A 144,179-nucleotide genomic window follows, 5' to 3' on the forward strand; every position below is an offset into this window, starting at 1 on the left:
ATTGATTTACGAGTTTGTCATTATTGGATATATTATATGACGATAAGTAAAAAATGTAACATATAGTTTTTGAGGTAAAATTTAGGAGAACAAAATTAGAGGGAAGTCTTTTCCTTGATGAAATAATGATAATTGGTGACAAATATATCGTCATGGTAAGAAATATTTTTTGTGACACTTTATATTCGTGATAACTTAATTCGTACAAACAATAACAAATTAAATATCATCATTTATTATTATCTTTTATGATATTATTTAAATATCGTCATATATTTTATTATTATTGTGACGATATATAAATAATCATCATCATAATCTTCACCGAAATTTTTTATTAATTTCTAATTGAGAAAAAAATTATTGATTAACGAAACATTTTCAATAGATAACGATTTATTTATTCATCATGGAAAATAATATGTTAATTAAGATTGAAATGCGTCATAAATCAACAAAACATATGTTGTGAGTGGTGCCTTCTATGATTACTTTGTTTTTTACAAAGTATCATTACTTGGTGTGTTTTCACCATTGGATTATGGAGTATAAAATTAATCCAATGGTGAAAACACACAAAGTAAGGCTTACTTTGTCAAAAACAAAGTAAGCATAGCCTTTACCGTTGTGAGGGTGCCTTCTATGATTACTTTGTTTTTTACAAAGTATCATTACTTGGTGTGTTTTCACCATTGGATTATGGAGTATAAAATTAATCCAATGGTGAAAACACACAAAGTAAGGCTTACTTTGTCAAAAACAAAGTAAGCATATCTTTTTGTGATAATATTGTTATTTATTTAAATAATTTGGTGACAATAAGGTAACTGGTTTATTGATGACATTTTGTGTAGTCATATAATACATATATATTATAATAATCCTTATTCATCAAGTATAAAATAGTGATTAATTAAAATAACATATTACTATTAATTGTGACGTCATTAACATAGTGATATTTTGATATCAAAATATTTGTGGATGTGATAATTATGTTCAATTATGAAAAATTTATAATGTCACGTGAGTTAAAAAAAATATAATGTCATGTATAATATATATTTTTTAATGATTATTTTTCATAACCAAATTATACAAAGAAAAAAAAACAAATAAAATTTGTTACTGTAAATTGATTAATGTTAATATATATTTTATATTTAGAAGAAATAATGGGATATTATGATAACTGTAACCTCTCCATTCTCCCATTTTCCTCATTGTGGTGAGTGGCGATGTTCTCATCCCATGTCCCAATTATTCTATTGCATTCTGTTCCTTCTTCCCGTATTGGTTGTTGGTTTTCTTCGTGCAGCGACCAGAGCAACCGTTCTTCGTCCAGCTTTTTTTTTTTCGATTCGTCGTAGCTCCACCGTTCTTCGTCTTGGCCCTGTTTCTCCCAAATCCTAATATAAATTTCTAAATCTGTAAATTGTTGTTTTATGATAATCTCTAGATCTGTTAAATGTTATTTTCTAATAATTTTCAGATCTGTGAAATGTTATGTTTTGGGGGTAAACATATATGTGCCATTCTAAAAGCTAAGTTCTCCTGGTTGACACAAGTTGCAGGAAGATTCCATGAACTCCATTAGCCTTGAGCTCGAGTATGGCATCATTATTGCTTCCAAGGTATCTGAATTCCTGATTTATCTATTCTGCTCTTGTCTTTAGAATGACTTTCAGTTTCTAGGTTATGCATTTCATGCTTTAGAAACCTGTGTATGTCCAAGAGCTTATATACGACCTGTCAATCTTCAAAATACAACAAGTAGAACTGGTTGGATTATTGAGTTTTTTTAAATGTAATTTTAGTAGGCTACTTAACCCAAGCCCTTCAATTGACTAAATTTATGATTCTAATGCAGCCACGATTTCTTGAGTGTATAGCCTTTAGCAATTTTTATTTGAGATTTTACATCAAGAAGTTCTTGATAGATGCCTTAATTTCTATGAAAGTTTAGGAATCCCTTAACTGTAGTGATGATTGGCAGTGACCAACTAACCTTAATCTCTAGCTTTAAATTCATATAGATTAGGTTGCCATCATTCACTCAAATAGCTCACCTGGCCTTCTCTTTGTTGATAACTGCTAATGGAGTTACTTGGTGGCTATATTTATGATTTTTTGATCTTGTTGCTCTCGTTGATATAGGTACTACTGATTGGTCTTGCTCGAAGATGGGAGAGGTCATAGTCTTACACATGAAATTTTAGAATGATGTGGCAAAAATAAAATAAAGATAAAGTATAAAATTTTATTTTGGTTTTAACTAATCTTGTGAGATAAGTTGAATGATGAAATTGATATTTTTTCTATGTTAGTTTCATGTGTAAATGCTCTAATAGAATTATGAGTGTGATCGTTTCTTGTTTAATGTTTGAAGGTGTCATTTTGTCAGCCATATATGAAGAGGAGAAAGAGGAAGATGGATTTCTAATAGTGGAGAGAGCACATATGGATCTGAGATATCACCTTAGCTTGTGTAGTCTGTCTATGGCTTCTTTTCTTGTTTCAAATGACATTTGATTCTATAAGGATGTATTCATTTGCTACTACTTATAGTTTCTTTACTATTAAACATTACAGTCATCTTATAAGTCATGTTATGTATAGTTGCATATTGTATTCAAACTCAAATTATTATTTCAATGTTAAATATTTTAGGATTCCTATTAAGAATAATTTTGCATGACGATGTCTATCATTATTAGAGATGTCCCTTTGATAACAGTATAATAGTCAGTATTTAATACTTTGCAATGACAAATTAAATATTAAATCGACAAGTTATAATGTCATTAAAATTTTAGAATTTCACTTTGATATATATATTTGTCACTTTAACCATATATTATGATGACGAAGTAAGAAGTTTGTCGGTTTAATGTTTACAAATTATGACGAAATTTAATTTTAAATGACAAAAATTATGATAGTTAGAGCATCACTTAAACTCCATAATTTTGATTTTATATTGGTTTTTGTCATTTTAGCTATATTTATAGATGACAAAAATTGGATAATGTCATTTAAATGTTTACAATTCATGACGAAATGAAACCTTATATGACAAAATATTTCTAAGAATAGTGACAAAACAAACGTCACCAAAAAAAGAGAGTATTGTGACACATGTTCTTGTTCGTCATATAAAAGTCAATCTTTTATGACAAAAGAAAAATTTGTCATATATGTTGGTCCCGTGTGATTAGTTCCAAAGGGGGGGGTTAGGAACTAATGTAACTTTTTCGCTAATTAATCTTGCTGACTTGATAATTTTGGTGAGTTTATTAACTCAGCTTTGGTCAGCTTGACCGATCTTAGTGTAAGACAGCTTTAGTCAGATGTTGACTAAGACTGTTTCACTTGTGAGTTGGGAATTGACACTTTTGTGGTCAGCTTCCAACTCAGCACCCTAATTTACTCAGTGTTAGCTTTAAACAGTTTATATGCTGAGTAAATATAACAAGCAACACATGCACATATATATATTTTAAGAGAGTTAGAAATTACTCAGTATCCCTTATCCTGGTTCGGCCTCTCCGCCTACGTCCAGTCCCCAAACTCCTCCGGGCTTTTAGAATCCAATACTGAGCTCTTTAAAGGTAGAGCACAAACCGGTTACAAGGCAGTTGAATATGCAAGAGTACCTTCCTCTATTCATCTACTCAACTCCTACTAAGTGCTACAACCCAGCACCTAGATTTCTCTACCACTAGGTATTTACAACCAAATACTCAGCACAACACTCTCAATTCACAATTGATACAATTTGCTCTTTTTCAGCTAAAGAACACTTTAGATGATTAAAAACAATCAATCTAGCATTTACACAAGGAATAGAAGGTTGGTGTAAGATCTCTTTCTTGTTTTTGAGTGCTTTGAATTTGTATCTTTCTCACTTGTATTTTCTGTATTTTCCCGGCAATGATCCAAGAGGATTGCTTGTCCTTTTATAGTTGTATTTTGAGGATCAAATGATTTGAATTTGATTTGTCCGTTGAATCCAAAACGACTCTTTTGGGGGACAAACTTCTGGTCAGCTTCAGATGTGCAGGCCAATCTTGTTTTCTGATTTCTTCAGATGTCAGGCTTGTCTTCTTCCTACAAGCTTTATCTTCTTGCGGCAGTTTGTCTTTTAGCAACGAACAGTTGACCCATGCATCTCGGAATTTAGCTTTTGCGTAATTCCAAGGCTTCAATTATTGGTGCAGACAGTTGTCGGATTTGTCTTTTAGCTAACGGATCATTCATGCTGTCCTGAAGATCACTCAGCTTCACTTCGATAGTCATTGTCTTTGATTGTTACCAAATCTCATACTGGGTTCTTTTTCACTCAGCTTTCATGGTCAGCTTCGTTCTGCAAGATCTAGTTATGAAGCAGACTTCTTTTATGTTGAGCTTCGTTCCACTCAGCTTCTTTGATCAGCTTCATTCTTAAGCCGTTGTTTTGAAGATGACTTATCTTCTCTTGTGCTGAGTTGCTCTTCACTCAGCTTGTGTTGTGTTCTCATGCTGACTTTGTCCTGTCTTAATTTTATTTCCTTTTGCATTTATATGTATACTCAATATTGAACAAACGGATTAGTACAATTAAATCAAAGCACTTAAATTTAATTGTCTCTTAATCATGGATTAAACTTAAATGATTTTGTCAAATCAAAATCTTGTGGAAAGGTGTTTCAACAAACTCCCCCATTTTGATGTTGGCAAAATATTTAATTTATGGAACTCAGTATTGAAATTCCCATGATTGAATTACTTTTTATTCTTCTGAAATTACTCCCCCGTAAGGGTTGCATATATTGTCTTAACTTAACTCTAAACCTTTTAAGATTTAATTGAGTAATAAGGGAAGGCCTGTTTATACTGACTTAGTTCAATTCTAGACCTGCTAAGATCTAATTCAGATGAGCCTAGGTCAACTTTCAGAAGAGTTCAATGTTTACTCAGTTTGATACATGAATAGTTTTGGTATCAGAGTTAATGTGTACTGAGTATATTTTTAATTTGAATTTATTTGTTTGTTCAATTTTAGACAGATCAACATATAGTATAATAGTAAGCATCACTTATGAAAAACAATGTGAATGAAACGATGCTTAAGATGATATAAATGGTCAGCATACAAAATACACAAGTCAATTTTTTAAAAGCTAATCTTGAGCTACCCCTTTGCCTTTGTCTTTCCTCTTTTGCTTACTGCTTGAGGTTTCGCCTGCCTTTGGCTGAGTTCCATCAGCTTGTGCTTTCTCCCCCGTTTTGCCACCATCAGGCGGATGAGGGATGAAGGTTTCATTGAGAGCAGCATGAGTCAGCTTGACCGAATACGCCTTGAGACGTTTCGTGCTTTCAAATAACCCATCTAACACTGGGACTCCATCATCCAGAACTGAACCGGGGACTCGAAAAGATGCGCTGATCATGCTGAGTATGTATTCCTGTGATTTAGTTAGCCAAGATATTGCGTCAGTGAGCTGGGCATAAGATTGATGGTACATTCGAAGTACAGCCTTGTCGTAAATGTCACGTTGAGCGTTTGTGTGACGCACATGTCGAAACAATCTTTGAGTAGTTTGGAGGATTGTATTGGTTTTGACCAAGTCAGTTTCCATTTCCTCTTTACTCAGGTTTAGAAGACGGACAGCTTCGCTAATTTCATCCATCGAACATTGGGAAGTTGACGAGAGAAGGTCACGAGTGCCAGTCAGCTCAGAAGACAGCTGGGTAAAATAGTGACTTAACTCAGCAGATGTAGCATAGCCCATGTTGACTGTAGGTAGAGCGTTGATTTGTCCCTGAAGTGAATTCATATGATTCACCATCATCAATTGCAGTTCGGCCAGCTTGACAATAGATTCTTGCCTGGGTTGCTGGGCTTGGACCGTGGTCATGACACTTACTAAATCTTTGAGATTTTTGATCTTATTGAGAAGCTGAGTGACAGACGAGAATTCGTGTGACTCAGCATTGGCAGACCCAGCAGCATCGGCATGAGAAGTGTTTAAATCCTAGAGAAGATTTTGAGCCGAGTCAATGATGCGACGTCCAGACTCAGTTGCATGAAGATAGGCAAATTGTGCCTCAAGATTTAGCTCAGTGGTCGGGATTCTAGTAGCACCAGATGGAGGAGGTGTTTAGTGCTGTCATTGAGTGGAAGTGCCAGTATGGTCAGCAGCCGGACTTTGATTTTGATTAGCAGCAGGAACTGACTGCTCAATATTCTGCGAAATGTGATGGGAAGGAGGTGGATCTGCAGAGATATTTACCTGCTCAACATGGACTTGAGTTGGTGCAGGAAGAGGCACCTCAGGTGGAGCAGGATTTTCCTTAGCTTGCTAGTCTCCTTGATCAGCTAGGACTTCGAGCTCTTGCTCGGCTTGGTTTGGATTTTCTGAAGTCTTGGCGTGTTGCTCAGTATGAGTAACAGAGGCTTGTTTTTCCTATGTAGAGGAGTCGGTATGCTTTGAGAAGAACTTAAATTGAGTATCTGTGAGGTCAGTAATTTGATCCATCAGAGGCAAATCATCCAGGAGGTCAATGACTGGAGATTTGTAGGCCTTCTTCTTAAGCCTTTTCAACTTTTTGGTCTTTGGAGGGGAAGGGTCGGCAGGAATGGAATCAAGAGATGACTCTACCCTGAGATCAGTGTTGAGGCCTTCAATGACTATTTCTTGCTCTGTGAGCTCAGCATCAACTGTCTTACTCTGTGCAGCTGGATTTTCAACTTGCTCAATATTCCCTGTTTGTTCTTGCTCAGCATGAGCTTCTTGATGTTGCTCAACATCCTCATCATTATCATGTTGACCTGCATTGTTTCTTGGCTCTTCTACTTCTTGATCAGCAGGGATTTGCTCAAGGTCAATCTCTTGGCTTCTTACGAAGTGGGAATCATCAGGAACTGCAAAACCAAGAGGGACAACATCAACTGGACTCAGATCAGAAGTTTTCTTCTTCTTCTTCAAAGGGGTTTCCTCACTTTCTAGTTCCTCAGGCTCATCTTGCCTCTTTCTTTTCTCTGCTAACTTACCCTGCTCAGCATCAACTTTCTTCCCCTTTGAGACAATCCGGAGTTTCTTCGGAACAACATCAACATCTTTTGAGCTGGTTTGGATTGCTTTGCGTTTCTTCTCTCGCTTGGTTTGATCAACAGGTTCAGCTATGGCAATGTTCTCTTCCTGAGGTTGCTCATCATCAACTTCCTTCTCGATTTCCTCGACGACCCCTTTTCCCTTATTGGGCTTGATGGGTTGGTCATATACTAACCCAAACAACAAGGCAGCCGTGATTTCAGTTCCCCAAGTTTCTGTTTCATTGATCAAGTCGATTTGATGATCTTCGAGGATTCTGGTAATAAGAGAACCTAGCATGAGCTTGATAGTACTCCGTTGAAGTGCTCCTACCAGGAATACGGGCATATTGAGAGGGATGTAGGTCAGCATGTGCCAAATGAAGCACTACTCGAAGTTTGAAGCTGATGATGCTGAGTTGATTTTTGGGAAGATGAAGTTAGTCAGGAGATAGTGAGCCATCTTTTGATGTTGACCCATGCATGTACTGGGTATTTCTCCTTTGTGATTCGCTGGTTTGCAGAACGTTGCAGTGTGGTCAAGCTTTTCCTTAGTAGTCCCGAATTCCGTTCCGGTGTTTGGCAGATTTAGTAAGGTTGCGAGATAGGATGGGGTAATCGTTAGCTTCTTACCTTTAACATGGGTTACCAGATGGTCAGCATCATTTCCATCAACACAAAGGTTGGAGTAAAATTCCCATACCAACCTAGGGTAGGTTCTACCAGCAAGTGAAAAGAGTCCAGCCCATTCATTTTTCTCAATCCATTCACAGAACGGTTGCTCATCCGTGATGAAGCTTGGAGAGAACCATCGACATCGAAGAACCTCATGATTCTTTACGCTCGGGTACACTTTAACAAAGAATTTTTCATTGGGCTGCTTGTCCTTCTTTTTCTTCTTCTTCTTTGGAGTTTGGTCATGCTGACCCTGTTCTTTAGTGGGAGTCTCGCTATACTCCTGCTGAGGAGGAGACTTAGGGTTTTCGTCGGTGTGGCCGTCGTTGTAACCACCACCGGAGAGATTTTGGGAATCCGTCATGATTACGAATTCTGAGAGGATTTTGGGTTTTTGAGAGAGAGAAATTTGAATGCCAAGAATTTTGAGTGTAAGGAGTTCTAAGTGGGAATTCTTCCACTATTTATAGAGGTTCGGATTGATCCTATTCGTTGAACTAGCCGTTTTACATCGAGATGATCAACCGACAGAGATTCTGGCATTTATGACACATTCGGCGCATGGGTTTTCTCATTATTGCTTACATTATCCTAGGTGGCTATTTAGTACGTGTGCTAGCATTTAATGTTTTAAATGGGTTTTACTCAGCATTAAGAATATCAAACGCTTGAGATTCTGAGTAGTCAGTTTTACGTAGGATAGTTGTTTGTGGGACTAGTAACTTAGCTTAGGATAATTACTCAGCATGTATGTCTACTCAGCATAGGGTGATTTCATGTCATTTTTAACTCAGCATGCAACAGTTACTAATTTATCACAAATCACTCAGCATGGTAATCACCCAACATTCAATTAAGCATAATTAAGCACATAGAATTATTGAAGAGGATTAGACATACCGATAGCTTCCCTTAATATGTTAAATTGCTCACGAGCCAAGGGCTTCGTAAAGATATCCGCAAGCTGTTCATTTGTTGATACGTAGGTCAGCTTGATCTCACCCTTGAGTACATGATCTCTGATGAAGTGATGCCTTATGCTGACATGCTTCATCTTGCTGTGTTGGATTAGATTCTTAGATAAGTCAATGGCACTCTTGTTGTCACATTTGACCTCTATTGTTTCTGTTTTGACACCATAATCCTCAAGTTGTTGCTTAATCCATATGACTTGGGCCACACAGCTTCCAGCAGCAATGTACTCAGCTTCAGTTGTAGACAAGGCCACTGATGACTGCTTCTTACTAAACCACGAGACCAGACAGCTTCCTAGGAAATGACATCCTCCTGAAGTGCTTTTTCGTTCTAGCTTATCTCGCCCATAGTCAGCATCAGTATATCCAATCAGTGTGAAGTCACTTGTATTTGGATACCATAAACCTGCATTAACTGAGCTCTGCAAATATCTGAAAATTCTTTTTACAGCTATTAGGTGAGATTCCCTGGGGTCAACTTGGTATCTTGCGCAATAACATACTGAGTACTGAATGTCAGGTCTACTGGCAGTAAGATAAAGTAGAGAGCCTATCATACCTCGATATAGCCTGCTGGCTACTGACTTACCTTTCTCGTCAGCACAAAGGACCGTGTCAGTACCCATTGGGGTTGATATGGGCTTGCATTCTTCCATATCGAATTTCTTTAGCATTTCTCTGGCGTACTTAGACTGACTAATGAAGATGCCATTCTTACCTTGCTTGATTTGAAGTCCAAGGAAGAAGTTAAGTTCGCCCATCATAGACATTTCAAACTCAGTTTGCATCTGTTTACTAAACTCGTTGCACATAGAATCGTCAGTAGCACCAAAAATTATGTCATCTACGTAAATTTGTGCAAGTAGGGTATTTTTACCCTTTTTCTTAATGAACAAGGTTGTGTCAGCTTTGCCTCTGACATAATTACTGGTCAGCAGGAAGTTGGTCAACCTCTCATACCAAGCTCTTGGAGCTTGCTTTAGGCCATATAGGGCCTTTTTGAGTTTATAAACGTGGTTTGGAAATTTTGGATCTTCAAACCCTGGAGGCTGACTAACATATACCTCTTCGTTTATAAAGTCATTAAGAAATGCACTCTTAACATCCATTTGATATAATTTAAAGTTCATAGGCATACATATAGCTTCTAACCTAGCAATGGGTGCAAAGGTTTCACCGTAGTCAATGCCCTCTTGCTGACTATAGCCTTGTGCTACAAGTCGGGCTTTATTTCTGACTACGTTGCCTTGCTCATCTAATTTATTTCTAAAGACCCACTTAGTTCCTATGGTCTTTTGATTCCTAGGTTTAGGCACTAAATCCCATACCTCATTTCTTGTGAATTGATCAAGCTCTTCTTGCATAGCGTTGATCCAATATTCATCGTGCTCAGCATCAGCGAAATTCTTTGGCTCATGCATTGAGACGAAGGAAACATTGATGAGATACTTCCTAAGCTGATCTCTTATCATCAGCTTGTTGTCAGCAGCATCAAGAATGGACTTCTCCGAATGTCCTCTTGGAATTTTTATTTCTTTGGGCAATGTTGAGTTGTTTGGAACAGGTGTTTCTACAATCTCTGCAGGAATAAATTGGTCAGCAAAGGTTATTTCAATTTCTTGCTTACCTTTGGTCAGCCCTTGTATTGATGACTCAGAGGCTCCATTTTGATCAGCGGAAGATGAGATTGGTTCATCTTCATCGAGTTGAGTTGAGTTGATTTTCCTGCAGGGTCAGCTTCATCGAACTCAATATGGACAGACTCTTCTACAACCTGAGTTCGTTTATTATACACCCTATATGCTTTGCTGTTAGTTGAGTACCCTAAAAAGATCGTTTCGTCAGCTTTAGCATCAAATTTTGCAAGATTATCTTTTGTGTTGAGTATAAAACACTTACACCCAAAAGCACGAAAGTAGCCAATGTTGGGCGTTCGTCCTTTCCAAAGTTCATATGGGGTTTTCTTAAGAATAGGTCTAACTAAAGCCCTATTGAGAATGTAGCATGCTGTGTGGACAGCTTCACCCCAGAAATACTTAGGAAGCCTATTTTCACTCAGCATTGTCTTAGCAATTTCGACAATTGTTCTGTTCTTCCTTTCAACAACCCCATTTTGTTGTGGTGTTCTAGGAGCAGAGAAATTGTGGTCAATACCACTGGCTTCACAGAATTCATCAAACTGTTGGTTTTTGAATTCTCCACCATTGTCACTTCTAATATGAGCTACTTTTAGGTCTTTGTCATTTTCAAGTTTCTTAATCAATGTTGTGAACATCTCAAATGTTTCATCCTTGCTACTCAGCAAGATGATCCAAGTGTACCGAGAGAAATCGTCTACAATGACTAAGGAAAATTTCTTACCTCCCAAACTGAGTGGCTGGACAGGTCCGAAAAGATCCAAGTGTAGTAATTCCAATGATCTCTTGGTTGAGACAATATTTTTACTTTGAAATGACTTCTTAGTTTGTTTACCTTGCTGACAAGCATTACACAATTGATCTTTTTCAAATTTAAGTTTGGGCAATCCCTCAACTAGTTGCTTTCTAGCTAATTTGGCAAGAAGGTCCATGCTTACATGACCAAGTATTATATGCCATAGCCAGGAGTTATCCTCTTTAGACACTAAGCATATATTTTTAGAAAACTGTTTCTCTAAACTCAGCATGTATACATTGTCTACACGAGGGGCAGTTAAAATCAATTCGTTTATTTTTCCCTCGAGTATTTGACACTGAGTATCATCAAATACAACCTTTCTGCCGCTCTTGCAAAGCTGAGCTACAATCAGCAGATTGTATTTGAGACCTTTAACTAAGGAGACTGACTCAATAGTAGGGTTACCTCCGATAGTACCTGAGCCGACTATCTTACCCTTCTTATTGTCTCCAAAGCTTACACTTTCACCTCGTTTAAGCTCTAGTGTGATGAACTGAGTTTCATCACCAGTCATGTGCCTCGAGCATGCACTGTCTATATTGTAAGTGTTGTATGCCATAGGCCATTCCTTTTGTATATTATACACTGTGAATTTTGTATCCAAATGGCAGTTAATAATATATATGTATTCATGTGTAATTATTTGTATTGTTTAATTACTTAATGAATATATTTATTAGTCCAAAGATTATTTATAAAGAGATAATATTATTAAGAGTTAATAATAATGAGATATATTTCTTTGGTGAAATAATAATCTTAAATGTTCATAGTCGGTGGATAATGAATTGGACACTCATCTATCCTTAGACTATCATCTCTATTTATTTTCTCGATTAGTATGAGATATTAATCAGAAACAGAAAATCTCATTCTGTTTGATATGTTGATATCAGAATAAATATGTGGACATTCGAAGAGGCGAATGGTCGAACTGTGACGTTAGATAATAATTGCACAAAGGTTTACTCCTAGTCAACATAATTATTATCTAGGTCATAATAGTGCATATAGTCCTTTGACTTGAGGAAACTTAGTTGTTCTTGCACAGGTAATTATAGTTTGTTCCTGTTTTGTACTGGGATCTTAATTCTGGTAATCCGGCAGTGAATCGCTATAGTTAGTTGTGTAGTGTAACAAGAGTTTGCTAATAGAGGATTCATTACTCTAAGTAAATAGAGATAAATCCTAAGATAGTTATTGATTAGTTTTTTTATGGAATGAGTTCCTAGCCAGGACAATAAGACTCATCTTATGAGATAAGTATCAAGGAATGGTTCCTTAATGTGAGTATTATTTTATCAAAGACTTAATCAATATTTCTTAGTATCTTGACGATTAGAGCTTGACACTTTGTGGCTCTAGTCAAGATCGGGATTTTTAATGAAAGGACTTTAGTGCATGGAAATTATGATCGATGGTTCATAATTACTTTAATTATAAGTTTACTTCAAGTAACTTCATTCTTTAATTGGGACGTCATGGCGTAGTGTGTTAGCTGGAGATCATGATCTTTAGAGGACTATAAGTAAATATAAGTTAAGCTTATATAGGATACACTTATAGTACAAGAAATTGGATTCCTAACATACTTACTAAGAGTTAGTATTATGCCTCTAATGCCAGTTAAAGATGAACCTAGAAAGTCACACACATACAAGTTGTTTGTATCAAGCTTTAGTTAAATTGATTAATTAAAAGTGTTTTAATTAATTAATTGACACAATTGAATATGTCAATGGGATTGACAAAACATTCTAACACTATTTAATATTCAATTGAGGAAATTATAAATTATTATTCTTGCTCAATTTAAGTTGATGGCTTTTTCCAAATACAATAGTCAAGTGTTGACTGTTGGAATTTAGAGGTGTTTTAAATTAACCTCTCTAAGATATTATTAAAGGATATATATATATATATATATATATATATATATATATATATATATATATATATATATATATATATATATCTCATGCACTAGGACGTGTCCTAGTGCATGAGCTTTGTTTCAATCCACCTGGATTGAAACAAAGATACATATATATCAAAAAGATATATATATATATATACAAGGAAATGAGAGATACGGTTTTATCAGTTCGAAAAAAATCGGATCCGGAATCAGTTTTCGATTTTGAGCAAGATTAATCAGTTTCTTCGAGGCTTGATCTAATCGACTTAGTGGACTGACTAGAGGCTTCACCACTAGAGAAGCTTTAATACCCGATTGGAATCTACAAGAGGTATTTTTCCAATCTCGTAGTATAAATATCAATTTGATTATTGAAGAACTTAATGATCTTGGTTAAGGATTTGGTGTCAAACATCGGATGTTTGACTGTTTATCAGAGTGATTGGATCACACTGATTGTTTGTTTAGGGAAAATTTTTGAAATTCGTTTCCTAAATACCAACACATTTCCCCTTCAAATCCTTCAAGTGGTATCAGAGCCATCTAAGTTCTTTTATAGTTAATTGATGTTGTGTTCTCTTGATTGATATAATTATGGATTGTTGGGGCTTTGCTTTTATTATTTTGCTCGTGTTGTAATTTTGGAGCAAAATTGAAGAAACGGCGAAATTGACAGATTGCAGAAATTATGGCGCGGGCACACTTTAGGCAATTTTTAATTGTCTAGTTTGTATGTTGTCTGCTGATATAAAATTGAAATGTGATTAAAATTATATATTGGCCTTAAATGTGAGTGTTACATTTAGAAACAATTGAGGGTCAATTGTACGAAAAGGGTCAATTGTGTAATAAAATCAATTTTGATTTTACTACATAAATATATGTAATTTTGTTGATTACATGTTCAATTTTATCCAATCCATAATTATACCAATAAGATTAGATGAATGCTAAGATTGATCACCACAAGGCATGTTATTGGATGATGTGCAAACGTTAACTAATAAATTGAATTAAGTGTTAATTCAAGATAAATTTGTTTTTATGAAAAATTGCATGTTAGAAATTTAAATTGGTTAATGTGCAAAGTGAGACCTTAAGTTAAATTTAATTTAACTGCAAGACCAGAAATCTTTCAAATAAATATTAAATCCGATAAAGATACAAGAGTTGTATCGAGGCTCTCCACTGGTGCATTAATACACAAATAGTTTGTGTGATTAGTGTGAAAGTTAATTCCCATTGAATTAATTTGTGGTTTACATTAGGCAATTAACATTGTAAGAATGCCAATGTGAAGCTGAACAATGTTAATTCAGGCTTAATATAATCTGCTGATCTAGTGGGTTGGATTTATCTAGTGTTGAAATCCAAGAACGTCAAAGGGAAACTGAGGATTAAAACACTAGGAGCTAGAAAAGTGTTAAATTGAATTTCACAGCATAGTGCAAAGTGATTGACAAGTGTTGTCAACGTATGAATTTATTAGTTATCCCAAGAATACCAATGTGAAGTTGAGGGAGAACCTAATAGAATTTATAAGAATTCGATTTACCCACTAGTAATTCATTCCAAAGAATTATCGTTTCCTATTTGGAAGTATAGGATTCGCCAAATTAGTGGGAAACCATTATGATAAAAGTCCATGTCATATTGGTTCGTTTAATTCACCGTAAATATATAACTGACTATCAATCTATATTTTCTGCAGTTATTCTTTGATTCCAAACATGTTATCAACACCTCTCCAATCGATATTAGACCGTAATAGGCTCACAGGGCCGAATTATGTGGACTGGCTGAGAAACCTTAAAGTTTTGTTAACTCAGCAACGCTTGTTATATGTAATTCTAAAGCCTAAGCCTGAATCCCCTAAAAAGGATGCAGAAAAGGCTTTACATGATGCATATGACAAATGGGTAGATGATGATACCCAGGCCAAATGCTATATTATTTCTTCTATGGATAATGAATTACAGAAGCATTATGAGAATATAGCAACATCTTTTGAAATCTTATCGGGCTTAAAAGACCTGTATGGTGAGACCAGCAGGACTATTAGATATAAGATATCAAGTAAGCTCTTTAGGATGAAGATGAAAAAAAGCCAGAATGTTTCAGATCATGTTGGAGAAATGATCCATTTAATCCAATCTTTAAAGAATTTGGATTTTGCAATGGCTCATGAACTCCAAATTGATCTTGTGCTTTCTTCGCTCCCACGTTCATATGGAGGTTTTGTTTCAAACTTCCAGTTAAACAAAGTGGAGTGTACTTTGGCCCAGTTGCTGCAGAATCTGGTTGTTCACCAACAGAATGTGGTGGACCAAGATAAAAAGAAAGATGACGTTGTAATAGTGGCTGCATCTTCTTTTAAAAGGAAGGGTAAGACCCAACCTAAAAAGAAGAAAAAGAAAGTTCAAAAGACCAATAATACAAGTCCATCATTTGTGAGGCCAAAAGCCTCAACACAACTTAAGGGTGCTGTTAAGCAGGGATGTTTCCAATGTGGAATGGAAGGTCACTTTAAGAGAAATTGCCCAATCTTTCTGAAAAGTTTAGAGAAGGGTAAGGGTGCAGCTTCTGCATCAGGTATTTCTCTTAATAATTATTTAAATGTTGATTTAAATAATGATCTTTCTCATAACTCATCTAATGCCTGGATTTTAGACACTGGAGCAACTTCTCATATTTGTTCCTATGTTCAGGATCTGGCAAATAGAAGGTTGTTGGACGATGGTGAAGTGGAACTCACACTGGGAAATGGTGCAAGGGTTGCAGCCAAGGCAGTGGGAGATATTTCACTTATGTTAGACCATCATGTTTTGTTATTGAAAGATGTATTGTATATACCAGGAGCATATAAAAATGTAATATCTGTATCTAGTTTGACAAAAAGGAATTATGAATTCCGATTTTGTAATAAAGCTTGTACAGTATATTTTGATAATGTGATTATCGGTTCTGGTGTTTTACATCGTGGTTTATTTTATGTTGATAAAAATATACCAAATAACAAAAAGAAAAATAAGCAAGTTTTGCTTGGCAACCTAAAAGAGATGAATAATAATTCCACTAATAAACAATCAGAATTTAATTCCAAATATTTGTGGCATCTCCGTCTAGGACATATTTCTAGTAATAGACTCACTAAGTTGGATAAGATGGGAATTTTGAAAAATCTAAATTCTCAATCTGATTATCCAACATGTGAATCATGTTTACAAGGAAAAATGACTAGAAAACCATTTGTGGGACAAATGAAGAGAGCCAATGAAATATTAGAATTAATACATTCTGATGTTTGCGGGCCATTTAGTGAAATAGCTCGTGGAGGTTATCACTACTTCGTAACCTTTATTGATGATAAATCAAGATATGGTTATTTGTATTTAATGAAATACAAATATGAAGTTTTTGAAAAATTCAAAGAATTCAAAGCCGAAGTAGAAAATCAAATTGGAAAAAATATTAAATCACTAAGGTCGGACCGAGGTGGTGAATATATGAGTACTGAATTTGATGATTTCCTCAAGGAAAATGGAATTATCTCCGAACTCGCTCCTCCTTACACACCACAACTAAATGGAGTGTCTAAAAGGAGGAATCGGACTCTGTTGGACATGGTTCGATCAATGATGAGTTATACTGATTTGCCTATCTCATTTTGGGGATATGCAATTAAGACAGCACTTTACATTCTCAACCGTGTTCCTTCTAAATCTGTTTCTACCACACCATATGAAATATGGGCTGGAAGGGCACCAATTTTGAATCATGTTAAAATTTGGGGTTGCCCTGCTTATATAAAAAAAGCAAAAAACAGAAAAATTAGAGGAACGGTCTACTAAAGGCCGATTTGTTGGATACCCTAAATCAAAAGGATATATGGGTTATTATTTCTATCTCCCTGATGAACAAATTGTCACTATCAGTAGGGATGCCATTTTTCTTGAGAAAGAGTTTCTGCAAGAAGGTGGTAAAGGTAGAAAGATTTTATTGGATGAGGAATCATCTAATAAAGAAATCCAACAAGCTGAACCAATACAAATTGATCAGCCAGATGAGCCTACCAAAACAACAGATATCATCACTCCAACTCTTAGGAGGTCTGAAAGGGTTTTACATCCTCCTGATAGGTATGGTTTAATTACTGACCACGAACAAGAGTTATTTGTTTTTGGTAGTACTGACCATCCTGATGATCCAATTACTTATGAAGAAGCAGTATGTGATACTGACTCTTCTAAGTGGTTAGAAGCTATGCAAAGTGAGATTGATTCTATGTATAAGAATGAAGTTTGGGAACTTGTTACTCCACCTGAAGGAATTGTTCCTATAGGTTGTAAGTGGGTATTCAAACGCAAACTGAATTCTGAAGGAATTGTGGATACTTATAAAGCAAGGCTTGTGGCAAAAGGTTATCGCCAACGGGAGGGAATTGATTTTGAAGAAACATTCTCTCCTGTAGCTATGTTTAAAAGTATTCGAATAATCTTATCTATTGCAACACACTTTGATTTTGAGATTTGGCAAATGGATGTTAAAACTGCATTTCTCAATGGATTTCTTGAAGAAGAAATCTACATGGAACAACCGAAGGGTTTTATATCCAAGGAAAGTTCTCAAGTGTGTAAGCTTAAGAGATCCATTTATGGACTTAAGCAAGCTTCAAGGAGTTGGAATAAAAGATTTGATGAAGCCATACAGAGTTATGAGTTTGTCAAAAATCTTGATGAGCCATGTGTTTACAAGAAGGTTAGTGGGAGAGCTATCACTTTCCTTGTCTTGTATGTTGATGATATTCTGTTAATTGGGAATGACATTGGTATGTTAACTAATGTTAAGGTCTGGTTATCCTCTACCTTCTCTATGAAAGATTTGGGAGAAGCCGCCTATATTCTTGGTATTAAGCTTTATAGAAATAGAGCTAAAAGAATATTAGGGCTATCTCAAAAACTCTATTTGGAGAAAATTCTAAAGAGATTTAGAATGGAAGACTCCAAAAGAGGATTGATACCTGTTAGACATGGTTTGCAACTCTCCACGGAGCAATCACCTAAGACTCCAGCGGAGAGAGCAGAAATGGCTAAGATTCCTTATGCTTCTGCTATAGGAAGTCTAATGTATGCTATGTTGTGTACAAGGCCAGACATTACATTTGCTGTTAGTCTAACAAGCAGATATCAATCAAATCCAGGTATGGCTCACTGGATTGATGTTAAGGCTATCTTTAAGTACTTGAGAAGAACTAAAGATATGATTTTAACATATGGAGGAGGTGATCTGTTAATTGAAGGCTTTATAGATTCTAGCTTTCAATCAGATAAGGAGAAACTTATATCCACTTCAGGATATGTGTTTACATGTAATGGAGCTGCAGTTGTTTGGAAGAGTTCTAAACAAGATACTGTAGTTGATTCCACTACTGAGGCTGAATATATTGCTGCCTCAAGTGCCGCTAAAGAAGCAGTGTGGTTGAAGAACTTTATCACCGAACTTGGTGTGGTTCCTTCTATTGTTAGTCCAATCCCTTTGTATTGTGATAACAATGGAGCGATTGCACAATCAAAGGAACCAAGGTCTCACAAGAACTTCAAACACGTGCTTAGGCGGTATCACTTAATCAGAGAGATTGTTGGACGAGGAGATATCTCGGTGCAGAAAATAGCATCAGCTGATAATCCAGCTGATCCATTTACTAAGCCAATGACTCAATCACAGTTAGACTGTCATCTTGAGAAGATAGGTCTTAAATATTGTACTGAATGGCTCTAGTGCTAGTGGGAGATTGTAAGTGTTGTATGCCCTAGGCCATTCCTTTTGTATATTATACAGTGTGAATTTTGTATCCAAATGGCAGTTAATAATATATATGCATTCATGTGTAATTATTTGTATTGTTTAATTACTTAATGAATATATTTATTAGTCCAAAGATTATTTACAAAGAGATAATATTATTAAGAGTTAATAATAATGAGATATATTTCTTTGGTGAAATAATAATCTTAAATGTTCATAGTCGGTGGATAATGAATTGGACACTCATCTATCCTTAGACTATCATCTCTATTTATTTTCTCGATTAGTATGAGATATTAATCAGAAACAGAAAATCTCATTCTGTTTGATATGTTGATATCAGAATAAATATGTGGACATTCGAAGAGGCGAATGGTCGAACTGTGATGTTAGATAATAATTGCACAAAGGTTTACTCCTAGTCAACATAATTATTATCTAGGTCATAATAGTGCATATAGTCCTTTGACTTGAGGAAACTTAGTTGTTCTTGCGCAGGTAATTATAGTTTGTTCCTGCTTTGTACTGGGATCTTAATTCTGGTAATCCGGCAGTGAATCACTATAGTTAGTTGTGTAGTGTAACAAGAGTTTGCTAATAGAGGATTCATTACTCTAAGTAAATAGAGATAAATCCTAAGATAGTTATTGATTAGTTTTTTGATGGAATGAGTTCCTGGCCAGGACAATAAGACTCATCTTATGAGATAAGTATCAAGGAATGGTTCCTTGATGTGAGTCTTATTTTATCAAAGACTTAATCAATATTTCTTAGTATCTTGACGATTAGAGCTTGACACTTTGTGGCTCTAGTCAAGATCGGGATTTTTAATGAAAGGACTTTAGTGCATGGAAATTATGATCGATGGTTCATAATTACTTTAATTATAAGTTTACTTCAAGTAACTTCATTCTTTAATTGGGACGTCATGACGTAGTGTGTTAGCTGGAGATCATGATCTTTAGAGGACTATAAGTAAATATAAGTTAAGCTTATATAGGATACACTTATAGTACAAGAAATTGGATTCCTAACATACTTACTAAGAGTTAGTATTATGCCTCTAATGCCAGTTAAAGATGAACCTAGAAAGTCACACACATACAAGTTGTTTGTATCAAGCTTTAGTTCAATTGATTAATTAAAAGTGTTTTAATTAATTAATTGACACAATTGAATATGTCAATGGGATTGACAAAACATTCTAACACTGTTTGATATTCAATTGAGGAAATTAAAAATTATTATTCTTGCTCAATTTAAGTTGATGGCTTTTTCCAAATACAATAGTCAAGTGTTGACTGTTGGAATTTAGAGGTGTTTTAAATTAACCCCTCTAAGATATTATTAAAGGATATATATATATATATATATATATCATGCACTAGGATGTGTCCTAGTGCATGAGCTTTGTTTCAATCCACCTGGATTGAAACAAAGATACATATATATCAAAAAGATATATATGTATATATACAAGGAAATGAGAGATACGGTTTTATCAGTTCGAAAAAAATCGGATCCGGAATCAGTTTTCGATTTTGAGCAAGATTAATCAGTTTCTTCGAGGCTTGATCTAATCGACTTAGTGGACTGACTAGAGGCTTCACCACTAGAGAAGCTTTAATACCCGATTGGAATCTACAAGAGGTATTTTTCCAATCTCGTAGTATAAATATCAATTTGATTATTGAAGAACTTAATGATCTTGGTTAAGGATTTGGTGTCAAACATCGGATGTTTGACTGTTTATCAGAGTGATTGGATCACACTGATTGTTTGTTTAGGGAAAATTTTTGAAATTCGTTTCCTAAATACCAACACGTTTCTGCTTCAAATCCTTCATATATACCACAGTTTTGATTTCTCCACGCATCTCAGGCTCACCTGCATTTTAGACTATTCATATTTAGGTACCCAATTCTTTTTGGGTCCTCGTTTGTTAGCATAAACAGGTGCAAAGTCATATTTTAATTTGTGACGACATACTTTTATAGTGTGGCCACGTTTGCCACAGAAGTCACAGTGAATTACCCTTTGAGGGTGATGTTGAGTGTGGTCAGCATTATTGTGCTGAGCATGCCAACATACCTTAGTGGTATGTCCTTTCTTTCCGCAGAAGTCATATTAGACAATCCGCTTATTGTACCAACACACTTCTCTTGTGTGCCCCTTTTTCCCGCAATAGTCACATTGCGTGAACTGTTTATGCTGACTAGTACTTGAGTACTCAGCATGGGATTTATTTTCATTTGAGCCTCTTATTTGGCTCTGTAGGGTAGTGACATCCTTTTTCAGTTTCTTTGAATCTGATTGGACCTCCGTGACAAACTTATGCATAAGTTCTATGTTACTGTGCAAAGTTGAATTGTCTTGGAAAAGATATCGGAGGTCATTGAACTTGACCTCTTCAATCTCATCACACCCCCTGCTGAGTGCCTTTACTTTCTTATTGCACTTTTTAGTTAGCGCATATAAGTCACTCAGGGCGTTTATCATCGCATTTCTAAGCAAAAGTAAGGATGTTACCTCATTATTGTGTTCCTCCTGGTCAGTTTCATCAGAGAAGTCAGCTTGCTCAGAATAAGTGAGGTCAGCATCATCGGCCATGAAGCATATATTTGATGTTTCATTTGCATCAGCTTCTGATGAGGTTGACTCATCACTATCACTCCATGTGGCTACCATAGCCTTTCTGCTGCCCTTCTTGTCTTTCTTCAGCATGGGATAGCTTGACTTGATGTGCCCAGTTTGGTGGCACTCAAAACATGTGGCAGGCTTGGAGCTGTCCTTCTTATATTTGTTGTCGCTGGGCTCAGCTTTGTATTTGTCATTTCTTCTGAATGGCCTTTTGCTGTTCCTATCATTCTTCCTGAACAGCTTCTTCATTTTCCTGGTGAACATTGCCATTTCCTCATCATCAGATGAGTCAGCTTCGGTGGAGTCAGCTTTCATGACAAGTGATTTTTATTTCTTGTCTTCTGACTTCTCTTTTTCTTCAAAGTTTTTCATTGATATCTCATGAGTCAGCAACGATCCGATCAGCTCATCGTACTTATACATAGTCAAGTCCTGAGCTTCCTCCACTGCAGTCTTTTTGGCCTGCTAGCTTTTGGGAAGACTTCTCAAGATCTTCTTCACATGTTCTTCCTCGGTGAAGTTCTTTCCAAGTCTTTTCAGCTCATTTATAATGTTGGTAAATCTAGCGTTCATTCCCGAGATGTCCTCATTATCATTCATCTCGAACAACTCGTATAATCTCATATGCTGATTTACTTTTGATTCCTTGACCTTGCTTGTGCCTTCGTAGGTTACTTCAAGCTTTTTCCAAATCTCCTATGCTGACTCGCAACCTGAAATCTTATTATATTCTGCAGCATCTAAAGCACAGTGAAGCATATTGATAGTCGAAGCATTGTTTTGAAGTTTTCTAAGGTCATCTTCTGACCACTCAGTTTCACTCTTAACAACTTTCTCATTGTTAATAGTTTTATATGGCACGTATGGGCCTTGAACTATTACAAGCCATGCACTCATGTTTGTGGCTTGAATAAAGTTCTTTATCCTATTCTTCCAGACTGTATAATTGGATCCAAAGAATAGGGGAGGCCGATTAATTGATAATCCCTCAGGGAGTATCTGTGTTGTTTGATTCCCGGGAAGGAAACGAGTGTTGTTCTCAGCCATTTATCGGGATCAGCTCAAGATAGTTATATCTTTGAGTAGTGAGCTTAGGCTCTGATACCACTTGTTGGTCCCGTGTGATTAGTTCCAAAGGGGGGGGTTAGGAACTAATGTAACTTTTTCGCTAATTAATCTTGTTGACTTGATAATTTTGGTGAGTTTATTAACTCAGCTTTGGTCAGCTTGGCCGATCTTAGTGTAAGACAGCTTTAGTCAGATGTTGACTGAGACTGTTTCACTTGTGAGTTGGGAATTGACACTTTTGTGGTCAGCTTCCAACTCAGCACCCTAATTTACTCAGTGTTAGCTTTAAACAGTCTATATGCTGAGTAAATATAACAAGCAACACATGCACATATATATATTCTAAGAGAGTTAGAAATTACTCAGTATCACTTATCCTGGTTCGGCCTCTCCGCCTACGTCCAGTCCCCAGACTCCTCCGGGCTTTTAGAATCCAATACTGAGCTCTTTAAAGGTAGAGCACAAACCGGTTACAAGGCAGTTGAATATGCAAGAGTACATTCCTCTATTTGTCTACTCAACTCCTACTAAGTGCTATAACCCAGCACCTAGATTTCTCTACCACTGGGTATTTACAACCAAATACTCAGCACAACACTCTCAATTCACAATTGATACAATTTGCTCTTTTTCAGCTAAAGAACACTTTAGATGATTACAAAACAATCAATCTAGCATTTACACAAGGAATAGAAGGTTGGTGTAAGATCTCTTTCTTGTTTTTGAGTGCTTTGAATTTGTATCTTTCTCACTTGTATTTTCTGTATTTTCCCGACAATGATCCAAGAGGATTGTTTGTCCTTTTATAGTTGTATTTTGAGGATCAAATGATTTGAATTTGATTTGTCCGTTGAATCCAAAACGACTCTTTTGGGGGACAAACTTCTGGTCAGCTTCAGATGTGCAGGCCAATCTTGTTTTCTGATTTCTTCAGATGTCAGGCTTGTCTTCTTCCTACAAGCTTTGTCTTCTTACGGCAGTTTGTCTTTTAGCAACGAACAGTTGACCCATGCATCTCGAAATTTGGCTTTTGCGTAATTCCAAGGCTTCAATTATTGGTGCAGACAGTTGTCGGATTTGTCTTTTAGCTAACAGATCATTCATGCTGTCCTGAAGATCACTCAGCTTCACTTCGATAGTCATTGTCTTTGATTGTTACCAAATCTCATACTGAGTTCTTTTTCACTCAGCTTCCATGGTCAGCTTCATTTTGCAAGATCTAGTTCTGAAGCAGACTTCTTTTATATTGAGCTTCGTTCCACTCGGCTTCTTTGATCAGCTTCATTCTTAAGCCGTTGTTTTGAAGATGACTTATCTTCTCTTGTGCTGAGTTGCTCTTCACTCAGCTTGTGTTGTGTTCTCATGCTGACTTTGTCCTGTCTTAATTTTATTTCCTTTTGCATTTATATTTATACTCAATATTGAACAAACGGATTAGTACAATTAAATCAAAGCACTTAAATTTAATTGTCTCTTAATCATGGATTAAACTTAAATGATTTTGTCAAATCAAAATCTTGTGGAAAGGTGTTTCAACAATATATACATAATACCACGCTCATGCCGTGACGATTGCTATGACGATAAATTTTTGTCATCTTTTGTATATCATGACGAAAAATTGTGCTTTCATGACAATTTTTGTGCGTCATAAAAGACCAAAATTCTTGTAGTGTCTACAATGAAAAAAACATTATCTAACTAACAATAGTGTAAACAATTTTAAATTATTATAAAAATATAATAGATAATGAGAAATGAAAATAAGTATATATTGTATTAATTACCGTTTTGGAGCTTAATAGGTCTGTGGACAGATCTGGTATTCCGTTTTTCACGCAACTTGATTAACCTATTCATTCTTGCCAATTGACTTTGCATTCGGTAATTCTCTGCTTGCATTGAACTTTGTAAAGAATAAAAATTACCTACTTTATATTAATGCAATATATATCACAATAAATATTTCAGCGACTAACAATATTTCATTATTAAAAGATATAATTGATAATGAAAAATGAAAATAAGTAAATATTATATTAATTACCGATTTGGAGCTTAATAGGTTCGTGGATAGATCTCTTATTCCGTTTTTCACGCAACTTGAATAGCCTATTCATTCTTGCCAACCGACTTTACATTCGGTTATTCTCCCTTTGCATTGAACCTTGTACAATATTGTCCACCTTCAAAGAGAAAACTAAATGTTTATTTTAATGTTTTGTCAGAAAGGTTATTTTATATTAAAATATTAAATTTTAATATATTTTTACTTGTGGAAATGATGAACAATTATCTACTTTATATTAATATAAAAAATATAAAAATTGCAAATGGAAATTTACATATTTACCTATTTGAAAGTCATTAGAATACCGGATTTTTTTGGGCACTTGTGTGTCTATCAACTTGTTTTTCCTCTCCATTCTTGCTTGTTAAATTTACAAATAGTAACGATGGCTTTTTGTGTTATTTTCTTTATTAGTTGTCAAATATAAATAGAGTAAATAATATTAAATATTTTTTTTAAAAAATATGTATAATTAAAATCAAGTCTTTATAAATTAGGAGAACTTAACATGAAAGTTTCAATGTCACTACTGAATACATATCTAATAGTGGTAACAAATTTTATAAAATAGTAAAATTTAAAACAAAAGATATTTAATATAATTTATATTGTAACGTGGAACGAAATTATTGGAATAAATAGGAACATACGTTAAGAAAATAAACAACTATAAATATTTGATGTATGGTTTAGTACATATACCTTTTCTGTTTATAAGTTTTAACAAAACAACGAAATGTCTATAAAAATAGAACTCCACTAGTCTTCTACTCGTGTAATGCACGGTGTATATAATAATTTTTTATAATCAGGATTAGGTTTTAGACCATCATATATTACATTCATATAGCAGAAAATTACATCAAAACTCAAATAAATATTTGCAATAATACGATAGCTATTTTATATTAATTACTAAAATCACTGTGAAGATAAAAACTTATTTATAAAATTAATATAGTTTTCATTATTTTATAATGTTGCCTAAAAGTAATCCAACTTATCAATATTAAGATAAAATTTTGATTACCAAAATTGCACAATTTGAAACATTATAAATTGATATTACACCTTACCACTTGACATTTTTGAGATATGATTTAATGCTTTCGATCCATTACATATAACAAAATTAGTGAAGACAAAATAATAAGCATTGATATATTATACTCCATATCTGGTTATACACAGGCTAGCAAGGAATGAGCAATAACATTCAAAACTCATCCATTGTAAAGCAAAGATAAACATTTCCTTTATTTAATTTTTCTGGGCAAAAATATGTAGAATTTTAATAAATAATACTGTGAAAAACGAAATTGTGCATGACTTAAAATCAAGTTAATAACAACTGCAAATATTTCATATCAATGCATTATACTTTCTGCATTCAGAGGCAAAGCAGTAAGTTGGTAATAATAAGGGTAGTTCAGTATTTGTACACTCCTATAAATCTGTAAACGATTAGCTTGGACTTAGTCTTAGGCAGTTGTAGAGATAAGCTTCAAGGATTTTCCATAATCCTTTTGAATTTGTAATTCACGTTCTTGCTATAACTGCTAACACATATATGCTTATTTAAAGCTGATACATATCAATAAAACATTCAATTGAGATTGCAATCCTTTATGGTATCAGAGCCTTGAAGAGGTTTAACAACTCTGCTCCTTTTTTTTCGCTATCTAGTTTCCTTGAAACCATGGCACAAAATGGTTGTAATTCTTCCACCCAAAACACCACGTCTTTGCCTATTACCAGCATATCTCATCAGCTTAATCATAAGCTTACTCCGAGCAACTATTTGCTCTGGAAAACTCAAATTTTACCCCTGTTAAAAGGACACGAGTTGGCACATCACATTGATGCAACAAAACCACCGCCCCCGAAGGAACTGCCCACCGGAGCTGTGAATCCGGCCCATGAAGATTGGGAACAAAAAGACCAGTAGGTCTTAAGCTGGCTCATATCGTCGCTTTCTGAAGCTGTTTTGTCACAAATCATTGGGGCTGAGACGGCGGCTACCGCTTGGATTAAGCTAGAAAAGGCTTATGCAACTGGTTCACGATCACAAATTCGTGATCTCAAACACCGTCTCCACAATCTACGACGGGAGAATGAAAATATTTCCACTTATTTGCAAAAAGCTAAACTGATCAGTGATCAATTGGCTGCATTGCAACAACCTGTTTCTGATGATGATCTTGTTTCTTCTACCCTTGATGGTCTTGGTGTGGCGTATAGACCATTTGTTCGTGCAATTGAGGCTCGTCTTGAGCCAATTTCCTTTGATGACTTAACTGGGCTCTTATTAAGTGAAGAACGACAGTTACCAAGAGAAAGTTCGATTTCAACCTTTTCTCCATCAGTGAACTATTCAGTCAGGAATACTAATCGTGGTAGAGGTCGTGGTCGAGGTGGTTATTCAGGCCATCAATATTCTCGCATGAATAATACTACTTCTGCCTCTTTGGATGTAAGTACGCTCACTTGTCATAATTGTAAGGGTGCTGGTCACATTTCCAAACAATGTCCTTCCCCAAAATTCAATCGCAACACTCGTGGTTCGTTTAGACCCTCATCAAACATGGCTGTAACTTCCAATCCAAGCTCTTCTGATTGGCTTCTAGACTCTAGCGCGACTCACCATGTAACATCGGACTTGGAAAATCTTCATGTTCACACAAAGTATGATGGCCCCGAAGAGGTTACAGTAGGTAATGGACATACTATACCTATATCTCATGTTGGTCATTCTAAATTTCCGCTTTCCAATACTCCGGTTCAATTTCAAAATATTCTTCATGTTCCTAAAACCGTGAATAACTTATTGTCAGTATCTTCTCTAACTCGCTCAAATCCTATATCAGTTGAATTTTTTGCTAATCATTTTGTTTTGAAGGATTTGAAGACAATGAGGGAGATATATCGCGGAATAAATAAAAATGGCCTCTACTCAATGTCACTACCACCGTCATTTTCTTCTCGTGTTAAAGCCTTTCATATTAGTCTTCCATTGTGGCATGCCCGTTTAGGACATGCTAATTTTCCTATTGTTAAGAGAACTCTCTCTATGAATAATCTTGCTTTTGATGATAATAAAAGTGCTCATTTATGTGATTCTTGCTGTGTCAGTAAGGCCCATCGCCTCCCATTTCAGAAATCTACATTTATTGCTTCTCATCCTTTGGAATTAGTTTGTTCAGATGTATGGGGACCTGCTCCTATTTTTTCTCATGATAATTTTCGATTCTATGTGCTTTTTTACGATCATTATAGCAAATTCTCATGGTTGTTCTTTGTGCGATATAAGTCTGAGGTATTAAGTGTTTTTATCAAATTTCGAACACTTGTTGAAAAATACTTTAATCGCCCTATTCTTAACTTTCAATCGGATTGGGGAGGTGAGTTTCAAGCTTTAATTAAGTATTTATCCTCTAATGGCATCAATCAACGAGTGTCTTGTCCTTATACCCCTGAACAAAATGGTTGTGCAGAGAGAAAACACCGTCATGTTGTTGAAACTGGCTTGTCATTACTTCATCAAGCAAAATTGCCTGAAAAATTTTGGACTTACGCCTTTGAATGTGCCATGTATGTGATTAATCGTTTGCCGGCTCCTATTCTCAATTTTTGCACTCCATATGAAAAATTGTTTAATAGCAAACCCGATTACAACATGTTTCGGCCATTTGGTTGTTTGTGTTATCCTTGGTTGCGTCCTTATAATTCCCACAAATTGCTTCCTCGTTCTCGCAAATGCATTTTTCTTGGATATAGTAAAATTCATAAGGGTTACAAATGCTATGATTTGCTTACTGATAAACTCTTTGTCTCACGCCATGTCATTTTTAATGAAAAGGAGTTTCCTTATCTGGAGTTACTACGTGAGTCTCGTCCTATGTCTATGGCTGATCAGTCCACTGCTCCAATTACAGTCATATTTCCAGCTCTTAAAGAACCATTTACGGCTATACCACCACAAGTACAGCCAAATTGTCTAATAAATTCAACACCTCAAGTACAGACCAACCCACCAGATAAATATCTCATCAATTTCAAATCCAGGCCCACCAACCACTCAAGCAATTATTCCATACATTCCTTCACCCAATTTTGGCAATTTACCTATCCATACAAGTACTACTTCCTCAATTGTGCAACCTACTGCTACCTCATCCTTAAACACGCCTGTTTTGACTCCTCCATCTATTCCCATTCAAGTTGATATCCCAAGTTGTTCGACTAATACTACCATTCCACCAGTTCCACTATCTTCACAAAATTTAATCCCTTCACAACCAGCCACTAAAACTCATCATATGATTACTCGGACACAAACAGGCTCCCTCAAGCCTAAAGCTCTAAACACTGTAACTTCATCTGTCATCCCTACTTGTTATACCAAGGCGTTATCGCAACCCGAATGGAGAGCAGCTATGCGGGCTGAATACAACGCACTTATAGATAATGGAACTTGGGAATTAGTACCTTCTACTGTCGCGTCAAATACTATTGGTTGTCGGTGGGTCTTTCGCACAAAATTAAATTCTGATGGTTCTATTGATCGCCACAAGGCGAGATTGGTGGCTAAGGGTTTTCATCAGAGACCGGGCCTTGATTATGAGCAAACATACAGTCCTGTTATAAAGCCAACTACGGTTCGCTTGCTTTTATCTATTGCTGTTTCTATGGGTTGGTTGATTAAACAACTTGATATCTCTAACGCATTTTTACACGGCAAGTTGGATGAGACTGTCTATATGCAACAACCACCCGGCTTCGTTCATCCGGACCTTCCTACACATGTTTGTAAGTTAAAAAAGAGTCTCTATGGCTTGAAACAAGCACCACGGATGTGGCACCGGTGCTTAACTGAGGCTCTTTCTGGTCTTGGATTTATTTGCTCAAAGGGTGATTCATCACTGTATTATCTTCATGCTAGAGGTGTTCGACTTTTCTATTTGATATATGTCGACGATATTCTTATTACTGGATCCAGTGAGAAAGCAATTGGGAATCTTGTTTCCAAACTGCAGTCATGTTTTGCCCTTCGTGACCTTGGGCGATTGTCTTATTTTCTTGGCTTGGAGGCTACGTGGTCCGCCTCATCGCTACACTTAAATCAAAGGAAATATATTCTGGATTTGTTGGCCAAATCCAAAATGACAGCAGCTAAAGGTATATCTACGCCCTCTTGTACTTCGACAAAGCTTAGTATTAACAGTGGCGATCCATTTGATGATCCGAGTCTACTATCACTCGTCCGGATATCAGTCATTCTGTGAACAAAGTTAGTCAATTCATGCATCAGCCGACAATTGATCATTGGAAAGCTGTCAAACGTATCCTTCGTTATCTTCATTTGACACCCACTCATGGTCTTCACATTCGTCATGGTCGCACCTTTGATATTTGTGGATTTGCTGATGCTGACTGGGGAGGAGATCTTGATGATCGCAAGTCCACCTCTGGGTATGCGGTTTATGTTGGGCCTAATTTGGTTTCTTGGCGATCTCGTAAGCAACACACTGTCTCACGTTCCTCTACTGAAGCTGAGTATCGTGCTCTAGCTTCTCTTTCTTCTGAGGTTCTTTGGTTGCGTATGCTTATGAAAGAAATTGGGATTTGCTCTTCTACTATGCCTATTTTATGGTGTGATAACCTTGGTGCCACTTACCTTACAGCTAATCCTATTTTCCATGATCGGTCCAAACACTTGGAAATAGACTTCCATTTCGTTCGAGACAAGGTTGCTCGCAATGAACTTCGTGTTTGCTACATATCTACCTTAGATCAAACAGCTGATATTTTGACAAAACCGTTGTCTAAGTCTCGGTTCCTTTTATTGCGGGACAAGTTAACAGTGTGTCCACCCTTAACTTGAGGGGAAGTAATAAGGGTAGTTCAGTATTTGTACACTCCTATAAATCTGTAAACGATTAGCTTGGACTTAGTATTAGGCAGTTGTAGAGATAAGCTTCAAGGATTTTCCATAATCCTTTTGAATTTGTAATTCACGTTCTTGCTGTAACTGCTAACATATATATGCTTATTTAAAGCTGATACATATCAATAAAACATTCAATTGAGATTGCAATCCTTTAGGTAATAGTCTGCATCAATTGCAGAAACTATTGCTCCAAGTCCTCTGCTTGAATTAAATTGTATTGATAATCATCGGATTGAAAACTTTATCCTTGTTCCTTTGCTGATTTCTCTCCATCTTTCAAATCTAATATAAAAGGGCTTCTAAGGGAGACTTGCATCGGATTGAACTCAGGCAACTGATATTACTAAAAAAAAAAGTGAGATTAGTCTTTGCGTTTTTAACTGAATAAATAAAAAGAAACAAATTTTCATTAGGAACCAGTAAGAAATCGAAAATAGTGTGAGAACAGATTTGGTGCTATGAAACAAAATTTAGAGATGAAATTAATATTATTTATTGTATCACTTGTTCACAGTTAATTTATTTAATGAAAATTATGAGCTTTTGAAACTAATCAATCACCAACCCTAAATGTTGAATTGAACCTCAAGTTCTCCACTTTCACATGATTTTCTGATTTTGGCTTCTCCTAAAAGAGGAAACAAAAAATGGAACATTGTCAAAATCAATTAGTCTTGGTTCACTAATAATGAAAGCATCTACTAATTATGAAATTGTCCACTTTCGCATAATTTTTTTTGAAAGTTTAATCACAACAATATAACATACAAAAAATGATTTAAACATTTCAGAATGGACAATAGCTTATTCCAAATCATCTTCACCAGGATAACACTGCAAAGTAGAAAAGCAATTCTCAAAGATAAAATGAGACATAAAACTTCCCCATCCAATATCCAAATCTATACTATATATAATAGCGGAAGCAGAGAGAATTTACAAGAAGTGTTTTAGAGCATTTTTTGCTTAGTTGGCATCGTAGGACCAAAAAGAATAAATGAGTTTTTTTTTTTAAAAAAGAAGAATAAATGAGTTAATGAACTTTTATTATCTTTATATCATTAGTACTATATTAACACATTATTTATTGTCAATTATTAGCCAATTAATTAAAGTAATAAAAGAAAGTATGAGTTACAAGAAGATGAAAAAACACTAAGCGAAGGAAATCCAAAAGTCACAAATAAGCCTATAAATAAAGCATGATACATAGTATTCCATCATTATATTTATTGGCCACGAAAATCAAAGACCTCCTTTAATTTTGATTATGTATTAGTTTTGTTCTTAATCTTATAATTTTGTTCTTACTTCAAATAATATAGTTTTATAATTTTTTTCTTACTTCATTAAGAGATTCAAATCTATTTAATAGCGGTTTCCATTGATAAATTATATTAATATAATTTTTTTTAGGGATTGGGAGAATTTAGACTTTGATATCTCCAAGTGAAGAAATCAGATCGAAATAGAAGAGGTATAGACAACTGAAATCGGGAAAAACAAATGTGTCAGAAATTACAGGAAATCGCTATGTTTTCGAAGGTAATTATTCAATTTTTTCATGTGTAGTAGTTATTTTGTTCTCAATTGTGTTGTTCCACACATCTTGCTGCATTATCTATGTTTTCTTTTTTATTTGTCTTTCTTTTTCAAAATGACTAAATAAATATTTGTATATTTTTATTCCTTTTTAGTATAAGTTGCTAGGTGTAATCGTTCTGATTGTTAACTCTAACTAAAATATGGATTTTCGGCTTTATGTGAACTCAATTGTTAGGTTTAATTGGATTTAGATTAATTTTCCAAATTCAGAACCTCATGAAGTCCACTGATTTTTTTAATTTGGATTTACCTAACTCATATGGATTGAATTTTTTTTATTTTTATGTATTTTTGGTATGAATAGATATAAAGTTTCACACAATAGCTGTTTATTGAAGTTGGAGACATATTGAAGAAAATATTTAAAGAGGTATTGAAACATTATACTTACAATAAAAAAAAATTCAATTATAAATCATGTTTTTTTTTCATGATTACCATTCTAAGTTTCTTTTTCATTTTTAGTGATGGACTCTATATCTATATCTATATCTATATTATATATAATAGTGGAAGCAGACATTAATTAATGAGGAGAGTTTTAGAGGCATTTTTTTTTATGAGTGGTCAAAATTGCAACAAAGGAAATTAAAAATATTATATCTAATCTAATTTATATTTAATAGATATAATAAAATAACTTAGAAAATATCCCAATGAAAAAATTATATAACGACAAAAAATATGTAAGGATCCATTCAAATTTTGTTAATTTAAATTTAATAAATAGCATTAAAATCAATATTATTGAAAAAAAAAATTATATTTATATTTAATAGATATAATAAAATAACTTACAAAATATCCAATGAAAAAAATTATATAACTTACAAAAAAAATATGTAAGGATCCATTCAAATTCCATTCATTTAACTATAATAAATAGCATTAAAACTAATATAACTAAAAAAAATTATATTTGTATTTAATAGATATAATAAAACAACTTACAAAATATCCCAACGAAAATAAATTATATAACGATAAAAAAATGTAAGGGTTCATTCAAATTCCATTCATTTAACTTTAATAAATAGCATTAAAATCAATACAACTGAAACTTTTTTTTATAACACATTTAATTTTTCGTTGTAATAAATAACACAATATTTAAACATCTAAACTACTGCATAAACCAAATAATATTTTAAAAGAAATACATTCTTATTTCAAATTCATAGATTTATCAAAGATTTTAGAAAGCACGAGATTTTTTTGTTTTTTGAGGAGAGTTAGAATTTGATTGAAAAAACATCGCCAGAAAGTGTAGTAAATATTTTAAATTGCAAGATTATATAGAAAAAAAGATTATACAAGAACAGAAAGGAAGAACCATTGCAAATATGTCAACAGACAATAAATTATGACTTCAACAACTTCCAAATATTATCAAGCAATTATAAAGGTATGTTTGTTAATTTATTTACAATTTGTAAATTTAAATTATTTTAAAACAAAATATTAAATGATATAAAATATATAAAATATTAAAATGTTAAATTTCTGTATAAAAAAACTATCCACCTGCGCAACGCGCGGGCATAATACTAGTTATTAGTAGGACCAAAGCTCAATCAACAATAGCAAAGTGTAACCATAAAATAATTCAACTTTTAAAAAATGGAAGCGTTTTGGATGTTAAGTCAACAATTAATTAGAGATATAAATAAATGTGTTTTAGTTAAAAGAAAAAAATTGAAATACTAATAAATGAAGTCAATGGTGTCGAAACCATTGTACTTGGAAAAGGCACACAGGAAAAAAAAATCACCTGTACTGAAAGTTGTATCTACACACATTATGCATTTTCTTTACTCTATAAAAGATGGAATTATTTACTACATACAAACCCTTTTTGATCAATTGAGCAGCCACAGAAGAAACCTTCACTTGGACATATCCCTCAAAAAAATTAATTGAGCAGCCGAGCAGCCACACATGTTTTTCTATCAATATAGCATAGCACAGACAAAAAATGCAAGCAAAAAACTTAAATAAACAAAAATCACTTTAACAGTATAGAGGGTAATTCAAACTTGTAGACTATCCACCAATATACAACACGTGATCTCTACATTAGGCATGGTTCCATCTTCATCATAGGTAGAACTCTCTTTTCTCCAGGAACCCGCGCCTCTAGAATTAGCATTCACATTTTAAAGAAACATCACCTGAAAAACCAAAATAACCTTAAGATTAATCACCAAATCAACCCATGTTTTAGTGAGAATGCACACATACCATAATGACCATTATCATGAAAAAGACAACTACATTAAGATTAGAAAAACTCAAATACAATATAGTATCACACACCTGCAGAATCCGCACTTTCAGTGATGCTACTCCAGAAGAAAATGAGCCTGGGCGACCATGAGAGCCATGATCTGCAATAAATAGTACATAAACAAAATGATATAATACACCAAATGCATAAAACTATATAAATCTAAAAAATAAGATTCCTGAAATTTGCAATTCTGAATTTAATTGAGACAATAAGAAGTCATAATTAGGGAAATCATAAACCTAAAAACCATTAGAATAATAGATTAGCAAGAAATGAATGCTAGAAAAAAATGTCCCAATATGCATTCCTTTAAGGACCGAATTCTTTCTGCTTCGCCATGGTAAAGCAAAACCATAACATAAACCCCTTTAACTTGACTGAACTTATTCTTCATCCTATTTTATCGTTTCATTAGAATAAAAATAAAAATTCTGCCATTAAAAGGGACAGATTGCATTTGATGAACAGCTAATGATAAAAAAAATCTTCTGATCTATACACAGCTCATCTTCAAAATCGATGCCAAAATAGTTTGGAAAGTCATAATTCAAAAAATCAGATGTAAAATAAAGTGAAATGTAGTTGAATCGGTATGACTTATCGAGATGTAATTAAAGGAAGAAGACAAATAAAGTTGTCCGACCGTAATTTGGAAAAGAACCAAGTAGATCTGCATTTATCTTCATAGTTTATGTGCGCCTGGGGAAGCAGAGTATTGAACCATGAACGACCATAATTTAATGTCCCAATATGCATTCCTTTAAGGACCGAATTCTTTTTGCTTCGCCATGGTAAAGCAAAACCATAACATAAACCCCTTTAACTTGACTGAACTTATTCTTCATCCTATTTTATCGTTTCATTAGAATAAAAATAAAAATTCTGCTATTAAAAGGGACAGATTGCATTTGATGAACAGCTAATGATGAAAATCTTCTTATCTATACACAGCTCATCCTCAAAATCGATGCCAAAATAGTTTGGAAAGTCATAATTCAAAAAATCAGATGTAAAATAAAGTGAAATGCAGTTGAATCGATATGACTTACCGAGATGTAATTAAAGGAAGAAGAAAAATAAACTTGCCTGACCGTAATTTGGAAAAGAACCAGGTAGATCTGTATTTATCTTCATAGTTTATGTGCACCTGAAACTAAAACATACCTCCAAATGCCCTAGACTGTACATCAGAAATGGGAAGAACCTTCTCCATCAAGTTGGCAACAAAAGAAAGAGAAAATAAGAAATGATCATTTAGCACCCTTAAATAGAATATATAAATCAGCCTAAAGCAAAGAAAGAGCTATTACCACCATAGTTCGAGCAGTTGAAACATATAAGGAGAATGAAAATAAAATCTCAATCCAAACTATTGTGAAAATCCATAGCAAATTAATTAAGGTTGTTAAACTGAGTTTTTGGCCAAAAATGGGAAACAAGGAAAGCAGATGCTTGCAAAAATGAACAATTCTTGGCACTGTATATGGATCTGAATGAAGGAGCATGTAGTTTTTATCCTAACTTTATATAGAAGAAGAGAATCATTAAATTTGAAAGAGATGATGGGTGGTTTTATCTACGTGAGGAAAAACAAGAAAACATAGTGGGGTTTATGGATGAAAGAACGTGAGATTAGAGAGAGGAAAAGTGGAGATTGACATTGTGTGGTAGCTTCACTCTAGAAATATAGACAGTTAAGTAATTATCTAACATCTATAAACAATAAAAGTTGTTTAAGTGGATATTTCAAATAAAAGTTGTTTAATTTTAAGAATAATATGTTACGGTCTATTTATTAATTTTTAGAATAAAAGCTGTTTAATTTATCTAAAATCTTTTAAACAGTATAGTATCTAAAAGTTTGATATTACATTAAAAGTTGTTTAACCAATTATATCTAAAAGCTGGATATATTAGAATTGATAAGTATATATATATAAAATGGATATATAATGGCAATTAGAAAACAATATAATCATTAATGGGAAAATACAATAGGATCCAAAAAAAAAAGCAAACATGTTTATTGGATATTACATTAAAAGTTGTTTAAACATTATGTCTTTGGTTATTATGCATTCACGAACAAAGCAAATAAAATCTATATTAAAAACTGTTTCTATTTAATTAAAATACCAATTGAAGACAATGAACTTTAAATTAAACTTAACTATTTCAAAAATAAAAGTTATTCAATAGACACACAAGATAATAAAAACAAAAACATAAACAATAAAGAAATTTCAAATTGTAATATTGTTGAAATCAACAAATGAATTGGAAATTTAAATGATTCAAGTTCAATCTTCGACTTTAATCTTTTTGGAGCTCACTTTTGAGGTTGAAACTACTTTCATCAAATTTTTGAACATGCATCACTCGCTTCTTCTTAGAACTCGTAGGAGTTATTGAATTGTCTACTTCTTGATTATCACCTACACCACTTATTGATTCATGAATTTACAATAAGCATTTCTTTTAACATTTTAATTTTTTTTACAGTGAAATACTTGAATTAAAAACAATTTAATTATTTGCAAATGGTAAAAAATAGGGTAAAAAATTTATTAGTCCCCTAGCTTTTACCTAACACACTGTTCAGTCTCCTTATTTTGAAAAACACATTATAAGGTCTCTATCTTTTGCTAATATTAGCCATTTGGTCCTTTTGTCTAGTTTTTCTAGACTTATAACCGTTATATTTTAGCATACATAGACATATATAAAATAACAGAGTAACATGGTCAACTTGTATTATACTGTGGTTGTCCTAAAAGCTAAGATATGTTCGGTTAAAAATCTAAAAAAATAGATAAAAGGACCACAAGGTTAATATTGGTAAAAGATAGGGACCTTAAAATGAGTTTTTCAAAATAGAGGGATTAAACAGTGTGTTAGGTAAAAACTAGGGGACTAATAAATTATTTACCCTAAAAAATAACATTATTACCTGATTATCTTCTTTTTTGGTCAATTCAGCAATTAATGTGGCATCATCCGATATATTAGCTACTGTCAAAGTTGAGCTTTCATGTTTTAAATTGTAGTCATTAATCTGAATCTTGAAAGCAAATTTATTTTCTAACATCACATTTAATGATTCGGGATATTCTTCATTGGGATTTTCCTCCACATTTTATCTTATTTCATATGTAAAAATATATGATCACAAATTTTTGAAATTTAAAAATGATTATAAGATATAATTGACAAATCTCATCTTTGCTTGCTTTGCACTATGTCATTTTTCCTTTCACATGACACAAGATACATGACAGAGATTTGTTTTCATGTCGTCTGATTATTTTTCGTGAAGTATATTAAAATTCTGTCATCTGAAAGCGTAAGTTTAAATCAGCTCAATTCAAATGTGTCCTTCCGATGACACAACTCTGTCATCTATAAAAAGCGCGCGTTTAAGTCAAAATTTATTTAATCATTAGATATCAGTAGTTATAAATAACTGTCATTGTTTGTGAAAAACAAAAAAGTGGCAATGAAATTTTCACTTACGCGGCCAACGAAAACTTATCGCGCTCAATCTGTTTGACTGAAATTTCAGCTCATATATAAACCCCTCTCTCATTCCAAATCCCTAACTAGGTTTCGCGCAGCTCATCTTCATCTCTCCCACCCCTCTCTTTGGCTATCTCTAGCTGGTTTCTTTCTCACTCGGTCGAAACAAGGTAATGGTAAGCCATATTTACTTCGTTCCTAGATGTATTAAAGTTTCATTGTTCCTTACTATTCCTTTTCCTCATCCGATTTACTCTTGTGTATGTTGATTTCAGCAGCTAGAAACGATATCTATTATATCGTTGAAAAAGTTAGATCTTTGGTCTTTGTCTTTTTTAACCTAGGGAAATATATACTTCGTGATGCTATTGTGGGTGATGCTGACATAGGTAAATATTGCTCTTTTTATTTGCATGGATAGTACATAAGAGTGTTGAAGTATATGGCACGACTGATGGAAGAGATGGTTCCATGCCTACAATATATGGGAAGATTTCTTTAACTTGTTGAGTACATATATTGTTATGTTGGTTGCATGTATGATGTTGTTGTATGCCTTAGTCAGACATGAGTATGTGATAAAGGGTTGTGTATAGGAATTGCCATGAACTGAATTCGTTTGTATATACAATAGTCAGACATAAGTATGTGATAAACAATGGTTGTGTATGTGTATTGCTATAGAGCTTATGGTTGATGTTCTATTTAGGGAGCTAGAACTGACTATGAGTATGTTTATGAACATGCTTAGTGCTACTTGTATATAACTTAATCAGTGAAGTATGGTGATATAGTCAATTGTTGCTATTTGTGTCACTTGAATATACATATATAGCATGTTTTGTGTCACTTGAGTACAGTGAAGCATAGTCATATGGTCATCTAAATCCCCATCACTATGTATCGAGTCACTTGGCTTGGTATGCTTATGGAAAAGCATTCAACATGGTGTTGTTTATGTGTATTGCTATGAAGCTTATGGTTGATGTTCTGTTTAGGGAGCTATAAAACTGACTCTGAGTATGTGTATTAACATGCTTAGTGCTACTTGTATATAACTTAATCAGTGAAGTATGGTGATATAATCAACTGTTGTTATCTGTGTCACCTGAATATACATATATATCATGTTCTGTGTCACTTGAGTACAGTGAAGCATAGTCATATGGTCATCTAAATCTCCATCATTATGTATCGTGTCACTTGGCTTGGTATGCTTATGGAAAAGCATTCAATATGGAGATGAAGTTATATGGTTCTAACACCACAAGTTTATGACTAAGCTTGTGGTGTTAGAACCATACGCTTCATCACCATGCTCACTTTTCATGGAATGTACAATCCAAGTGGCATGTACATAGTAAAAGAGATTCGAGTTTATGGTTGATATTCTGTTTAGGAAACTGGAACTGTTTGGAGCATGTTGCGGTTTGGTTGAGTATTGTGATTGGCCATACTCTTATGCTATGAATGTTCATTGAGTGAAATAATGTTCATGCCTACAGCATATGGGTTGTGTATAGGAATTGTCATGTACTGAATTCGTTTGTATAAAATAGTTAGACATGAGTATGTGATAAACAATGGTTGTGTATGTGTATTGTTATGAAGCTTGCATATATGAAGCATAGTCACCAAGTGAAGCATAGTCATATGGTCAACTAAATCTCCCTCACTATGTATCGTGTCACTTGGCTTGGTATGCTTATGGAAAAGTATTTAACATGGTGATGAAGTTATATGATTCTAACAACATAAGTTTATGACTAAGCTTGTGGTGACATTATCATACACTTCATCACCGTGCTCACTTCATCATGAACTGTACAATCCAAGTGGAAGGTACATAGTAAAGGAGCTTTCAAGTATTATAAACTTCATCACCGTGCTCACTTCATCATTATATCATGTCTACTTTATTTATAGCATGTTATGTGTCCCTTATACATATTGTGATTGGCCATACTCTTATGATATGAATGTTCATTGAGTGAAATAATGATGCAAGGACTGAAATGAGTATGTGTATGAAAGAGATGGTTTCATGCCTACAACATATGGGAAGATATTGCTCTTTTTATTTGCAAGCATAGTAAGAGTGCTGAAGTATATGGTGTTGGGGTTTAGTGTCCTATAGACAATTGTTCTAGGATACAAACTTAATGTAAATGAATTGTTCTTTATATCATTTGTTTAATGAGATATATATTTTATAACTATATAAAGGCAATCCCTTTTAAGCACTAAATAAAGTCTAATAAAAGGAAATCCGTAAGTTTATTTAAAGTGATTATAAAGTGTTCATACAAGCATGAAGTGAGACAAAACTTTATAGTAAACTGATAAACTTAAAACCACCCCAAGTCAAGTGATATGTTTGGGATTGACATATCATTGTTGAGACTTGTATGTAACAATGTCTTCTGTCCGACAGAAAGCTGATCTCACAAGCTTCATATATACAGATATCTGGACAGTTACATAGATCCGATAAAACGTTGTTCATTAGGATTGGGGATCCGATTTGAGATAGCAGGATGGGTAGATTCATCCTTGTCACCTGTTCATCTCATTGGTATTAATAGGTATAACTAATCCTCAGACTCAAAGGAATATTAATTGGTATTCTGGATTACGGAATGTGACGCTTTGACTCTGGTGTAACACGATCCTTAACAGAGATGACTCTGGGGTGTGAACAGTAGATGTTGGGTATCACAGGAAGTGATTGTGGAGTCGTTATATATTGGATTGAGCATTTATCACTCCCGATAAATGGGAGATACATCCATGGATCGTTTGTGGAAGACTCGACTCTAAATCCTTGCAAGGTGATAACTTAAGAGTAGAAATACAGATTTCACTTAACCTATCTATTTGAGTTGACTCGACCTGTACAAGTAAAACGAACGTCTCGCTATATGTGACTTTACATCACCCATAGTCATAAGATTCAGTTCAAGGATGTAGTTGATAAAGGATCGAATTATACTGTAACTAATACGGAAAGGTTAACGACAGAATCAACCTGTCTTCTTATAGCTCTGGGGGAATGATTACGAACTTGCTAAACACATACTCTGTACATCATTCCGTTATGCAAAGATTAAATATAATTCTTTGAAAAAATTAATTTAATAACGTTGCATACGGCTAGAAGCAATAAGAACCTAATGGATCACACATAAGACTTGGAACCTAAGAGAGAGATAAATGTTAAATAATTGATAGAAGCCCAATTGAGCCCAATAAGGCCCATGGACATAAGGGGGTCGAAATTCATGTAGTAATATACATGAATAATTAATTTGATTTTGTTAATCCTAATTAGATTAGGAATATGAATTAAATTAATTAAGAGATAATTAAGTTAGGAGTTTTGATTGGATTAATATACTCCTATTATTATCCAATAAGGTTATTATTATTATCCTTAATATATTAGATATATAGTGAGATAATAATTAGGAATTCGATTCCGAATGGAATTCCTATTCAGTAACCTAATTCTATCTAACTAGGGATTAGATACAAGAGATTATAAATACCCCTTCCCTTGAGATTTTCGAAATCCAAGAAAGCCATACCCTACTGTGATTTTCGAAAATTACCTAGTCCAAGAGAGAGAAAATTCGACACCCATTGTTCGAGGACGAGATTTCTCTACGGCTTCGTTTGATCAATTGATTTTCATCTATTTCTTTTATCCTTGATCTTGTGTTGATTAATTAGAGGCAATCTACTTTGGTTGTTATTCAACGGTTGATTCCAAATTAATCTTCCCGTGTTTTATTTCGTGTTTGGGAACTCGAAGAAGAAAAACAAACAAAAGGGAGAAATTCGTTTTACTATTCCTACATCAGGCCAGTTCACGATTTCGCGGATTTCTGGAGATTGAACCGTCAGATCGTTGCGATATTTGGACATGAGCTTCTAGACATATTCTTTCACGTTTCCACCGAAGGGATTGTCGTTCGGAGGTCTGGAAGGTCTGTTTCGGATAGGGGCAGATTGGTAGACAGTTTCTATCTCTTTTGAAGTTGTGGGCACTTCGTTTGCAACGGTAGATAGAACTTTTATAAGGTATTTCTTCTTATCCTTCTTTATATGAAATAACGGTTAACGGATCTTGTGGTTAAATGGAAATAGGTTAAAAATTTTATATTTCCACTGATATACCTTAACCTAATTTCCAACATATGGAAGAGATGGTTTCATGCCTACAACATATGGAAAGATTTCTTTAACTTGTTGAGTACATGTATTGTTATGTTGGTTGCATGTATGATGTTGTTGTATGCCTTAGTCTGACATGAGTATGTTTATAAAGGGTTGTGTATAGGAATTGCCATGAACTGAATTCATTTGTATGCAATAGTCAGACATGAGTATGTGATAAACAATGGTTGTGTATGTGTATTGCTATGAAGCTTATGGTTGATGTTTTGTTTAGGGAGCTAGAACTGACTATGAGTATGTTTATGAACCTGTTGCTATCTGTGTCACTTGAATGTACATATAGCATGTTATATATCAATTTAGGAATAGACATGTATACACGAATAAGTTGTGTACTTGTTATATAGCATGATTTGTGTCACTTGAATATACATATGTCTACTTGAATAAGTTGTCTACTTTGTATTACAAAAAAAGGATAGCGTGCAAGGGGGGCATGATGATGTGATGTGCGAATAGCAACAAATGAGATTTGGATACTAAACGAACACTAGAGCTGGATGGAGTGGAATACTGGAGGGGCATGGAGCCAACATTGAAGATCAGATTGATTACCAAGTAGATTTGTAATCAGTAATCATTCTGTTCTTCAAGTTTGGCTCTATGCCCATCCAGTAGTCCACACCATCCAGCTCGGTGTTTATTTAGCATCCAAATCTCCTTGCTATTCGCATATCATGCCCCCTTGTACGCTATTCGCACGGCACATCATCATGCCCCCTGCTTGCTATTCGCACATCATCATGCCCCCTACATGCTCTTGAGTCCATCTCCTGGCAGTTGCTACATAACCTGCCCTATTGCTGATGTATTCTCAGCAATTCGCTCTCGGCCAAGAAATGGCCCCTCAATGAAGGGCTCTATCAGCATTCCATAAATATGCCACAGCAGCTAGAAAATGCATAGATAAATTAGACCCCAAACATAGGCAAATCCATAGATTTATAGCATCGTCTTACTGTGGCAATAGGATAAGAATGGCGATCAAGTAGCTGGGGCATAGATACATGCCCCAAAGGATTGATATTAGGATGATAAATTTTGGTCCTGAATATAAGCTGCGAATAATAGTAATGTCATGAGTGTATATGCATATATATGAACTGATTACTATGTGTTAATAAGTTCATGTTCTTACAATTGGAGGTGTGGAGGGGAAATCGACAGGGAAGTCCATATGGACTATGAATACACCTCCTTCGTAAGAGGTGTTTGGAGGGCCCTTCATCACGACAGACCATTGCCGATGGTGACGACCTGCATATATAGCAGCAAGCGTACATGAGTTGATTCATGATCTCCAGATCCTCTCTTATTAACAACATCACCAAAGAAAACGATTAATTTTTTAACTTCAGTTATGACGAGTTGTTCATTGAGGAAATCTAGACTCTCAATATAGTCCGAGTCAATAGACTGGGATGCCAAAAATTATGCAATTGCTTGTCCCTTAATCACTTTCTCCATGATGTATTTAATGTCAAGCTCTAATAATAACAACATCCATCAAAACAATTTTCTAATCAAAGACGAGGTTCAGCAAAGATATTTCATAGAATCAATCTTCAAATTGCTTGAATTCGATAAGATTGTAAATAATGTCTTAGCTTCTTTGTGACTCAAACCATGAGAGTACATGTTTCTTCCACCAAGACACACTGATTTTATATTCCTAACAACTTTGACTCTGATAGTAGATAACATGTCATGCTTTAACTTTAATTCGTTAGTAATATAATTAAAAGCAATATATCAAAATGTCAATATTTAAGTTTGTTAAATACAAATTAATCACACAAAAAAAATTACATAAAATGTTTACTATGTTATTAAAACAGATGTAAACAACTTGTCAAAATGTACGAAACTGATTCTATTTATCAATAAATTTATTTAGAAGATTCAATATAATTAACATCCTAAAAAATTTATGTTAAGTAAAAATAAAATTGATAATGTTAAGGTAAACTTACAATTTGACATGTTAGAGATAATTACGCTTCCTAAACAACGACCTAGTGAAATTTGTACTTTATCCCTTAAATCTAACTAAATTAGTTAAAATCAAGTGCCTAGTTGTCTGAATCTAGAAATACAGATTCTGAGACATAAAAGAAAAAAGGGATCTTGATGTGACAAAATTAGAGATATTTGTCCTGAATTAATCTTGGAAAATGTAAATTGAGGAAAAAAAAAGAAATTGAAAAAGAAGAAAGTTGAAACGTAAATAGTAGCAGTAGAATATTTGCTAAATATGTGATGCCAAAAAGACACGTGCACAAGAATATTACGATGGTGGCCATACGCGCACGCCATCCATCCTCTAACCCTATCTATCTCTTCCCTCTCTTTCTTTCATTCTTTCCCCCTCTCTCTCTATCTCCCCGTAGATGATCAAATCTCCATCCCCAATTTCCAAACCCTAACCCTAATTTTTTCTCATGAAATTCGAGTCTAACGCAACCTCTAAATTCCTACCTAAATTGCATGTTCAAGTAAATCAAGGCATAATTTCATGACTACAATCAATTTGTTATCGACCTCCCCTAAACTCTCACGATTCTCTCTCCGTAACTCTCGTTGTTTATAAATCTATGGAGGGCTCTGTGGTGGAGGATCTCGGAGCCCCTGAGTCATGGGAGGTGGCCGATTTGGACCATACCATGAGCCGTTTGATGCTCAAGGATTCAAACAGAGACCCCAAACAATCTCCTCTTGAGCCTTCATCCGATCATTCGGTTTGGACTGGGTCCTTAGCTTCTGGTTCAGGTTGTGTCGAAAAGGTGCCTGACGATATTCTTAATCAGGTCGATCAGTTCCTTCCTGAAGCCTTACAGAATCCTCGTGAGCGGCTTTCCAGTAGGTTTCTTTCTCTCTCTCTCTCTCTCTCTCTCTCTTTTTCTCATTATGCACATAGTCATTATAATCTAGCTGCACTATATTTCCTTATTCGATGGATAATTTTGTTTAATATGTTATTTGTCATAATTTTTGCGATGTTCTTTTGTTGTTCAATTGTGTGGTTTGATAGCAGTTTGTGCACTTGGAAGTGACAAGTCCACCTATCTCTTTGAGGTGAGACAACAGTTGGGATCCATAAATTTAAGGCTGGTGATTAAATTAGTTAGCTTTCTATGAAGCTAAACTTCTTTCTTTTTTTTCCATGTAATTAGCAAGATGATGGTAAGAGTTATTTGGCACCAAGGGATTGCCATTCTAACGAACTAAAACTGATTTCTCATTTTAGAAGTAGCCAAGGCAAAAAAAAAAAAAAAAAAGAGACTGACGCCTTTGCCATTATCTGAGACCAATTTTCTCATAATTCTTCAAGACATTTGCAGTTTGTCTAGCAGCCTTTTTGTCTTTTGGGCCCATTCTTTAATCAAATCAAATTCTTGAAGGAGCCAACATATAATACAGAGATAAAGCCTTAATAACAGTAATGGTAGTCTGCTTACGTAGCAGTTTATTTGAATTTTGATTTGTTGGCTGTCTTATGTTGGCTTTTAAGTTTTTTAAGGGGCAGTTTATTGAGTAACTTTGTAGAAGATTGGACTGTCCCTCATTCATCTACTTCAAAAATTGACAGTAAAGCTGTTCTTTTCCTAGGGTGACTCATGAGTTAGTGTGCAAGACCAATTGCTAGGCTCTCCTCTTTGGAAGATGCCTCTGGAACTTACTTTTTATCAGGGAAGGAGAGGTCATTTATGCCCAATTTTCATCTTTCGAGCCTTTGCTCTTGCATATAATAATAAGAGGTCCAGTCAATCAGGTCTTCTTCTGCCTGTCTGACATGCTTAGAAAGGTAACGGAGGGAAGTAGTAAGGTGATTATGCCTTTGCTTGTGTGCCCACGGGTCATTTCCCTTGGGATGGTAATTTCCTGTTGAGATACCTGACTCGCTAGTTCGGTGTCTTCGCGATTTCTCCTTAGTGATAAGGTGTCTTAAAATGTTATGGCAGGGATAGTCGCTGCCTTTACTGATTAGCTATGTGCGAGTCCATAATATGGGAATCACTCGTTATTTAGATATCCCGCTTTACTGAGGCTGAACTGCTGACTCTAGAAATTTCTTCTAAAGTTAAGAGTAACGGCCGAGCTTTTTCCTTAGTCACATTCACTTTTGGGGACTTACTTGAAAGAATAAGAGTGGGAATAGCAACCTAAGGTTGACTTATTTGATGTTTTGTCTCGTCTAGCTGCATTTCCCGGTAGATTGAACACCAAATCTTCATCCGAATCTGATCGGATCCCGAAGGAATAAGTCTTTCGGGCTCTGTCTTCACTCAACATCCTGAGACTTCCCTAGGTTCTTTTGGCAGATTTGAACCCTTCCCCCCGACCGAGCAGTCGCTTTCCTACCTAAGCTAAGTGCTAAGCTAGCTCACTTTCTTTTAGTCACGACTTCCAGGTCCTTTTGTGAATGAGCGGACTCGGCTAGCTCGTAACCCGGTCCAAACCCAAAGGACAATATCCGCAGATTTGTTTATTTCCAGCTTTGAATGAGCAAAGGCCTTCTTCAGGAATGGAAGCGAGGGACGAAGGAACAGCCAAAACCATCACTAACGGTAAAGAGTTCTCGCCTCTCTTCTCTTCCTCGATGGTACCATCCATTCCAGTGTGGTGGGATTCTGTTCAACAAGATCAAAGACTAGTTTCTGCCCAAGGGGTCCTGGAACCCCTACTTGATTAAGAGGGACTGCTTCCAGGCTCCCTTACCACCACAAAGAACTTGAAAGGAAACAAAAGGATCCATAAGCAGTGACAATTGAGGGGAGTTTTGACTGCGCTGCGGAGGAGAGGAGAAAAAACAGCACGTCCAAACAATTGCTTTGTCAATGAAGGATTACCGCTGGTAATCCGTTGGTAATCCGTCTTTTTGTTGTTGGACGGTAATTTTTTTTTTCTTTTTTGAACTCCTTTCCTAATGTTTTGTTTGGGAAATAACTGAGGTGAACGCATAGTGCTCCGAGGGCGGAGTTAGCGGTTCAAAACCAGCCGTCCTAGTCCTGGACAATGGAGCATCAGAATCGGCATAAGCTCGGGTTGTTGGATCGGGCCCCTGGCCCATCTTTGAATGATGAGACTGGTATGCTCAGCTGATTACAAGAAGAAAATCCCCTTTTTTCCCAGCTCGGCTTCGCATTTTGCTTTCAAAGTGAGCTCCGGCCCTCCGGGAGAAAAACCAGGGCAACAAATGTCGAGCACAGGGATGATGTTCTGTCTCTTTTGTTGGAATCCCTGAAAGTGATATATAAATGTGACACTTTTGCTCCCGTGATGACTGATTCTTCAGTTAATCAGCAACAGCTTGTTTTGTTTACTCTGCATCGCTGCTTTTTTTTTTTTTTAATCCTCTATAATTTGCATCATGTGCCTGTCATAAAAAAGAGTACGAAGTACTTGACACTTAATTTTTAATAGTCATTTACTCAATTTCCTTCAAAGAGAGGTTACTTCCGGTTTGTTTGGTAGTTTGTTTCGGCTTTTTATTTTTAGCTCTCAGTTATTGGAGATGAACCCCGGAAGACAAGTTGATGAAACAGAAAAAAAGCTTTTTTTAGTTCAGCTGACAGCATGACATTCTTTTCATTTAATCAATAAAATAATGAAGATAAATAACTCCTGCTGACAAAGTCTTAATTTGTGGGTGAGTCCAGATATTCTACCAAGCAGCCATTTGTTTTTTCTCATTCTGATTGACATATAAAATCTATGAAGCGCCGACTTTTCCCGGGGGTCGGAGTGGTGGTGTCAGACTCGCTGGGGACTCGGCTGGATTCGCACCCAACCCGGCAAAAGCGTGTCCCCGGCTTTTTTTTAACTAAAAATAAGACACGGAAGGACTCGGCTGGATCGGCATTCATAAGTTTAGGGGTTTTTTAAAAGAAATTTAAATACCAAACCTTGTGTCTGTTTAGTTTGGAACGTGCGATCAATATCAATTTACCAAACCTAATCTTTTCTCCTTCTTCACTGCCATTCATCAGGCAGGTGTGATACCGATTGATTCTCTTCTCTCCTTCACTGTGATTACATGACTGCTGCAGTAATTTCTCTAATTCGACTGCTACTCTTTCTTTCTCTAACTCTAATGCGACTGCTACTCTTTTCTTTTCTTTCTTTTTGAAGAAGATGCTACTCTTTTAGTTGGTGTTTGGGTGGCTATTCTTGGGTTTGAAAAAACTGTAATTGTTTTAGTTGGTGTTTCAGTGGTTATTGTTGGGTTAGTAGATTTTTTTTTTTTGTTATTATTGGGTTTTAGTGGTTATTTATGTTTTTTATATATTTCTATATGTAATTAATTATATAAAAATTTGCCGTGTCCCGCCTCACCGTGTCTTATATTTTTCTAAAATGCCATTTGCCTCACCTGCACCGGTGTCTGCACCCTAGTCGGTGCTTCATAGTATAAAATAAATATTACTTTACATCCCTTGAGAAACCAACGGCTACAGGTTAAAATAAAGCTCATACCTTGGTGATCCTGCGTTTTCCACTTCAATTGCTTTATTTGTGATCATACATTTTCTGCATTCAGCAGCTGAGCCATCCCTAAGTTATTTTTTCAGGTCCATAATTAGCTCGAAATCTCAATATGGATCAAAATAAGAATTTCATGGCTCAATGTGACTACTGAAGTTTTGAATAAAAAAATAGAAAGTTTTGGGGGCTTAAGTTTTTGGCTTTTTCTCAAGTTCAAATTTCATTTTTTTTGCCAAGAGTATCTAGTTTGCTCCATTTAAAGTTGGGCAGTGCCAAAAATATTTATCCTTTTTCCCTGATGATTTGGAAGCATAAGGATGTGTAATTATTATGTTTTGTTTTAATTTAGGCAGTATTAAGAAAATTACTGTTATTGCTAATTGGGCAGCTAAATCATATCATGTATTTCTTCATCATCATGTCATCTGAAATCGTTGTGTCTATCATGTTGATTTTCAAAAAAATGTAGGTCAAGGTTTAGTTATTATGTTATTTTCTCTCTTTTCTTCTTGCAAGTATTTATCAGTGATTATTTTTTTGCAGTTTTGAGAATGGAGCAAGATGTTGAAAAGTTTATTCAGGATCCAACACAGCAACAATTGGAATTTCAGCAGTTGCCTACTTCATATTTACGCTTGGCTGCTCACCGTGTGGCACAGCATTACTCGTTGCAGTCAATGGTTTTGTTAGACAATAATTTACCTGATGGTTCAGGCTCTAGAATTATTGTACGCAAGACTTCTGAGTGTAGGTTGCCTATAATTCGCTTGGCGGACATCCCTGTAACTTTGCCATCAGAGGAAAGTGGCGGCCTTAAAGTTGCTATTAAACAAAGGCCTCAAAAGCGGCCTCAAATTATTAACAATTCAAATTCAAATTCCTCGAAGGCAAATAGTTCCAAAAGTGTGGAGGAAAGAAAAGAAGAATACAACAGGGCACGGGCCCGGATATTTAACTCTAATAGTTTTAGCATCCCTGCTGGTGCAAAACCAGAAAGTGAACTAAGATTGCAGGATGTTACCCAGCATGGTTTATTTGGTACGTCGAGGACAGAGGAAAAATCTATTCCAGGGAATTCAGATATAAATTCAAGTAGAGGTTCTATTGAATCTTCTGCAGGTAGCAATCGATTAGCTAAAACTAGGACAGAGAAGGAACCAGTTAGGTACAGACCAAATAACAGGGTGGCCATCTTTCGAGATCGTGAAATTGATAGGAAAGACCCTGACTATGACCGGAGCTATGACAGGTATTATGGTCAATTCTGATGTATCAACTGTTCTCCCTATCATTTCGTAAGAAAGATATTATGTAATAGTAGGATAAACATAACTTCTATCTGCACGTTTATGATTTGGCAAAGTGGAAGAGAAAAAGATGCTCTATCTAGAGAGAGAGAGTATATATATGTTAATGGTTTGGTGCATTCTGAAACATGAATAATGAAACTTGATAGTTACAAATCGCTTCATATCTAGATTTTTAAAACTGATGTCTTGGCTCTGATATTATTGTGTTCAAGCTTTAGGGAGTTTAGTTCCCTTTTCTTAATAGCTATATAATAAGGCTTGTATCCAGGTATATGCAAAGGTTTGATCCCGGGTTTGGATTCAATGGAGGACCTTACACTATGCAGCCAATGTACACTCCTGCAGTGAACTACAACACTGAATTTCCACAGCTTGGCTCTAGTCACAGACCACAGATGTCCGCTGAACACCAACCTCGGCCACTTCCCCAACATATACCTGTGCCTTGGGCTGCCCCATCAACCCCTTCTGGAATTGGTTATGGTCATCCAGAAACAATGATGCCACCATTCAATCCAAATCATGTTGGTGCACGCTCCACATCTGCCATCTATCTGCACTCGTCTCAATATCCTTGTCAGCGTCCAGGAATACCTTTTCTCCATTCTCATGAACATGTTCAGCCTTTTCCACAGGTACTAACAGGAAGGCTACTTGCTTTTCCTTTAAATTATTGAACATTGCACACTGATCCTTCTGTTGTTGCATTTGGCGGCCATCTATGACCTACACCCAAGTTTCCAGGATAACCAATGTGTTGCAACTAATATCTTGATCTATGTTTGCACATGGATTTCTTTTTCTCTTTTCTTTTCTTTTCTGTTCTGTTGATGTTATTGAGTAGCATTTTTCTCATGATATATAATTAACCTCAGCTTGGAACATGAGTTGCTCATTGAAGAGAAAATGTTGAATAAGTAACTTTAATTGTAAATCTTTTAGTCCCTGCATGAGACTCCTTTTCAAAGAAAAAAAAAAGACAAATAAAGGGTTATAATGTATCTTGCTGGTTAATTAGATAGGGAAATGGTGTAAAACTATTGGAATGATTCATCGTCATCTTGTTTTAATGTGATTCCTGTTTGTTTGGTACTCATTTGACTGATGGATTTGGAAATTGTCAATTTTGTTCTTCTACAGTCTCATCAACAGCAACCTGAGACAAGTTTTGGTATAGCCCGGCCCCGTTGAGGGGCTTGGGCCATGCCTGCACCCTGCCATCATGGAAATGTGATCAGAATTTGGGCTGATACAGCTTCACATCATGTAGCAACTTGCAGGAGTGCAGGCATAACGTCCCGAGTTGGATGGTGGTGGACACATTGTGTTATGATCCATTCCGCCCCATCTCGGTGCCAATTGTAGCTTCTTCCACATTAAATGGAGGATGGAGAAGCACAATAGCTCGGCGGATCAGTAGTGGGAATGATTGAGAGCTGCGTTTTACAACTGATAATGATGAAGAATGGAATTAGGACAAGAATACATAGCTACAGATGTGTGTTCTCTTTCTGGCGAAGGTCTGTTCTTGTTCCTCAACTCTACTTTTTGATTATCATTCCATTTGTTGCCAATATTGAGATTATTTATTTAATAATGCCAGTGAGTAAAAACTATAAATCCAAACTGGACGTGAAGGTTGGTAATTGAATTGCTTAGTTTTCCATGATCTAAAGCAAATATGTAAATGTCTGATTTAACCATTCAAAAGCCTGGACTGTTAAGGTGCGCTTGGTGAAAAAGTTAGTTCAGGGCAACTGTAGTGGTAGACTTAATGAGTTGATTGGAGGCACTGTATAGTAACAGTAGAACACAGTGAAGGTGGGATCTGGAGCAGTGTGGCAATGGAAGCATTGGAGTTCAAAAGTGCTTGCTATAATTCGCTCTTTTATTTTTAGGGTCAAGGTTAAAAAAAATATCCCTAATTTATATGGGAAAGCACAATTAAATCCTTATCATTTTTTATGGTGCAAACTCCAATTATTTCTGTCATAGTATTTGTTCATTTTCTAGTAAATATGGATAAAATTTAGTAATTTAATGAAATTTCTCGTGTTGGAACTCATTGAAAAATCGCAAAATTGTGGTATTCCACCATCGAGAATATTAAGTGTTTAATTGTGCTTGCCGAAATATGTTATATGGGCATACATTGAGGCAAAATTGGACATTAACCCATGTTTTAAACATGAAACATGGCTTATCCAAGCTCGACTCCTCAACTGTATTTTATTTTCTTTCTGAATCAAGAAATTGAAAGCATTGTGCAGATATGTTTCTCTAGTTATTCTCTTATAAATTTGTTGTTGAAAATAACAACGGTGGTCCTTCTTCCCCTTTTTCAGGTAGCAGCATGAAGAAGTGAAGGAAAAGTAGTTGAAGCTGGTGTTTTGTTTTGTAATATGATGGTTGTAGCAGCAGCTTAAGCTCAGATGTGCATTACAAGAACATATGTAATAGAAAGCTCTCTCTCTCTGTTCATCCCCCTCCACAATGCATTGAAAGGGTTCCTTGTCAGTACAAATAATGAAAATGGGGTATTGTGAATTATAAGAATGTCTTGTGGGATTGTAATTATGTTATCTTCTTTCTAATCACTATCGGCAATCTGGAGTGTTAGTGCACGTTTGACGTTTTTCCCGACTCTAAAGCAGTTTTCCCATTAAAAAAAGCAAATTTTTTTTTATAAATGTAAAGTTGTTTTTCTTCAGCTTTTAAGAATAGTTATGATTTGTACTTTTTGGGAAAAGAAGTTTTCACACTTCAGCAAGATAATTGGTTTTGTTTGTTTGTTGAAAGATATTGTTTTGGAAAATATTGTAGAAAATATTTGTGGTGAAAAATAAAATGGTTTTCGGTGTTCGGCTGAAAAATGAGATAGTAAAAAAAGTGAGAACCATAAGTTTTTAGTTTATTTAGTATAATATTTACTCCTCTCACAAAAAATGATCTCAAAATTATAATGTTGAATTAAAGTTTTTTGATTTTGAAATTGTGTGATCATTTTAATTTTGAGATCTTTGTTTTTAGAAAAGCGAAAAACTTCAATTATCTCCCGGTCACAAACCAAAATTACAGGTATCAGTTTGATAAAAATGGAAAGCATTGTCTTTTTACTTTATTTGATTAATTTAAAATTTAATGTTAAATTGTTTTGCTAAGTAAACAAAATGTATTACGTTTTGGTAAACAAATGGGGCTTTGATATGAATATAATTTTCTGGGCAAAAATAGTTATATTAGTTTTTATAAATAGTTACTAATTTTCAATCTGTTTTAACTATTAACCTTTTATCATGTATATACTTGTGTTGGCTATAGGAATGACATATTGTATACCAAACTGATTCTTATTTCAAATTGGATTCTAACGGTTTTCTTCAAAAGTGTTTATTGGTTCTAAAGTTCAGTGGTCACGAGTGTAATAAAGTGTAAAGTTCAGTAATTTTTAGGGAAAATTACACCGAAATTCATCTTTCAAAAACTATTTATAACTATGTCAAGTCATAATTTTGAATTATGTCAAACTAGTAAAATCAGTACTTTTAATATATTTGAATGGTTAGAATTTATAAATTAGAAGTTTAGAATACATCTTTTAGGGTTTATGATTTATGAATTGGAGTTTAGATTTTTTTAAATTATGGTGTAAAATCATAATATATAAAGAATAATAACATATTAAGAATTAAGTTTGGTGATACGACTTAATTGATCTTTTGTACTTAACTATGATATTCATGTATTTGACCCTAATTTTTATTTTACATTTTGAAATTCAATGATCTTACCATGAAAATCAGTTTTCATGGGTGCGGTTTACCCTTTTGATTGAATGATACAATATTTTTCTAAAATTTGATAATTTTGTACATTCTTTACCAGTGAAAAATAATCTTATTTTTTTTGTTATGTTTAAACCTGGTAATAATTGAAAAAGATAAAAAAAAAAGCACAATATATTATATAAACATCTTAAGGGAAAAAAGAATAATACAAAATATTACATATGTTTATGAGGTACGTGGACCAAACTCAGCATGCCCACCATTACAAAGCAGGTCCTTTTCTAAATCAGATTACTAGTGTCCGATTGGGTGTTGTTGTCCTAAAATGTGAACACTAGCAAGGACACTAGGTACAAGTAATAAAATGATAAGTAAGATATCGTCTCTATGAGAATAGAACAAGTGAATATAATTACTTAAAAGGATGAGCACATTCAAGTTTAAAGAGTAACCATTCACTTAAATTGAGCTAGTGTTTGATTTGACAAAATAAAATAATAAAGCAAGTTGAAAAGAAGTTTTACTTTCAGATTTGAGAAGAACATGCACACATCATGCACATAAATGATAGTGAACATGTACTTCATGTTGAAACACATTTCCACATGATTTTGATTTGACAAAATTATTTAAGTTAATCCATGATTAAAGGACAATTAAATTTAAGTGCTTTGATTTAATTGTACTAATATGTTTGTTCAATATTGAGTATAAATATAAATGCAAATGGAAATAAAAAGTAAGACAAAACGAAGTCAGCATGAGAATACAGCACAAGCTGAGTGGAGTGTAACTCAGCGTGACAGAAGATAAGTCATCTTCAGAACAGAAGCTTAAAGATCAAGCTAATCAACGAAGCTGAGTGGAACAGAACTCAGTATTAAAAGTAGAGAAGTCTTCTTGGGAACTATATCTTGCAGAACGAAGCTGACCATGAAAGCTAAGTAAAAGAGAACTCAGTATCTGAATTGGCAATAATCAAAGACAACGACTATCAAAAAGTCAAGCTGAGTAATCCTCAGGACAGCGCGAATGATCCGTTTACTAAAAGACAAGATCCGACAACTGTCTGCACTAGGGATGGCAACGGGTAGTGTACCCGTGGGTACCCGACACTACCCGACCCTAATGGGACTACCCGTACCCTGTATAAAAGGGTATGAGACGGGTATGGGATCAAAATCATTACCCGTTAGGGTAATGGGACGGGTATGGGAATACCCCCTAGGGTACCCGGTACCTGTTACCCGTCATAAAAAAAATTATATTAATAAATATCATTGTTTTTTAGATGTAAGATATGAAATTTAAACCCCAACCATTTATTTTTCAACAATTGAGTGATACCACTAAGCTACTTTATTCTTATTAATTAAGGTTCAATTTATTAAATTTTTAGATTGATGATTTATTAAATTTATAGTTTGTTAAATTTGTAATATTTTTTATTTATTTATTGATTCTTAACGGGTAAGGGTACCCGCGGGTACCCGCAAATTAAATGGGAAGGGTATGAGATGCAAAAAGTATACCCGTTAGGGTAATGAGACGGGTACGGGTAATTAAAAAATAAAAGGGTAAGGGTTTGGGAATGGCATTACCCGCGGGTACCCTACCCGTTGCCATCCCTAGTCTGCACCAATAATAGAAACCTTGGAATTACGCAAAAGCCAATTTCGAGATGCATGGGTCAACTGTTCTTTTGCTAAAATACGAACTGGCACAAAAAGACGAAACCTGCAGGAAGAAGACAAACCTGACGACTGCGGAATTCAGACGACAGGATTGGCCTGCAAATCTGAAGCTGACCAGAACATGTCTCAAGATAAAGCCGTTTGAATCCAACGGATAACTCTAGATTCAAATCATTAGGCTTCAGACTTCAACTATAAAAGGACAAGTTCATTCTTGGATCCTTTGCCGATTGTGAAAACAAAAAGAGAATAAGAGCATACATACAAAAGCACATCAATACAAGAAAGAGATCTTACACCAAATTTCTATTCCTGTAAAAGCTAGATTGATTTTGTAATCATCTAAAGTGTTCTTCATCTGAAAAGAACAAATATGTATCAATTGTAATAGTTGAGAGAGTGGTCTGAGTACTCGGTTTGGTACTCAGTGGTAGAGAAAATCTAAGTGCTGGGTTGTAGCGCTTAGTGGAGTTGAGTAGACGAATAGAGGACGGTACTCTTGCATATTCAACTGCCTTGTAAACGGTTTGTGCTCTACCTTTAAAGAGCTTAGTATTGGATTTAAAAAGCCTGGAGGGATTCTGGGGACTGGAAGTAGGCGGAGAGGCCGAACCAGGATAAGTCGTGCTGAGTAATTTCTAACTCTCTTTCAATATATATTTGTATGTGTTGCTTGCTATATTTACTCAGTATATAAATTTCTTAAGCTGACACTGAGTAAATCAGAGTGCTGAGGAAGCTGACTACAAAAGTGTCATTTTCCAACTCACAAGTAAAACAGTTCTAGTCAGTATCTGACTAAAGGCGTCTTACGCCTCACTCGGCCGCGCTGACCAAAGCTGAGTTGCGAAACTCAAAGAATTAAATTAAATCAGCGCAATTAAAGCGAAAAAGTTACATTAGTTCCTAACCCCCCCTTTTGGAACTAATCACAATGGACCAACAAGTGGTATCAGAGCCAAATAGCTCACTACTCAAAGATTTAACAATCTTGAGCTGATCCCGATAAATGGCTGAGAACAGCACTCGTTTCCTTCCCGGGAGCCAATTTAAGTGCTTTATTTTAATTGTACTAATCCGTTTGTTCAATGTTGAGTATGAATATAAATAAAGATAAATATTAAAAGAAAGACAAGAAGAAGTCAGGTCAGCATAGAAGCCTAAAGTATCAAGCTGAGTGGAATCAAACTTAGCATCAAAAGACAAAGGCATAATCGCCAACAACAAACTGTCTCACAAAGCTGAGCTGACTAAAATTATACTCAGCTTGGAAATTGCCGATGACAATGATTTACGCAGTAGAAGCTGAGTGATTCTTCAGGACAGCATGAAAAAGTCGTTTGCTAAAAGACAATGATTACCGCCCCTCTGAACCAATAATTGAATCCTTGGAAATACGCAGAAGACACATTCCGAGATGTATGGGTCAATGGATTATTGGTAAAGGACAACTGGCATAAAAAGACAAGCCAGACCGAAGAAGACAAGCCTGACGCAAGAAGACAAGCCTGACGTCTGAAGGAATGCAGAGGAAGGGAATGACCGGAACAGTCTGAAGCTGACCAGAATCTGTCCCCTAAAAGAGCCGTTTTAACATCAACGGCTACATCATTTCAAAATGATCCATCGCAGATTTTCCCTATTTAAGGACAATCAAACTTCTTGGATCATTTGCCGAACTACAAAAAGAAAAATACAAGAAAGAAAAGATACAAAAGCACTTAGATACAAAAAGAGATCTTTCACCCATCTTCTATTCTTTGTGTAAATGCTAGAGTGATTACTTGTAATCTTCTAAAGTGTTCTTTATTTGAAAAGGAACAAGTGTTTATCAATTGTAAGATTGAGAGTGTTGTGCTGAGTGTTTGGTTGTAAACATTCAGTGGTAGAGAAATCTAGGTGCTGGGTTGTAGCACTTAGTAGGAGTTGAGTAGACGAATAGAGGAAGGTACTCTTGCATATTCAACTGCCTTGTAATTGGTTTGTGCTCTACCTTTAAAGAGCTCAGTATTGGATTCTAAAAGCCCGGAAGACTCTGGGGACTGGACGTAGGCAGAGAGGCCGAACCAGGATAAGTGATACTGAGTAATCTCTAAACTCTCTCTCAATATATATATGTGCATGTGTTGTGTGTGAAGTTTACTCAGCATATAAAATTGTTTAAAGTTGACTCTGAGTAATTTCAAGTGCTGAGTTAGAAGCTGACCTCCAAGAGTGTCAATATCTAACTTATAAATAAAACAGCTTTAGTCAATATCCAGCCAAAGCTGTCTTATAGCATATCTGGCCAAGCTGACCAAAAGCTGAGTTGACAAACTCGCAAAATAACTAAGTCAGCATACAATTAAACGAAAAAGTTATATTAGTTCCTAACCCCCCCTTGGAACTAATCACACGGGACCAACAAAACTGAGTTCGAGATGTCTATGATGGGTGAACTCAACTTCTTCCTTGGTTTACAAATCAAGCAAGGGAAGAACGACATCTCATTAGTCAGTCTAAGTACGCCAAAGAAATGTTAAAGAAATTCGATATGGAAGAATGCAAGTCCATATCAACCCCAATGGGTACTGACACTGTCTTTTGTTCTGACGAGAAAGGTAAGTCAGTAGACAACAAGTTATATCGAGGTATGATAGGCTCTCTACTTTATCTTACTGCTAGTAGACCTGACATTCAGTACTCAGTATGTTATTGCACAAGATATCAAGCTAACCCCAGAGAATCTCATCTTATAGCTGTAAAAAGAATTTTCAGATATTTGCAGAGCTCAGTTAATGCAGGTTTATGGTATCCAAATACAAATGACTTCACACTCATTGGATACACTGATGCTGACTATGGACGAGATAAGCTAGAACGTAAGAGCACTTCAGGAGGATGTCACTTCCTAGGAAGTTGTCTAGTATCTTGGTTCAGTAAGAAACAATCGTCAGTGGCCCTGTCTACAACTGAAGCTGAGTACATTGCTGCTGGAAGCTGTGTGGCCCGGGTCCTATGGATTAAGCAACAGCTAGAGGATTATGGAGTCAAAACGGAAACAATAGAGGTCAAATGTGACAACAAGAGTGCCATTGACCTATCCAAAAATCCAATCCAACACAGCAGAATGAAGCATGTCAGCATAAGGCATCACTTCATCAGAGATCACGTACTCAAGGGTGAGATCAAGCTGACTTATGTTCCAATAGATGAACAGCTTGCGGATATCTTTACGAAGCCTCTAGCTTGTGAGCAATTCAACATACTAAGGGAAGCTATCGGTATGTCTAATCCTCTTCAATGAAATTCTTTGTTTAAATTGAATGATGAGTGATTACCATGCTGAGTAATTTGTGCTAAATTAGTAGCTATTGCATGCTAAGTAACTTACTCAAACTGAGCTAATACGAATATCATAAAATCACTTTATGCTGACTAAACTTACATACTGAGTGATTATCTTAAGCTGAGTTACTAAGCACACGAATAAGTCTCTACGTAAAATTGTCTACTCAGAATTTCAAACATTTAAAATTCCTAACGCTGAGTAAAGATCCGTTGCACAATTAATGCTAGCACGTGAAGTAAATAGCCACCTAGGATGACGTAAGCGCAATAATTAGAAAACACATGCGCCGATTGTGTCATAAATGCCAAAATCATTATCGGTTGCTTATCTCGAGGTCAAACCGCCATTTCAATGATCCAGATCAACTCGATACCTCTATAAATAGTGGACGAAATCCCACTTGTGTCTCTTTACACAGAAATTCTGGCATTCAATCCATCTCTCTCTCTCTTGAAACCCAAAACTTCTCAAAAACTCTAAGAATCATGTCTAACGATTCACAAAATATCTCCGGTGCCGGTTACGACGACAACCGCTCCGATGAAATCCCGCAATCTCCTGCTCAGCAGGAATACAGCGAGACTCCCACTAAGTCTCAAGAACACGGTCAGCATGACCAAACTCCAAGCAAGAGCCCCCACACTGACCTTGCAACTTCGTAGAAAAAGAAATAGAAAAAGGATAAGGGGAAGAAACCAATGGAACGTACCTACTCTCTAGTCTACAACAGTGTCAGGGGATACAAGGTTGATCACTCCCGATGGTTTTCTAAGGGATTTCTAGACGCTGAGAAACCGTTCTGCGAATGGATCTCTAAAAATGGCTGGGGCGAGCTATTTTCTATTCGAGAAGCCACCTAACCAGAACTGGTAAAGGAATTCTATGCAAATTTGCGAGCTGCTGATGATGACAGGGACTATATGGTCACCAAGGTCAAAGGAAAGGAAATCTTCGTCAATCCTCCCTATCTCGCCAAATTGCTCAAGCTGACCAATAGCGGAACCAAACTCAAAACAACAAATGACTACACTAAAATTGAATATCACACTGAGTTTTGCAAACCCGCCGGTCATGTAGGGGAAATCGCTAGCACTTCCATGGGTCAGAATCAAAAGATGGCCCATTACATCCTGACTAACTTCCTCTTCCCAAAGGTCAACTCCACATCCTCAGCATCAAATTTTGAGCAATGCTTTATCTGGCATATGCTGACCTACAAGCCACTCAACATTCCGGTCTTTCTCATTGGTGCTTTCCAACGAAGCACTGGCACTCTTAGGTTAGGCTCACTGATCACGAAAATTCTAAAAGACTACCAAGTGAGTCTGGTAGAGGAAATCAATGTCTGGGGAATGGAGATTTCAGCTGGCATACTGTTCGGTCTGGCCTACGACCAACCCATCGTGCCCAAGAAAGGAAAGGGGGCGCGGTTATGGAAACTCAGAGCATACTGACCAGAGAAGGGAAGAAAGTAAAGCAAGCTCGCACTGACAGAAAGAGGAAAGCTATCCAAACTTCTTCCAATGACACTGATGCTGCCCCGAAAAAGATTCGGATTGTGTCAAGAGGAAAGAAAACTGATGCTGAGCAAGGTCAGGATGAACCCAAGTCAGCAGAAAACCTCAAAAGGCAAGTTGAGCCTGAGGAAGAAGCAAAAGAGGATACTCCAGAAACACCTCTGAGAAAGAAGAAGAAGATCTCTTCTGGGTTGAACCATATTGATGCACCCCCGCTTGACATCGTCATCTCTGAAGACTCACACTTTATGAGAAGTCAAGGCATTGATCTCGAGAAAACCCCTACTGACCAAGATGAAGAAGAGTTGGGTAATCTCGGAGGTCAGTTTGATGCTGAGGAGACAACAGATGTTGAGCAACATGAGACAGTTAATGCTGAGCAGGTTGAAGAACAAACTGAGCGAACAGCGAAATCCCATGTTAACCTAGGGCTAAATTCATCCTCTGAGTCTCTTGACTCTATTCCTGCTGATCCCTCTCCTCCAAAGGCTAAGAAATTCAAACGGCTCAAGAAAAAGGCTCATAAATCTCCAGTCATTGACCTTCTGGATGATTCTCCTCTGCGGGATCCCATCTCTGACCTCACTACAATGCAATTCAAGTTTTTCTCCAATCCCACTGAGCCTTCTCCAAGGAAACTCTAGAAAAAGCAAGCCTCTGTTTCTCAAGCTGAGGAACAAGCCGATCCCAAGACTCCAGAAAATCCAATCTTTACCAAGCAAGTGCTTGAAGTTCCTGCTGGTCAAACCACTAAGTCAGCGCAGGAAAAGTCTGCTCGAGTCAGCTTTGAAATTCCTCAATCTCCAACTCCAATTCCAGCTGACACTGAGCAAGTAAATCACTCTGTAGATCAACCTCTTCCAAATCCTCTAACGCAGAACGCAAACCATTCAGCTCCTGATCTGAATAAAAGTCCAGCCGCTGACCTCGCTGGCACATCTGCCTCTGGACAGCACCAAACTACCCTCCTCCATCTGGTGCTACTCATATTCCGGCATCTGGGCCACAAAATGATGAATCCTACGCGTACTTGCATGCTACTGAGTCTGGATGCCGAATCATCGACTCAGCTCAAGCCCTACTTCAGGATATTCATCAATCCAATGCCGAAGTTGCTGGGTCTGATCATGTTGAGCCAACTCAACTTTCCTCTGTCACTCAGCTCTTGACTGAAATCAAAGGTCTCAAGGATCTTCTTAGTGTCATGACATCTCTCCAATCTCAACAACCCAAGCAGGAATCTATAGTAAAGCTGGCTGAACTCCAGCTGACAATGGTAAACCATATGAACTCTCTCCAGGGCCAACTCAACAACTTGTTAGCTGTGAACTCAATGTATGCAACCTCTGCTGAGGTTCATCAACTTTTCGCCCAGCTAAACACTGAGCAGACAAGAACTCGTGAGTTAATCTCCTCTTCTTCCCAGTGTTCCATTGAGCAAATAAATAAGGCAGTCCGCCTACTCAACTTGAGTAAGGAAGAAATGGAAACTGACCAAGTCAAGACGAATGAACTTTTGCAATACTCCCAAGCCACCTTCAAACATGTGCGCCACACGAATGCTCAATGTCAGTTCTATGATTCGGCTTTGCTCAAGATGTTTCATCAAGCTTATGCCATGTTGACTGACACTATGACCTGGGTAGGTAAATCCCAAAAATATATTTTGAGTATGCTCAGTGCCTCTGTCAGGATTCCCGACTCTGTCTTGGACGATGGTGTTCCCGTTTTTGATGGCCTAAGGGAAAGCACGAAAAAGCTTAAGGCGTATTCCGTAAGGTTAACTCGTGCTGCTCTCAACGACGCTTTCATTCCTCCTCCGCCCGATGCTGGCAAAACGGGGGAGAAAGAACAAGCTGATAGAACTCAGCACAACTCAAGGGAAACAGTGTTGGAAATAGGGCTAAGGTATAGCAGCGGAAATATAAATTTTTTAGCCTACTTCCTTTTAACCATAGGATCCGTTAATCGTTATTTCATATAAAGAGGGATAAGAAGATATACCTTTCGATGATCAATCTACCGTTGCAAACGAAGTGCCCACAACTTCAAAGGAGATGTAAACTGTTTACCAATCTGCCCCTATTCGAAACAGACCTTCCAGACCTCCGAACGACAATCCCTTCGGTGGAAACGTAGAAGAATATGTCTAGAAGCTACTGTCCAAAAATTGCGACGATCCGACGGTTCAATCTCCGGGAATCCTCGAAATAGTGAACTGACCTGATGTAGGCGAAGAAAAACGAATTTCTCCCTTTTGATTGTTTTTCTTCTTTCGTGAACACGGTGAGGTTAAATTAGAATCAACCCTTATGAGATGTAACCAAAATAGATTACCTCTAATTAACCAACACAAGATCAAGGAGAAAGAGGGATGAATTAGATTAATCAATCGATGGAATGCCGAATGAATTCTTGTCCACGAACTTGGGGATGGAATTCACTTTCTCTCTCTAGCTAGTAGATTTCGAAAATCACAAGGGGTGGGGCTAGAGTGTGTGTCGAAATTCACTAGGTAAGGGGTATATATATTATCTTATCTCTAAACCCTAGTTAGATATGATTAGGTTACTTAATAGCAATCCAATTCGGAATAGGATTTCTAATTATTATCTTACTATATATCTAATATAATTAGGATAATAATAAGTAACCTAATTAGATAATAATAGGAGGACATTAATCCAATTAATAACTCCTAACTTGATTATCTCTTAATTAATTTAATTTCACAATCCTAATCCAATTAGGAAGAGTGGAATAAATTAATTCCCTTCCTTTAATACATATAATTTCGACCCCCCTTATCCATGGGCCTTACTAGGCTCAACTGGGCTTCCATCTATTAATCAGATCCATCTCTCTTTTGTTTCCAAGTCTTATGTGTGATCCATTAGGTCCTTACTACTTCTGGCCGTATGCAACTATTAAATTAATTTCTTCAAGAATTATATTTAATCCTTGCATAACGGAATGATGAACAGAGCATGTTATCGGCATGTCCGTAATCATTCCCCCAGAGTCCGTTAAGAAGACAGGTTGATTCTGCCGTTAACCATTCCGTATTAGTTACGGTATAATTCGATCCTTTATCAACTACATCCTTGAACTGAATCTTATGACTATGGGTAATGTCAAGTCACATATAGCGAGACGTTCATTTTACTTGTTATTGGCCGAGTCAACTCAAAAGATAGGTTAAGTGAAATCCGAATTTCTACTCTTAAGCTATCACCTTGCAAGGGTTTAGAGTCGAGTCTTCCACAAGCGATCCTTGGATGTATCTCCCATTCATCGGGAGTGATAAATGCTCAATCCAATGTATAACTACCCTGACATTACCTCCTGTGACACCCAACCTTTGCAGTTCACACCCCAGAGTCATCTCTGTTAAGGATCGTGGGACCACGCGATCAAAGTCTCACATTCAGTAATTCAGGATGACCAATTAACATTCCTTTGAGTTTGAGGATTAGTTATACCTATTAATACCAATGAGATGAACAGGTGACAAGGATGAATCTACCCATCCTGTTATCTCAAGTCGGATCCCCAATCCTAATGAACAACGTTTCACCGGATCTATGTAACTGTCCAGATATCTATATATGTGAAGCTTGTGAGATCAGCTTTCTGTCGGACAGAAGACATTGTTACATACAAGTCTCAACTGTGATATATCAATCCTAAATATATCACTTGACTTGGGGTGGTTTTAAGTTTATTAGTTTATTATAAAGTTTTGTCTCACTTCATGCTTGTATGAACACTTTATAATCACTTTAAACAAACTTACGGATTTCCTTTTATTAGACTTTATTTAGTGCTTAAAAGGGATTGCCTTTATATAGTTATAAAACATATATCTCATTAAAACAAATGATATAAAGAACAATTCATTTACAATAAGTTTGTATCCTGCAACAATTGACTATAGGACACAAAACCCCAACAAACAGAAGGAGCATCTGGTAGTCAGCAGCAACAAAAGGGAAAAGGCAAAGTTAATACTGCCCAAGTCAACATGAAGAAATAGTTTGGCTAGATTTGCTAGTTTTTATTCTTGACTTGTAATTTTCTCTTATCTGGCATATTTTGTCTTGCTGACTATCTATAAACTTATGCATCTCTTATTCAAAATTGACTAATCTTATATGATGCCTACTTACGTATTGTGCTTTATGCTGATCTGTCTTAATTAAACAAACAAACAAAAGAAAAAGGAATATACTCAGTACGCATTAGACTTGATACATATGCTCTGATAATGTTTTCCCATAACTCTGATATCAAACTAACCATGTATCAAAACTGAGTAAAAACATATTCCACACATTGACCTCTTCTGAAAGTTGACCTAGGCTCATCTGAATTAGATCTTGGAAGGTCTAGAACTGAACTAAGTCAGTATAAGCATGCCTTAATTTTACTCAATTAAATCTTAGAAGGTTTAGAGTTAAGTTAAGTCAATAGATGCAACCCTTACGGGGGAGTAATTTCAGAAGCATAAAAAGAATTTCAATCATGGGGAATCTCAATACTGAGTTCCATCAATTAAATATTTTGCCAACATCAAAATGAGGGAGTTTGTTGAAACACATTTCCACATGATTTTGATTTGACAAAATTATTTAAGTTAATCCATGATTAAGGGATAATTAAATTTAAGTTCTTTGATTTAATTGTACTAATATGTTTGTTCAATATTGAGTATAAATATAAATGCAAATGGAAATAAAAAGTAAGACAGGACGAAGTCAGCATGAGAATACAACACAAGCTGAGTGGAGTGTAACTCAGCGTGACAGAAGATAAGTCATCTTCAGAACAGAAGCTTAAAAATCAAGCTAATCAACGAAGCTGAGTGGAACAGAACTCAGTATTAAAAGTAGAGAAGTCTTCTTGGGAACTATATCTTGCAGAACGAAGCTGACCATGAAAGCTGAGTAAAAGAGAACTCAGTATCTAAATTGGCAATAATCAAAGACAACAGCTATCAAAGTCAAGCTGAGTAATCATCGGGACAGCACGAATGATCCGTTTGCTAAAAGACAAGATCCGACAACTGTCTGCACCAATAATAGAAACCTTGGAATTACGCAAAAGCCAATTTTGAGATGCATGGGTCAAATGTTCTTTTGCTAAAAGATGAACTGGCATAAAAAGACGAAACCTGCAGGAAGAAGACAAACCTGACGACTGCGGAATTAAGACGACAGGATTGGCCTGCAAATCTGAAGCTGACCAGAACATGTCTCAAGATAAAGCCGTTTGAATCCAACAGATAACTCTAGATTCAAATCATTAGGCTTCAGACTTCAACTATAAAAGGACAAGTTCATTCTTGGATCCTTTGCCGATTGTGAAAACAAAAAGAGAATAAGAGCATACATACAAAAGCACATCAATACAAGAAAGAGATCTTACACCAAATTTCTATTCCTGTGTAAAAGCTAGATTGATTTTGTAATCATCTAAAGTGTTCTTCATCTAAAAAGAACAAATCTGTATCAATTGTAATAGTTGAGAGAGTGGTGCTGAGTACTCGGTTTGGTACTCAGTGGTAGAGAAAATCTAAGTGTTGGGTTGTAGCGCTTAGTAGAGTTGAGTAGACGAATAGAGGACGGTACTCTTGCATATTCAACTGCCTTGTAAACGGTTTGTGCTCTACCTTTAAAGAGCTCAGTATTGGATTTAAAAAGCTCGGAGGGATTCTGGGGACTGGACGTAGGCGGAGAGGCCGAACCAGGATAAGTCATGCTGAGTAATTTCTAACTCTCTTTCAATATATATATGTATGTGTTGCTTGCTATATTTACTCAGTATATAAATTGCTTAAGCTGACACTGAGTAAATCAGAGTGCTGAGTTGGAAGCTGACTACAAAAGTGTCATTTCCCAACTCACAAGTAAAACAGTTCTAGTCAGTATCTGACTAAAGCCGTCTTACGCCTCACTCGGCCGCGCTGACCAAAGCTGAGTTGCGAAACTCAAAGAATTAAATTAAGTCAGCGCAATTAAAGCGAAAAAGTTACATTAGTTCCTAACCCCCCCTTCGGAACTAATCACAAGGGACCAACACTTCACTCCTTGTTCATTAAGTAGAAATAGCTTTGGCTTAAGGTATCTTTCACGAAAATCGGTTGATTCAGTTGTCCCTTGTTCCCACCGTTCTTTAAAAACAATTAAAATAAGTCTCATTGAGATTAATATATCTCTAAGCTTTAAAAACGGGAAAACATTTAATTGAACAATTAAAACCCTTAACATATAATCAATTACATCTCTGTTTCATGATTATATGTGTTTAGTGAAAATTCAGTTTCACAAAGAGAGTCTCCTCGTAATTGCTCCACTAAGAAATATGTTAGCTACTCCTATTTAACGTTAATTACTCATTGAACATCCAATTTAAATGTACTTAATGAATTTAGAGGGAAGTAAACCTGCCCTTTTACCTATTCCTGCGCAGTTGCATACCTGTTAATTAAATTACTCACTCATGATTGAATGAGGTAAGACAAAATAATAATGAACAAAACAACAATGCATTCCAAATACTAAAAACAAAGTTACACAACAAAGGTTTAGATCTGGAAATCTGAATGAATCAAAACATAAAAGAAGGCTCTTTAAATAGCCTAAAAATACAGCAAAAATCATTGTTCTAGATAAGTTAAAATATTCAAGATATGGTCTGGCAGACTGTTCTGACAGACAGAAAGCAGTCTGTTGCACAGTCAAACATCCAATATTGTATTATTTTCTTCCAAAATCATGGTTGTTATGCAGCAAATTTAATTCTTCTTCAGGAAAGGTATCTTTGGAATTCAAGAAAGATTAATAATTCATATTTTGGGTCTATGCTCCACCCAACCAGTTGTTTTCACTCTTTCCTGGTTGTTCTTCTCATTTAAGTGCTCCTTTCCTCTTGCGCACAGTGTGAACTCTTCCAGCGACAACAAAAGAAATGGTTTGTGTAAGTAATTCTAGCATGAAAGAAAAATTAAACTAGCAACAAGGTACTGAAAGAAGAGACTGTCAACTAAGAAAGGTTTAGAAATCATACTTTTGCCTTTAGATATCAAAACAAATAAATTTAGCTTTAACTAAGAATTTTGTCAAACAAGTCAAAATACAAAAGAAGAAGAAAAAGCCAATTCAAATCAAAATGTCTCACAGACTAGTCACTCAATCACTCAAATGTGTTTAAAGATAATGAAAATTTAAGCACTCAATAGTCTAGGCATACTTGCTCAATCCCATAGGCTAGCAAAGTTCTCAAAACTCCACTGCTTGTTCCAAACCAAAAAGCAATCAAGAGGTCTTTCATTTTGGTTGTAATGAGGCTAGGGTGATTATGTATGGATAGGAAATATTAAGGTTAATCATGGCTATAAGATTGCAATTCCCAACTTCCACGCCTGTGCTCGGAACATACACAAGAAACCACTCTTAATAGCACAATCTATGTGACAGATTTTAAGTTCCCACAAGCCACGCATGAAGGAGTTCAACATAGGTTGTGTAAAACTCAACTTTACATTACAAGGAAATGTTTTAAAATAAAACAAATGTCACTTATGATTTTGACAAATTGATACCACAAGAAGGGAATCTCTGCCTTATGCTTTTATTTTATTTTTCTTTCTCTTTTTTTACATAGGCAAATTTCATGAAGTACAAATTCTCTTAGCAAAGCACTTTTCTTTGGCAACACACATTTGGGAACTTTTACAAAGTAGAACATTAGCCATGTGGGTATGTTTAGGAAAAGACATTGAGAATAAGGCTAAGGAAAAACAATATAGTGGTTATTAAGAAAAGGTTAAGCTCAAGTGGGCTCACCTCTATCACCTTGCTTTGGGATTAGACATGCAATTCTGACATGGCAACTAAGCAAGTTCTAGCATTAGCAAACTATAGAAGACTCACTTACAAAGAAAAATTAACTGATTCAGTTACAATAACAAGCTCAAAGACTCACAATTTGAGGGTTAAATTTTTGCATTTGATTCTTCAATAACTAAGTCAACTTACTTTCCACAAATCAACAAGAATAAGATTTCTCAAAGTAAAAATTATATTTAAAAGCATGATATCTACACAAAAGTATAAAATAAAACCTAACCAGTTGACAAAGTCAAAACTCATAAACTAAATTGCTAATTTAATTGTCTCAATGCTAAAACGAACTTTCAAACAGAGTCCTTTAATTGATGCTAGAAAAATTTATTAAGCAAATAATCTTTAAGCTTCTCAAGAACAAGATCATAATTTTTCTAAAATTACCCTCTCCCCCCACACTTAAGCATGACATTGTCCTCAATGGACCAAGATATAATAGTAAAAACATAAGAAGAGGGTGAGAAAGACTTCCTGAATAATGTGACATGCCATAAATTACACTTTCCCACGAATGCCCGGCTAAGCAATGGAAGAATAAAGAGAATAAACAAAACAAAACTAGCAAACACATCAATGTACAAAATATAACAGAACATGAACAACTGAGTGTGCTAACAGCCTAAATGTAATCTAAAAATAAAGCATAACATAAATAAACTACTTTTCTAAACTAATTATTAACGTTTATTCTCAAACTAAAATTAATCTAAACTACTTTACCTTACAAGTTCTCAACTTGCAGTCCACAATTGGACTAATTACCTCTCCATGAATGTTTAATTCAAATGATGCACATATTCTCCAAAATGAGGTAGAGATGAAGGTCTCGACAATTTAAAAAAAACACCTTGCTCAACTCCATTAATTTCTTCTTGAAGCTTAACATTATGGAGACTTCCTCTACCGAACCTATCAAAGATTTAAGCATAAATGTCCATAAGGATGGTGGATGGGCAGAAACTAGAAAATCAAAACAAAAATGAAGAGGTTTAAAACTAAAAGTAAAGAGGTCCTCAATTGATGATGATGACATGTGGCTTTCAATAAAGCCCATTGAGTCGAATCAAGCTCGCATTCTACAAGTTCAAGTTGAAACTCCTCCATTTTAGGCTCAAATTCTTATTCACTTGGAGATCCCACTTGTTCACTTGGTTGTTCAAGAAGCTTGTTCTCCTCTTCATCTTGCTCTTGATTCATGAAAATAATGGCAAGCTCCTTTATTATATTCTCTAATAATTGAAATTGATCCCTTGTGGTTGACATAAAGTCCAATAACAATTGCTCCACATGAGAATTATATCTTCTTTCAAAGGGATAGAACTTTTGCATTATTCCTCAAGGCTTGGCTTCCATGAATTGGAATGGGATGGATTTAAGAAATCTTCCATTGCAAGATCTTCAAGATTGGTAGCTTCCATGTAAGCATCCTACCAACAATTGGAAATTTGAGACCATTTTCTCCTTACAAGAATACTTCATATTTGTTCTCTGGTTGTTCGGGCGGTTGTTCTTCAACTCCAGGTCCTTGTTCTATTCGAGGTTGAACTCCTGTTCTTCACATACACTATGAACAGCTGAATAAAACAAGTAGAACGTTGTACACTCATTCAAACAAGTTAAAACCGACTGGTGCACTTAAAAGTAATATATTTAATCATTTCTATCCCTGGCAACGGTGCCAAAAACTTATTGTCCTAAAATGTGAACACTAGCAAGTGCACTAGGTACAAGTAATAAAGTGATAAGTAAGATATCGCCTCCACGAGGATAGAACAAGTGAATATAATTACTTAAAATGATGAGCACAGTCAAGTTTAAAGAGTAATCATTCACTTAAATTAAGTTGATGTTTGATTTGACAAAATAAAATAATAAAGCAAGTTGAAAAGAAGTTTTACTTTCAGATTTGAGAAGAACATGCACACATCATGCAAATAAATGATAGTGAACATGTACTTCACTCCTTGTTCATTAAGTAGAAATAGCTTTGGCTTAAGGTATCTTTCACGAAAATCGGTTGAGTCAGTTGTCCCTTGTTCCCACCGTTCTTTAAAAATAATTAAAATAAGTCTCATTGAGATTAATATATCTCTAAGCTTTAAGAACGGGAAAACATTTAATTGAACAATTAAAACCCTTAACATATAATCAATTACATCTCCGTTTCATGATTATATGTGTTTAGTGAAAATTCAGTTTCACAAAGAGAGTCTCCTCGTAATTGCTCCACTAAGAAATATGTTAGCTACTCCTATTTAACGTTAATTACTCATTGAACATCCAATCTAAATGTAGTTAACAAATTTAGAGGGAAGTAAACCTGCCCTTTTACCTATTCCTGCGCAGCTGCATACCTGTTAATTAAATTACTCACTCATGATTGAATGAGGTAAGACAAAATAATAATGAACAAAACAACAATGCATTCCAAATACTAAAAACAAAGTTACACAACAAAGGTTTAGATCTGGAAATCTGAATGAATCAAAACATAAAAGAAGGCTCTTTAAATAGCCTAAAAATACAGCAGAAATCATTGTTCTAGATAAGTTAAAATATTCAAGATATGGTCTGACAGACAGAAAGCAGTCTGTTGCACAGTCAAACATCCAATACTGTATTATTTTCTTCCAAAATTATGGCTGTTCTGCAGCAAATTTAATTCTTCTTCAGGAATGGTATCTTTGGAATTCCGGAAAGATAAATAATTCATATTTTGGGTCTATGCTTCATCCAACCAGTTGTTTTCACTCTTTCCTGGTTGTTCTTCTCCTTTAAGTGCTTCTTTCCTCTTGTGCACAACGTGAACTCTTCCAGCGAATAGGCAGTGACCCTTGAACGAGCAGAATATGTTTTTCTCCAAATTTCACATTAATCAGTGGTTCTCCATTTTGGTATTTTTTGCTCCTCCAAAATACCAATTTCACTCCAATTAAGCACAAGTGATATACCAAGGTTCTCTTTCTCTAATCTATAGAAAAATCACTTAAAATTCTCATTAATATCTTAATTATCCAATTAAATCATGAGAATTAAGGGGTAAAAATAAGTATAATATACACATATCAAGTATATAGACTCAGCATAGGATAATTTAACTGCGTTGTTGGTGTAGTAACGATTGACCCATCGGTATGCATTACTCACTCGATGCTCATACGCAACTTTGCATACATGTTTACAAGGAAATTGAGAAAGTCCGTGCATGTTCTTGCATTTAAGTAGACAACTCCCCTTTCATTCGATATCCGATCTGAAATGTGTGGGCGTTTATTCCATAAAACGTACAAGTGACAGCTTTATCAACAAGACTTATCATCTTCTTTCCAGCCAATGTGACAAATGTGATTGTCGTGATCCTGAAAGTCAAAGTTGTTATGTTAGTATATGTATATCATTCAAGTTGTATAAATGCAATAAATGATTCTGTACCTGCCAATTGTTGTCACTCATAAAACCATCACTGAGAAGTAGCTCTTACGTACTCTAGCAACATTGTGATTGGTAAACGTCCTCCTACCACCATAATTGCATTCTATGATTCTACTATGTTTGTGGTCATCATATTATACCGAAAAGTATAAAAGTATGCACATGACAATTTCTTAATGTCGGCTTGCTCTAAATATTATGATGCAAGGCCATGTATTTATCAAAATCGAGAAAATGCCTGGTTAAAATCGTAAACTCTATGAGCTTTAAAAGCTCTCCAGTACACCTCATCTATCTTTCTAATTTTTCGGATTTCGACTTTCACATTCATTCTCTGATGCTCACAACAACATCCATGTATCGCATTTGGAAACAATAAAATCACGGCATACTCAATTCCATTGTGCCTATCCAAAATTATGGAAAAATTCTCTACATCCCCAATACATTCTTTAAGCTTGGCCATAAACTAAGTCCATGTCTCATTCCTTTCGTTTGGTCCAACCCCAAAAGCAAGAGGATAATTCTAGTTATTACCATCTTTGCCAACTGCAATGTATAATTGGCCCAAGATATTTACCTTTTATAAACACTCCGTCAACACAAATAAGAGCTTGAATATGTTCTTTAAACACTCTAAGTGAAGGTACCATAGCCAAAAAGAAGTACTTGAAGTGATCATCATCATCAGTTTGAATATATGCCACTGTACCTGGATTGCATTTCTTCACTGTCTCGCAGTAGTCCGGTAACAACATATATGACTCTTCCGGTGAAACCCCAACATCTTCTGAAGCCCAACATCTTGCTCTCCAAGCTTGCATGTAAGACATGTTGATTTTACACACTTTCTCAAAATCTTTAACAATGTCCTTTGATCGATACACTCTATCCTCGAGATCAAACTTATCTGCAAGTAATATACCGCCAACTTGTTTCCCCGCTTGCCTATGATGTGGTAACATTTAATCTCTGGCACATGTGTATTTGCTTATTTCATCCATTCTTCGAAGCCTGAACGTATCAGAATTTTGTATTGCAATATCTTTAGGGCCATTTACATGTCTCATCATGCTTGCATCTAACTTCAAACATGTACTTGTTAGACTTATACACTCTCCATCATCCGTCCAGCAACCATCGAAATGGATCAGTCATCCTTCTTCTTCTTTCTTCATCATCCATCTCATAGATACTTAATGATACATGGTCAGCTCGTGTATTGGTTTCGGGAACACCTTAGCGACGAGATTGTTTCCGCGAGATAAGTTGTTCTTCATATACCGTTTCTTCATTTTCATCATCATCATCATTGGGGTTATATTGACCCTAAATATCTTCTTCATATACCGTTTTTTCGGGTTGAAAAAATGGATTCGAGCTAATATCATCTAAACCAGGGTTGGATGTGAGGTTGAAATCCGTGATCTTTTCTTTGTCTGGACAATGAGTGTCAACTTCAATGGATGTGTCAACTTCAACAGTGGCATCACAACTTGTTTTAATAAAATCCTCTCTCTTCATAACTCGCGGTAGTTGTGCATCTATTGTTCGCGGTTCAAAATTAACATATACTGGGATAACATCGTTTGGATTCATTCAGCAATACTCTATGAAGCACTCAACATCATTTGAATCAACCATCAAAACTAATATTCCATGAACTTTGTTTGGACCGTATGTAGTTTGCGTGGCCATAAGTATGTCAAATGATGCTGATCAACACGTGCAGAAGTGTAGGATCTCTCTTGTAAAATCTCGAAGTTGATTTTTGTTGAAAGCCGAAGCAACTTCGATTCACCACCCTCGTATGTCATGATTTTTTCCATGGTTTTCCATTGGCCGTTTCACATAATCACACACAAGAAATTGTCAGTTGACATGTTGCTACTGTTAAAAAAATAAACACATTGTCAAACAATATTAAAGACAAGAGCTCAAAAGAAATGTGCTTCGCAGTTATATGAACCGCGAACCCTATTTGCTAAGACAATAGCTTCACGGCTTATGATTCCGCGAAGCAAAATCGTAAACTACGAAGCGACCAAGTACGATAAATACTCCAACTATCATTCTATAGAGGTGCAAACTAACTTAAAATACACAAAACTAACTTATACAAAGGAATTTTGGAATATAAAATCAACAAAATACTTACATGAAGAGTTTGGATCTTAGACTGATGTATGAAATTGAAAGATTGCAAAGGATCGGAACAAGAAAGAAAGAAAGAAAGAATGAAAGAATGAAAGAAGGGAAAATGGTTAAGTTGTTATATATTTGGAAAAATCTAATTTGAAATAGTCTAATTTTGTAAAGGGTAGTATAATGTGTCTAAACATGTAAATACGCCTCTCAATTAAGCTAGTTTGAAATTTACCCCTGGTAAATCGGATGGATTTAGCAACTGAAGTAAAGATATAGTGCCAAATTACGTGAATTTCATCCACTTCTTATTATAGAAATGAATAATTGACCTGAATGGATTTTTTTAAGGGTTTTGATATATACAGGGCTGCATATAAGCATTAAATTTGTAGAATATTTGCACTAATTGTTAATACATATTTATTATTTCAATTTAAATTATTTAATTGTTGTCTCTACCAATGGAGAATTAATACATTCTCACCAATTTTCAATGCATTTAATGTTTCTGTGTATATTAAATATAGCTAAAAATAATTAGATATTAAAAATTAGTGCAAATATTCTACCAATTTAATACTTATATACAGCCTTTAGGGCTGCATATAATATATAATTGAGCTTTAAGTAAAAAAAACTAAGAGCCAATTTGGCATTGTCGTAAATGGACGTTATAATGAAATATCAATTATAATAAAGGCTTATTATCTTGTTTTATTAGTCATATCTTTATAGATATATTACTCAAATTTTCATTACGAATTTCTGTAATATGCATGATGAAAAAAAGACATAAATCCCCAATACCATAAACCATTGTATACAGTTGTATTTTTATTAATAATTATTATCCACAACTTTTTTATTAAATGGTAAAATGAAAAAATAAAAAAATAAAAATTATGAGGAAAATAAAACACCAGCAAAAACAGAAAAAACGAGAAAATGCAAAAAACACGAAAATAGAAAATGTGAAAACAGAAAATTTTTGAAAAACGTGAAAAAACTAAAAACCGTGAAAACAAAAAAAAAAGCAAAAAGGAAAAGCATGAAACTCTAAAAATAGGAAAAAAATGGAACATACGAAAATGTAAAAACTAATAAAGAACATGAAAACGGGGAAAAACTTGAAAACGAAAAAAAGTGAGAAACAACAAAATCGCAAAGGAGGAAAACGTGAAAAAGAAACACGTGAAAAATGCAGTTTTCCCATTTTTTCACGTTTTTAGCGTTTCTCACTGTTTTTCTTGTTTTTGCATTTTTTCTTTCTTCTTTCACGTTTTCACTTTTGTCACGTTTTTCCTTTTTCCACGTTTTCCGATTTTTCACGTTTTCATTGATTTTAATTGTGTTAATAAATTGTTTTGATTATATTTCTGCAAACATTGGCATCATAATAGTAAATTATATTTAAAAAAATTGTCAACCATACACTATTTCCATTCTATTGCACTTTTCATTATATTATGTCTATTTCCAATCTATAATGAAAAGAAAACACAGAAAAAAAAAATTGTCGTTTCACCTTTGACATTTTGAGGATTATAATTTTTTTAGACAAAAAACATATTGTGACGTCCTTGATTTTTTATTTTTTGGTTTGTTATGCCCTTAATTTTTTTTTATTTGTACATATTAAGTTCATGATTTTTTTTATTGCATTGATCCATTGCTTCTCAAATTAGTTACCTGTGAGCATCTAATAATTCAATTAAAAATGATATATTTATTTTATCTATTATTTTTTAAACTACATTTTTTACACTTTAAAATAAGATTTTTACAGGTTCTTATACATTACAAATCAAAAATTTCTTTTAAACTATAAAAAATACAAATTTCAAACCCCTGTAAAAAGAATAACACTCTATTAATTAAATTTTTTGTTTTTTTTTTTTGTCATCATGGCCATACTATATCTAAAAATCAAAGATCATGAACTTATTGTATCAAAATAAAAATTTAAGAGTTTAATGAATCCAAAAATAAAACATCATCAAGACATTTCAAGATGGTTTTTGCCATTTTTTTAATGATAAAATAGCATGTATGATTTTAAATGTTAGGAAAAATTTTTTGGCAACATTCTTAAAGTTTGGACATTTTTTTATACGTTCGATGAAATGGTAGAGATTTTTGTCCAATCAATCCTTTCTCATGTAACATTAAAAAAAAAAAAAAGCTCACAAGATAAGAAATTTCAAAACAATAAGCAAGACAAAATCCATTTTTTGCTTTCAAATAGCACAATTTTCCAATAAAAATGACGGTTTTAAAGTAGTCGTCCAATCAATCCTTTCTCATGTAACATTAAAAAAAAAAAAAGCTCACAAGATAAGAAATTTCAAAACAATAAGCAAGACAAAATCCATTTTTTGCTTTCAAATAGCACAATTTTCCAATAAAAATGACGGTTTTAAAGTAGTCCGAGTGATTGTAGAAATAACGAAACAAAATACACAGGCAAACAAAAGTTATTAGACCATTGAAGTTTCATCAATTTTGACAGGTCATGTAACAAATGTTACCAAATACAAGTCAAAAGATGAACATTTTGAATAAGCTATTATGAAATAATAAAGGAAGGAGTAAAAACCAACATTATGAGATGGGTTAGGATAGCAAGTTGAGGTGCTCAGTCACGTGCATGCAATCATTCATCTTTATTCCTTAAATTCTCATCTCTATCTCATGTGTGCATTTATTTGCACTATGCTTGCTTTTGACGGTTAAAGCTCAACCATTTTCAACAAGAAATAAGGCTTTCTATTCTATATGCCTCTTCTCTTTTCACTCCTCTCACCCCTACCCTATATATACACATATACCTTACACTTGCAATTCAACATCTATAATCTTCTTTCCATTTGCTTCCCTAACCTAAGGTAATCTTCTTTTTTCCATCACTCACTATTTTAATACTAATTCATTCCACCATCACTCATCTATTCATTTACATATTTAACACTTCATTCATCATTTATAAATTGTCTACAGATTGACCCCTTCCATTGACTTGTTTACCTTCTTTCCACAAATGGTCAAGGGCTGTCCAAATAAAATTAAAAGATCAAGGGCTTTTGTTCCAATAATTTAGATACATCAGATAAGCACGTGTACGTCTATTATGTAGCATGGTAACATCTAAAAACTTCATTCATCTCTGTTTCTGCAGATACTTTCAAGGACTCAATATGGAGAAAGTGAACTCAAACTTATATCTGCATAACTGTTATATGATTAAGCAAAATGAGATGCTTAGGAAGAAAGCTCAACAACTAGACCAGGAGAATCAGGCTCTCTTGTCTCAACTCAAGCAGAAACACACCACTACTACCAACACTTCTACTTCCAGTTCCACCACTAATACAAATACTAGTATGAAAAAACCCTGATTTCTGGAGCTACGTACTTGGTTCAACTCCCTCAAAGTGCAAAGCATCAAGACACTAATTATAGTCTACAAATATTGTTTCTTGCTTCAGATCTTTACATAATTATTTTTGAGACAGACAAGAATGTGTTTTTTTCCAATAATAAAAATGGTTTACTGAATTACTTCATGATATCTTGTGTTCCCCCCAACCTTTTTTTTAACAAAAGGAAAAGAAAAAAAGGACCCTGCATAGGAGAATAAAGTAATGTTATCAGGTAGCCTTAATCTACCTCTAACTTGTTGTCTATTGCTGAAAAGTTTTGGTAGAATGCCTTGAAATGCTTGTAAGCAATATCTATATCATCCTTTGCACATACTTCCCTCACACTGCATTTGCAAATAGGAAAATGTTTAACTGGATATAATCATCTATCTTTTTCTTCATACACTAAATTTAATTTGGATAAAAAGGGCGGCCATGTGCATTACGCGTCCCCGCTAAGCGAGGGTCCGGGGAGGGGTCCCACCACAAGGGTGTACTGGGGGCAAGCCTTCCCTTGCCAATTTTTTGGCAAGAGGCCGCTCCTAAGACTCGAACCCTCACACGACAACAACGTTTTACCGTATGTGGAAATACATATTGTTCAAAGTTCATTTTCTATCCTTTAACTTTGGTTCATCAAAATTTTATACCCTTCTCTTCCCACTATCTGTCTACTCAGCAGATTCATTTGAAATCCTGAGCATTGATGGCTAGCATGTCCCCTTGATTCTTTCTTCATCATTCTTATATGATGCAAGAGACTTAGAATATTTATTCATTATTATTGTATTGTTAAAGGAAGATTGTATTTGTAGATAGAAACCAAATCAGCCTAATTCTTTTGATTTTTTTTTTCTTCTTATTTTTCCCTCACTTAATAATAACCCCAAAGAGAAATGGTATCAGATTGATATACCTTCAATTTTCTCTCTTTCCTTCTCATTATGCTCAAAAGAAAGGGGTAAATTGTACCAATGGTCACTTGACTTCATTTTGTTTCAATAAAGTCATCCTATCCATTTCAGACCAAAAAAAAAAAAAATCACTAAAATAGTGACATGACAGCCATGTTGGGGATGACCAATTCTTACATATGACATAACAACCACATGACAACAAAAAAATAAAAATCATATCTTTTATTTACTTAATTCAACTACTTGAAACTACCATGTGGCAACCAAAACATGTACTTTTTTTTTGCTCTCACATGGCAACCAAAAAATGTAATTTCTACTATTTTGGGCTCTCTGTGCGTGTACGTGGTTGTCACGTGGCTGTCATGTTGTACATAAAAGCAAGTTCTTTCCAACGTGGTTATCATATCACTATCCGATGAATTTTTCTATCTGAAGTGGTTGGAATAACTATTGAAATAAAAAGTAAAGTTCAATGACTTTATTAAAAGAAAATGAAGTTTGGGGACCTTTTTGAAATTGATCCCAAACTTCAATGCAATTTACCCTAAAACAAAGATTGATCCTTTCCATTATGTTATTATGCAATTTCTATCTTTTTTAAATCTTTTCTTCAATCTCATTTCCCAAAAAAATTGTCCACGTCACATCACTAACTTCATATTTGTGGATTTGCTTCCTTGAGTTGAGATAAATATAGAAATTTTTTTGAGAAAAATAATCAGTGGGGTACCTGTGCATGGATAGTTGAGCAATGCCGCAGTCAACAGTACGAATGCCAACACCAGAAGCAAGTATAGGACCTATGGTAGACCCACATCCCATATCATTTCTCACCACGAATTCCTAGAAATTACAAATTAGGTAAATAATCCGGTTTAAAATTGCACATGAAAATTTTGATACAGCAAAAAAAATAAAACAAAAAAACCTTTAAGATGTACAATTCTGAAAGTTTATTGCATAAAAACTAGGTTCCAAAGAATTTTATTTGAAGGGGTAGATATTAGTGAAACATTTATTACAAAGTCGAATTCCTAAATCCCTAGTGGAGGGTAGGACTAAAGCTTCATCAACTACTACAGTAAGGGAAGAGTCCAAAAACCCCAATCGTAGATGGCATAAAAGCCGAAGTGTCTGTTTGGTTCTCCTTTTCTTAGTTTCTTTCTGTTTTTCACTTCGAAAAAGTAGAATAGAAGTGTTTGTTTAGGATTGAGAAACAACTGCTTATATCAGCTATAACTTCCACCAGCAAACAACTAAGATCAACAATAAATAGTAGATATGAAAAACTGAACCAAACAGAAACTAAATGAACCATTACAAGGCTGGGAGTCGTGGAAAAAGTATTACTTGCAGTGCAGCTAACAGCTTAAAATGAACAGTTATTTGAGAAAAAACAGCAAATTTAAGAAAATGCATTTTGCAACCATGATAGACTTCACTTTTTTTATTGACTTGAAGTTCCAATAAAAAAAAAATTCTTGATTAGATAGTTTAAGTTTTGAGGACTAGTACAAACAAGTTGCGCATCAGACATCTAACTGCGGGATAGGGATAAAAAACGCAAGGCTCCTTTATCCCATGTTTGTTTTAGAGATAAGGTAAGGGTCTTATCCCTCAAATCTTATAAAAAGGATGGGATGGTATAAGGGGATGGGATAATCTACTGTAATTTTAATATGATGCAACCATCCATCTTATTCTTGGTTATTAATCTGTTGTAATTTAATATAGTAAAATGTATTATTTTAGCTCTATCCCTATCCAAAATACCATACATGGAATAATAATTCTCAACTATCTTATTTTTATCCTTATCCTTGTCCCTATCCCCATTCTCATCAAATACCAAACGCCCATAAACACAATACAATCAGGATAAATGGGTTTTGCATACCTTATCCCATTTCAGGTCTTGCATTAGAGAACTGAAGGCAAGATTCTCAAAAATACCAAACACCAATAAGTCGAAGAATTACAATTAAGAACTCCCTACATATATGCCTTCTAAAGAAAAGCGAATGACATAGTCTTTATAGAGCTAAGCATAGTTGTTAAAGGCGCGCCTCACTCAAGGCTCAAGGTAGTGAGCCTTGATTGCAGAAAGCAAGACCATGTTTAAAAGGCTCTCGCCTGGGCCTCAGAGCCTGAATTAAGGCGCACCTCTATGTTTTCACTAGGGTTTTTTTTTTTTTTTACTGTTTTGTGTAAACCAAATGTTTGACTAATCTAATTTAAATAATATTAATCTTTACCTTGATCTAAATAAGAATATCAAAACATACAACTAAATATAGAAAGACTAGAGAGGGATTAAGAGCAGCCGCGTAAAGAAAGTCTCCTCCACTCAAACAGAACCTACGACAGACACACAGAAGAATATCAAGTGACAATGAATGGTTATTAGTTTAGCAGCACTAGTTAGGTACTTAAGTTAAGACGTTAAGTATATGTTAATGTCTTATGAAGTACAAACTTAACTTGTGTTTTTGACATTTATGATTTAGTATTATGTTTTTATATAGTTTTGTTTTGTTTGTGTGGTCATAAGTGTATTTTTTTGGTTTATGCTTTAACTAGTAAAAGAGTATATTTTTATTTTCTGTCCCTCGTGTTCCTCGGCCACACGCCTTGCATTGCTCCTTGAGCGTAGGCTCCAGGACCCCTTAGCGCCTTGCGCCTTTAACAACTATGGAGCTAAGATAAAAAAATTAGCCAATTCTTCACTTGTAGGTCCTCAAGAAAAAAAGAAGAGAAGATTGAGAAGGAAAAAGGAAAACTCTATTTGTTTAGTAATGACTTTTAGCATTGCATTGATTAACATTTGAATTACAATGACCATCAAAGAACCATTCAACTCAAAAACTTACCCGCTGAACTTGCTTAAAATGACATGATTAACCCCCTAAACTCACATGGCAAAATAAGAGAGGATTTGTATAAATTGAAATGTATATCGCTTTAAGCAAGATCAAGGGGCAATAGATCATTGTAAGAAAATTCAGGGGCCAACAGGTCATTTTAAACAAATTCAGGTAGCCAATAGGTCACTTTACACAAGTTAAAGGGGCTAAAGAGACATTCAGTAAGTTAAGGGGCCAATCGGTTTTTTGGGCTAACTTCAGGTTCATGTATTAAGCCTTTTTATTATCTCTAATACACCCATGCACATGCACGTGAACGCTTCCTTGAGCTTAAATATTGTTTGTACAATGCCTTCCTTCCAAAGCAAGATGTACGATTCATCATTCTGAGAGTTTATGCTATAAAATCAACAAGAAGAAGATTAAGATTTATGTATGCTAATGCAGGCAGAACTTGCTCATTTCAACAAAGAGTTACCTGAGTTGGAAGGTTGAGGATTTTGCCAACTTCTTTGAAGAGAAAAGCTGTTACACCATTTGTAGCATATCGTTGGTTAGCATTGTGCTTGATAACAAGACCCTTTTGCATTTCTGGCTGATGGTGTTTTTCATGCTTGTCCATAAAATTTGGATGAACCCCATGAGCCATGTCGGCAGATACTTTAAGAAAAAAGCAGAGACGGAGAGAAAGAAAAGATATCACAGAAAACATCAAAAGTCGATAAGATTACAGGAAAAATACTCTAAAAGGACTTAACACTGAATAGAACATTGGGGAAAACATTAGAAAGAAAAAAATAATGGAGTGTAGCAAGAGAACATGAACCACTCCTCACATTGTCTTTGACACCAGCAACTGTACTAAAACACGATTTGTCACCAAAACAAGTCATGTCCTGTTCAATCATATTGAACATAAGTTAAACCAGATTCCTGAAAAATCATTTAAGCAAACACCTATTTTCAACTGCAGTTGGTGCAGGGAAAGACTCCAAGTATTAATGACAAATACTCCACCACAAAAAACTTCCCACTGCCATCATCTGGAAGCAGGTTTCCATCAAATAAAATCTAAAATTTGTTCTCTCCGAACTCCCTAACATCTAAGACTATTGATCTTTCTTCAAAAGCACTAATGAAGAAGTACAACAAAATGTAGAATGAGAATTCCTCCTTCCAAAGCATGTCACACAAAGAAAAACCTTCGTTAGTTCTCCATGTCTGCAGTAAGGCACTGATAGGGAATATGCTACTAGGCATAAAGGGAAATATAGAGGGTAATATGGGAAATAGGGAACATGTGATTTGGAGGGTTGTGGAAGTTAGTTACAGGAGAGAGAGAGCTTTTGGGAGTATATACAGAGGGCTAGGGTTAGAAGGAAGAGGGAATTGAATATTTGAGTAATTTCTGTTTGGCTGCCATGAGCAGAGGCTCTGCCTTTTGGTAGAGAGGGGGATTGAGTTCATCTCAATTCATTTATCTTGTATTTCCAGTAATTTCTGTTTGTTATCCATATTTCGATATTCCATCTATCTAATATAATTCCTGAGGTTTGCGTATTTCTTTCACTGATACTAGTCTGTGAGAGTGGGAGTTGATTGGTTTCCTATTAGGCACACACCTCAACGGTAGAAATTGCAAAATTTAGTTTTTTTTTTCTTTGTATTCTCCAAGTTCTTCTTCCCAATGTGAGGTGTAGTTTACTTCACTAACAATCAAGCTGTCACTCCTCCCTCTTCACTCAAATAATGATGATATTACAATCAGAAGGAGAATATCTAGTCCACTCCCTTCCCCCCTTGATGCACTTCTGTTAGATGAGGAAGTCCTCTCCCATATCCCGCTTCATAACTACTACGGGAGCACAGAATATATTTTTTTCCTTTTTTCATGCATGTGTTACCATTAAAATTCTTAGTGTCTCTGCTTGGAATAACTATAATGGATGAGCTTTAGCCACATATCATAAGAAAAGAACATGTCCTGTATGGCACATAGGCATTTTGTGCCAAAGAGGACAGATAATCAAGTCTGAGATCCAAAATATCTTTATCATATTGCTGTTTTAGATGGTAAAACTTATAAAGAAGAAACTGTAGTGAAGAATCAGATGCTGGTTACATGCAAACTTAGAACAAAGAACTTCTCAGGTGTCCAAACTTTGGGGCAGGATTAAAAATAATAATGATAATGGGAAAACTGAAGGGATTTCTTTTTATGGAAATATAATGGTTATGGATGAGCTTCAAACTGTTTTTTTTTTTTAGTATACAGCCATTTATGCAATTAGTTAGAATGCACAGATTATATGAAGATGGTTCCTTAAGGATGTGCACCAGAAGAGGTGCTTTCGTGTAATGACTAAGCATCATACCCATTTTGAGGTAAATTGTTCCAAGCAAGGTACTCCTAAGAGATAAGGCCCCCTTAGCAATAATGTAAGATGGAGAGATTATCCTACTAATTAAAAAGTTTGCTAAGAGAAGAGCTATACTTTCTAGAAAAGAATTTCAAAATTGTAACATGATTATCTACAATATTCAATTATGAGAAGTTTAAATGCAAAGTAAAAACTATGCTAAATGTATTGACTGAGCCATACCGAGAAAAGATTGTCGAACTGAACGCTCAATGGCACCTTCATTGATTTTGTTATGAGCTAAGCATCCAACTATTCGTCTCATGGCCTGAAACATGGTTGGTGCACCAGCTCCCTGAACTGAATCTGAACCCACCTAAACAAGATAGTTAGAATAACATGATGAAGTCTATGAAAAATAAATGGGAGTGATTTTGACATCATTATTACTCATGAAAATCTAAGATTTTCTAGAGAAAATTTCAGAATCGCAAACAATGGATTTGGGAATTTAGGCAAACTCCTTTTTTCTGGTCACTCAGTTTTTGTAGGAATCTTCCATAAAGACGTTGCTTTCATTTCTACTTACTAATAATTGGAACTTTAAAATTTACAGATTACCCGTGTAAGAAAAAAGGAAAATTCTGACTATAACTTTTATATAACCTAGAGACCTAGTTTATCTTATCTACTTGCATAATGAAATATGAATGTATTTTAAGTTTTTGTCAAAGGTTGCTTGCTCCTATGGTCAACGAATTAAATTGAGGGCAAAGTTAAAAAAAATGCTTGTGGTTTTCCCTATTTGCAAACAAAGGTCTGTGGTTTAAAAGTTTACAAATAGAGATATGTGGTATGTTTTTTTTTTTTTACAAAACAAAGTATTTGAAATTGCACTGTTAAGTTATGATAACAATCAAGAGCATTTTTTTTTACAAAATTACATATACATGAACCCCAAAATTGAAATGTAGCGGTGTAAAATGAACTTGAATACCAATTTAGTTCAGAAACTGTCAAATTAGTAAAAAAAAAAAAAAACTAAAATGTCCACCATATAATTTATCGTTTTGATTTAGGAAGCTGTTTTTTGGGGGTGCATTTTGTCGATATGTAAGAATAATTTTTTTAAAATAAAAATACCCTTGGTTGTAATCAGAACTTAACAGTGTAATTTGTAATACTCTATTTTGTAGATAAAATATACCACGGACCTCTATTTGCAAACTTTTAAACCACAGGCCTCTGTTTGCAAATTTGGCAAACCACATGTATTTTTTTCATACTTTTCCCTTAAATTAATACATCCAAACTCTCTCTTTATGTTCTGGTGAGCAATTTTGTCCTATATCAGAACACCAATGAACAATATATATGCAAATTTGTAGAATTACCTCTTTCACGGGAAATTGGGCAAACACTGGATTACGCTAACGAAGACAAGTGGCAGAGTCTAACACAGCTTATTAGTTACTTATTCCTATGTAATATGAGAAACTTGTTACTAAGTTTTACCCAGAGAGCTTAGGCCATGAGTGTTAGACATTACAAAAAAGGAAGAAATCTCTAACTCTCATATGATTAAAGCATAGTACTGATGGGTGTATTTCAATTAGCAAGTAAATGCTCCAAATTATAAGTAAATGCTCCAAAGCTAATTAACAACTAGAGGGCGAGCCTTGGCGCAACGGTAAACGTTGTTGTCGTGCGACCGAGAGGTCAAGGGTTCGAGTCTTAGGAGCGGCCTCTTGCCAAAAAAAAAAAAAAAAAAAAAAATGGCAGGGGAAGGCTTGCCCCCAGTACACCCTTGTAGTGGGACCCCTCCCCATACCCTCGCTTAGCGGGGACGCATAGTGCACCGGGCCGCCCTTTTATTAGGTCAACTGTTATTAGTATATTAATTGTAGAAGAAATAAATCTCCATCTCATATCATGTGTTGTTGAAGAAGAAATTACCTCTTCATTATCGAATAAGGCAACCATCCGAATAGCAGTTTCACTTGATAAATCATTGGATGATTTGCATGAATCAATTAGGGCTCTTAATGCACAAAAACTTGAAGCAAGATTATCTAATCTTCCAGAAAAGATAAACTCGTTGTTTCCACCTCCAAGACAGCTAGCTTGGGTGTCACAAACATTCAACTCAATACTTACTATGTCATCACCATTGCAATTCAGCTCATCTGATAAAACCTGAATACAAAAATAACATTGAAAAATCAAGGAAATTCAGAAGTTCACTCCCCTGAACAGTGTAGCTTAGCTGCTTTTAAAGTTTAGCCATAATCCTCTTAATTAAAAAGAAAACCAGATGGTAACAAGAACCATTTTTCACAGTTGTTTCTGGTAGTAAAAATTTGAAAGGTAATCAGAATTCTTTTATGATGTGCAGATTCTTTTCATTTATCTATTATTAAAACCCTTTCTCTGTCATGGATAAGCAACTAATCCATGCAACTTGATCCAGATCTCCAAAAAGATCATGCCTCTATAAAATTGGTATATCTACATAGATTTAGTCAAAAATATATCCTAAGTAAATGTAGTGAAATAAATACCTGAATAAGCAGTGGATGATGAACATCTTTTGAAGAAGATGAAGTACATTGATCTTTTGACTTTGGAGACATTTGCTCAGGTTTTTTTGCTAATAGTGGAATGAGATGAGTCTCAAGGTTTGGCTTAAAACCATCTGTATTCACCGTGCTGAACAATTAAAGAACAAAGAAATCAACAAATGAAAAAATGAAAAAATGAAAAAACCTGCAGATAGAATAAAGTATTCTCTTGTTGGACCTTAAAATAGCCAACACAGGTGGAGCTAATGTTTGCTGAAAAGATATGCTGAAAACTTGCTTCTTGACCCCAAACAGTGGGTCCTGATCAAATTATGGACTATCAACTGATATCTCATGAGCAGGATTTTTTCATGATAGCAATATCTCATGTCAAGTTGCCATTCAACTAATGAAGCCTATATTATCTTTAGTATGATCACAATGGCTAACATTGAAAGCTGCTGATTCAAGTCTTCTATCTTTTCTCTTTTCTACCATGATGAAATCATTACTCAATCATCTACGCATCCTCTTCTCTCTTCTTCAGGAGACAGCAAGATTAATTTTTCTTGTGGTCACTGAATTCCTTACTAAATTTCAATATGATCACCGAAACTCAATATGTAATAACAAAAATCATCTAAGTATAAAAAAGGGTAGCCCGGTGCACTACGCGTCACCGCTAAGCGAGGGTCCGGGGAGGGGTCCCACCACATGGGTGTATTGAGGGCAAGCCTTCCCCTGCCAATTCTTGTTTTGGCAAGAGGCCACTCCTAGGTCACACAGCAACAACGTAGGCTCGCCCTAAAAAATCATCTAAGCATATTTAAATAAAGATCATAACTTAGTAATTTTATTGATACAAGATGAATAAATGATCACAAGTGGAATTAATCCTAGGAGGATATAAACCAGTTCTAAAATGATGTGCTGATTACATAAATAGTCCAGTCTAGTGCTATGCTACAGTCTGTTCAATTTCAATTTTTTTGCTTTAAATATTAACAGCCTATGATGTTGATTAATCAAATGTAACACTGACATTGATAAATATGTGAATTTTCCTTCATATTTACATGAGAAAAGACACTGCTTAGGAATAATTTTGGCAGCTTAACCAAACGAAACCTGTGTCACATAATCTAGTATATGTATAACTTATGATGAATAAGCATCTTGTTTACACATTTCTGGCATAAATGTGCAATAATAGTCTCCCATACAAAACCAAATATAACATAGGTAAATCTCTGGCACACGAAATACGGATATCGTAATGAGGCAGGGCATACCGGTTTAGATGAATGGCCAGAGTTGGTATTCTTAACAAAGGTCTTTTTACTTTGACAAGCTTGTGCAGAAAAGAACCATCAGAACCTCTTACTATTACCCTACCTGCAACACTCAAGTCTCTATCAAACCAAGTGTGCCATAAACCACCTCCATAAGTCTGCACGTTTACCATTAGGTAATTAGATTTGGATGATGCTGACTTTGGCTTGAGTTTCAAGCACGGGCTATCTGTGTGTGCAGCTATCACATGAAAACCGTTCCCAACAGTATACCTGCAAAACAAGTTTGAAGGTTTAGGTCATCCCCAACTACCCATATGCAAGATATGCACCACCATGACAAAGTTTATATGTTACATATAACTTTTAAGCATAAAATAGAAAACGTGGAAAATATAGAGACAATTTTCCTTTGGAAAAAACTAAAATTTGGCTTTGTACTTCCACACAATGTCACTAGCCCTTGTAATTTTAATTTTGACACATTTGGCCCCTCTACTTTAATCACATAATATAGCCCTTAATAGACATTTCTATTTGCAATATATCACACGCTCAAACACATGCTCAAGCTATTTTTTCCAATGGTGAAATGGTGTGTGATACACTACGAATCAAAACAGTTTATTAAGGGCTAGATTTTCTATTAAGGGTTGCCAAAAGTTTACATGGGCCAAATGTGCTAAACTTAAAGCACAGGGAAGCCTAAGTAACAAACTATGCTAAGTGTATGGCTAAATTTTGAATTTTTCAATTTTTATTAGCAATGCACACAAAACACCACCAGGAATCAGTGAAAACATACAGATCTTGAGATTATTAAATTAGTGTTCGTATGTAACCTTACTGCCTGACTCAGAAAATTATAAAATGCATTCTGGTTAACAATGCACCTGGTTGCTACACAGCCCAACACTGAAAACCTTTTCTTTCTCTATCATGATTTGATATGAGGCAGCATCATAAGCACTTGTGAATAAATAGAATATGTTAGACTTACTTCTCCCCAACAGCAAAAGCAACTAAGCAGGACATGTTCCTTGTAAAGAAGTAGCGTCCACCAGGCTTTAGGTCCCATTCATCATTTTCATTAAGCAAATGAAAACCAGCAGCAATAAGTTGCCTTTTAGCTTCGGCTGGAAACAGAAACATAAACAACCCGCATAGAACATCAATAAAAACCTCAATTTGCAAATCTACTCATAAATATGCTTGCCAAATTGAATGTATCAGTTGAAACTAAATCTTCATTATTAACCAGCAAGAAAAGAAAATAAAAGAGGAAAAGGAATGTACCAGTAGCATGAAACTGAGTCCAAGACTCGTTGAGATAGTCGAGAAAATCCCCAACAATCGACCTATCACCATTCTGATAAACAAACAATGTCATTTCAAAATAATATACAAAGCCAAAAACAGAATGAATGTATAAATTAAATACCATACCTCAGAGATTTGGGTGTTATTCGAAGTAAAACAGAGAGGAGCAGTTATGGAGGTGGATAATTTGCGAGGACGGATACCATAAACGGGAGAGCGAGGAAATAAGGATGGTGTGATGATAGGTAATGAGCGCCAGTATTGGAAGTGAGCTATGCTCAAGGCTGCCATTTATTACCTCTCCACCACTGGATTGATTCGGCATTTAAATTACCTAAAATGTCATTTTTAGAGACGATATTTGGCTGCATAACCTTTTCTTTCTTTTTTTTCTATAATGCATATTTTTCTTTTAATTTATTGATTTTTTTTATAGTTTGTTCGATTTGTTGGTTCTGTGTTCGTCGGACATTATTTTGATGGATCTCTTCCAATTAAATTTTTCTACCTATATAATAGGACTCGAACTCGATATAGTTATTGAATTTTTTTTATTAAAAAGCGAAACTCATTTTTTAACGATCGAATCTTATTGGAAAACCAAAAAATGGGATTGGTTTCTTTTTAAGAACTAAAAAGATTTGTGCCAAAATAACAGATGCTTTTGCTAATTCGAATTGAAAGGTGATATAAAATCGGGTTGTAGATACACTTCTTGATAATGGAATCTGCGGACAATTTCTTCTATCGGGTATCCCCGATTAATGTAGAGGTACTCAAATTGAATCAGTGATCGATTTCTAGTTAACCGTTAGACTATTTGCTTTTTTTTATTATTTTAATTTAGCTTTTGTGTTGTCTTCTGATTTTTTTTCTCTTCCTTGGGTTTCATAGCCTTTCTAATCTACCAAAATTTTTTTTATTGAATTTGTTATTTTCTTTACATTCTTATCATTTTTAGTTGAATTTCTTTTAGATTTTTTTTATTAAATCTTTTATTTTTCTTTTTGTTCCATTGTATTTTGTGTACACTTTTTTTGTTATTTTTTTTTGTCATTCGTTATTCGGTTTGTTTAGTTCGGGAAGGTTTTTTTTTACAATGGAAACATTGTGATAATAAACAAATTCAATAATTTTTGGAGGATTTCAATAGAAAAACTTTTATTGATGTTATGAAGGATTTGATATTTCATTATTTTGTCTTGCGGTTGGAGATAAGAATTTGTTTTGTTAAGAGTGGTTACTTATAAAAACAAATCTTATAAAAAAAGAGCGGTGGTTTTTTAAAATGCTTGAGAAAAATTTGCATGTGGATGAGGATGAGAATAGAAAGATCAACCACAAGAAATCACTTCAGAAGTGACTGATTGTGTATCCTAGTGAATGTGGTAGCAAACAAATTTTGTAGAATCCTAAATTACAAGTATACAGTAAAACCTTTATGTAGAAATATATTTGGGACTGTCTATTTGTATAACAATTGTGAGGTTATTACTAAATAAAGTTTGGTCATAGAGGTTATTACCAAGTTGGGACCGAGTTTTTTTATAACAAAATAGAGGTTATTCCTATATAGAGTATTCCTATATAAAAGCTTTACTGTATTAGGTTTTATATGATTTTACACAATGCCAGTTAACTTATAAATTAATATATTTTTGTGAAATTATATTTTTTATAAACGACAAAAGAAAAACAAACACAATAAAAAGAAAAAACTAAGGCGGAATCATCCTCGGAAAGCCAACACCCAACAGATCATCCAGCAACGACCTTCGAACCTCATATGGAGGAGAAGCAAGGATATAGACCCCAAGATCAAAATCATGGGTCATAACCGCCAAATAATCGACAACCCGATTCAGCTCCTAGAATACATGTTGCATCCGAACACAATCGAAATTTCTGATAAGGTGCTTTATACATTTGAAAAGGTTACGATCAATACCATTAACAACTCCATCCCCATTAAGAGCAGCCACAATCTCGGCATTATCCGATTCAATCTCAATCAAACGGTTGCCCCTACTTAAAGCAAGAGAGATACTAGAGAAGAGTCCCCAAAGCTCCGCATCATAGGAGGAACCTTTACCAATCTTCTGACCTAACCCAACCACCCAGTCCCCATATGACAGTGACGAATAACCCCGCCAGCCGAAATGGATCCATCACTCAGCCTCGAGCCACTCTACAAAAGGTTTCACCAATGAACATTAGTCTCAGCACGAGAAGGCCCACACATGCCTCTCCCCAAGTTAATCCATGCCTCCTGAAAATCATTAGTAGTCAATCGGATTGTCACACCCGACCCTAAACGACATCGGGTATGAACGGAAAATAGGATGACGAACGCCTATCAGTCTGAAACACGAATCTATTTCCTAATAGATAAAAATTTATTTGGACTAGCTAAAGTTTATTTAATTATTTGGACTACCTAAAGTTTATTTAATTATTTGGCTTGGACTCGATAATTCTATCAAGCTTCCTACGTATCCCGAACGTCTTTTAATCTTTAAATCGGGAATCAAAGCCACGTAGTTCTACCTATTTTAGATAGTTCTCTCAACTTATCATCGTAAATTTATTTATTATTTATTATATATATATATATATATATATGGGAATACTTTATCGATTCAACAATAGGAAACTTTAAATTAAATAAAATCACGTTATCAAATCAATCGGATCATAAATATCGATTTTATCAAAACAACTCGTAACCAATCAAATGTTTTATCAACCAATTCATAATCAATCGAACTTTTCATCAAACCAAATTCGTAATCAAATAAATGCTTTATCAAACCAAATCAGTAATCAATCAAACTCGTAATCAATCAAACGTAAAACCTTATATCATAATCAATTAATAACCGAAAACATAAAACCTTATATCCTTATATCCATCCTAGAGTTTCTCCCATTATGTATCAATCCATAACCACACATATCAATTCAATAACCACATAGTCGAGACGTCTCTTTAACTTTGCCTAATCCTGTATTGGTCTTAGGCAACACTTCGCTGTCAATACCCGACTAGGTCTTTAGACTGTGTACACAGGCCACGTTCCTCACTGAACATGGTCTTCAAATATCAAAACCAACCGTCCGGATTACTCTAGATGGATATAAAAATTCAGAAAATAATAACATGCTCAAATTTCCTTTCACAATCAAAATATTGAATCATTTAAAATCAAATACTCTTTTAATATAACTAAAATTGTTAAAAATTCGTATAAAATCATCAATTCATAATTTAATCGAACTCCAAGAATTAAATAGCTCAAAATATTGTGTCGATAAAATTTAATATCGTTAAAAGTAAATATTCTTATCGGACTACTTCCGATCACCGAAACAAAATTCTAAATCGAGTTACTATTAGACTCGTTAAACCACGTTAAACTACTAAAAGTATATTCGTCTTAATTTTATATTCAAATTATTCTACTACTTTTATATTGAAATTAATATTAATATTGTACCAAAACTATACCGACTCTATTTGACAAATATCGGTGTTACTCCTTCTAATTTACAATTTATTTTAAATTCGACAATTTAAAGTCACCTAAATAATATACAAATAATTTAAAACTAAATTTTAATCCAAACACTTTTATTTGACTATTCTCATTTATCATCGGAGTTAATCGGAATTGTAACGTGTAAACTAAACCGATATCGTTAACTCCAACCGAAAGTTCAGTTAGACCCGTGACACTGCTAGGAGTCTATTAATACCGAATTTTACGTTATTAAATCTAAAGGACAACTAGTCTAAATTTCATATTTTTATGACTTGATAAATCACTACTCATAAAACACGTTAAAATTTGACGAAACGGAATCTAACTTACTCAAAATCATACTTATAATATTTTAAAAATAATTTAAATCTAAAATACAATTACCGAAATGTCGACATGGGTCACCAAAAGTTATTCGTGTGATCCGCTAACAGTTGATCTAAAATGTTATCGTAATTGATTCAAAACGTCCTCGTCGGTCACCGAAAATTAATCGGTGTCATCCGTCGAAAAACATTTTTCCCAAAACCTCCCTCTTTTTCTTTCCATCTTTATGTCAAAACCCTCTCCTTTTCTTTGCTGGATCACTCTCCTCTCTCATGTTTCTTTTCCCTCACTTATAAAAAAAATGTATATCTATCCAAATGTTTGTTGATTATATATATATATATAGGTAATTTCAATTAAAATTTTGACAAGTGTTTAACAAGTGGTTCATCTTGCTTAACAAGATGCCACGTTTTCTTTATTTTTTTTATAATAATAATAATAACAATAATCATATAAACTCTTCCTTATTTTGTTTTCATAATAATAATAATTCAAATAATATAAAATGTACATGATTTGTATGTGGATTAAAATATTAATTGCGATTTTCCGTGTTTCCAATTTCTTTTAAAACTAACCCTAAACTTTTAATTTACACCTAAAAATATTAAAATAAACAGAATAATATACTAAAATTCGTAATTAATTAATATTTAAAAATATATATAATAATTTATTTCGAAAAATAAAGATTAGAAATTTATTTTTTTGACCCGGACGTGACACGGATCACCAACTAAAAAATAGAGGGGATATCCTCTTTTTTATCAAACACAAAAAAAGAATACGTCGCCGCCACAAGAGCCAGCAGCAAGTGATAAAAGTAATTTGCCAATTGTCGATCGAATTTTAGCTCCTTATCTCACAAGCACCATGAAAACCAGTCCCGATCTGATTTCGCAACGAAGACTGTCAGCAGACGATTCGAAACAAGATATCGCCACACATCACCATTCTGATGACAGTCATGAAGCGTGTGAGTTATATTCTCACAACCGTCCACACAACGAGAGCAAAGATCAGTAGAAGCTAGGTGTTTACGAAGTCTCTCTTGATTCGTTAATAGCTTATGGTGAGCAGGCAGCCAAGCAAAACTGTGCAACCTTTATAGAATTCTTAAAGCCTATATTTCCTTCCAATAACCCGAGACAACACCTATCATAGGGTCACGAACAAGATCATAGGCTGATTTGCAAGTAAATCGCCTAAAATTGGAACCACCCCAAATGTGAATATCATAATCTGCCCCATCCAAGCTAAGTTTAACACTACAAACCCTCAAAAGCCACTCTGTATGAAGAAACAGTTCAATCTTATCCTAGTGCCACTCTCCATTATTATTGACATAGTCCGCCACCCTCAAATCAAAAGTAGAAGCATGAGGTTTAGGATTAGCTACATCAATCAGCTTAACATTTTTTGTTGAAACACATTTCCACATGATTTTGATTTGACAAAATTATTTAACTAATGATAAAAATATTCTAACACATTAAATTTAAATGCTTTGATTTGTTACACTAATGTGTTTGTTCAATGTTGAGTTTAATTGTTTACAAGACATTAAGATTAAAAAGCCCAAAGGCCCTTAAAGTGAAAGTCAAGCCCAAGTCAACACATCAAGACCATTCGGCCAAAGAGTTCAAAACGACGCCGTATCAAGTAAAACGACGACTCAGCGAAAGAAGGATCGAGAAGCCTTCGAAGCAAAAGCTTCAAGTGGAAGCTGCTGAGTTAGACGACAATGCAGTCTGGACAGCGGCAGACAACGATCAACTTCCAGACAAAGTAATTCTACTTTGGGTAAAGTTCAGAAGGCACAGGAAGCTGTCTCGTGGACTTTACCTTAAATGTCGAAACATTTTGTTTCAAGGATGAAAAGTTGTCGTGGACAGAAGATGCGTGAATCCTATTGGCCAACGATGTTGAGCACGCCCAGAGTGACAACGACAGGAAGCCGTTTCCCTCCAACGCTTATTTCAAAATTCGAATGACCAGGTGCCTCAAGTGTCACTATATAAAGGCCATCCATTTGCTTCAATCAATGCAGATCTTCAATTAGTCGAAACGCTGACCAAATTCATACTTGAAGTTTCTGTGAGAAAAGCAAAGCAAATACCTTACACCAATTTCCATATTATTGTGTAAAGGTCTAGAGTGATTTTCAATCATCTAAAGTGTCTTAGCAATTATTGTTTAGGACAAACACTTTATCATTTCTAGAAGAATAGAAATGAGAGGCTGAGTACTCGGTTATAGTACTCAGTGTAGATATAGGAGTTGTTGGTGTGCCCTAGTTCATAGGCATTGGGTCTTATAAAATGTATTTGTGTCACATTAATAAAGCCATTAATCTAGTTCATTTATATCTTGTGCTATAATATGAATAGAGAATCCATTGATTGATAATCGTAAAACCATATCCCAAGTCTATTCTATCATGGGAATGATTAGGACCACAGACTTGTATATTTGACGACTGTATGGTAGTAATTGATACTAGCCATAGTACTTGATAAGTCAGTTGTGAATATGGGTACATGTTGTATACATGTGACTGGATCGATCCGCTCGAGAAAACTACATGGTGGTTGTGTCATTAGTTTTCTTAAGTAGGTCTCTAACTGTCTTCAGACCATATTTCATTATAATATCAATGAGTGATCCAGTTCACTTTGACATACGCCTAACAGGTCTGTAACAGGATGCCAAATACGGGTATGATTGGGTGAACAGGTGAACACATTGGCATTGATAGTGAAGTGATGGAATTACCGCTCACATAATAGTGAGATGATATCACAGGCCACTTGATAAGTGAGATTGATAAGTGTGTGGCCACACCCTGATAAGTAGTTTACTTATCGGATTCATTAATCTACTTAAGATCAAGAAATATCATAAACAACAGAGAGGATGACAGCCGCCATGCCTCTAGTTTATAATATCGATATCAAATGGTAAAAGACATTAAGAGATAACTATAGGGTCTCTGCATCTTTAGACTGCTGAAACTATGTCTTAGTTAGGGGCAGTAATGGTTTGCTAGAACCCACTTACTGTCTGTGAGCCATAAGCCCACTGCTAGCTAAGGACAGTCCCATAGGATCGTGCACATCGAACATCTGAGTTAGAACTTATAGAACGGTATATTAGAGAGATAGAATTTATTAATTGATTGACAATAAAATGTCAAGGTAATTAATTAGGGTGCCCGCTATCCTCACTTCCTTTAAAAACAAAGTAAATTTACTTTGTTTCAATAACGAATAGTATTACGACATGTGTCAAATTAATTTAAAATAAATTAAATTATATTAAAAGTTGACCTGCTATTACAGGTTACCATTAAATAGGGAAAATTAAAGTTACACAAGGTAGAATATAATTCTATCCACCAAACTACTTTACGGAAATTGACACTAGTTTACGGAAAATCTAAAAAACCTTTACAAATTTCCGTAACATTTCTATAATTTTCCGTAAATTAATTATTTTTTGTTAAATTATTAATAAAAAAATAATTTTAATTATATCCACCAAACCACTTTACGAAAATTAACACTACTTTACGGAAAATCTAAAAAACCTTTACAAATTTCCGTAACATTTCTATAATTTTCCGTAAATTAATTTTTTTGTTAAATTGTTAATAAAAAAATAATTTTAATTATATCCATCAAATCACTTTACGAAAATTAACACTACTTTACGGAAAGTCTAAAAAACCTTTACAAATTTCCGTAACATTTCTATAATTTTCCGTAAATTAATTATTCTTTGTTAAATTATTAATAAAAAAATAATTTTAATTATATCCACTAAACCACTTTACGAAAATTAACACTACTTTACGGAAAATCTATAAAACCTTTACAAATTTCCGTAACATTTGTATAATTTTCCATAAATTAATTATTTTTTGTTAAATTATTAATAAAAAAATAATTTTAATTATATCCATCAAATCACTTTACGAAAATTAACACTACTTTACGGAAAATCTAAAAAACCTTTACAAATTTTCGTAACATTTGTATAATTTTCCGTAAATTAATTATTTTTTGTTAAATTATTAATAAAAAAAGAATTTTAATTATATCCACCAAACCACTTTACGAAAATTAACACTACTTTACGGAAAATCTATAAAACCTTTACAAATTTCTGTAACATTTGTATAATTGTACGGAAACTAATTATTTTTGGTAAATTATTAATAAAAAAATAATTTTAATTCTATCCACCAAACCACTTTACGAAAATTGACACTACTTTACGGAAAATCTATAAAACCTTCACAAATTTCTGTAACATTTTTATAATTCTACGGAAATTAATTATTTTTGATAAATTATTAATAAAAAATAATTTTAATTCTATTCACCAAGCAACTTTATGTAAATTGACACAACTTTACGGAAAATCTATAAAACATTTACAAATTTCCGTAACATTTCTATAATTTTATGTAAATTAATTATTTTTTGTTAAATTATTAAGAAAAAATAATTTTAATTCTATCCACCAAACCACTTTACGAAAATTGACACTACTTTACGGAAAATCTATAGAACCTTTACAAATTTTCGTAACATTTCTATAATTTTACGTAAATTAATTATTCTTTGTTAAATTATTAATAAAAAAATAATTTTAATTCTATCTACCAAACCACTTTACGAAAATTAACACTACTTTACAGAAAATCTATAAAACCTTTACAAATTTCCGTAACATTTGTATAATTTTACGTAAATTAATTATTTTTTGTTAAATTATTAAAAAAATAATTTTAATTATATCCACCAAACCACTTTACGTAAATTGACACTACTTTACCGAAAATCTATAAAACCTTTATAAATTTTCGTAATATTTGTATAGTTTTACGTAAAATAATTATTTTTGGTAAATTATTAATAAAAAATAATTTTAATTCTATCCACCAAACCATTAACGTAAATTGACACTACTTTACGGAAAATCTATAAAACCTTTACAAATTTCCGTAACATTTCTATAATTTTACGTAAATTAATTATTTTTTGATAAATTATTAATAAAAAATAATTTTAATTCTATCCACCAAACAACTTTACGTAAATTGACACTACTTTACGGAAAATCTATAAAACATTTACAAATTTTCGTAACATTTTTATAATTTTACGTAACTGACCCCCGAATTTAGATTTGTGATAATTTATCCCCCACCTTGCTTATTTTAAAGGGTTAAGGTGCAAAAATACCCCTAACTTTTTAGATTATGAGCAATTTTACCCCTAACGTCTAAAATGGTGCAATTTTACCCCTAACGTTAGAAGCCATGAGCAATTTTACCCTTAACGGTAATAAATTAGATTAATTTCAGACACTATTATAAAACACATATATTTTTGTTTCTTATTCTGCACCAATTGTATAACAATTCCTTTTTAAAAAAGAGATTTCATATTTTTTATAATTTAATAATAGAATTGGAGATTAATATTTATAAATTCGGTGATTTTTTTGATTTTTTTGTCTAGTTCGTACAAAAAGACAGTATATTTTTTTTATTTTTTTCACATCCCAACATATGCTTGCGATCTGTTAATGATAAAATGATGCACATGCGAAATGTAAATGACAAAATTCATGACCGAGAAGACAGTTTGATCAATTATTTCTCAAATTGAACCAATTTATCAACGTTAGGGGTAAAATTGCTCCTAACTTCCAAGGTTAAGGGTAAAATTGTACCATTTTAGACGTTAGGGGTAAAATTGATCCTGACCCAAAACGCTAGAGGTATTTTTGCACCTTAATCCTATTTTAAACAAATAACTCATCAAATTGCTCAAGTGGAATAAATAACTCCTCAAGTTGCTTATTTAGAACAAATAACTCCTAAACCCTAAAAAACATTCAACATAATATTACATCAGAAATAAAAGATTTCAAAATATCGGTTGCTACATCTAACTAATCTATTGATACATTAACTAAAACGAAAAAAAACTCCCGAAAAATTAATTTACTTAAAATTGTTCAAATATTATGGAAATTTGTAAAGATTTTATGGATTTTACGTCAAGTATTGAAATTACTTAAAATAGTTTAGTGGATAGAATTAAAATTATTTTTATTAATATTTTACGGAAAAATAATTGCTTTACGTAAAATTGTACTAATGTTACAGAAATTTATAAAGGTTTTATAGATTTTCCGTAAAGTAGTGTAAATTTTCGTAAAGTGGTTTGGTGGATAGAATTAAAATTATTTTTGATTAATAATTTAACAAAAAATAATTAATTTACGTAAAATTATAGAAATGTTACGGAAATTTGTAAAGGTTTTATAGATTTTCCGTAAAGTAGTGTCAATTTACATAAATGGTTTGGTGGATAGAATTAAAATTATTTTTTATTAATAATTTACCAAAAATAATTATTTTACGTAAAATTATACAAATATTACGGAAATTTGTAAAGGTTTTATAGATTTTCGGTAAAGTAGTGTCAATTTATGTAAAGTGGTTATGTGGATAGAATTAAAATTATTTTTTTATTAATAATTTAACAAAAAATAATTAATTTACGTAAAATTGTAGAAATGTTACGGAAATTTGTAAAGGTTTTATAGATTTTTCGTAAAGTAACGTCAATTTTCGTAAAGTGGTTTGGTGGATAGAATTAAAATTATTTTATTATTAATAATTTAACAAAAAGTAATTAATTTACGTAAAATTATAAAAATGTTACAGAAATTTGTAAATGTTTTATAGATTTTCCGTAAAGTAGTGTCAATTTACGTAAAGTTGTTTGGTGGATAGAATTAAAATTATTTTTTATTAATAATTTACCAAAAATAATTAATTTCCGTAGAATTATAAAAATGTTACGGAAATTTGTAAAGGTTTTATAGATTTTTCGTAAAGTAGTGTTAATTTTCGTAAAGTGGTTTGATGGATAGAATTAAAATTATTTTTTTATTAATAATTTAACAAAAACAATTAATTTATGTAAAATTGTAGAAATGTTACGGTAATTTGTAAAGGTTTTATAGATTTTCCGTAAAGTAATGTCAATTTTCGTAAAGTGGTTTGGTGGATAGAATTAAAATTATTTTTTATTAATAATTTAACAAAAAAATAATTAATTAATGTAAAATTATAAAAATGTTATAGAAATTTGTAAATGTTTTATAGATTTTCCGTAAAGTAGTGTCAATTTACGTAAAGTTGTTTGGTAGATAGAATTAAAATTATTTTTTATTAATAATTTATCAAAAATAATTAATTTCCGTAGAATTATACAAATGTTACGGAAATTTGTAAAGGTTTTATAGATTTTCCGTAAAGTAGTATTAATTTTCGTAAAGTGGTTTGGTGGATATAATTAAAATTATTTTTTTAATAATTTAACAAAAAATAATTAATTTACGTAAAATTATACAAATGTTACGGAAATTTGTAAAGGTTTTATAGATTTTCGGTAAAGTAGTGTTAATTTTCGTAAAGTGGTTTGGTGGATAGAATTAAAATTATTTTTTATTAATAATTTAACAAAAAATAATTAATTTACGTAAAATTATAGAAATGTTACGGAAATTTGTAAAGGTTTTATAGATTTTCCGTAAAGTAGTGTCAATTTTCGTAAAGTGGTTTGGTGGATAGAATGAAAATTATTTTTTTATTAAAAATTTAACAAAAAAATAATTAATTTACATAAAATTATAGAAATGTTACGGAAATTTGTAAATGTTTTATAGATTTTCTGTAAAATAGTGTCAATTTACGTAAAGTTGTTTGGTGAATAGAATTAAAATTATTTTTATTAATATTTTACGGAAAAATAATTGCTTTACGTAAAATTGTACTAATGTTACAGAAATTTGTAAAGGTTTTATAGATTTTCCGTAAAGTAGTGTAAATTTTCGTAAAGTTGTTTGTTGGATAGAATTAAAATTATTTTTGATTAATAATTTAACAAAAAATAATTAATTTACGTAAAATTATAGAAATGTTATGGAAATTTTTAAAGGTTTTATAGATTTTCCGTAAAGTAGTGTCAATTTAAATGGTTTGGTGGATAAAATTAAAATTATTTTTTATTAATAATTTACCAAAAATAATTATTTTACGTAAAATTATACAAATATTACGGAAATTTGTAAAGGTTTTATAGATTTTCGGTAAAGTAGTGTCAATTTATGTAAAGTGGTTTGGTGGATAGGATTAAAATTATTTTTTTATTAATAATTTAACAAAAAATAATTAATTTACGTAAAATTGTAGAAATGTTACGGAAATTTGTAAAGGTTTTATAGATTTTTCGTAAAGTAACGTCAATTTTCGTAAAGTGGTTTGGTGGATAGAATTAAAATTATTTTATTATTAATAATTTAACCAAAAATAATTAATTTACGTAAAATTATAAAAAATGTTACAGAAATTTGTAAATGTTTTATAGATTTTCCGTAAAGTAGTGTCAATTTACGTAAAGTTGTTTGGTGGATAGAATTAAAATTATTTTTTATTAATAATTTATCAAAAATAATTAATTTCCGTAGAATTATACAAATGTTACGGAAATTTGTAAAGGTTTTATAGATTTTCCGTAAAGTAGTGTTAATTTTCGTAAAGTGGTTTGGTGGATAGAATTAAAATTATTTTTTTATTAATAATGTAACAAAAACTAATTAATTTACGTAAAATTGTAGAAATGTTACGGCAATTTGTAAAGGTTTTATAGATTTTTCGTAAAGTAATGTCAATTTTCGTAAAGTGGTTTGGTGGATAGAATTAAAATTATTTTTTATTAATAATTTAACATAAAATAATTAATTTACGTAAAATTATAGAAATGTTACGGAAATTTGTAAATGTTTTATAGATTTTCCGTAAAGTAGTGTCAATTTTCGTAAAGTGGTTTGGTGGATAGAATGAAAATTATTTTTTTATTAATAATTTAACAAAAAAATAATTAATTTACATAAAATTATAGAAATGTTACGAAAATTTGTAAATGTTTTATAGATTTTCCGTAAAATAGTGTCAATTTACGTAAAGTTGTTTGGTGAATAGAATTAAAATTATTTTTTATTAATAATTTATCAAAAATAATTAATTTCCATAGAATTATACAAATGTTACGAAAATTTGTAAAGGTTTTATAAATTTTTCGTAAAGTAGTGTCAATTTTCGTAAAGTGGTTTGGTGGATAGAATTAAAATTATTTTTTATTAATAATTTACCAAAAATAATTAATTTTCGTAGAATTATACAAATGTTACGGAAATTTGTAAAGGTTTTATATATTTTCCGTAAAGTAGTGTTAATTTTCGTAAAGTGGTTTGGTGGATAGAATTAAAATTATTTTTTTATTGATAATTTAACAAAAAATAATTAATTTACAGAAAATTATAGAAATGTTACGGAAATTTGTAAAGGTTTTTTAGATTTTCCGTAAAGTAGTGTTAATTTTCGTAAAGTAATTTGGTGGATATAATTAAAATTACTTTTTTATTAATAATTTAACAAAAAATAATTAATTTACGGAAAATTATAGAAATGTTACGAAAATTTGTAAAGGTTTTTTAGTTTTTTCGTAAAGTAGTGTTAATTTTCGTAAAGTGGTTTGGTGGATATAATTAAAATTATTTTTTATTAATAATTTAACAAAAAATAATTAATTTACGGAAAATTATAGAAATGTTACGGAAATTTGTAAAGGTTTTTTAGATTTTCCGTAAAGTAGTGTTAATTTTCGTAAAGTGGTTTGGTGAATATAATTAAAATTATTTTTTTTAATAATTTAACAAAAAATAATTAATTTATGTAAAATTATAGAAATGTTACGGAAATTTGTAAAGGTTTTTTAGATTTTCCGTAAAGTAGTGTCAATTTCCGTAAAGTAGTTTGGTGGATAAAATTATATTCTACCTTGTATAACTTTAATTTTCCCTATTTAGTGGTAACATGTAATAGCAGGTCAACTTTTAATATAATTTAATTTATTTTAAATTAATTTGACACATGTCGTAATACTATTCGTTATTGAAACAAAGTAAATTTACTTTGTTTTTAAAGAAAGTGAGGATAGCGGACACCATTAATTAGTGGTTGATTAATTGATTAATTGATACTTTGTATTAATGTAATTAATTAATGGTTTTAGGAGTTGAGTATTTAATTGATTAATTAATTTGCGGAATGTAATTAATTAATTTGTAAATTAATAATATTGCATTCGGTGAATAATTAATTAAACTAATACGTTAATTTATTAATTAGTGTTGTTTGTTTAATTGGGGTAATTAAATTTAATCTAATCATAATTAATTGCATAGAATAAATATTATTGGTATTTATTTATGTAATTAGATTAGGATTTGATTAGTTTTGTAATTAACCAATTAACCCTAAACCAATTAGGTTTAGGAATACACTATATATATATAAATTAAAACACCCTAGACCTAATTAACCTAACACATAATTCGGCCACCATAGATTCACAAAGAGAGTGAATTCGCATACACTGATTCAAGTTGGAAAAAGTGGGTTTTCTTGGCTAATTACATTATCTCTCCAGTTCTTCATCCGTTCTTCGGCTAGCACCGGTTCTGGCTCAATAGTTGTTCGTGCACCTGACTACGGAGATCTTACTACCTTGTAGATTCTTCAGCCGTCTCTAGAAGAGACAGTCCGGGTATGTTTATATCCCTAAACGGATCAAAAGGTTTTATTCAATCAATGGTTAACAGACAAAGATCAAATTAAAGGGATTAGAAATAAATATTAAACCGCAATTCCGTTGCGCTACAGTTAATTAACTGGCAATAATCCCTAACAGTGGTACCAGAGCCATGGTTTAGTCCGTTTTGATTGATTGAAAAATGAATAAGATTTGGTTTTTATTATTTTTCCAAATCAGTTTTGAGAATTCCTATTAATTCATCGTGTAGAAATTGTTCTAGGAAGTTTTCTATTTATTATTTCTGTATGTATTTTGTATTATTTGGTTCTGAAATTAATTTTGAAATAATTGAAAATTAAAAGAAAAAAATACATCAGCAATTTTTAAACAGTAAAAGAAAAAAAATAGATTCGGACACGGAACAGTAGTCACGGGACTGCTGTCCGCGAACAGCAGTCCCGCGGCTGCTATTGGGCGGACAGCAGCACTACTGTTGTCCGTCAGACAGCAGCCACGGGGCTGCTATCCACGGACAGCAGCCCTGTCACTGTCCCGGGTCCGTCGAAAATTCAGAATTAGTCTAATTTTGGATTTAACGGGACTGATTTTAATCTTTAAATTTTTCATGGGTAATTTAATAAAATCAGGGCCCTAATATCATTTAATTTATTAAACGTGTTTTGAATAAAAATTAATTGGTATTAAAATGTTTTTGTTTGGCATGCATATTTAATTTTAATCGAATTGATAATTTGTATAAAATTGAATATGGTTAATTTGTAAAATTGGCCCAATAGACCGTGACACCGGTTTAAATTTGGAGGGATAAATTTTAGATATGTGACAACCCTAAAAATTCAGTGGGAGCGAAATTGTAATTTTGCATACAAATGGATGTTAACCGTTTGGGCCTTTATGGACCTAAGTCACATATGGTAAAAAAATTGGCGATTTCACCCTAAGTAACTCGGCTTAACTTTATCAGATGATTTTGGAATGACATGATCATGCATTATATTTATATGTCTTACCGTGCAGCAATGTGTTATAGAGTTCTATGGGCCCTAAATTAAAGTCGGTTTGTAATTTAATTTATTTTGAGAAATATGGCATGCGTGCCATTCTTTCATTAATGTAATTTTAGAATAGGTTCTATTCATAAAATTGTAATTGGTCGTGAAGAAGCCCAGATGGTCCAAGCCCATGGTGGGAGCCCAAGGAGACTTGAAGCAAGCCCGTGAAGATTAGATAGTATATCTAGTTTCACTAGGATGTATTATAAGGCCCATAGAGTCTCTATATTTATTTTGATTATACAATTGCTTAGTATAACATGAAATATAAGTAGCAACGATCACCAAATCATCACCCGCGATAATTATATGTTAAAGTCGTATCACTTTATTAATCCGGATAATGAAATATTGAGTCGCTTAAAAGTGCTTTCCAGATTCACACCTCTTCCTCCCAAGTAGTGCTACAGTGTATGACGTGCCCTAGCAGGTATGCTGTAGTAATTAGTGGGCCGTTGAGGGTTAGGATACTTCGGTATGGCTAACGCGTGTATGGTGGTTGGACTCAACGTGGGTAGCATTAGCTCAGAGCGGGCCCTAAGCACAGATGGGCTAAGTGTCACAAAGCCCATCAAACCAAGAGTCCTTGTGGAGGATTGGATAGTCTATCCTACCAAATCGTCAATGGTCGATGGCGGAGCCCTAGCTCGGTCGATTATTGATGGATTGTGGATCTTGGTCAAGACAGCCAAATAAATATCACCAATAACGAATTAAAATGGATTATTAATTTGATCTTTGGCTTAAGCCCTTTATTCTAACTCTAATGTAATTTTTCCACGTAGATTAAACTCCACATCAGAATTACACGAAAAGAAAATTAAATGGCTGCAACAACTCACTCAGACCACTCCTAGAAAAGGAAAAATCTTCAGGGACTGATTTCCTTGACTGTTCTATGGACTTGCAAAAGGTTTGTAGACACGAGTGGAAGGAATCTGTACTGACTACTACCTTACCAGCCAACAAAGGGAACATGCCTAAAGGAAAGGCCAAGTCCAAGTCCAAGGCGAACGCCCAAAAGGCCAGGTCAAAGATAAGGAAGGCGGCAGCTCCTAAGGGTAGGTTGGCCTCGACAGATGATATCTGTCACGAGTGTGATGAGAAGGGACACTGGAAGAACGTGTGTCCAAAGCTAAGGGAGAAACAAAAGGCTAAAGCTTCTGGTTCTGGCATTTATGTTATTGAGATAAATCTAGCTATTTCTACATCTTGGGTTTTAGACACTGGATGTGGTACTCACATTTGTTCAAATGTGCAAGGACTGAGAAATAGGAGGTTGTTAGGATCTGGTGAAGTGGATCTTCGAGTCGGCAATGGTGCTCGTGTAGAGGCCTTGGAGATTGGAGATTACACTTTAGAGATGCCTACTGGTTTAGTTTTAGAACTTAGAGATTGTTGTTTTGTACCTGCAATGCGCATGAATATTATCTCAGTTTCTATGTTGGATATTTCCGGTTTTAATTTTAATATTGGACGTGGTAGGTTTTCTATACATCGTGGCAATATTGTTTATGGAACCGCATTTCTAGAAAATGGTTTGTATATCCTTGATCTAAAACGTAGTGAATCAATCTATAACATAAACGCTAAAAGGATTAAGACTAATTAACTAAATCCTACATATATCTGCCACTGTCGTCTTGGCCACATAAATGAGAAACGCATAACTAGGCTTTACTCTAGTGGAGCGCTAGGGTCATTTGACATGTAGTCTTATGACACGTGTGAATCTTGTTTAAGAGGGAAGATGACAAAGGCGCCTTTCACCAAAACTGGTGTAAGGGCCACAGAGCTGTTAGAGCTGATACACTCAGATGTATGCGATCCAATGAGCACAAGTGCTAGATCTGTTTTTCTGTACTTTGTTACCTTCACAGATGACTATAGCCGGTATGGGTATGTGTATCTGATGAAGCATAAATCTGAAACTCTTTTGAGATTCAAAGATTTTAAAAATAAAGTAGAAAATCAACTTGGCAAGAAAGTAAAAGCGCTCCGGTCTGATAGAGGGGGCGAATACTTGAGCCAAGAGTTTGTCTCATTCTTGAGAGAGTGTGGGATTGTATCCCAACTCACTCCTCCTGGTACACCCTAATGGAATGGAGTGTCAGAAAGGAGGAATAGGACCCTGCTCGACATGGTCCGCTCAATGATGAGTCAAGCTTCTCTCCATATCTCCTTTTGGGGATTTGCTTTGGAAACTGCTGCTCATATAATTAACAATACACCGAGCAAGGCAGTTGAAGGAACACCATATGAATTATGGACAGGCCGAAAGCCCAACGTTTCCTTCATGAAGATTTGGGGCTATGATGCACATGTCAAGAAGTTGATAAGTGGCAAACTAGAGTCCAGATCTGTTAAATGCCAGTTCGTGGGTTACCCTAAGGAAACTAAGGGTTATTACTTCTACAACCCAGCCGAGAATAAAACATTCGTGGCTAGGTTTGCAGTCTTTTTGGAAAAGGAATTTCTTTCCAAAGTAGACAGTGGGAGCAATATTGATCTCGCTGAGATTCAAGACTGACCAACTCCTACAGCAGATGCTGAGGATGCTCAGGTAACCGATTTAGGTCCTCAAGGAATTGAGGAGGTTGAACCAGTTACACAGGAACCTAGAAGGTCAGATATGATGCGTCATCAGCTCGAGAGGTATGCTTTGTCGTGACTGATGATGGGGACATAATGGTCGATGACCAGGATGAGCCCAAGACTTATCAAGAGGCTATTGAAAGCCCACAATCAGATCAATGGCGTAAAGCTATAGAGGTTGAAATGCAGTCTATGCGTGATAACCAAGTGTGGAACTTGGTGGATCCACCTCCGGGTGTTAAAACGATTGGCTGCAGGTGGTGTTTCAAATTAAAAGCTGATAACACCTTCAGGGGGCGACTGGTGGCAAAAGGTTATAGACAAATCCAAGGAATTGACTATGATGAAACCTTTTCACCAGCTGCTATGTTCAAATCCATTAGGATAGTACTAGCCATAGCTGCATGGTATAACTATGAGATATGGCAGATGGATGTTAAAACCGATTTCCTAAATGGGAAGTTACTCGAAGATGTCTACATGACACAACCAGAGGGTTTTATCGATCCGAAGTATCCTAACCGAGTATGTAAGCTTCAAAGATCCATTTATGGATTGAAGCAAGCGTCTAGGTCTTGGAATCAGAGATTCAATGAAGCCATAACTGAATATGGTTTAGTGCAGAATCTTGATGAACCCTGTGTGTATATGAAATTCAGTGGGAGCATATCCACTTTCCTGATATTGTATGTCGATGAAATACTGCTCATTGGAGGTGATATACCAACACTGCAAGGTGTGAAGCAGTGGTTGAGTAAATGCTTCGCAATGAAAGACTTAGGAGAAGCCGAAACGATCTTAGGGATCAAGATCTACAAGGTTAGATCCAACCGACTTCTAGGCTTGAGTCAGGCATCGTACATAGACAAGAATCCATCATGTACTCTATGTTATGTACAAGGCCAGATGTTGTGTGTTGCACCAAACATGACTAGTCGGTGCCAGTCCGATAAGGAACACTGGAAGATAGTCAAGGCAATCCTGAAGTACCTCAACCGTACCAAGGATGTTTTTCTTAGTATTTAATGGGTAAGAGGAATGGCAATATCAGGTTACACTGACCGAGGTTTTAAGGATGATAACCAGTCACATACTGGGTATAGATTTCTCCTGAATGGCGATGCCATTAGTTGGAGATCCTTAAAGTAGCCAACCATTGCCGATTCTATGACGGAAGCTAAGTACATCGTTGCATGCGATGATGCAGAGGAAGAAGTTTGGATTAAGAAGTTCATAACTGATTTAGGAGTAGGTCAAACTCTCCTAAGATCAGTTGATGTTTTCTGTGACAATAATGGGGCCATAGCACAAGCGCTGGATCCCATGTCACACAAGAGATCCAAACGCGTACTTAGATAGTAACACCTTATCCGGTGACATTACATTGTAGAGGGCTGACACTGAGAACAATGTCGTTGGTCAGTTTACCAAGGCAATTGGTAGTACTAGATCTATAGTGTTTAGGGCAATACCCGCTTGGAACTAGTTCAAGTGGGAGACTGTTGGTGTGCCCTAGTTCATAGGCATTGGGTCTTATAAAATGTATTTGTGTCACATTAATAAAGGCATTAATCTAGTTCATTTATATCTTGTGCTATAATATGAATAGAGAATCCATTGATTGATAATCGTAAAACCATATCCCAAGTCTATTCTATCATGGGAATGATTAGGACCACAGACTTGTATATTCGACGACTGTATGGTAGTAATTGATACTAGCCATAGTACTTGATAAGTCAGTTGTGAATATGGGTACATGTTGTATACATGTGACTAGATCGATCCGCTCGAGAAAACTACATGGTGGTTGTGTCATTAGTTTTCTTAAGTAGGTCTCTAACTGTCTTCAGACCAGATTTCATTATAATATCAATGTTGGATCCAATTCACTTTGACATACGCCTAACAGGTCTGTAACAGGATGCCAAATACGGGTATGATTGGGTGAACAGGTGAACACATTGGCATTGATAGTGAAGTGATGGAATTACCGCTCATATAATAGTGAGATGATATCACATGCCACTTGATAAGTGAGATTGATAAGTGTGTGGCCACACCCTGATAAGTAGTTTACTTATCGGATTCATTAATCTACTTAAGATCAAGAAATATCATAAACAACAAAGAGGATGACAGCCGCCATGCCTCTAGTTTATAATATCGATATCAAATGGTAAAAGACATTAAGAGATAACTACAGGGTCTCTGCATCTTTAGACTGCTGAAACTCTATCTTAGTTAGGGGCAGTAATGGTTTGCTAGAACCCACTTACTGTCTGTGAGCCATAAGCCCACTGCTAGCTAAGGACAGTCCCATAGGATCGTGCACATCGAACATCTGAGTTAGAACTTATAGAACGGTACATTGGAGAGATAGAATTTATTAATTGATTGACAATAAAATGTCAAGGTAATTAATTAGTGGTTGATTAATTGATTAATTGATACTTTGTATTAATGTAATTAATTAATGGTTTTAGGAGTTGAGTATTTAATTGATTAATTAATTTGCGGAATGTAATTAATTAATTTGTAAATTAATAATATTGCATTCGGTGAATAATTAATTAAACTAATACGTTAATTTATTAATTAGTGTTGTTTGTTTAATTGGGATAATTAAATTTAATCTAATCATAATTAATTGAATAGAATAAATATTATTGGTATTTATTTATGTAATTAGATTAGGATTGGATTAGTTTTATAATTAACCAATTAACCCTAAACCAATTAGGTTTAGGAATACACTATATATATAAATTAAAACACCCTAAACCTAATTAACCTAACACATAATTCGGCCACCATAGATTCACAAAGATAGTGAATTCGCATACACTGATTCAAGTGGGAAAAAGTGGGTTTTCTTGACTAATTACATTATCTCTCCAGTTCTTCATCCGTTCTTCGGCTAGCACCGGTTCTGGCTCAATAGCTGTTCGTGCACCTGACTACGGAGATCTTACTACCTTGTGGATTCTTCAGCCGTCTCTAGAAGAGACAGTCCGGGTATGTTTATATCCCTAAACGGATCAAAAGGTTTTATTCAATCAATGGTTAACGGAGAAAGATCAAATTAAAAGGATTAGAAATAAATATTAAACCGCAATTCCGCTGCGCTACAGTTAATTAACTGGCAATAATCCCTAATAGGAGTGAGTAGAGGTATAGAGGAAGGTACTCTTGTTATACTCAGTTTCTATCTGTAAAAGGTTTCGTGCTCTACCTTTAAAGAGCTCAGTAGAGAATTCAAAAAGCTCGGAAAGAGTTTCGGGGACTGGATGTAGGCGGAGAGGCCGAACCAGGATAAGTCTGCTGAGTAATATCTTTCTAACCCTTAAACTCCTTTAATATATATTGCTTGCTATAAAACTGACTAAGTAAAGAACTCACGCTGAGTTAAGTCTACTAAGAAGCTGAGTTCAGGAATAGACTCTAAGTGTTATTTCCTGACTCAAGTAAAGAAGCAGACTTAGTCACAAGTTAACTAAGCTTGTGTCTTGAATCTACTTAGTGACGCTGTGTAAACATTTTCATAAGAAAAGAAGTCAGCCTTAACGGACAAAATTTTAAATAGTTCCTATCCCCCCCCTTGGAACTAACTTGTCACGTTATAAGGGACCAACAAGTGGTATCAGAGCTTAAAAGCTCACTGTGCAAGGTTTAACTACCTTGAGCTGATCCCCACTATGGCTGAGAATAACACTCGGTTTCTCCCAGGAAATCTGACAACTCAGATTTTACCTGAGGTTCTGTCCATAACTCGGCCTCCTCTATTCTTCGGGTCTAACTATACCTTTTGGAAGAATAGAATGAAAAATTTCATTCAGGCAACAAATATGAGTGCATGGCTATCTATAGTCCAAGGCCCATTTGTTCCTGTTGAAACTATTGATGGCCAAACGGTTGTCAAAGCTGAGACTGGATGGACAGAGGATGATCTCAAGAAGCTGCAAAATCATGCTTCGGCTATAAACATGTTTCACCGTGCTTTAGATGCTGCAGAACACAACAAGATTTCAGGTTGTGAGTCAGCGCATGAGATTTGGAAGAAGCTGGAGGTCACCTATGAAGGAACCAACAAGGTGAAGGAATCCAAGCTCAACCAGCACATGAGGTTGTACGAGCTGTTTGAAATGAATGATGATGAAGGAATCTCTGACATGAACGCAAGGTTCACAAACATAATCAACGAGCTCAAGAGACTTGGAAAGATCTTCACTGAGGAAGAGCAAGTCAAGAAGATTCTTAGGAGTCTTCCTAAAAGTTGGCAAGCAAAGAAAACTGTTGTTGATGAAGCTCAAGCCTTAACCACCTACAAGTATGATGAACTCATTGGCTCGCTGCTGACCCACGAGATATCAATGAAGAACTTCGAGGTGAAGGAAAAGTCTGAAGACAAGAAGCAAAAGTCTCTTATCATGAAAGCTGACTCCACTGATGGGAGCTCAACAGACGATGAAGAAATGGCTATGTTCACTAGAAAGATGAAAAGGCTATTCAGAAAGAATGACAAATATTCTAAGAAGCCTTACAAGAAGTTTGATAAGTACAAAGCTGAGTCCAGCGACAGCAAGTACAAGAAGGACAGCTCAAAGCCCATTACATGCTTTGAATGTCATCAAACTGGCCATATCAAGTCAAGTTGTCCCACGCTGAGGAAAGAAAGAAAGAACAACAAGAAGGCAATGGTGGCAACTTGGAGCGACAGTGATGAGTCTTCTTCATCAGAAGCTGATGCCACTGAGTCAGCAAAGATTTGTTTCATGGCTGACGAACTTGCTGAGCCATGTGTTTCTGAACACGCTGGCCCCTCCATTGCATCTAACGATGAGGAACACTCAACTGAGGTATTATCACTACCCTTGCTCAGAAATGAAATGGTTAATGCCCTGAGTGACCTCTACACACTTGTCAAAAAGTGTAATAAAAAGGTTAGAGCATTCAGCAGGCGATGTGACGAGGTTGAGGAGGTCAAACTGAGTGACATTCGATATATTCTCTAGGACACCTCAATTTTGCATAGTAATGTAGAAATTATGCAAAAGTTTGTCTCTGAGGTCCAATCAGATTCTAAGAAACTGAGAAAGGATGTCACATTAATTCAGAACCAACTTAAGGTTCCGAATAAAAGAAATATTCCTCTGAACACTGAGTACCGTAGTACTAGTCAACAGAGATGGAATCCTCAGCGGAATGTCCAGTGTGACTTCTGTGGGAAGAAAGGACACACCATAAAGATGTGCTGGTATGCTCAGCACTGGGGTGCTGACCAGTCAGTGAGACATCCTAAACGGAAGGTCAGTTGTGACTTCTGTGGAAAGAATGGACATACTATCCAAGTATGTCGTCATAAAATGAAATATGATGCTTTACCTGTTGAACCTAACAAGCAAGGACCCAAAAAGAATTGGGTACCTAAAAGCAACTAGCTATATTGCAGGTAAGCCTGAGGTGTGCTGAGAAGTCAAAGATGTGGTCCATTGACAACGCATGCTCGAGGCATATGACTGGTGATGAAACTCAGTTAATCACGTTTGTGCGTAAACGAGGAGGAAGTGTAAGTTTTGGAGACAACAAGAAGGGTAAGATAGTAGGGTCAGGAACCATTGGTGGTAATCCTACTATTGAGTCAGTCTCCCTAGTCAGCGGACTCAAATATAACTTACTCAGCGTAGCTCAGCTATGTGACAATGGGAGAAAAGTTATATTTGATGACACTGGATGTAAAATATTCGAGGGTAAAACAAATGAGTTAATTTTAACTACCCCTCGTATTGATAATGTCTTTATGCTGAACTTAGAAAAGAAGTTTTCAAAAACTGTATGCTTAGTGTCAAAGGAAGAAAATTTCTGGCTATGGCACAGGAGACTTGGTCATGTAAGCATGGACCTCCTGGCCAAATTAGCAAGAAAGCAATTGGTTGAGGGACTGCCAGAACTTAAGTTTGAAAAAGATCAATTATGCCACGCTTGCCAAGCTGGAAAACAAACCAAACAATCTTTTCATAGTAAAAACATTGTCTCAACTAAGCGTCCATTAGAGTTGCTACACTTGGATCTCTTCGGTCCAGTCCAGCCACTGAGCTTGGGTGGAAGAAGATTTTCCTTAGTTATTGTAGATGACTTTTCTCGGTACACTTGGATCATCTTGCTGAGTAGCAAGGATGAAACCTTTGAGACATTTTCAAATTTAGTAAGAAAACTTGAAAATGATAAAGACCTTAAGTTAGCTCACATCCGAAGTGATAATGGTGGAGAATTCAAGAACCAATAGTTTGTTGAATTCTGTGAAACCAACGGCATTAACCATAATTTTTCTGCTCCTAGAACGCCTCAACAAAATGGGGTTGTTGAAAGGAAAAACAGAACCTTGGTTGAAATAGCTAGGACAATGCTGAGTGAGCATAGGCTTCCAAAGTACTTTTGGGGAGAAGTTGTTAACACAGCGTGCTACATTCTTAATAGGGCTCTAGTCAGACCTATATTAAAGAAAACCCCCTATGAACTTTGGAAAGGATGAAAGCCCAACATTGGATACTTTCGTGCCTTTGGTTGTAAATGCTTTATCTTAAATACTAAAGACAGCCTAGCTAAGTTTGACTCTAAAGCTGATGAAGCTATCTTTTTAGGCTACTCAACAAACAGCAAAGCATACAGAGTTTTTAATAAACGAACTCAGGTCTTAGAAGAGTCAGTACACGTTGAGTTCGATGAAACTAACCCTGCAGGAAGAGACATGCAGCTGACTGAGGATGATCCACACTCAGCTCCCGCTGACCAAGCAACAGCCGCTGAGTCATTGCCTCAAGGGCTGACCAAAGGTAAAAGTGAAACCCAAATTACCTTCACTGACCAATCTACACCTGCAGAGATTGTTGAAACACAACCAACGCAAGACATCAATCTACCAAAGGAGATTAGGATACCAAGAGGTCACTCAGAGAGTGCCATTCTTGATGCCGCTGAGAACACCCTGATGACGAGGAATCAACTCAGGAGATACCTCAGCAACGTAGCATTCGTCTCAATCCAGGAACCAAAGAATTTCACTGAAGCTGAGTATGATGAATTTTGGATGAATGCAATGCAAGAAGAACTTGATCAGTTCAGACGAAATGAAGTATGGGATCTAGTGCCAAAACCAAGAAGTCAGAAGACCATAGGAACAAGATGGGTCTTCCGCAACAAGCTGGATGAATAAGGGAACGTGGTCAGAAACAAAGCAAGACTTGTTGCTCAGGGCTACAGTCAGCAAGAAGGTATTGACTATGGTGAGACCTTTGCCCCAGTGGCAAGGCTAGAGGCTATTAGAATTTTATGTGCATATGCAAGTTATATGAACTTTAAACTGTTTCAAATGGATGTTAAGAGTGCATTCCTTAATGGAGTTATAAACGAGGAAGTTTATGTTAATCAGCCTCCAGGGTTTGAGGATCCTAAATTCCCAAACCACGTTTATAAGCTCAAAAAGGCTCTGTATGGTCTCAAGCAAGCACCACGTGCTTGGTATGAGAGGCTGACCAGTTTCCTGCTGACTAGAAATTATGTCAGAGGTAAAGCTGATACAACCTTATTCATTAAGAGAAAGGGTAAAGATACCCTGCTGGCTCAAATATATGTTGATGACATTATTTTTGGTGCCACTAACGAGTCAATGTGTAAGGAATTTAGTAAGCAGATGCAGACTGAGTTTGAAATGTCAATGATGGGAGAACTCAATTTCTTCCTTGGACTTCAAATCAAACAAGGGAAAAATGGCATCTTCATCAGTCAAACCAAGTATGCTAAGAAGATATTGAAGAAGTATGAACTTGAGAATTGTAAGTCAATATCTACCCCAATGGGCACTGACACTATCCTCTGCGCTGATGAGAATGGTAAGTCAGTAGACAGCAGATTGTACCGAGGTATAATTGGTTCTCTACTTTACTTAACTGCTAGTAGGCTGGACATTCAGTTCTCGGTATGTTATTGTGCTAGATATCAATCTAACCTTAAGGAATCTCATTACATAGCTGTAAAAAGAATCCTTAGATATTTGCAAGGCTCAGTGAATGTAGGTTTGTGGTATCCCAATACTCATGATTTCACACTTATTGGATACACTGACGCTGACTACGGACGAGACAAACTTGAACGAAAAAGCACCTCAGGAGGATGCCACTTCCTTGGGAGCTGTCTTGTGTCCTGGTTCAGCAAGAAGTGGGCGTCAGTAGCCCTGTCAACCACTGAAGCTGAGTACGTTGCTGCTGGAAGCTGTGTTGCTCAAGTCATATGGATTAATGCAACACTGAGTAAGGATCCATTGCAAAATTTAATGCAAGCACGCGAATTAAATAGCCACCTAGGATGACGTATGGGCTATAATTAGAAAACACACGCGCCGTATGTGTCATAAATGCCAGAATCTTTGTCGATTGAGAATCTCGAGGTCAAATTGACAACCCAATGCTTTAGATCAACTCAATACCTCTATAAATAGTGGACGAATTCCCACTTTTATCTCTTTACGCTTAGAAAACTTTGGCATTCCAATTACTCTTTCTAAAAATTCCCAAACTTCCCAAAACTTCTCTGAGAATATGACGAACGTTTCTCTGAATATCTCCGGTGCTGGTTTATCCGACAATCGCTCCGATGAAAATCCCAAATCTTCTACCCAGCGTGACCACACTAAAGTCACTATGCCGAGCAAGAAAGCTCAAGCTGTCCAAACCACCTCTTCGAAGGGAAAGCAACAGCAAAAGGACAAGGGCAAGAAAGTTGTGGAACGCACCTACTCTCAGGTTTTCGAGAGTGTGAAGGGGTGTAAGATTGATCACTCGCAATGGTTTTTAAGGGGATTCATGGAAGCCGAGCAACCCTTTTGTGAGTGGATCAAGAATAATGGTTGGACCGAGCTGTTCTCAGTTCGTGATGCTACTTACCCTGAGTTGGTAAGAGAATTCTATGCCAACCTAAAGATCGCCGATGATAACCGAAACTACCTGGCTTCTCATGTTCGAGGGAAGGACATCTTCATCAACCCTGCATATCTTGCCTCACTGTTCAAACTGAAAAACGAAGGAGCTATACTTCGTAAATCAGGTGACCAAGATAAAACCAACTACGTTCAGACCTTCTGTAAACCTGCTGGTCATGTAGGTGAAATCTCGAGTACCTCCATGGGTCAGCATCAAAAGATGGCCCATTACATACTAACCAATTTCCTTTTCCCTAAAATCAACTGCACCAACTCAGCAACCAATTTTGAGCAGTGTTTTATATGGCACATGCTGACCTACATGCCGATTAACATGCCCGTCTTCATAATCGGTGGGTTTCTACGAAGTACAGGAACCCTTAGGTTAGGCTCCTTTATTACCCGAATCCTCAAGGATCACAATGTGGACATGGTTGCGGAAATCCACACTTGGGGAATCGAGATTACAGCTGCTGCCCTATTCGGTTTGGCATATGATCAACCTATTGTGCCGAAGAAAGGAAAAGGGGAAGCTGTCCAGAACGCTGAGGGAGCGGTGACTCGAAAGGGAAGAATGCAAAGAAAGAGGAAAGTTGTACAAAGCACCTCTAAAGGAGCTGCCTCTACACCAAAAAGGCTTAAGGTTGTATGCAGAGGAACTAAGCCTCAGATTCAACAAGGTCAGGGTGGATCTAGGTCAGCTGAGAAAAGACCTAGGCAAGCTGAGCCTGAGGCAGAAGAAAGAGAGGTTGATGAGCAACCATTAAGGAAGAAGAAGAAGCTCAATTTTGAGATAAGACCTATAGATGCACTTCCGACTGATGTCGTCGTTCCTCCTAACTCACATTATGCACAGAGTCAAGGCATTGACGCTGAGCAACAGTTAGATGACCAGGAAGAACAAGACCAATTGGGTGGTCAGTTTGTCGAGGAAGAAGAACTGGATGAACTGTTTGAGGAAGAAGAACTGGATGATGAGTCTGATGAAGAAGAAAGTGGTCAGGATGACACTAAGGAAACAGCAGATGATGAGCACCTTGAACCAATCAACACTGAGTTGGTTGACGAAGAAGAAACTGAGCAAACAGCAAATGCTCCCGCTGTTCAAAGGGAAGCTTCACCTACTGACTCTATTGAGTCCATTCCTTATGACCCTACTCCTCCAAAGCTAAAGAGACTGAGGAAGAAGAAGGCATTTCGAGCACCCGTCATTGACCTAATGGGTGACTCACCGCTGAGGGATGAGATCTCTGACCTTACAGATGTACATCTTAGGTTCTTCTCGAACCCTCCTGAGTCTCAACCAGAACAATAAGAAAATCAAGCCTCTGTTTCTCAGCCGAAGGAACGTGCCGACTTAACCGCTTCTCAAAACCAAAGTAATGCCGAGCAAGTGCTCGAAGATTCCGCTCCTCAACACGTTGAGCAAGCTAAGGAATTACCTGCTCAAGTGAACACTGAACTTCCACAACTTCCACAATCTAGTCAGCTTCAGCCTAACCCTGAGCAAGTAACACATTCTGCCGATCCTCCACTTCCACAACTCAATATGCAGAATCAAATCCAGTCGGTTTCTACTGACAATCCTAATTCTAGGCTAGCCGCTGATAATGCTGGGCCTTCTAATGATGAGCAGAACCAAACAACGCCTCTATTCAGTTCTACTCCTCCTTCGGCATCTGGGCCAACACATGATGGATCCTTTAGCTACCTTAATGCCTCTGAGTCTGGTCGAAGAATCGTTGACTCAGCTCATGCTCTCATCCAGGACATCCATCAATCAAACACCAATGCCGCTAGGTCTACTAATGTTGAGACAACCCAACTTTTGTCTGTCACTCAGCTTCTAACTGAGATCAAAGGTCTGAAGGATCTTCTGAGTGTCATGACTTCATTGCAATCTCAACAGCCCAGGCAGGACTCTATAACAAAGCTGGCCGAACTCCAACTGACCATAGTAAACCACATGAGCTCACTGCAAGGGCAGATTCATCAATTGTCAGCTGCGAACTCCACATATGCCACTTCTGCCGAAGTACATCATCTCTTCAGCCAGCTTCATACTGAGCAAGAGAAAACAAATCACCAACTCTCTTCCTCCTCCCAACGCTCCATTGAGCAAAGTAGCGAGGCTGTGCGTCTGCTGAACTTAAGCAAGCAAGAGATGGACACTGACCAGCTTAAAACCAACGAGATTCTGAAGTACTCTCGAGTAACTTTCAACCACGTGCGCCATACCAACGCTCAGCGTGAGTATTTTGATTCATCTTTGCTAAAGATGTTTCATCAAGCTTTTACAATGCTCACGGACAACATACACTGGGTTGCAAAGGGTCAAGCATATGTTCTAAGTATGCTGAGTGCTTCTAATGTCAAAATTCCTCGCGCTATTTTGGATGATGGTGTTCCCATCTTTGATGGCATAAATACAAGTACACACAAGCTGAAGGCATTCTCTAAATGCCTAACTAAAGCTGCCATTGAAGACACTTTCATTGCTCCTCCTGCTGATGGTGGCAAAACGGGGGAGAAAGTACAAGCTCAAGGAACCCAACATTCAGAAGAAGCTTCAGGTAGTCAGCAAAGACAAAAGGGAAAGGGTAAAGCTAAAGAGCATGAAGCACAACTCAACTACAAGAAGAAATAGCTTTAGCCTTACTAGGACTGACTAGATGTCATTTTGTTAAAACTTGTAGTCTTTCCCTTGTGTACTTTTGTTGTGCTGACCCTGAATACAAAACTTTGATGCATCTATCTTTTTAAATTAACCAATGTGATGCTTACTTATGTTTTGTATTGAATAGTTAAACGTATCTTCATTAAATCAACTGTGCTACACTGTCTATATTGATTAATGATATGTCTGCTGTGTTGATCAAATATGTTGACCACTTCTTATATGTCCACTTAACTAAAACTCATTGAACAAAGCTTACTCAACGCTCTCTGATATTTAAACCTTCCGCGTAAAACTGAGTTAAATAGAATATGTTCCATGAGCTGACCTGATTCTGAAAAACTGACCTTAGACTTACTTGAAATGTTTAAAGTAAATCTAAGTCAGCCGCTCAACCCTTACGGGAGAGTATACTGAGTAAGATAAGGTCAACAATCATGGGGGAGCTCAACACTGAGTTCTTGACTGAATATTTTAGCCAACATCAAAATGAGGGAGTAAGGATCCGTTGCAAAATTTAATGACTGAATATTTAATTCGCGTGTTTAGGACAAACACTTTATCATTTCTAGAAGAATAGAAAGGAGAGGCTGAGTACTCGGTTATAGTACTCAGCGTAGATATAGGAGTGAGTAGAGGTATAGAGGAAGGTACTCTTGTTATACTCAGCTTCTATCTGTAAAAGGTTGCATGCTCTACCTTTAAAGAGCTCAGTAGAGAATTCAAAAAGCTCAGAACGAGTTCCGGGGACTGGACGTAGGCGGAGAGGCCGAACCAGGATAAGTCTGCTGAGTAATATCTTTCTAACCCTTAAACTCCTTTAATATATATTGCTTGCTATAAAATTGACTAAGTAAAGACCTCACGCTGAGTTAAGTCTACTAAGAAGCTGAGTTCAGGAATAGACTCTAAGTGCTATTTCCCGACTCAAGTAAAGAAGCAGACTTAGTCACAAGTTGACTAAGCTTGTGTCTTGAATCTACTTAGTGACGTTGTGTAAACTTTTTCATAAGAAAAGAAGTCAGCCTTAACGGGCAAAATTTTAAATAGTTCCTATCCCCCCCTTGGAACTAACTTGTCACGTTATAAGGGACCAACATTTTTCACCCAAAGATCACTCCAGAAGCTCACATCAGTCCCATTCCCAACATCCTATTTAACCCCACTACAAAATTCCTGAAATACCGAGTGGAAGCTCTTCCACATGAAGGAACAATTTTTAACACGGCCATTCCCTCCAAAAACCTCGTCTTTCCTATATTTACCAAAAAGGACACGCACCCCACAAAGCATCAGGTTCTTTCCACATACGCCAAACAAGCTTCATAATGAGAGCCTTATTACTGTATTTAGCTTTTCTCAGACTAGTCCACCTTCATCTTTGGGCCGACAGACATCACTCCAAGGAATAAGATCAGGGGCGGATGTAGGGGGGTCAAAGGGGGCATCATCCCATTAAAAAAAATTAGTCCAAAAATATGGGTTAAAGTGCAAAAATACCCCTAATATTTTGGGTCAGGAGAAATTTTATCCCTACCGTCTAAAATGGTACAATTTTGATTTCTTCATTTTTGGTGCAAAATAAAGAAAAAAATGACTGTATTTTATAATAGTGTCTGAAATTGATCCAATTTATCAACGTTAGGGATAAAATTGTTCTTGGCTACAAACATTAGGGGTAAAATTGCACCATTTTAGATGTTAGGGGTAAAATTGAACCTGGCCCAAAACGTTAGGGATATTTGATGCGTAACAACACGAGAATCTCAGAAATGGATGATTATGAGTCGGAAACATTATAATTTACATTTTTTATCAAAAAAAAATCATGAAAATAATGCATGACAATTGAACGATTTTGCATTTTTCGTCACCAAAAATTGAACAATTTTGCATTTTTTGTCATAAAAAATTGAACAATTTTACATTTTTTAGCTAAATTTTTTTTATGTAGAATTTTGCCCCCCTCCCTCAAATCCTAGATTCGCCACTGAATAAGATGAACCTTCCGATTACTATTAGTCCCACCTCATAAGAATCGACGATTAAGTTTATCAAGCTCCTTTAGAACAGGATTAGAAAGTAAGGAAGATTGCATAACATGGTTTGAAGTAGAACTGATGACCGATTGGGCAAGAGTCACATGACCCGCAAGTGAGAAAGTAGAAACCTTCCAAGCAGATAACTTATTGCTCACTAAATCAATAGTCTTGTGAAATGTAGCTTTAGAGACCTGGCCACTGAATAGAGGGACACCAAGATAATTAGCAAAAGAACTAGTCACGGGAATACCAGTGATGGAACTGTGAGTGTTACAGAGAGAGGAAGACATATTCTTAGAGTAAAATATTTGAGACTTTTGAATATTAACTTTATGACCAGATGCTTGACAAAAATTCTCAATAATATCCATCATAATTTGAACTTGTGCAACATCTCCCTCCATAAAAATCAGCACATCATCCGCGAAAAAGAGATGTGACAGAGGAGGATAATGTCTACCAATTTTAATGGGATTAAGGCGCCGATCCTAAATGGAATCCTGGATCAAATGGGCAAGTCTCTCCATAGTGAGCACAAAGAGGTACGAAGATAAGGGGCCTCCTTGATGGACACCACGTGATGGCCAGAAGGGCTCCAAAATATCTCTATTCAACATGACCTGTACAGAAGAGGACGAGATACAAGAATGAATAATATTAATCCAACTCCTAGGGAATTGCGCTAATAATAACATATTAGTTATGAAATTCCAATCAAATTGATCATAAGTTTTTTCAAAGTCCAATTTGAGCGCCATCATACCATGTTTCCCTTTCCTCATACGCATAAAGTGCACAACCTCTTGAGAAATACATATATTATCAGCCATTTGTCTTCTTGGAATAAAACTGCATTGATTGGGTCCAATTATAATAGGTAAAAGATTATGAATCCCTGTAGCTATAATTTTGGTGACAGTCTTATAGATGACATTACACAAGCTTATAGGACGCATCTGGGTGAAGAAACTCGGGCTGGAAACCTTTAGGATTAAGACGATTAAAGTGGCATTAGCTTTAATAATATCTTTTGTACCATTAAAAACCCATATACAAACCGCAAGACTCCATCCTTCACTGAATTCCAGTGCTTTTGGTAGAATATAGCTGGCAAGCCATTTATCCTCGTGGACTTGGATACCCCCATACTAAAAATCGCTAATTGGACATCCTTTTCAGATACATAATCAAAAGCCGCCCGATACAATTCTGCCGGAGGCCTAGGAAAGGCCGACGTAGTCATCACCCACTGCCAAGGCCCACAATCGCAACTAAAGAGCCTTTGATAAAACTCAACAACCAAAGTTTTTATTTTATTAGCATCACACACCCAATTCCCCTGCTCATTCTTAATTGCTTCCACGCGATTCTTCCGCCTTCTGATAACAATGGATAAATGAAAGTACCTAGAGTTTCTATCCCTTTGGGTAATCCACTCTTTTCTAGGCTTTTGGAACCAAAAGAATTCCTCCTAACATAAACCCTTGAATAAATTTTGTTGCAGCACATCATGAAAGTGACACGGATTGTCATCCAGCTGAGTTTCAAGCTCCTTTTGGATACTAGCAATGCGGTTAAGTAAGGACCTCTTACGGGAAAAAATGTTCCTAAATACAGACTTGTTCCAATTGATTGCTTCTTCCTTGAAATTATTAGCTTCCTGAATAGCATCATTAGTCGGTTTCCATATCGACTTAACAAAATCCTTAAAAAAGGATAAGTCTCCCAGGCCAAGAAATACCGGAAGGGTTTGGCCACCGAAGGAGAATGATTGCCTTCCAATCTAAAAAGAATCGGGCAGTGATCCGAATGCCTAAACAGAAGATTTAACACAGAGGAGTCCAGGAACAAAAGTTTTCCAAGGTCATTCCTATAAGTTTTATCAATGCGAACAAAAGTACTGTTTCTTTTCTAAGTAAAACAGTGACTAGAGAATCCAAGATAAAAAATACTACATCTATCCATCTCTCTTTTGTGCCTCAAAAAACAATTGATATAATGAGAGCTACCTCCTTTTTTTATCCTGCATCGAAGATATATCATTAAAATCGCCCGAAAGAAACCATGGACCTGCTATATCATTACTAATAGTAGCAAGATTTTCCCAAAGGAGCTTATGATTCAATGGGATGGGAGAAGCATAGATTAAAGTAATTTTACAAACTTCTTTACCATTCCTCAACACAGCATAATGAATGAATTGGGAATGAGAAGTTAAAGTAATAATTGTAATAGCGGAAGGGTTCTAGAATACCTAAATCCCATCAGACCTAATACACTCCCAACTACGGAACTTGTTAATCACTTTATCCCTATCGATCCACTGATCTTAGGTTCTAAAATAGCAAAACAAGTAGGATTAAACTGATTAGTCAAATTTAAAACGTGGATGCGGGTCACCTTGTTCGTTGCTCCACAGACATTCCAAGATACTTACTCGCGTCTCCACCACCACGATTAGAATTATCACCACTACCTTTAGCAACACTAGAGTTGCTACTCTTTTTCATTCCTCTATTTATTTCATTTAAAGGTTTCAATTTATCATGCAAGACTTTGGCTTTATTAGGCTTATAAGACTTTTTGTGATAACATTTAAATGGTGAATTTCCCATTTCTTCTGTTCAACATGCGAATTAGCACTAGATTTTGTATTTGATTGATCCTTTTCAAATAAAGGGTTGACAACATCAGACACCATAGAAGACCCTTGGGCATTTGCTGGAATTAATTACTACTATCCGGGTTTTTTTTACAGCATTCCCTTTATCTAGGTCATTCAAAACATCAAACCTGGAGCCGAAATTTTTTTTTTTTTATAGTATATATATTTTTTATTTTGGTATATCTACATAAACCTTCCGATTTAAATTCTAATTTTGACAAATTTCAAAATTAGATTAATTATTCCGTATTTTTTTCTAACTTCACGAGTATGCTTGATAGTTTAATAAAGGTTTTCATCACAGGACCCCGACTCTAGTGTCTACAGCTGCCCCTACTTTATCATACATTGTGAATCGTGTATACTTTTGAAAATAAAACAGGTCTCAAAGTAAGTGTTTCAAAAATAATTGTTTGTTCCTACTTTCGAAGAAGTTTTATAACGATGAAGCAAAATATGATAAAGTAACTACTAACCTGGAGTATGAGCGATTGCGACCCCAAACTTTTGCTGGTGTACTATTTCCCATTCCGAAAACACTATTGGGCTTACTAAAAATAAAATATCACTCCCTATTTTGAAACTGACATGAGTTGCCGATGTATTATTTCCCATTCTGAAAATGCTACCGGGCTTGCTGAATAAAATGTCGCTCCCTATTCCGAGACTGGCATGAGTTGCCGATGTATTGTTTCCCATTCCAAAAATGCTACCGGTGTAAGCGGCAGCAGAACCTAATTACCCTTTACTCCCACGAGAGAGGATGGATTTCCGGAAAATGGGATTTCGCTTTTACATACACCGTCACTTACCGTTTTTAAGGACGACGCTTAGCGTGTCCCTTCCGGTGTATGCATTCTTTTATGTTTTATACTTTAACCTCTTATCATGTTTTAGATTAAAGTATTTATATCAGGGTCGCCAACCGAATTTAATGCTCGGGAACATATTAAAATATTAGATAGCACACGGGCTCACAATATGCTATCTCTTCAGAGTTAGGTTCGGGACTTAAACGGTTTTAAAAGTCTGATTAATAAACACACAGACTTTGTCTTTTATTAAAATACCAAATATTTATATTCCAAATTCAATTATATATCGTTTGATCGTTCAAAAGCGATAAATAAATACCGAAATATAAATTATTACATCATTTCAATGAATGGCACAAATATTTATATTCCATATTCAGTTATATATTTGATAACAGGTAGCAAAATTCTGGTCAACGTCCATCCCTGTGGGGGCATCGTTGGGTTCGACGGGGGGAAGCTCCGATGCCAAAGTCAGTAAGATGATTCAAGGAAACAAACTGAATTGACAAAGGTTGTAAGAATGTGTACCTTGATAACCTAGGGAATCAGGCTATATATAGCTATGAAGTTGTAACCTTTAGGTAACTAGAAGGTCTCCATTAATGTTCTATTAATGGCGGTTACGAGTTATCTCTAACCTGGAAGTTAGCTAATTGATTACTCATTAATGATCTTTATGACCGAGTCGGCGGCCAGCCGTTATAGTGGCGAATCAGGTGAATGAAGAGATTCGCCTCATAGGTCCGCCAGCGGATCTCCCAGAACAGATCCGTGGAGATCCGCCTGCCAGCTCCCTTTTGGGGATCACTACGCGGCGTTCCTGAGGTGAATATCCCTTTTAGTCCTCGGGTTAATATCACGATGTTATCAGAAGCCCCCCAAAATGCCCTTAAAGTCCTTTAGGGCTTTTGATCTTCCGCGCGCCATCATAAACACCTGCATTAATGAGCACACTGTTCAATGCCCATGGATAAATGACACGTGTAGTGGACACACTGTCCTAGGAAGGAGAAAACTTTCTTCTTCCTCTCTCGCTTTCCCTTTCTTCTTCACTTCTTCATTTTTTCTCTATTGCTTGAAGCTTTTTCCAGGAATTTTTTCAGAGTTTCGCACCAAGCTTCCGATTTCTCATGTAAGTTTATTTTCTTTTGTTTAACTTTTCTCTGGATGTTTAGAAGTTCGTCTTCATCTTCTAGATCAACTTCAGAACTTTTTAATTCAACCTCTTCTCCCGAAATAGAAGTCGACTTTAGTTGGACTACTTCGTCATCGGAGAACTCTTCTTCTTCCGAGGGCACGATTAACTCTGATTTAGCTGGGTTTAGTAACTCGGCGCGTAATCATTACCAAACTCGTTCCACTAGGAGCCCGACTCTTTTTACTTCTGTCTTCGGCGCCGTTCCGGCCAGTGCATCTAGGTGGTTTCCGGGGACAATGGCCTCTTCTTCAATTCCTCCTAAGAAAAAGAATCCCCGAGCGGAGTCTACTCCGTCTCGTATGAGCGACGCGGATCTAGTGGATCTGGCGAATCGCTTTCCCAGCTTGCCGCATTTCATCAACGTCCTTCCTGTCTGCCTAGCGGTTTCCTTACAGTATACTGTAGTCACGTGGAGAGAGGATTCCGACTTCCTCTTCCAAAGATGATGGCGGACATCCTCTCCTACTTTGACATCACGGTTAGCCAGCTACATCCCAACTGCTGGTTGGATATCGCTTTAGACTGCTACCTCGCCTCAAATTTAGGAGTAGTATATACGGGTCGTATCTTTAGAGCTTTTCACAAACCATCAAAACGGAAGTCCGAATCCTATCTTTCGTTTGCCAAATTCGGAGTGTATTCACCCTTTAGTGACAAAATGTCCAATGTTCATTGCTGGGATGAGAGATTCTTCTACGTGAAGATAAAAGATGGCGAACCACTGGGTTTTCCTTCATTTTGGAATCCCAGGCTGTTACATATGGCGGGCGATATGCGAATTTTAACGGATAGTGATGAGAAGGTGGCGGAGCTCATGAAGCAGATCAAGGCGGATGCATGGACATATGCGGATGCCTTAGCTTTCATGATGAGTGATATTCCATTGATTCGCCGGGAAGGGGATCAATTCATTTACTCAAAGATTACGCAATTTGACCAAGGTACCTTTCATTTCTTCGTGAACTTTGATTACTTTAATGTTTTCTTTGGCAGGGGTTTATCTAAGGCCAATCACGCTCTTGCAGAGAAGCGTAAGAAGTTTCTGGAGGCTGAAGCACGCAAGAAAGATCAAGCGGCGAATCCTCAAGCGGATACTGGAAAATGTTCTGCAGAAACAGTGGTTGAGCCGCCACTAAAGAGGAGGAAGCCTAACACCACTGGAGGTCTTAAGCTTATGGCGGATGCCCTGAGGTCCGCCAAGCCTGCTGGGGAGATTGCACAGGTAGGTTACCTTTGATCTTTATTTGTTCATCAAGTTTTGGACTTGAGTTCTGACCCTCGAACGTTTGTGTAGACGGCGAAGCCCGATATTGGTGGATACTGGTCCGCCAAATTTGGAGCCCAAGGTTCTTTCGAGAATGAATCCATTCTAAACGATTTGGATGAGGCCTTGGGTCAGGTGGGCGAAGTGCAGAGGAACCATAACCAGATTCCTGGTTCCATTCATGCGCAAAAGGGGAAAACGGAGCTCCTCATGGTGAGTTCCTTTAGCAAGGATTTCGTTTTGCGGAAAATACTGGTCCTTCATTCCCTTTTGCTTTTTGACTGAATTATTTGTTTTTGACAGTTGTATTCTCGCATACGCACCATGGAAACAGAACTCCTCCAAAACGTGGCGGATAAGGCAACCATCGAGAAGTTAGAGAAAGAGGTAGCGGAAGCCAATGCGAATATCGCTTCTATTAATGCAAATCTCGCTTCCGCTAATGCCAACCTTGCTTCCGCCACAGCCGCCTTGGTTCTTAGGGACGCAGAAATTGAGAAGTTAAAGGCAAAAATAGTGTCTGATGCCAAAAGCCACGAGGACGCCCTTGGAGAAGCTGAATATATGGCGGGTGAGCAAGCCTTTTATTACGGCGAAATGCTCATGGCGTACTTCTCGCTGGCGCATCCTGAGACTAATTTCACAGATCCACAATTCGTCGTCCCCGAACCAGAGGATGTGACGAAATTCGACAAAATGTCAAATGCTAAGGAGTACCTCCGTGATTATGTTCGGAGATGGATGAAGGGGCCTATGGAGGAAACCAAGCCGTCCACTACTGTCACGTTAGATGAGCTTGAGGAGGTGCCCCCTAAGGCTGATGAAGGTCCGATTCTTGACCAGACTCTTCCCCTTGGCCCCACATCCTCTATGGATAAGGAGGTATCTCCGGCTGGCGTATCTGTGGATGTGGAGAAGGAAGATCCCCAAGCAAGCGCCGTGAGCAAGGAAAGCGCGAAGGAGGATGCTCCCATTGTTACTTAGTTTGTTTTTATTTGTGACATTGTAAAAATGCTTTTAAGTACAATTTGCTTTAATCCTTTATGGAAGCTATGTTATTTTACCTTTACGTTTGCGTAAGGAAATATATATATAGGCATCTAGGATTTGGAGTAGGTGGCCAGCCATACTCCATTGTATGAACCTTTGTGAAGGTTAGAAGCTGTTCTATTCCTTCTAGAGGAAGTAAAGCTGCCCAGGGGATCAATTTTGCTACCTATCTTTGAGGTGAAGTGATCCGCCCGTAGGACTTGTGAATCCTTCTCTGGGAAGGATAAGAGAGTGTAAAGACCTTGCGTCCAAGGATCGTTTTAACTCTATTGGAGATTGGGATCCGCTTAGAGACGGGTCCGCCCATAAGATTGATGTTCCTATGTCTTTAAGGCGAAAAGAAAGTAGCTATAAGATAGCGATACGTTGTAAATGTGGAGAGCGTTGGATGCCCCATTTCTTTTTAAGACTGGAATATTGATATTGCTGCAATAAACTTTAAAAAAGAATATAGATAATAGAACAAATGATGTTTATTAATGGGAGAAATGCTTTATTACAGCAAGTAGGTCTTATAGGTGAGCCTCGTTAAAACCTTTAATAAGAAAAACCACATGGGAAAAAAGCTTATTAAAGGAAAAAGAGTACTCAAGACCGTGTGTACACTTCATTTTTTGACAAAATATTTGCGGAGATTTTGGAGGTTCCATGTGCGTGGCAGTGTGTTGCCCTCCATGTCTTGGATTTTAAATGTGGCGAATCCAATTTTGTCCACTATTTGATATGGACCCGTCCAGTTGAGCCCTAACTTGCCCTTACCTTCTCGAGACTGGACTTTGTCAGCCTTTCGGAGCACAAGATCACCCACATTTAGATCCACAAGCTTGGCATTTTTATCATGGTAAGCTGCGATCCGCTGTTTATATGCCGCCATGCGCACATAGGATTGGTCCCTGCGATCTTCTATCTGATCTAGATGCTCCCTTAGCCGTTTACCGTTGTCCTCTTCACAATAAAAGGCCACTCTATCACTGGGGACCTGTATTTCGACTGGGATCACGGCTTCAACGCCATGAGATAGGGCGAATGGTGTTTCCCCTGTGGCCGTCCTTGGGGTGGTGCAATAAGCCCATAGAACTCTTGTCAGCTGGTCCGCCCACTTCTTGTCATGCTCTCCCAATCTCTTCTTTATCCCCTTTACGATCGTCCGATTGGTAACTTCAGTCATCCCGTTGGACTGGGGATAATAAACGGAGGCAAATCTGTTCAGGATGCCCAACCCTTCACAGAAAGCTTTGAATTCGTCACAGTTGAACTGTGTTCCATTATCGGTGATGATGGTATGTGGAACACCGTATCTTCCCACGATGTTGTCTTTGACGAATTCCACCATTCGCTCTGCAGTGATGGAGGAAACAGCTTCGGCTTCTACCCACTTGGTGAAATGGTCCACTGCCACTACCACGTACCTCCTCTGTCGGCGAGTCGGAGGAAATGGGCCAACGATGTCTATTCCCCAGAGGGCGAATGGCCGTCCTTCTATGATGGGCCTCTGGATATGTTTGGCAGTATATGATTCATTCGCATGAATCTGGCAACTGTGACAAGATTCTACCAACTTTTGGGCATCCAATTCTGCCATGGGCCAGTAGAAACCTGCTAACCTGGATTTCTTCAAGATGGTGGCGGATGCTTCGTGAGCCCCACATGATCCCTCATGCAACTCCTTGAGGATTTGTTGCCCCTCTTCCGGCAGAATGCACTTCAACCAGGGATGGCTAAAGGATTTTCTGTAAAGGCCGTCATTGATCATGGAGAAATAAGCCGCTCTCCTAACTATCCGTCGTGCCTCTTCTTTGTCTTCAGGTAAGGTTCCATTTAGCAGATATTGGCGGATGACCAATCTCCAATCATCTTCTACTGTTGTGAGTAGGGATACTTCCTTTGAGGCGAAGGCTGGAGCTATTTTAACTTCGAAGGGACAATCTGGATCTGTCCAGTTCTCCTCGCAAGAGGCCATTTTGGCCAAATGATCCGCCTCTGTGTTGGACTCCCTTGGTACATGAATCAGTTCCCATTTAGTTTCTTTAGTCTCAAGGTGATCCAGCAATTTTTTGACTTCTGCTACGTATTTGGCCAGAACCTCGTCTTTCACCTCATAATTCTTGATTACTTGGTTGACCATTAGCTTGGAATCACTATAGATCACAATCCGCTCAAGAGTGATTTCTTTGAGTAGGCGTAATCCCAATATCAGAGCTTCATATTCAGCAGCATTATTAGTTGCATGGAAATTTAATTTTGCTGCGTACCATAATTTTATGTATTGGGGACCCTTGATCACAACGCCTACACCAGCTCCATCCGCCGAGGAAGCGCCGTCGGTGTACATCGTCCATTCTTCTATTGGAGGTTTGGGATGATCCATCCCTTCATCAGTGAATTCATTCACAAAGTCTGCCAGAACCTGACTCTTTAAAGCTGGCCTGCTTTCATATCTTACATCAAATTCGCCCAGGCGGATTGCCCATTCCATCAACCTTCCCGAAGTGTCTGGTTTCTGCAACACCTTTCTCATTGGTATATTTGTTCGAACCACTACAGTATGCGCCTGAAAATATGGCCTAAGGCGGATTGCCGTGGTGACAACAGCCAGCGCCATTTTATCAAGTTTAGAATATCTGGTTTCGGCGTCTTTCAGAATCTTGCTCACATAATAAATCAGAAATTGCTGGCCATCCTCCTCTCGTATCATGATCGTGCACACGGCTTTATCCGTAACTGATACATACATGTAGAGGTCCTCTCCTTTCAAAGGTCGACTCATCATGGGTGGCTCCGTGAGGAACCGCTTGATTCCTTCGAAGGCTCTTTCACAATCCTCATTCCACTCGAATGCCTTTTGCTTCTTAATGACCTCGTAAAAGGGCTGACATCTGCGAGCTGAACAAGAGATAAACCTGCCCAAGGCTATGATACGCCCATTAAGGCGTTGTACTTCTCTGATATTCCGTGGTGCTTGCATTTCTAGGACAGCCTTAACCTTGTCAGGATTTGGGCTAACTCCTTTTTCGCTGATCATGAACCCTAAGAATTTTCCATACGTCGCACCAAAAGTGCACTTCTCCGGGTTCAGCTTAATGTTGTGGCGTCGAAGTACGTCCAGTACCTCCTTTATATCATCCGCATGCTTTTCTATGGTCGTACTTTTGATGATCATGTCATCCATATAGACAGAATAGTTATCCCCTTTACTATCCGCGAATATCTTATTCATCATCCTCTGATAAGTTGCACCCGCGTTCTTAAGCCCAAAGGGCATAACTTTGAAGCAATAAGTGGCTTGGTGTGTTACGAACGAGGTCTTGATTCTATCTGAGGGCTCCATGGGGATCTGATGATAACTTGACTTCACATCAGTAAAGGAGTACATGGCGTGACCGGCGGTTCCGTCTACAAGCATGTCAATACATGGCAAAGGATAGTTGTCTTTGGGGCAAGCTTTGTTGAGATCCGTAAAGTCGATGCACATGCGGTAAGATCCGCCTGCTTTTTTCACCAAAACGACGTTCGCCAACCACTGTGTGTAAAGCACTTCCTCAATAGCGTCCGCCCGCTGGAGCTTGGTGATCTCTTCTTCTATCACCTTCTGCCTTTCCGGGCCATGATTTCTCTGCTTCTGAGCCACGGGAACTGCATCTTTATGAATGTTGAGCTTGTGAGTGATCACGTCTGGACTGATTCCTGGGAGAATTTCATCCTTCCATGCGAAGACATCTTCCGCCTCGCAGAGCACTTTGGTGATTGCATTTTTAATTTCGCCTTTGAGCCCTTTAGCCATTCGCACCTGCCTTTCATCCGCTATAAGGTACATTTCGGTCTCGCCCAAGGCCATTGTGACACGCTCCTCTTCATCTTCCTCCTTAGATTGTGGGCGAATCATTAGTGATGCCGAATATGTCTCATGGGCCACCTTTTGACTACCTCTGATCATTACACCTCCCTTGGCCGTGGGAATGTAAAGTATTAAGTGGCGTATGGAGATAAGGGCTGCAACTTCGGAGATAAAGGGTCGTCCGAGGATGATATTGTAAGCTAACTGACCATCCAAGATAGAAAATTCCAGATCACCCTTCTAGACTTGATCATCGTCTGTAAGCTCACAATCCAGAGTGATTTGGCCTTTTGTTTGGATAGTATGTCCCGTCACTCCCAAGATATCGACCACAGTTGGCTCTACTTGAACGGGGTCAATCATGAGTTTGGCGAAAGCTCCTCTGGTGATGACATTGCATGAACTCCCAGTATCAATCATTACTCTTTTCATCTCCCAGCCTTCCACCATCATAGTGACAACCAGTGCATCCGCATGGGGAGATATTTCAGGACCTACATCGGAAAAGGGGCGATTTAACGACGTCCTGTCCAGGGCGGCAGTCCTTGCCTTTTTTAGCATTGGCTGGTATCCAGGTCCGCCTGCTATGACATTGATGGTACCCTTTCCTTTCTTCTTTGGGTCCTCCTTTGGTCTATCACCATCTCCTTTTTTGCCTTCAGTTTGGATGAACCGATCCAATTTGCCCCTCTCTATGAGACGCTCGATCTCTCGAGCTAACTCCCAGCATGCGTCAGTGTCGTGGCCATTTTTCCTGTGATATTTACAATAGTTTTTAGGATTTTTACCATTATTGGTGTACTCCCCTCCCTTCGGTTCGGGGTATGAAATGCTCCGTTTGTGTTGACTGTTCTCGATCCACATAAGGACTTCACTTTTAGAAGCATTGAGAGGTGTGAAAGAGGTGACAAACGTTGATTTGTTCTTAGAATCTCTTCGCCTGTTTCTAGAGGAAGAGTCCTGACGCTTGTCTCTGTCTCTATCTCGGGGACGGGATTCGCCCTTATCCCTTTTCGGTGATGATGGTGAACCTCGGCGAATGTCATCCACCTCTATAAAATCTTTACAATGCTCCATCAACTCTGCCATGCTGGTGGGTTTCTTTCGAATGAGATCTTCCTGCAAACTCTTACAGGTGGTATTTCTTACGAAACATTCCACAGCTACGGAGATGTCCACATCAACGATTTGTATGCACAACTGGTTGAAAGTGTCCACATACTCCCGAAGGGATTCATTCGCCTTCTGCTTTAACTCAAAAAGCTTCCCAGATTTCACTACTGGAGGAATACAGCCGGCGAACTTAGCGCAAAATTCCCTGCTCAATTGATCAAAGCTGTTTATCGAACCTAGAGGTAAAGATTGAAACCACAAATAGGCTGGGCCCCCCAGCGTGGTAATAAACATTTTGCAGAGCACGGGCTCGGTGGCACGGTTGAGCCTAAGCAGTATTCGATATTTTCTAACGTGAGCTTCTGGATTGTCACTTCCTGTGTATATTGCAAGATTGGGAATTTTAAAAGCTCTGTCTGTTTCCTCCGCCTCAATCCAAGCTGCGAAAGGCGAATCCCTATTGGCGAACGGGTTATGCCTAGCATTTTCTTCATTCATACGGAGCACCAAGGCCCTAACTCTATCATCAAAATTTTCTGGATCCGCCCTGGGACGACCTCTTCGTGGCGATCTGCTTGGAGAAGAAGAAGAAGAACTTGAATCAGACGATGGATCTGATGGCGAACGCCCTCCCCCATTACCGCGTCCGCCACCTCCTCCACTACCTCCTCCTCCGCCACCTCCACCTCCGCCTCCTCCGCCAGGGGGAGCTGGCTCGTTTCCCCCTCCCTGGCTTCCTAACGGGATGTGTCCAACAGTTCTCGAAGGTGGTGGTGGTGGTGGTCCACTTAGATGTGGTGTCTCTTTTGGCCTTTTACTCCGTCCACGACCAGTAGATGGGGGCGATCTACCACAATAGGAGGATCTCGGTCGTCGGGGCGAAGGTGACCTGGGCCGCCTGCCTTTCTCCTTTTTGTGCTTTTTGTGTGTTCGCCCTTTGGATCCGCCAGGGGGAAGATTCGTCCGTGGACGCCTGGGTATATTGGGTCCGTCCAGATTTAATCCAGGTCTCGCGGATCCACCCGGTAAGGATGAATTATTTCTTTGACTTCCTTCAGCGCCATCAGGAAATAACTCACGATTGATTTGCCGTTCGCCAGTCAACGTCGTGGTGGTTATCATAGAATCCGTGTTGTGAGCTTGGAGGAATGAAGAACTTTGTGCGCCCGGTCCAAAGCTTAACAAAGGCCAAGATGATACGGCCGATGTGGACGCCATGCTCCAATGTGGAGGGAGGGTCATAAATGACCGCAGGCGATTCCCTGTCTCGGTTCCAAACCGTTCTCCAATTGCTTGGGCACATATATTGATGAAAGCATCTGGAGGCAAACTATTTTCGATGTGCGTTGCAGGAGCAGTAGAATCAGTGCGGCCAGCACTAGATGGTGTAACTAATGGTGTTTCAATCCCTGAGGAGGGATTTTGATCTCCGTTTGTCATAGTTTTTTAGTGTGAACGAAAAACCCTTTGTTTGGTCAAGGATTCCACCTTCACCGCACCAATTGATAACAGGTAGCGAAATTCTGGTCAACGTCCGTCCCTGTGGGGGCATCGTTGGGTTCGACGGGGGGAAGCTCCGATGCCAAAGTTAGTAAGATGATTCAAGGAAACAAACTGAATTGAGACTTTGAGCAGTAACCCGAACCCGTGCAGCAAGCAATTACAGTGATCAGAATATGGTATCGCAGTACTTAGACCGAAAACCTCCAAATTGAAGTAGATTTGACCCAAAAGGTTAATTTTGGAAGTGTAATAACTTCAGAATTGACAATTAGTGAAGAACAGTTGTGATAAACGTGTTTCTTCAAACTAAAATCCTTTAAATATTGTGTTTTTGGGTGTTTGAACCTCTCAAAATGACTTGTTTTTTTGGTAAAATAGTGTAGAAAACTCTCCTTTTCACTCACTTTCACTTGATTTCAAATGCTTTTCACTTGAAACTCTTTCTTTTTCTCTCTTTTTCTTTTTGTAAATGATGAAATCGGTGTCTTTCTCATCCTGATATTTTCTTCTCCTTTTAGTAGTGGAGAAGGAACGAAAACTGGCTTAAAACTGCCCGAAACCGTCAAGGATTGCCGATCGAAGACCCTCATCCCCGATCGAGGAACAAGTCTTCGATCGAAGGTCCTTTTAGACTTCGAGTATTTTTTATTTCAGAAATTCTAGATCAAAATAGAATTTGATAGAATAAAGTGAAGCGCACTAAATTGACTCATAAAATGGGGCCCAAGTCCTTAACTCGTATCTCGCACAACACGTCGTGTGAAACCCACCTACACCAACTGTTAGTAAGAGTGTAACGTAAACTCATCACTAGGGATGGAAAAAGTCCATGCTCACAATGCCCCAACCTAGTAACGCCCTAGGCATGGCTTTTCTTGCTGTTTTACATAAAATAAAGAGTTATATGAAGTCAAAGGCCCAGAGGTAGAAGGAAGTAAAAAAAATATGAAGTCACTTACAGGGAGAGGTTGTAAGATAGGTGGTTTTTAGACATCCGCGGATGTCCGTGATGAACCACCAGCCCCACCTTCGTTGATGGTCAAAGCACCTATCTTATACCTCTTGGAGAGAGGTGTATCAACTTTAGCTCCTGACAGTGACTGCTTGTTTTTAGCTTTGCCGACTCTCATGGCTTTGCGCCTCTTTGCATATACATTGGATGCATTAGACTTCCCCCCTGCGAAGGGACACATGGAAAGCCTGTCAAAAATAAGGAAGATCAATGTTACCTTCCCCAAGCTGCTGATAAGTATTATAGCGGATTGAATCATATTCCATCATAGCCAGCGGGACGTCTTCCACTATGAATTCAAGTGCTTCACAATATGCCCAAGATCCGCTCTTCACGGATTAAAGAAGGGCCAATATATCTGTCTCACGAGAATTCAGTGTATACTTCAAGTCGTGACCCTTGGGCTTAAGATTATACTTCCACGAGTTGACAAACTTATAAAGAAGAAGGCGATCCCCTAGTTGTGCACATTGGATATTTTGGAATAGAAAGGGGTATATGTTGGGGTTTTATGTCTTATAGACAATTGTTTTAGGATATGAACATTTTAAATGAATTGTTCTTTTATATCATTTGTTTAATAAGATATAGTATGATTAAAACTATATATGAAAGGCATTAATCTTTTGTAAGTAAAAGTAATCTCAAGTTTATTTGAAGTAGTTATAAAGTGTTTATACAAGCATGAAGTCAGACTATACTTTATAATAAGTCAATAAACTTAAAATCAACCCAAGTCAAGTAATATGTTAAAGGGGTTGGCATATTATTGTTGAGACTTGCACGTAACTATGTTTTCTATCAAGACAGAGAGATGATCTCACAAGCTTTAGATATGAAGATATCTAGACAGTTACATGGATCCAGTGAAGGAGTTCATTAGGATTGAGACCCGACTTGAGATAACAGTATGGATAGATTTATCTAAGTGTCAATTGTTCATCTCATTAGTGTTAGTAGGTATAAGTAATCCTCATACTCAAACAATCATTAATTAGTGATTCTGGATTATGGAGTGTGATACTTTGATTCTGTGCAAGCACGATCCACTACAGGGGAGGCCCCGGGGTGTGTGAGAGCAGGGTTGGGTATCACATAAAGTAATTGCAGGATAGTTAAAGATAGATTGAGCATTCGTCACTCCTGATAAGTAGGAGATATATCCAAAGGGCCGCTTGTGGTGAATTGGCTGAAATCCTTGCAAGGTGATAGAGTTAAGAGTAGAAATGGAGATTTCACTTAACTTATCTTTCAGAGTTAATTCCACCTGGACAAGTATAACAAACTATTCGTTATATATAACATGACACGTTCCATGGTTATAAGAATTGTCTAAAGGATATAATTGATGAAGGATCGAATTATACTGGACCTAATACGGAAAGGTAAACGTTAGTATTCAATCTGGCTTCTTATTGCACTGGGGGAATGTTTAAGGTTTTACTAGTAACACCTTGTGAAGACATTCCGTTATATATAAGTTGAAATTAATCAGGGGTAAATTACATACATGGTGTACAACCTTTACCCTAAATCACACTTTGTTGTACAACTAAAATTTTGTCACACTAAACCGTACGAACTTCAGGTGACCTCCCATTAAAGTGTACATCCGGTTTTTATGACCGGTCAATGCTGGTCAAAGTTGCCACATCATCATTTTTCATTATAGCATTAAAAAAAGGGACCCACTCTTTATAGAGTTACTAAAATAGCCTTATCCCTTATAAATTTACTAAATTACCCTCATCTTCTTCCTTCAACCCCTCTCTCTCTACCATTTCTCTCTCTCAATCCTCTCTCTACCATTTGCAGTCATGGACACAGCAAATTCCCAATTTGTAAAACACCATTTACATACCTGAAATATTGAGCTTTCCAAATGATGGATTCAGAAATAGTCAGAGATTTCACAGGATCGGACCTTCTTTGACAATGCAAGTCTTAGCCATTATTTGTTGATTTCGAATTTGATCAAAGCCTGCAACATGAAGTTTGGCAAATCTCCCAATGTCAAACAGAAAAAGTTAGAAATTTAGGTGTGTAATCATAAAATTAATCTGCATAAATAATTGAACGGTTGGATTTTATTAACTGAAAGCAGAGTTTGGTTTAACAACATCACTTTTTTTCTTTTTGGCCCATTCCCAAGGCTTGAGCAAACAATAGTACATCGAAATGCCGTAAAAATATTAAGCCCTGCAAAAAAAAAAAATCAGTTTGGATGGGCAGCTTAACAAACTATGCCAATGACATATGGAACTATCTCAGTCAGGGAAAAACAAACAAAATGAAAAATTAAAGAGCACATCGCAGTAAGGAATATTTAGTTCTAAAAACAATACCTAAATGAAGGAAGAAATTTGGTTGTAAAGTGTATTAATATGAATGAAAAGGAAAAAACAAAAGTCTATGTTCACTTCCATGTGCACAAGGAATATGCTACTTATTAACAACCTGACCTGCCATTTCTTCTTCTCAGATAATAACCAATCTATATTTTGTTTCGAGACTTTGTGTTGGTCCCTTATAACGTGACAAGTTAGTTCCAATGGGGGGATAGGAACTATTTAAAATTTTGTCCGTTAAGGCTGACTTCTTTTCTTATGAAAAGGTTTACACAGCGTCACTAAGTAGATTCAAGGCACAAGCTTAGTCAACTTGTGACTAAGTCTGCTTCTTTACTTGAGTCAGGAAATAGCACTTAGAGTCTATTCCTGAACTCAGCTTCTTAGTAGACTTAACTCAGCGTGAGTTCTTTACTTAGTCAGTTTTATAGCAAGCAATATATATTAAAGGAGTTTAAGGGTTAGAAAGATATTACTCAGCAGACTTATCCTGGTTCGGCCTCTCCGCCTACGTCCAGTCCCCGGAACTCGTTCCAAGCTTTTTGAATTCTCTACTGAGCTCTTTAAAGGTAGAGCATGAAACCTTTTACAGATACAAGCTGAGTATAACAAGAGTACCTTCCTCTATACCTCTACTCACTCCTATATCTACGCTGAGTACTATAACCGAGTACTCAACCTCTCCTTTCTATTCTTCTAGAAATGATAAAGTGTTTGTCCTAAACAACAATTGCTAAGACACTTTAGATGATTGAAAATCACTCTAGACTTTTACACAATAATATGGAAATTGGTGTAAGGTATTTGCTTTGCTTTTCTCACAGAAACTTCAAGTATGAATTTGGTCAGCGTTTCGACTAATTGAAGATCTGCATCGATTGAAGCAAATGGATGGCCTTTATATAGTGACACTTGAGGCACCTGGTCATTTCGAATTTCGAAATAACCGTTGGAGGGAAACGGCTTCCTGTCGTTGTCACTATGGGCGTGCTCAGCGTCGTTGGCCAATAGGATTCATGCATCTTCTGTCCACGGCAGCTTTTCGTCCTTGAAACAGAATGTTTCGACATTTAAGGCAAAGTCCACGAGACAGCTTTCTACGCCTTCTGAACTTTACCCAAAGTAGAATTACTTTGTCTGGAAGTTGATCGTTGTCTGCCGCTATCCAGACTGCATTGTCGTCCAACTCAGCAGCTTCCACTTGAAGCTTTTGCTTCGAAGGCTTCTCGATCCTTCTTTCGTCGAGTCGTCGTTTTACTTGATACGACTTTGTTTTGAACTCTTTGGCCGAATGGTCTTGATGTGTTGACTTGGGCTTGACTTTCACTTTAAGGGCCTTTGGGCTTTTTAATCTTAATGTCTTGTAAACAATTAAACTCAACATTGAACAAACACATTAGTGTAACAAATCAAAGCATTTAAATTTAATGTGTTAGAATATCTTTATCATTATTTAAATAATTTTGTCAAATCAAAATCATGTGGAAAGGTGTTTCAACAAACTCCCCCATTTTGATGTTGGCAAAAATATTCAGTCAAGAACTCAGTGTTGAGCTCCCCCATGATTGTTGACCTTATCTTACTCAGTATACTCCCCCGTAAGGGTTGAGCGGCTGACTTAGATTTACTTTAAACATTTCAAGTAAGTCTAAGGTCAGTTTTTCAGAATTAGGTCAGCTCATGGAACATATTCTATTTAACTCAGTTTTACGCGGAAGGTTTAAATATCAGAGAGCGCTGAGTAAGCTTTGTTCAATGAGTTTTAGTTAAGTGGACATATAAGAAGTGGTCAACATATTTGATCAACATAGCAGACATATCATTAATCAATATAGACAGTGTAGCACAGTTGATTTAATGAAGATGCGTTTAACTATTCAATACAAAACATAAGTAAGCATCACATTAGTTAATTTAAAAAGATAGATGCATCAAACTTTTGTATTCAGGGTCAGCACAACAAAAATACACAAGGGAAAGACTACAAGTTTTAACAAAATGACATCTAGTCAGTCCTAGTAAGGCTAAAGCTATTTCTTCTTGTAGTTGAGTTGTGCTTCATGCTCTTTAGCTTTACCCTTTCCCTTTTGTCTTTGCTGACTACCTGAAGCTTCTTCTGAATGCTGGGTTCCTTAAGCTTGTACTTTCTCCCCCGTTTTGCCACCATCAGCAGGAGGAGCAATGAAAGCGTCTTCAATGACAGCTTTAGTTAGGCGTTTAGAGAATGCCTTCAGCTTGTGTGTACTTGTATTTATGCCATCAAAGATGGGAACACCATCATCCAAAATAGCGCGAGGAATTTTGACATCAGAAGCACTCAGCATACTTAGAACATATGCTTGACCCTTTGCAACCCAGTGTATGCTGTCCGTGAGCATTGCAAAAACTTGATGAAACATCTTTGGCAAAGATGAATCAAAATAAACACGCTGAGCGTTGGTATGGCACACGTGGTTAAAAGTTACTCGAGAGTACTTCAGAATCTCGTTGGTTTTGAGCTGGTCAGTGTCCATCTCTTGCTTGTTTAAGTTCAGCAGACGCACAACCTCGCTAATTTGCTCAATGGAGCATTGGGAGGAGGAAGAGAGTTGGTGATTTGTTTTCTCTTGCTCAGTATGAAGCTGGCTGAAGAGATGATGTACTTCAGCAGAAGTGGCATATGTGGAGTTCGCAGCTGACAATTGATGAATCTGCCCTTGCAGTGAGTTCATGTGGTTTACCATGGTCAGCTGGAGTTCGGCCAACTTTGTTATAGAGTCTTGCCTGGGCTGTTGAGATTGCAATGAAGTCATGACACTCAGAAGATCCTTCAGACCTTTGATCTCAGTTAGAAGCTGAGTGACAGACGAAAGTTGGGTTGTCTCAACATTAGTAGACCCAGCGGCATTGGTGTTTGATTGATGGATGTCCTGGATGAGAGCTTGAGCTGAGTCAATGATTCTTCGACCAGACTCAGAGGCATTGAGGTAGCTAAAGGATCCATCATGTGTTGGCCCAGATGTCGGAGGAGGAGTAGAACCGAATAGAGGCGTTGTTTGGTTCTGCTCATTATTAGAAGGCCCGGCATTATCAGCGGCTGGCCTGGAATTAGGATTGTCAGTAGAAACTGACTGGATTTGATTCTGCACATTGAGTTGTGGAAGTGGAGGATCGACAGAATGTGTTACTTGCTCAGGGTCAGGCTGAAGCTGACTAGATTGTGGAAGTTGTGGAAGTTCAGTGTTCACCTGAGCAGGTAATTCCTTAGCTTGCTCAATGTGTTGAGGAGCGAAATCTTCGAGCACTTGCTCGGCCTTACTTTGGTTTTGAGAAGCGGTTAAGTCGGCACGTTCCTTCGGCTGAGAAACAGAGGCTTGATTTTCTTGTTGCTCTGGTTGAGACTCAAGAGGGTTGGAGAAGAACCTAAGATGTACATCTATAAGGTCAGAGATCTCATCCCTCAGCGGTGAGTCACCCATTAGGTCAATGACGGGTGCTCGAAATGCCTTCTTCTTCCTCAGTCTCTTTAGCTTTGGAGGAGTAGGGTCACAAGGAATGGACTCAATAGAGTCAGTAGGTGAAGCTTCCCTTTGAACAGCGGGAGCATTTGCTGTTTGCTCAGTTTCTTCTTCATCAACCAACTCAGTGTTGATTGGTTCAAGGTGCTCACCATCTGCTGTTTCCTCAGTGTCATCTTGACCACTTTCTTCTTCATCAGACTCATCATCCAGTTCTTCTTCCTCAAACTGTTCATCCAGTTCTTCTTCCTCGACAAACTGACCACCCAATTGGTCTTGTTCTTCTTGGTCATCTAACTGTTGCTCAGCGTCAATGCCTTGACTCTGTGCATAATGTGAGTTAGGAGGAACGACAACATCAGTCGGAAGTGCATCTATAGGTCTTAACTCAAAATTGAGCTTCTTCTTCTTCCTTAATAGTTGCTCATCAACCTCTCTTTCTTCTGCCTCAGGCTCAGCTTGCCTAGGTCTTTTCTCAGCTGACCTAGATCCACCCTGACCTTGTTGAATCTGAGGCTTAGTTCCTCTGCATACAACCTTAAGCCTTTTTGGTGTAGAGGCAGCTCCTTTAGAGGTGCTTTGTACAACTTTCCTCTTTCTTTGCGTTCTTCCCTTTCGAGTCACCGCTCCCCTCAGCGTTCTGGACAGCTTCCCCTTTTCCTTTCTTCGACACAATAGGTTGATCATATGCCAAACCGAATAGGACAGTAGCTGTAATCTCGGTTCCCTAAGTGTGGATTTCTGCAACCATGTCCACATTGTGATCCTTGAGGATTCGGGTGATAAAGGAGCCTAACCTAAGGGTTCCTGTACTTCGTAGAAACCCACCGATTATGAAGACAGGCATGTTAATCGGCGTGTAGGTCAGCATGTGCCATATAAAACACTACTCAAAATTGGTTGCTGAGTTGGTGCAGTTGATTTTAGGGAAAAGGAAATTGGTCAGTATATAATGGGACATCTTTTGATGCTGACCCATGGAGGTACTCGAGATTTCACCTACATGACCAGTAGGTTTACAGAAGGTCTGAACGTAGTTGGTTTTATCTTGGTCACCTGATTTACGAAGTATAGCTCCTTCGTTTTTCAGTTTGAACAGTGAGGCAAGATATGCAGGGTTGATGAAGATGTCCTTCCCTCGAACATGAGAAGCCAGGTAGTTCCGGTTATCATCGGCGATCTTTAGGTTGGCGTAGAATTCTCTTACCAACTCAGGGTAAGTAGCATCACGAACTGAGAACAGCTCGTTCCAACCATTATTCTTGATCCACTCACAAAAGGGTTGCTCGTCTTCCACGAATCCCCTTGAAAACCATCGTGAGTGATCAATCTTACACCCCTTCACACTCTCGAAAACCTGAGAGTAGGTGCGTTCCACAACTTTCTTGCCCTTGTCCTTTTGCTGTTGCTTTCCCTTCGAAGAGGTGGTTTGGACAGCTTGAGCTTTCTTGCTCGGCGTAGTGACTTTAGTGTGGTCATGCTGGGTAGAAGATTTGGGATTTTCATCGGAGCAGTTGTCGGATAAACCAGCACCGAAGATATTCAGAGAAACGTTCGTCATATTCTCAGAGAAGTTTTGGGAAGTTTGGGAATTTTTAGAAAGAGTAATTGGAATGCCAAAGTTTTCTAAGTGTAAAGAGATAAAAGTGGGAATTCGTCCACTATTTATAGAGGTATTGAGTTGATCTAAAGCGTTGGGTTGTCAATTTGACCTCGAGATTCTCAATCGACAAAGATTCTAGAATTTATGACACATACGGCGTGTGTGTTTTCTAATTATAGCGCATACGTCATCCTAGGTGGCTATTTAATTCGCGTGCTTGCATTAAATTTTGCAACGGATCCTTACTCAGTGTTAAGAATTTCAAGCGTTTAAGATTCTGAGTAGTCAGTGTTATGCAAAGAAGCAGTTCTTATGCTTAGTAGCTCAGCTTAAGATAAACACTTAGCATATATATATCTACTCAGCAAGCAATAGCATAAATCATTCAGCATGGTAATTCACTCAGCATGCATACTATACTTGGAATTTATTGAAGAGGATTAAACATACCAATGGCTTCTCTAAGTATGTTGAATTGCTCACGAGCCAGTGGCTTTGTGAAGATATCAGCAAGCTGCTCATCCGTTGGGACATAGGTCAGCTTGATCTCTCCCTTGAGTACGTGATCTTTGATGAAGTGATGTCTTATGCTGACATGCTTCATCCTGCTATGCTGGATTGGGTTCTTTGATAAGTCAATGGCACTTTTGTTGTCACATTTGAATTCAATTGTTTTGGTCCGAACTCCATAATCTTCAAGCTGTTGCTTAATCCATATGACTTGAGCAACACAGCTTCCAGCAGCAATGTACTCAGCTTCAGTGGTTGACAGGGCTACTGACGCCCGCTTCTTGCTGAACCAGGACACAAGACAGCTCCTAAGGAAGTGGCATCCTCCTGAGGTGCTTTTTCGTTCAAGCTTGTCTCGTCCGTAGTCAGCGTCAGTGTATCCAATAAGTGTGAAATCATGAGTATTGGGATACCACAAACCTGCATTCACTGAGCCTTGCAAATATCTAAGGATTCTTTTTACAACTATGTAATGAGATTCCTTAGGGTTAGATTGATATCTAGCACAATAACATACCGATAACTGAATGTCTGGCCTACTAGCCGTTAAGTAAAGTAGAGAACCAATCATACCTCGGTACAATTTGCTGTCTACTGACTTACCATTCTCATCAGCGCAGAGGACAGTGTCAGTGCCCATTGGGGTAGATATTGTCTACTGACTTACCATTCTCATCAGCGCAGAGGACAGTGTCAGTGCCCATTGGGGTAGATATTGACTTACAATTCTCAAGTTCATACTTCTTCAATATCTCCTTAGCATACTTGGTTTGACTGATGAAGATGCCATTTTTCCATTGTTTGATTTGAAGTCCAAGGAAGAAATTGAGTTCTCCCATCATTGACATTTCAAACTCAGTCTGCATCTGCTTACTAAATTCCTTACACATTGACTCGTTAGTGGCACCAAAAATAATGTCATCAACATATATTTGAGCCAGCAGGGTATCTTTATCCTTTCTCTTAATGAATAAGGTTGTATCAGCTTTACCTCTGACATAATTTCTAGTCAGCAGGAAACTGGTCAGCCTCTCATACCAAGCACGTGGTGCTTGCTTGAGACCATACAAAGCCTTTTTGAGCTTATAAACGTGGTTTGGGAATTTAGGATCCTCAAACCCTGGAGGCTGATTAACATAAACTTCCTCGTTTATAACTCCATTAAGGAATGCACTCTTAACATCCATTTGAAACAGTTTAAAGTTCATATAACTTGCATATGCACATAAAATTC

At 36.1% G+C, this 144,179-nt stretch overlaps 3 protein-coding genes and 1 non-coding gene across 6 annotated transcripts; 3 read left to right on the forward strand and 1 right to left on the reverse strand.

The window, feature by feature from the left end:
- Positions 1-15,226: 15,226 nt before the first annotated feature.
- Positions 15,227-16,040, forward strand: LOC136225957 (uncharacterized). The gene is made up of 2 exons (XM_066014173.1): positions 15,227-15,670; positions 15,787-16,040. Exons 1-2 carry the CDS (start codon positions 15,256-15,258, stop codon positions 15,798-15,800), a joined length of 429 nt encoding a protein of 142 aa, XP_065870245.1. The 5' UTR covers positions 15,227-15,255; the 3' UTR covers positions 15,801-16,040.
- Positions 16,041-26,844: 10,804 nt separating this feature from the next.
- LOC136228344 (small nucleolar RNA Z247) lies at positions 26,845-26,983 on the forward strand. The gene has a single exon (XR_010688669.1). It is a non-coding gene; the product is annotated as a small nucleolar RNA Z247 (small nucleolar RNA).
- Positions 26,984-44,565: 17,582 nt separating this feature from the next.
- Positions 44,566-52,693, forward strand: LOC136226050 (uncharacterized). Of its 2 annotated transcripts, none has more exons than XM_066014336.1 (5): positions 44,566-45,121; positions 49,292-49,997; positions 50,327-50,693; positions 51,199-51,578; positions 52,404-52,693. In XM_066014336.1, the coding sequence occupies exons 1-4, from the start codon at positions 44,857-44,859 to the stop codon at positions 51,247-51,249; spliced, it is 1,389 nt and encodes a 462-aa protein (XP_065870408.1). In that variant the 5' UTR covers positions 44,566-44,856; the 3' UTR covers positions 51,250-51,578; positions 52,404-52,693. The 2 variants fall into 2 exon arrangements, with proteins under 2 accessions (XP_065870408.1, XP_065870409.1); XM_066014337.1 differs by having other exon boundaries at positions 44,990-45,125.
- Positions 52,694-77,450: 24,757 nt separating this feature from the next.
- LOC136226271 (probable aspartyl aminopeptidase) lies at positions 77,451-92,763 on the reverse strand. 2 transcript variants are annotated; one of them, XM_066014654.1, is made up of 11 exons: positions 92,538-92,763; positions 88,738-90,880; positions 88,588-88,660; positions 88,292-88,427; positions 87,292-87,564; positions 86,000-86,147; positions 85,395-85,634; positions 83,682-83,814; positions 81,557-81,738; positions 78,945-79,057; positions 77,451-77,638 (listed from the first exon to the last, which is right to left on the reverse strand). In XM_066014654.1, exons 2-11 carry the CDS (start codon positions 88,900-88,902, stop codon positions 77,533-77,535), a joined length of 1,569 nt encoding a protein of 522 aa, XP_065870726.1. In that variant the 5' UTR covers positions 88,903-90,880; positions 92,538-92,763; the 3' UTR covers positions 77,451-77,532. The 2 variants fall into 2 exon arrangements, with proteins under 2 accessions (XP_065870726.1, XP_065870727.1); XM_066014655.1 differs by lacking the exons at positions 77,451-77,638; positions 78,945-79,057 and adding an exon at positions 81,043-81,477.
- Between the last annotated feature and the right edge of the window lie 51,416 nt (positions 92,764-144,179).

The sequence above is a fragment of the Euphorbia lathyris genome, chromosome 4 (assembly GCF_963576675.1).
Source record: "Euphorbia lathyris chromosome 4, ddEupLath1.1, whole genome shotgun sequence".
In the NCBI taxonomy this organism is placed as follows: Eukaryota; Viridiplantae; Streptophyta; class Magnoliopsida; order Malpighiales; family Euphorbiaceae; genus Euphorbia; species Euphorbia lathyris.

Bases quoted from the DNA above. Each gene is read 5' to 3' on its own strand.
- LOC136226271 (XM_066014654.1), bottom strand. From the start codon at position 88,902: ATGGCAGCCTTGAGCATAGCTCACTTCCAATACTGGCGCTCATTACCT. The intron at 88,661-88,737 runs GTATGGTATTTA...TTTGTTTATCAG, and splicing joins ATAACACCCAAATCTCTGAG to AATGGTGATAGGTCGATTGT. The intron at 77,639-78,944 runs GTACCCCACTGA...TTGCAAATGCAG, and splicing joins GCTCAACTATCCATGCACAG to TGTGAGGGAAGTATGTGCAA.
- LOC136226050 (XM_066014336.1), top strand. From the start codon at position 44,857: ATGGAGGGCTCTGTGGTGGAGGATCTCGGAGCCCCTGAGTCATGGGAG. The intron at 45,122-49,291 runs GTAGGTTTCTTT...ATTTTTTTGCAG, and splicing joins TCCTCGTGAGCGGCTTTCCA to TTTTGAGAATGGAGCAAGAT. The intron at 50,694-51,198 runs GTACTAACAGGA...GTTCTTCTACAG, and splicing joins ATGTTCAGCCTTTTCCACAG to TCTCATCAACAGCAACCTGA.
- LOC136225957 (XM_066014173.1), top strand. From the start codon at position 15,256: ATGGCTCATGAACTCCAAATTGATCTTGTGCTTTCTTCGCTCCCACGT.